The sequence below is a fragment of the Dicentrarchus labrax genome, unplaced genomic scaffold (assembly GCF_905237075.1).
Source record: "Dicentrarchus labrax unplaced genomic scaffold, dlabrax2021, whole genome shotgun sequence".
Lineage (NCBI taxonomy): Eukaryota > Metazoa > Chordata > Actinopteri > Moronidae > Dicentrarchus > Dicentrarchus labrax.
The window spans coordinates 28371900-28516078 of record NW_026136713.1 but is presented as its reverse complement, the minus strand read 5'-3'; the positions used below and the strand labels follow the sequence as shown (position 1 = coordinate 28516078).

General features: G+C 41.8%; 1 protein-coding gene across 1 annotated transcript; it reads left to right on the top strand.

Annotated features, from left to right (window-relative positions):
* Positions 1-28625: 28625 nt before the first annotated feature.
* Positions 28626-137560, top strand: LOC127374756 (protocadherin Fat 4). Its single transcript, XM_051420323.1, is given in 18 exon segments — positions 28626-30089; positions 30091-34155; positions 85643-85774; positions 92215-92476; positions 93245-93595; positions 95917-96839; positions 99043-99217; positions 110876-111056; positions 113473-113723; positions 113907-118256; positions 119793-119897; positions 120320-120627; positions 125285-125370; positions 126609-126788; positions 127238-127362; positions 129676-129893; positions 132258-132519; positions 134347-137560. Coding segments are annotated over 18 exon segments (14919 nt in total). The 5' UTR covers positions 28626-29051; the 3' UTR covers positions 136254-137560.
* Positions 137561-144179: the final 6619 nt, after the last annotated feature.

Below are 144179 nucleotides of genomic sequence, written 5' to 3'. Positions count from 1 at the left end.
TAAAAAAAATCAACTGTGTTTAAAAATGGACCTATTTGAAAGAGAAAACACAACAAAAGACTTGTAGTTTTCCATGTTTTGCTGTCTGAACATTTTGTTATGGATTCACAAAAGTTTTCTACTGTTATCAACCCTGCACAGTCTAAAGTTGGGGACATTGTTTTCTTTGAGCATGAAGCATGACAGTGCAGTCTTGACCTTTTGTTCTTCAGTATATTATTTCCATACATCATAATATTTCCCTTATCTTGTGCAGTGCTTCTTGTCTTGTCACAGACATACACATGGTAGGGGATGCAGGAGAAGAATGTACTTTTCTATACATTTTTAAATGGGGGAATATCAGTATACTCTTAGTGGTAAATGTGATGTGTCTTACATAAAACAGTGGAAGTTATACATGCTTCGCTATCGAGACCCTACGCTAACATGCAGAGCTTAACTCTATAGTTACCCACCTACGTCTGTGCAGTCTGGCTCGACCAACCAGTATGAGCTGCTAGTGCTACTGGGTATTGAGCCTCAGCTTTGGCACCTTTAGTCTCTCTGGTGGTGAGAAGGTGTTTGACCCTCCACTGCATGTGCAGCCATCATTCTCATCCTCATTTGATGGCACAAAAAAAGCAACAACAAAGCTTTTAGCATTGTGATTTGCTGTATATTTCTTTATTTTACAATGCTTCTGCATTGACAAGCACAAGTGTTTCAGCTGCTGCTTTCCTCAGTGTGCAGGCGTGATATCGAAATGACCCTGATTACTGTGCGAGTCTGCAGATGGCAAAGGAGACAGGAAATGTTTCTAGGCAACAGAGGCACAGTCCACAAAGGGGAGCAGGCCAGGAAGTGTTAACAAATTTGTCAGTGTGAGCTGAACAAGATTATTTTTACCTATTTAGGACATCTGTGTGTTTCCCGCGAAAATAGATTACTTGAGTAACCAGGTGAAAGATAAATCATTTTAACAACCTGGTATTCTGCAAATATCCCCATGATGCAAAACACCAAATGTTGTTTGTGCTTTGTAACATACATTTATACAATCATTGCATGCATATTTATTAATCACACAGATGGCAATTTGCAAACATATCTAAAGCTATATCAAAGGCCACAGGATAGTATAGTAAATTATAGACATTGATAGCAAAATCTGTTTTGTACAACCAAGCAATTCATACTCCATCATATCAACCACACTAACACTAACACTAACCAACTAGATAGTACATTTACACAATATTAAAATAATAAAACAATGTTCTGCATCAAAGTTTACTACCTAATAAGTTAACTTATTTGGTTTGTGAACAAAAAATGTGATAATTTAAATGAAAAAGTGAAGTCCATTTGTGTATGTTTCCCACTATATGGCCCTTGGTCTTCTCCCTCTTAAGATAATAATAATCACTCTGTAACCAGGGGCGTTTCCAGAGGGGGCACTGGCCACCACAGGTGCCACACCATTATCCTTCCCTCTTCCACTCAGGGCAAGTCTTTCAGAGGGTAGCGGGCTCAGTTTTAAAGCTAGAACGCATCCATTGGTACCAACCACGTCAGGCTTGCTTTACGGGAAGGGAAGCTAGGTAAAACTTTGGCGTGGGAAAAACTGGCATGGCCATTTTCACACTGGTCCCTTGACCTCTGACCTCAAGATATCTGAATGAAAACAGGTTCTATGGGTACTCACATGTCTCCCCTTTAGAGACATGCCCACTTTATGGTAATCATAAATAAATCAGCCCATGCAGTTTGGGGCAAAAGCCATGCAGTTGGTATGAATGTGTTATTTTTGCTTTCTGTATTTGAATATTTCTACAGACTGGGTTCCATAAACAGTGTTGAAATTGCATAAATTGGGAATGACTGGAAAGCACATTCTTCGTGCCACCCCTGCATAAGTCAGTGGCCCACTTGTTGTTATTTTAGCACATTCAACTTTCCCAAGGAGATGAACAATTTTGACTTTTCCTACCCAGTGGCCCTTTTTCCATCAGGACAAACTTTATATTTTTAAGGCCCAAAAAAGCAGAATCGTCAACACCAATTAACTATTCAATCACACATTGTCCTTTTAGAATTATTCTAGAACGGATGGATCACATTTGAAACAAGGCTCTCTTTTTGATCTCTTTTGATATAAAGAGTCTGTAATCACATCCCTCTATGAAACACTCAACCATCATTTGTTTTTCATTGTTATCTGAACAATTCACATGTCACCACACTGCTGAGGACACTGAATGCTTTATTGAAAACAAGCCATTTGCAAGCTATCTGCATCCCCTTAGCGTGAATAGTTTTTTTTTTTAAATACAGCTGTAGTGCAGACATCAGCCTCGGTGGCAGCTGTAGCAAGATTCTGGGAAAAGATGCAGAGAAACGTGACCACAAAAATGTGTCAAATTTTTCAAAATGACAGAAACGGTTGTCAAGTTGATGTGTGCCAGACCTCCTAGCAGTTCATGTTTTGATTTTCCTCACTGCTGCATTAGACATCGTGGGGAGAAGACAGGCTGTCAGGGCAGCTGCCGTGCTGTACTTAAGTATTGATCCCTCCCTCCATGTGGAGCACTTAGAGCCGTCTCTTAACTATTGTAGGAAACACTGAGAGCGGTTCTCTGGCTCTGGCAGACTCAACTGTTTGAACTGCTTTACAGAGATTAGATAGTGCTGAGCGATGAATTAAAGCTTTGTTGTGCTTGATTTCAGCTCTGTAGCTACATATACCATGAAAGTATTCCCGTGCCTTGTCTGGAAGATTAACTCCCTGTATTGTTGTAAGTTGGAAGACCGCAGAGAGCCACGGAGACAAGCAGAAAGAAAGAGATTCATACGGGTTTTTTGTTTTGTACATTGAAATAACTTGACACTGTGAATAACAGGTAACTGAAGAAAAGATCAAGATGTTCGTAACACACCACTACAGGTGAAACCTAAACCCAACTTGGGTCTCCAGAGACGTCTCCAGAGTGTACTGTGTGTGAACTTGGCAAATGGCAATGGTTCATGATCATTGCAGGGAAGAATAATTCTTCCTTTCATCTCTCTCATGTTGTGTCTCAGTGTGCTAAATGTCAGTGGTTCCCAACCTGGTACTCTCCAAGGATGTTCCAAGATAAATCTGAGAAGTAACAACAACTTTTATCTCTTCAGGCCTTTCTCCTTTGGGCCTTTTAGGTGAAATCCCTCCCTTTTTGGACAGCAAAAAGTTAAATTAGTCTAACTTTGGATGCCAATGCCGTCCACCTCTACCGGTATTCTTGGCCGGCCTCACTTAAGCTTACTGTCCTGTTCTCTGCCACTAATATGACATCTGGTTTACTGTTTCTCTGAATCCATGTGAATGCAGCATAAAAGCATGCAAGAGGCTCTGTTAAGTTGTATTTAGGCACAGCGGTACTTTGAGCTAAAGGCTAACATTGCTAAGCAGCGATCATTTTTAGAATGTGGGTTCCCGGGTACCCGGGTAGCTCACCTGGTAGAGCTGGTGCCCCATGTACCAAGGCTGAGTCCTTGCTGCATATTATCCCCTCTATCTCTCTGCTCCCATTTCCTGTCTAACTTCAACTGTCACTATCAATTAAAGGCAATAAAATAAATAATGAAAAAAAAAAAGAAACATAGCTAGCTCGTTAAACAGCTGAATGTGAAAAAAATCTTTACCATGATCACCCAAAACATGTGTATAAACATGCCCAAAAAAATCATATAGTGCAATTTTTTTCTTTTCTTTATCAAACTACATTGATATTTAAACTCCTTTTCAATAGTTTTGGCAGACAACAGCAGAATCTTTGATGTATATGAAGGTTGCAAACGAATAAACCAGAACCATGTGCCAAAGTGCCAATAAAATAAAAATCGCATAAAAGCTGAGTGCAAAGTCAAAATCAAGCCTATAAGCACAGAGTCCAGCAGACTGAGAGAATCAGGGGCCAGAACTATATAGATTTTGGCAAAATGACAAATAAACAGCTCCTTATTGAGTGTGCCTTAAAATCCTTCATAATCGCAATTCATTATCATACCTCATACAGTAGGAAGTGAAATATTGGAGCAGCTTGAATGAAATACAAGCTCACTTCAGACGGGAGGCAAAGGATTACAGAATAAATCAACTCTGGATCTTTTTGCATGCAGCCGTTAAGATATTAAGCCACACATGCACTGGCAGGGAAAAGAGGTGTTTAACAGCAAACACAGACACGTTGTAGCTACAGTGCATGAGCACCAAAATGCCGCCATGCATGTAGGCACAAGCAGAAACTCAGGTAGGTGCCAATCATCCTTCATGCTCTGAAAATCAGACCGAGGACAGATGGGAACAACCTGGTGAGTCTGCTTTTATCAGGCAAGAATCGGAGAGCAAACACACACATACATGCACACACACAGAACCTACCTTACCTATTTTTCTTACCACTTTGGGCACATTTCATCTTTATGCAATCAGTAGTTTTGATCATGTATAAATTAGGGCTGCAACTGACGATTATTCTCAGTACTGAACTTGGTCTGCGAGACAGACGAAGGCCAGTTTGATGAAAGTGGTACTAAGGTGACTTATGTTAGTTTTCAGATTGCTAAAAGAAGTTAATTGTTTCAGCAACGTTAGATGCCATCAGCATTATATATATACAATTTTTTTACATTTGCTGATGTCATCCTGGGGTGCAAACCTGTCCAAAAAAACCTTTGTACTTTATTCCCTGTCGTCAAACTGTCCTTTGTCTGCATCGGATGCTGCATTCAGTCCTGCTCTGGCCGTGCTGGTCACTGGAAGTTCCCAGTCCCCGCAGAGTCAGCTAATGGGTCGCTATAGCTGCTTGACTGGGGGTCGTAACCCACAACGCTACTGGCTACCTTAATAAATCCCTTCCTACCTCCCTTCTTTTGTTTTTGTTTTTTTACATGAAATATGCAAATATGCGTAAGCAAATTGCACTCTGATTTCGGTCTCATGTAGACATTGTTTCAATAAAATGTCAGACAATAGTAAATTCTGTCAGTTCTATCTGCTCGGACTCCAAAGCGACGTCTTCAAAGTGCTTGTTTTGTTCGACCAACAGTCCAAGAAGCAAAGATATTCCGTTTCTATTACATAGTAAAATAGAAAATTATTCCTACTTTGGAAGCTGCAGCTATCACATATTTGGAATTGACATTGTATTTATCTTCCATCTTCAACAAAAAAGGGAGTTCCTTTTAGATTTGAAATTCCCTTTCGGCTTCTCTTTCTTTGAATAATATCATTTTAAAGAAGTTATTTGAAGACACATAGCCCCTACTCACACTCTGAGCAGATACATTTTTAGTTATTAACTCTGCCAGTGTGCCATTGTGCTTTCAATTTAAAGTAGTTATAGCTTTTATATCCCCCTTAATTTAATTCACTTTTATATGTTTAATGGCAACAAACAATTTTATGTGACAATAATTTAAAAAGATATACAATTTATCACAAATGAATAACCAACCAATTATCTCAAAAGGCAAATAGAGCCAACACAAAACAACATTGAACCCACTGAAAACAATACTATACAATAGTAAACAAAATTGTATTTATCAAATCAAATTTTTATACTGACCTCCGATAGACAGGATTTTACAAATAAATAAGAGTTACTGCCAAGAAAGTTCCCATCTCAGGGAGAAACAGACAGCATTGGCATCATAAAGTAACAACTTGCACCATATAATCCTATATTATCCTGTGACTCCTTGTGTTTAAATCAAATTCCATTATATTTACTAGCACAGCAGCTGCATGCAGCACAAGAAACTGGTGAGAACTGACAGTAAAGCACAGGAGGCAAATGTTCAAACACACAGCGAACATCCGCAGTTCTTCTCCAGTCTGAGGTCATCTGAGGGTGAGCAACAGCGCAGAGCAGCGAGACAGCAAGGACACTAATCACTGCGCTGGATTCTCTTTCTTCTTTCAGAACAACAATACATCACATGGTGGCATGACAGAGAGGATACACATAGACATAATCAGCAACAACAACCAGAGGACAATTGGTTAACATGCAAAACACAATATAGTCAGAACATTACAAAAAAAACAGATAAACGAAACAAAATAAATCAAAGAGCAAAAAAAAAAAGATTAGAAAACCAATTGCAGCAGCTTAAATGTTAGACGAGTGGGGATATTGTGGTTATGTCCAGCAGATGCAACCCTGTCTCTGTCACAGGTCACATCTCCACAAAGAAAAAATGGATGTGTTAGGTCATCTAGTGTCATATTATACTAATATCTTCACTCCAGCTTTAAAAGAGAGCCCACTACAACTGAAAGACAGTGTGGACAGGAAGAAGATAGAATAATGGGGTGACCACCATTCCCAGGTCGTCAAATACAAACTCCAGCAGTGGTCAGTTGGTTGCAATCAGCAACTTCACCACTAGATGCCACTAAATCCTTTAAAACAACCAAATAATATGTGTAATCAAACAATCAGCATCCTCCCCTTGAACCACCACATTTCCAGAAATGTTTCAAAGGACATGACCTCTATATCCTAAATGGTAGCTTTATAGTGTGTAACCATCGTTGGAGGTAAGTGATGTGTAATGAATTCATCTGAGCAATCTATTTATTCTTTTAACGTTATTTTGAAAGATTACATACTTGCATGTTTATATTGTATATTGTATTGTAAAGATCTGATTTAATGCAGGTGTGTCCTCCATCACAGTTTTACGCCTGCAGAAATAGTGGCTTGTAAATTTAAAAAAACCCTGAGACTCAACAAATGAAAGTGCTCGATTGGAACCTGAGAAGGAAGAAAGGTGCACTGTTAGATGACTGAACAATAACCTCTGCTCACGTCGCCTCCGGGCAGGAGGACCTGGCATACGATTCCAACTCCTAAAAAACACAAAGCCGAGGCAGAGATAGGGGTGTACTCTCTGTCTTCCTAAACCTCCAGGTGTTGAACAGCTTCAGCAGCTGAATGTCTGATTCAGCCGTCACGTTGCTGCTCTGGCCGTCGTTACACGCCGCTCCGGCTCTCTGGGACCACACAGCCTTGTTTACCGCATTCCTCTGGCAGCCAGGTCGAGTTTGATTGACACCTGTGGCCAGTGAGTCACAGGTACAGGCCCGGTCTCAACCCCCGCTGAACCCCCCCACCAACTACCACCAGCAACCAGCAGCCCTCACAAAGACAGCCTCTGAGGGCGGTAAGATAATCCCACAGCTAACTATCCAGCCTTTCTCCCCCTTCCTCCCTTCCATCCTCCTCTTCTGCTTTGCTCTACTCCTCCTTTGCTGTCCTTTCTCCTCTCTTTATTATTTTGCTCTCCTTTGTTCTGTCTGTCCTCTCCTTCCTCCTCTCATCTTCTCATTTCCTCCTCATTCCTCTACTGTACATCTTTGCTTTCCTTCCTCTCCCTCTCCTCCCTCTCTCCTCTCCAAGCATCTAGTCTCGAACTCACACATTATATTAACTGCACACACACCCACAGCAGCTTTCATTGACTACATTCATTTCCTGACTCCATCTCATCACTGAACACAATGATGACATTTCTTCTCTTTCCTTGACCCAAAATCGCCTCTTAAAAAAGTGACGGCCGGAAATATGTCTTTGCAAGGAAATCTATTCTGTCGTACATACGTGACCATGTTCAGGTTCAAAGTTCTTTTTCCAAACAGTGATCGTCCAATTGTAGCCTAGCAACCATAAGTAGGTGAGACAGGTCTGTCGAGCCCTGTTGTGCCATGCTGAAGTGGTGTGCATGGGGCTGTAAGGAGAGTGTTACTGATGGTTATGTCTTTTTATCACCTTCACAAACCAAAAGAAGAAAGAGAAGAAAGAGAAGAGAAGGGAATGCATTCAGTTGTATGTGTTTTAACATGAGCTGCTAAAGTTAGCATGCCTGGCTAACTAGCTTACTCCCGACAGCAGTAACCTAGTGTTAATTCACAATATCATCTAATTATTAGATAATGACTTTGTGGGGTTAAAGGTTATGTTAGAAAAAAGCAGCTTTCACGACTGGCACATCAACTGTATGGAAGTTGATTCTGGAATGCGAATTTTCTAATCCTACTATGGCGAAGGCGTGACCTTCCTTTGCCTCTAATTGGCTTAGCCTGGCGATAACGTTTGTCACATAGCCCTCGCAGAGCAGAGCATAAACCTTTGCTTGTGTCATTGTATTTTCTATAGTTAGCAGCCAAATAAACTTTAGCTTCAGCCAGCTTGTCTACCTCTGACTGAAATTAAGTAGGCCTACCCATAGTTTCAAAGTAACTAAATTTAAATCTGCCAAAATTAGAACTGTAACCAGCAGCACCGGAGCACCACAGGGGATCGTGCTCTCTCCCGTCCTCTTCACCTTGTACATATCTGACTTCCAGTATAACTCGGGGCTCTGCCACATGCAGAAATACTCGGACGACACTGCGATAGTTGGCTGTATCAAGGATGGAAGGGAGGGGGAGTACAGGAGCCTGGTTGAGGACTTCGTTAGGTGGTGCGGGTCCAACCATCTGCAGCTGAACACCTCCAAGACCAATGAGATGGACTTCATAAGGAAGAAACCACATCTCCAACCCGTGTCCATCGAGGGGGTCGATGTGGAGGGGGTCAGGACCTATAAATATCTGGGGCTGCAGCTGGACGACAAGCTGGACTGGACAGCAAATATGGACGCTTTACACAGGAAAGGGCAGAGCCGCCTGTACTTCCTGAGAAGGCTGGGGTCCTTCAACATCTGCAAAAAAACTGCTGCAGATGTTTTACCAGTCTGTGGTGGCCACTGTGCTCTTTTATGCTGTGGTTTGCTGGGGAGGAAGCAGCAAGAGGAGAGATGCCGGTCGACTGGACAGACTGGTGAGGAGAGCTGGCTCAGTAGTGGGCACAGAGCTGGACTCTCTGGTGACAGTGGCAAAAAGAAGGACCCTGGACAAACTGCTGTCCATGCTGGACAACACCCACCACCCTCTGCACGACACCTTCACCAGGCAGAGGAGTGTGTTCAGTGGCAGACTGCTGTCCCAGTCCAGCTCCACCAACAGACTCAAAAACTCTTTCGTCCCCCATCAGACTGTACAACAGCTCTCAGTAAAGGCAGGGAGGATAATAGACAATGGACAATTTCTAACTGTATTTTGCACATCCATTTGCACTGTTTTTCTTCCATTTGCACTGTGTACTGTTTGCACCGTTTATTGTAGCTACTGTTAATTTTATACATTATATATATATCTATAATACTTTATATTTTATCTTCTATTTTATTTTTAATTCTATTCTTAAGGTTAGGGATTTTAATTTTAGTCTAATATATGTTTAATGTATGTTTTGTATTTTGTATGCTACTGAATACTTGAATTTACCTCGGGATAAATAAAGTATCTATCTATCTATCTATCTATCTATCTATCTATCTATCTATCTATCTATCTATCTATCTATCTATCTATCTAGCCCGCATGCTAGAATAGAGAGCTGGACAGTCGTAGCAACAGTAGTGGAGTGGGGCTTATCAAAAGGTTGATTAAAACAAAGAAAAATCACCAGGATAAAAAAGGGAGACACAAAAGAACATCAAAGTCCTAAATTATATATATATAAAAGAAAAAGGTGTGTTAACTGATGGAAGAAGGTGTTTGATCTTTTACGTACTAGGCTGCAAGGTTTTTAACAGCGTAAGAAACAATCTCAGTTTAATACTGAAGCCTCTATATGACCTAAACAACAAGGCCATCAGCAATAAGATTGGCTTTTTCTATATAGTTTTTTTTCATGCCTGCCAGCAGATTCAGTCGGATTCCCATTGAAATCAATTAAACGACATGGTAGCAACACTACCACTTTTGTCCACAGAGGCCATCAGAATCAACACAAAATCAGTTTCTTGTAGCTGCTTTGAATTAAAGTACCAATACCAAAATGTAAAAACACTGCATCATTCTTCAAATAATAAATACTGAAAGACACAGTATTTATGTACAGTTTGTTTCATAATGTGTTCATAAAAAGAAAAAGAAGAGATCAACAGATATACAATAAAGTCAAATTTAATAAAATGCTGCAATACATACTTGGATTTTCCAAGTGTAAAAATGTTGTTGACAAGCCGTAAACATGCAGTGTCTTCAGTCACACACATACAAACAAAAGTAGGCGAGGAATGGCGCGTCAGCACCACTTAGTCAGCACTCATCTGTCCACCACCCTCATCATCCTGGGGGAGGGTGGAGGTGGTTGATGCAGGTGACCTGTCTCCCCACACGGTCCATCAAGTCTCTGACACACTGTGCAGCCTGAGGGGGATAAAGCACAAAGCTCCCGCTCATCAACGAGCCCACTGTTCCCAAGAATCTGATCATGTTTTTGTGTAAACACCCTGAAAGCTTCTCCTTTAATTATACTAAAAAAAGCCAGAGATTAGTGCGCTGACAGTTACCTCAATGGAGCTAACGGTGAGTCATTTCATAGAGCAGCAGAGTTGAAAACGACTGTTGGCATCTGGCCCAAATGTGTCCATTAAAGCTCTGAACTGGTTTTAGTAATGGAGGAATAATCTGGCAGTGATGTTAGGAAATAAGTAGGACTTAAACAATGATCCACATTCTGTTACATTATGGCCAAGTAAAGGAAAACCACACCTTTGGGTGATTTAAACACCAGTTAAGGACATTATTTTATCAATGAAGCTCATATTGTTTGCCCAAGTGGGAATGGTAAAGCCTGATTAGATTAAAAATGTGTTAATCATTACAAAGTTGTTAAAGATTGCCCTGAAGTCTTGTGAACTTCAGCTACTGTACAAGCTGGGAATAAGTCACAACACACCAAACCCTCAATGTCAATTTTCACAATCTCTCCCACCACACACATCGGTTCCCTTGAATTATCGTGGCCTGGAGTTGACACACACACAATAAAGCACATCTATATCTATCTATACCGCAGATACAGGAAAGGGTAGTGATAAAAAAAACTAATTTGTTTTTTTTTTGGGCTTGAAAACAAAGCCTTTCTGGCTGCTGATCCGTTCTGATTCAGTGGTTGAAAATGCAAGAAGTAGAAACTGACAAGTCAGGCTTCCCGAAATGTTTCCAAAATGATAAAGGAAAAGTCAGTAAGCCCCAAATCTTTAACCAGCACTTTAATACAGTAAGTTATTTTAACAAAAAAAAAAAAAGCTGAAAGAAATAACATAAAAAAAGTTAAGTAAAACAAACTCAATTTAGTACATTAAAAAAGATTCTTGATGAAGCAGCTTTTGCTAGTAATTTTAATTGATTCAAAAGTTTTAATGTAATCAGTTTCACCTATTTTTTTAGTTAAATTAAGATATCTTTTTTACAGTGACTGCGTTGTCGTTTTTCACTTCATTATTGAGTCTGACATACTGTTTTGATCCTGTTAACCAATATGTGTTTGATTATTCTTTTAATTATGCCCCAACCAATCAGTAGTAAGTGACAGATCCACCCAGCCATTTTCATTTTAGTAGACACTGAAGCTGCAGTAGTGATTGCTCAAAGCAGGTTTCATTATGATTGAAGAGAAATGTCAATTTAAGAGTTGCTTTTTTCAATAAGTTGACTTGTAACAACTTGAACAGCTGCACTGATTTCACGTTGCCATCTTTGTGACCATCATTCTTTGTCGATCTGACGGTTTGTAATGGATGAGGCTATTTTTCAGGCTCTAGCACAGGAAGATGACGTCCTCATTCTTAATCCCGCTTACAAAGCTCTGATTGACTGATCTTTGATTGATTGTTTCTCCAAGTGGGCAAACAGCTGTCAGTGCACACAACAACAGACCTTTGTACCACTGAGAAAATGGTAGATCTGTGCGGTGATTCATAAGTCTGAAACCAGGATACCAAATCTTGGCAAAGTAATTGCTGAGTCACTGAAACTGTCCATTTTTGCTTCTAGACTACTGCTTAGCAAACAAACCATAATGCAATAAACCCAGGTCTGCAAACAAATGTTTTTAAACCATCACGTTAAAAAAGCCTATAAAATCGATTGACATCCTTGATACTTTGGCAACAAAACATACTGATTTCTGATTAGCTGGTAGGTGTGTCATAAAATAATTTATTACAACTAGCTCAACTAGCTGAGTGTGTGTCATAGCAGTACAGTAGTGTGACAGACTGGGTGAGGAAGTTAGAAGACAAAATACAGATTACAGTCGGAGCACTTCCTTGCTTCTGATACACTGCAGGTAACGTAATTCTGACTGATTAAACAAACTTAAATAGGAAATCTAAATTGTTTTTTTCTGTGTTTTTAGAGCTGTATACATAATCAATTTTGTTGGTGTAATATGGGGATTTTTCCAACATTGCACACAGTTCTGCTCAAAACTATCTTGTATGCATCTCCTTCACAGAGAACAAACCCAGGGGTATCTAATACCAAAATGATTACCCATGTCCCAGGACAACTACTACTGTGCCTGCATCTCCTGTCCTCTCTTGGACGTCCACAGACTACAAGGCCAACTTCAACTCCAATCCAGGAGGCAGGGGTAAGGCCCGGGACTCTGGTGGAGTTTGATTGTTATGTGATGCCCTAAGAGTCATCGGCTATCCGTGCTAGCGAAAAGCTGCTATGTTTCCATCTATCTGCATAGCTGCATAGCTAAACATGGTTTAATTCTAAGTTATCTTTAACATAACGTGATGTCAAAATGCCTTGACACTGAGCACAAGCAGTATCAGAAAAATATCCACATCTAAAAAAATGACATGATTCTTAGAAATGGAAAAATGATGCAATTTTTCTGTATTTTGTTACTCTGAATCATAAATAAATACTCAACACACAAACCCATACACGTCTATTCAGACCTTCATTTCAGGATGAACAGTACAAAAAAAGAGTATAAATAAACATGCTTTTATTGCAGTATATGCATGTTCAAGGCTCTCAGAAAGCCTCAGTCACAGATCATTTGCTGGGTTGACAACACAAACACACAAACCCACCAGTCCATCATAACAAATTTGATAAACAGCCCGAGTTTGTGTACAGAGAAACACAGGATCCACGTTCTGACATAGCAGGCATCAGGGCAGATATGATAAACACTGCGTTTCCCTCAGACTTTTTTTTTTTTTTGTAACGGCAATCTCAACAGCAACAGAGTGGAACCACAGTGCATTATCCAGTCTGATGAAAGTTGAGATACGGTATGAGCTTGGGCAGCTTGTGGGGAACATATTCCACATCCTTGCACATACTGTACAGTCATTTATGCTGAAGGGAAGCACATGTAAGACCTGAAATATGATCTTGGAGAGACTGTCAAAATGGCAATATCAGAACCAGTATTCATTTCCCACTCTGATGGAAGTTAAGATATACCTCTATATGTTCAAGCATTATTCAAGACAGTAATTCATGCTCAAGAAACACAATAGCTTAACATGGTTATTACTACTGTATGAAGCTGCTGACAAAAGAATCATGATAAACCTCCGTCAGTGAACCATGGGGAATCAGAAACAGGCTGCTCCTTGTGTTGTTAGAAAAGATAGATGAAATATGAGATAAACGCACAGTGCAAAACAACCCCTCGACCCTGATCACAAAGATACTGTATGAGCAATGCATGTGATAGAGAAGATATCATCGGTTTTGTGTTTGCACAGTGAAACCCAATACTGCTTTATAGAGGGGACATTTATCCTCAGGAATGCTGGAACGATAAAAGTGGATTTATGGCCAGTTATGTATGCTGGGGGCACTGTAAGGCACACATTGGTGTAACCTAAAACATGTAACACAAGTACAGCATTTCACATATTGTTCCATATTTGTAGACAAATGAACTACATTGTTCATAATCATCAAGCAACTTGAAGATGGTGTCTTGGAAGGTTAGTCTTGGGGCTGTTAGAAGAATAAAGCAGGTCCTTCTTATTGCTTCAATAATGTTTCTACTATGGTACTGGATTTTTTATTTGTATTTAACTAATAAAGACTTGAAATTTGACTCAGACTTGTCCCAGTCTGAAAAACGGCTCCAATATTCAGTATGTAACTTCTCTAACTTACTTAATCAAGTACTTTACCTAACTGCAGGTTGCAACCCACAAAACGAGAGCCATGAAGTTATCAAGCTAGCTAGGTCACTAACATTGTCCTAACTTGATGACAACATCACATGATGCACAGTGGCCCCAAAAGACTTTTTCACTTACATCATAAAAAAAGGTTGCAGTAAAAGGATAGGTACATTTTTTCACAACCCTTTGAAATGACTCGTCTCACTATCAGATTTTGATCCATTCAGTCCAATAACATCTGGCTCAGCTGGCGTAAGTCTCTATTGCGCTTGCTCAATCAGCTGCACGATAAGGAAGCTTAGTGGAAGATTTAAGCTTTATTTGTTTATTAAAATGTTATCCGGAAGTGTAATAGAGGATAAAATGTGTGCAGTGTTAAATTAGTCAGACCATTGAATAACCGTTGTGCTAATATCTTGATGTTTTATTGGATGCTGGGATTGAGGTGACTGTATGACTGACCCGTATATATATTCTTTTCCTATCCAGTCAATTCTGTACATGGCAGCACAGGAATAAATGGCCTCCAGTCCTCCACCCAACATAACACATGGCAGGGTCTACGGGTAGCCTACTGTACTTAACCAGTTCCAGTGGTGTCTGGCTACTGTCAATTACTGTACAAAAGGGACCCACAACAAGAGGGTGCTCATGTCACACATAAATAAAACAAACCCAAAGCAATATACATCACAAACAAGAGAAAATAATATAATAAATAACATAAAATATAGACATGCAATGGTTTTCTGCCTTAGTCAGGTCATGGCCCGAGCTAAACAACACTACCAGCCAGTCACTGTAGCAGTAATGGACCCCAAACAGCCCATGTCAATCTGCTTGAAACCAAACAAAGTTTGTTGAGAAAATATCATCAGCACATACAGCCCATTTGCTGTAAAAATAGAAAAACCCCTCCCAATATTTCCACATGTTCATTTTGCATTCAGTTGTAGGAAATGAGACGTCTGTTAGAGTCGTTTAGTTAAGATGAGACAAGATTGTTGAGCTGCATAAAAAGTCATGCAGCCTGGTCTGAGCAGATACAGCTCTTGGCAGATATAGAGATTAACTTTGCAGGCATTAAAATTCCTTGTAAAGCGTGTCTGGGGGTTTGTCACTATGCCGACAAACACAAACTAAAACAGCAAAAGAGAGTGAGAGAGAGAGAGCGGGGGGAGCTCACAAATCAGGCTTTTTATTACCCAGAACCCCACTGTCTCCCAGGGAGCGCATATTTAATTACAGACGTGACAAGGAAGACATGAGGGAGTTCAAATGCAACAGATCTGTCATCCCCCCGCCCCGAGTGGAAATCGCACTCTCACCACACAGCATGCTGTACAGATTAGCTCGGGGTCGGAAATTACAGAACATCTCCCAACCTCAGTGGAACTCTCTGTAGGAACTTGCCAACTTTCAGGACCAGCTTCCTGCAGCCTAATTAATCTCCCAGTACCCTTTCAAGCTGGCTAAATAGACCTTTCTGTACGAAGGTTGTTTCTAGCTTATCGTACAGGAGATGGACGTTTATTTTGCTTCATACCGAGCATGGTGAATGTGATGTTATAAATAGATTTTACCCTGATTCAACTATTTTTCTAGCAATAGCTCAAGGCCAGAGTCTGAATGTACCTTTTTATTCATACTTGAAAAGTGTATCCCTAGGCTCTTCATAGGCAGCAGTGCATTTGATACCAGTGTAACTCAAGAAATGCTTACGATGTTAAACTTTGCTTAATGGGGTGCCTCAGGGATCCATCTGCACCTCTGCTTTTTTCTACCCCCACCGCGACACCATTTATGATATGTGATCGCTGAATCGGGGGACACAAATCAAGGGATCCCCTCTCCCTTGTGGGAGGTACAGTGCGCGCTCGCCCACGGTCAGCACATTTTAACAGAGCTTTTCTTTTCCACATTTTTCATGGATGAACGTAACACTTTCAAAGCTATTATTTTCTGCCTTGACAAACATGAAATCTATCCCTTGGTAATAACAGAACTGCGGGAGGCATTTAAAGAGGTGGCTCAATGTACAGTAAAAGATTTACGCACTTCTCCTCAGACAGCTTCAGGCTTTTATCTGTATGATACCCAGCTCTCACATGTCCACAGAGGATAACATAACTACTAGCTGCATGCTTCACATCTGTGCAAATAGATAAGCGCTGCATAATCTCTGCTGCATTAAGCATTGCAGGCAGTGGTGAAGAAGTGTTCTGATCCTTAAATTAAGGGCACACTAATCAATATTTTTACATCAACAGTGGATCAAATAACTATGTGTAATGTGGTAGGGGTTGCTTGTAGTGACAAACCCATAGAGAATTATCACCCGACTCTGCAGCTCCCTTAGTCTTTATATTTTAGTGTCTTGCTAACACAGCTGGCATGTCAATTTTATAAGGTGTTAATGGGTCAATGTTGTGTTTACAGCTTGTTTCTGCTGCCCCCATGTGGCTGAAAAAAGTTTCAGTAAAAGTAGCACAGTGTACAAATAGTACAGAATTAAAGGTCTTGTACTCACATTCATTTAAAACTATATAACATAATATAGAATATAATGTATTTTTGGTTTTACAATCCTCTCATCAATCTTGTTTGTATCCACAGGAGGCAATTGATTACACATTATGTCCGTGTTGTTTTTAGCTTTGTTTTGCTGCCACAAAAATCAATTAATGTTGTTTTATGGATCAGTGTATTGTATTTGTTTTATTGGTTTCTTGTTTGCTTTGATTTCTAATCATTGTTCTCCCAGAGGTCCACTTCCTGGTTGAGGATGGAGCTCTCATGAACATGCACATGAATGCCCCTTCCTCCACCAGGTGTTGGCAATGTGGGCTGTACCAAGACTTTGGGAAAGGGGGGGTCTATTTTATTATCTTCTTTTAGTATTTTGTTTCTACCAACCGTAGTAAAATGAATTACAGCCTGAATATGACATTGTAGAGTTATTGTACATCTTAGTGCCTGAATGGAAAGACTGATGTTACTAATATTCTCGATAGCTTTAATTGTCTATTTAATTTTACCCTTGTTATTGGTAATGTAGTTTGACCTGTAAGTATTTAAAGCTATTGTTTGAGTCATTCGGCTCATTTTGTCTGTGAGCTGGGGACCCCCCTTCATATCAGTGAGTTTCCTTTGTTCTTGAATTGATGTTTTCATCTATATTGAGGCCAAAAATGGTCAAGATAGAGCTCTCAGTCAAGTTCCTGAACTGCTCCTTTTGGTTCTCCAGACATCCCTGAACTGCTGGCTGACATCCTGAACAACAAGGCTTTAAATCCTTACCCTAACAATATATATAAAGACAATATGAAAATAAGTACAGCGTTGGAATAATGGACCATGTCAGTTTTATAGATTATTCCACTGAATTATCAGGGATGCATTCATGTGCAATCAGGGTTTTAATGTTGTATCAAGGTGCTGCTGGTTTTAACTATAGACTATTGGATAGTATTTATAACAATAGTTTACAGCTTATTTTATTTGCTTATTATTGGTTTTAAAACATCTTAATCTGCAATGTAAGTGTAATATTTCCCTCCTAGAAAATACAGTAAAGAAATAAAGTAAAAATGTACCATGAAAAGTAAAGTGTATTTAAGCACGGTGTTTCATTAAATGTACTTTGCACATGCTGGCGGTTGTGGAAAGTAACCGTGTTAACAATTAGGCAGTTTGTTGATGTAACAGTAGGAAAAGGTCACTTTACTATAACCATAAGCCCTGAAATGAAGCCATAGTCATCAGGTCTAGTGTGAAAATCTAATTGCATAAATTGCTTTTGTGGCTTTTTGTGAAGATTATTTCCTCAGTAAAACACTTTTGAGTATGAAAGTCCAGTCCTGGAGGGAACAGATGCTATTATCTGAAATCAAGACAATGTGCATTGATTCTTCAATCCACACAAGGCAGTGCAGAAGTCCTGAGGATAATTCAAATATGAACTCATCTGAAAGGGCAATCAGGCCAGACTCAAGTGAATTACCTGAGCGTTTGAAAAGATTCCAACTAGTACTTAACCCAAGATGCCATCAGTCTGACAACAAACCTAGTGTGCTGTTCACTTCTATTAGCGTGTGCCATTAAACCAACATCATAAACCCTCCTAAGTACAGTTTCCTGCAACTGGAATATTTTCATGTTTTAGAAAATGGTGCCCCTGCTGATGTGCTACATAATACCTTCATTTCAGTTTTTGCCAAGTCATTACCTTTATTTCTGACCAGGGATCTAGTTTATGATATGAGGTACATCTTTAACGCCTTAGAAGTACATTGCAGCTCGAAAGCGGGAAAATTGTCGCAATATACAATGTTATAAAGTCATATCAGCACTTCCTAACTCAGACAGAATACGTGATTATACACAACAAGGTATATTGAGATGTACAAAAAATGTTTAGAAAATATCAAGAAATCTCAGAGTATATTACATTTATACTAAGGCTGCTTATTACAGAAAATAAAGAAGCTATGTTTAGTCGTCCCTTTTTTCAAGTTCATCTGGAGTCAGTTAAGTTAATAGCTCCTTTTTAATCAGTGATCTAGCTTAATCCCTACAGGTTGAGATTTGGGCATATAGGACAACGCAACTGCATATGAAGTAAACTGACAAAAGCAGACACAATTATAACCCTGGGAGGTGCAAATTTGAACTCTTAACTTGAACAAAAGAATTCATGTGCAGATGTTGACATGAAAGCCAGTCAGCGTTGGTTCTGTAATGTCAACAGAAATTCAAGATGAAGGACAAACGAATAGTAGCAGTTCGCTCGCTGTAGCATTTACGACACCGAAGGCCTTCCTCATTTGCCACTTTGTACATCCTTGATTCCTCTCCTTCCTCCTCTTTGTCCCTCCCACCAGGGATGCAAGATTATGCCAAACTCCCTTTAGAAATATGACACTTTAACAATTCCTCACGTGTCCATAACAGCACGTAATTATAGAAGCACGCGATAAAGTATGTCATATGTTGACAGTCTTCTTCGGCATCAATATAACCCATAATGACAAATTTGCCTCACCTAGCTCCAGCCTCTGTTGTGAGTGGGAGAAGACTGGGAATAAAAGGACCGTTTCAATAATTATTTCTCACTAAATGAAGTGCTGGCTGGTGCCTTAAATATATGCTGAAAGTCTATTTTGTGTGTCGGTATTTGAGGAGTTTTTTGGGCCGTTACCATAGTAACTACCTGTATGAAGGTGAATTGTCATTAAGGAATGTGGTTAGAACAGTGCCTTACGAGGCGCTACACAAACAAAGGCATAAAGTTTGATCATCTTCAGAAACCAATACAACTTATCAATACATCTGTAGAGTGCTCCCGCCATGGTTTGTATATTCCAGCTGTGTGTCAACGACTCTTGTATGTGTCATGGGTGCAGAAAGACTTTCGCAACGGGTACCCCCGCTCATAGATCCTCCAGCAGGCATCCTCTTTAGTCTCTCCTCCAGATGCAATGCAGGAGTTGAGATGGCGCACTGAGATTGATTTCCGCGTCACAGGAGACGGAGGAGAGAGGTGAGAGGAGACGAGGAGGCAAAAATTTGAGAAATGACAAAGGCCCAAAGTCTATGATGTACAGAGACCGAATTTAAAAAGGAGAAGGTCGGGGGAACATTCTTGAAACTATTGGAATTCCGGGTAAGTTCTGAAAAAAATTACTTATTTGATACCGGTTGCCTGTTTGCAATGAACCCAGTTAGCATTACTTGACTTTCCCAGCAAGCAATAGCATTAGCTTGTCTTGCTTACTGAATTAGTGGTTAAAACTGTTGACATGAACTATGTTTAAGATGTCCTTTTGCCAGCAAACCAATATCAGAAACTATATCTTCAGTGACTATGGAATACAATGTTAGATTGCAGTAAATGGCCTTAAAAAAGACTGAAATGCTCAGACAAATTTCAGGAACAAATCAGTGGTGGTAAAGCTGGATGTATGGTTGAGTCAATGCATCAACTGAGTCCATCTTGGATATGGCAACATTTTTTTATATTTTTTTATTTAATATTTCTTTAGCCGAGACTTTATATTTTAGAGGTGCACCTCAGCAATGGCGTAACAGCTGCTGCAGTTGTAGGTCCGTTGCCACGCTGTAACCTCTTAAAGCTCTGTGAACCTCTAAACTGTAAAAGTGCCAGACATGACTTTCTACTCCAAACCAAAGCGGCTCTGATGCTTCTGTCTGTTATCATTCTCAAATTTAATTTAAAATTCATGTTGCTAGTCGAAACATGGTGAAGCATATGGCTCTTAAACTCTAATATTATGTGACAAGGAAATTCTCCCCCGAAAGGGGCTGCAAATTTCACATTTGTCCTGTTTAAATTTGTCCTCTGCACCTCCGGGTGTTTGAGGAAACTCTGGCAAACTCTCAGACCTCAGGACTGTGCTTTGAAAGGGCATCCAGAAAAAGGGTCCAGTGCGAGTGTGAAATTGGATAAGGGGTCTAATGAACAGCACCACACTCCACTCACTGTTATTTGTCACTGTCCTCCTCACTCCTCTGCAGTCTCAGTGTAGAGTTTCATATTAGTTTCAAAGGAATCAAAGAGCAGTCTGATTCATTTTCTTATCGTGAATCGGGATCAACTGCCTGCGCAAAGCAGTTTGCAGTGTGTGTGTGTATGGTAGCTGGCCTACTGTATGATCCCCATCTGTATCCATCACAGGTCAGATTGTTATTGAAATGAATTCAGTTACTTCAGATTGATTGCTTTGTGTAACCTGCATCTGGGGATGTGAATCTCTACTGAGAAGGATTTCATTACCATTGCACAGTGAAAATTAATATGAAATTGTGCATAGGCAAATGTTTTCAACTGACATCAGGAACAAATTTAGATACTCTTTTCATTAAATCATGCAGATACTAGCCATTGACTGCAGAGGTCACCTAAAACTTAATTAAGATCTGAGTTTCACGGTTTCTCTTGGTATAAAACTCCACATTTTTTCAGTGTCTAAATGTTTGCGGAGTAGATTTTGATTGATGCTTCTGAATGTTTATGAGCTTCATGATTTCATATGTAAAGCTGACTATACCAGTCTCCAATTATGCCCTGTTAGACAAAGTAGTGATCACTTTACTGGAGCATCAAATATTCTTTGAAAATAAGTAAAACACACAACTTGCTGATTAATTAGGCTAATAATTCTTATGACACATGCTATTTCCTCACAAATTAATTAATCATATTTATAGTCTCTGTGCCTGGTGTAACATATTGGCATCATTATTTCAGAGGGGATTGAGAGATGAAAAGGCAGAGGACTGGCCATTCCCCTCTGGACTGTTTCACACACACACATTTTGGTTTATCCAGATTTCAATCGGCATGACTCTGCTATAAACAGGCCTGTGTCTTGAGGAATAAACAGTTTTGGAGAAAACAGGAATTTAAAAAAATTAAACATTTTGCCTTCACTGTTACTGTGGCACGCTAGATTTTTGTTTTAATGATACAACATTGACACCTGCGGGTCTTCTGGGGTACTGCATGTAGAGTAGCCCACATTCATTCCCATATTTTCACAGCATAACATCGATATTTTTCTTCATCTTTCAGTCAGAAATCCTTAATATTAAATTCATAATTTCAAAAATAAAGTTCCCTACCCTCAAAAATGTGTTCTGCAATATTGTTACTTCACTAGCAGAATGAAAGTGCAGTGTGCTGTTGAAACATGAGACAGTGCACTGAATATGGGCAGTGAATTAGGAGACGTGTCCAGAAATTGAACTTTTTAATTAAAAATAGCAGTATATTTATAGATTCTGGATTTTTCAATGAGGAAGTGGGAGTAGATTTAATTTTAAAGATTTATTAACTAGATGATTTAAATTGCATGAAAACCATATTAGTTTTTTTTTTTTTCAAGCATGTCTGGAGGGGATATTCAAGGCATTCTGGGTTTGTAGATCAAAGGAATAAAGTGACAGATGAAAAGTGAATCATTCCCTTCCTACTTTATTGACCCCAATATACAGCATTTCCCCATTTCTTATTAAAACATATGGGGTAGCAGATGGAAACAATTGATAAAAGAAGCAAACAAAAGCTACGGCCAGAAAACATACTTTTTGCACATTTTGTATCCAATTAATTGGTTGTCGTATGACTTTAATGTTTTGGGGGAGAGGGCTTGACAAAAGTATATGGACAAGATTATGTACTTTTTTTTTAGTGGATTCACCTAATCTTTTACCAGTTACTGGACAGTCGTTGTTTAAACTTAGAATCTTGAAGAACTCCCTTCTCAAGTTCAGTTTTCTTTCTTTGCATATACATATTTTTTTAGAGTTGCAGGGGAACTTTTTTTTGTTTAGTCATCAGTCAATTTTTTTCACAGTAAATATTTGAGTGAACCTCATTGCATAACTATGAGCGTTAATCTTCTCTTTTAACAGCCTCCAGTCTTGTGTGAAGGCTTTCCACTAGATTTTGGAACCTGGCTGCAGGGATTTGCTCCCATTCAGCCAGAAGAGTGTTAGCATGAACTTCCCAAGAGGACCAAGAACCCTTTGAGGAATTAATAAACTTAATTAAACATCTTGAAGGAATGAACCTGTGACTCAATTGTGTTTCTTCATGATAGGTCCATGGTTTAGGAACCAAGGCGTGGTTAGTACTGTCACCTCACAGCAAGAAGGTCCTCGGGCAGGGCCTTTCTGAGAGGGGTTTGCATGTTCTCCCTGTGTTTGTGTGGGTTCCCTCCGGGTGCTTCAGTTTTTCCCCACCATAAAAATGTGTGTTAGATTAATTCTCCAGTCACTGCCCTTCAGATCTGGAGTTGGTCCCGGGGTTCTGCATGGTGACTGCTCCTGGTACTTAGGATGGGTCAAATGCAGGAAAATGAATTTCTCTACAGGGTCCATAAAAAGTTAAGAGACACAAGTGTCAGGGTGGAGAATGACGGACTGAGTGCCAGTAGAACATTTAGTGCCTAGTTTAGGTCCTCTGGTTCCTGGAAATATTTGGTTGAAAAATTGTAAGGTTGGGCACTGATGTTAGCCAATAGGTCCTGGGCTGGCTCGTGGTGTGCATTGTACTTCATCCCAAATGGACAGGGTTGAAGTAAAGGCTCAGTCATGTTCTTCACACCAAACTGGGAAAGCCAGACATGCAATGGACATTTTGCCATATGGTGTATTCGTCTGCCTCAACTGTCAGTGTCAAGTGATTAAAGTTAATAACACTATCATACCAGACCTTAAATCATACAGAACTGGCAGCTTCATTAGTGAGTTAGCTGTGGCTCTAAAGTGCCAGGATGGGTTAGCCACTTCATCACATGTCATCGTCCCACCCTTTTCCCTTCTGACTCACTCTGGTGAGAAAATACTAAAATATCTCCTGTATATTTCCTCAAAAGTTTTGTATACTATAATTCTACATTTCAACACGGCTGCAATGTTTGGCCCTCCACCCTGAAATGAATGACTGTTTGGTTTGTTTGGCAAATGCTGGTGCAAACGATATCTCATACAACGCCCATGTAACGTACCCAACAGCAGAGTTTACTGATTGATATTTATTTCCTCACGCAGAGATTTCCTCAGCGTGAGCAGACGAGGGAGATGGAAACTGGGAGACGCCGAGCACGCTAGGAAACAGCAGGCCCTCACATTAGGCTCGGCAACAAGGGGTCGCTGGGAAAGCTGCAGCAGAAAACCAGGACGACAATTTAAAACCCAGAAGCATGTTAAACAAATACAGACATGCAATAGATCCACTGTCAGCATTAATGCTTGGCTGGTCACACACTGGTTATTAGAAAAGAGGGCAGTGTTGTTTCGCTGGCTCTCACTTCCCCCGAGGCACACAATAACCTTTTTGTAGCTCACTTTTTTTTAAAAGCCTATTCAACTAAACTCCTGTTGCCTGAGACTGAAAGCAATGACTCGCTTGTAAAAAAGTACCAATTTACCCTCCTCTTCAACATTGTTTCTCCATGACCCTCGAAGCTTGAGACGGGAGTGACCCTGAAAGCTGCGCTCAAGTGCCACAGAATGAAAAGATGATGATTATCATCTCATTATCTGTCCTCATATTTAATTTAACTCAAGTTCAAGTTCAAACCTGATTTTCCTTTTTGCATCAGTTCACTCAGGTCACATCCCATTTCCGTACACTTCACAGAAGACAGAGCATGGTGCATGAATGGCTGCTTTGGATTACCGCAGCCCTTCATCTTCTCATTGACTCCAGCATTTGATCTTTATGACCGAGCTTTGACTTTACAATATGTTGATAGATTTTATGAGAGTAGGCACTGTACTCTCACTGAGCTATTTTAGACTTGAGGAAACAGCCTTTGATGGGCTGAACTAATGTTATTGAGGGGATTTCACATTTCTATCTGACATCTGTCGGCCTGGTCAACGCTTGGTTATCAACAGAGCCAAAGATAATTTCATTTCACTTTCATTTCAACATCCTCATAAACTTGGTTTGCATGCAGCCTTCTACAAAGCTCCAGTGAAGTAATCAACAACAAAGTTGGCGCATGATTGATTTACAAGACAGTATCTTGGTATTTCATTCAGCACAGACTCTGCACCGAAAGCACCTCTCTATTTTTATGTAAAAATCTGACCATTTGAGCAGCTGGAACAACAAAGTGGGTCGAAGCAGAGACAGATGCATGTGCCATACATTTGTGGAAGTGACAAGCTGTAGCTCAGGTGGTAGAGAAAGTTGACCATTTATCGTACAATTGTTGGCAACAAAGAAAGACTTCATCGAAGTGAAGCCTCTTCATTAATCTTATGAGATAGGACAGGATTCTCTGGAGTCTACACTCTAGTGGTGGTTGAGTAAAGCCTGCATGTGGTTGATGGAAACTGTCAGCTGAATCTCCTTGGACATCATGGAGGTCATTGTGGTGATGAAGAGGTTGGGGGGTGCACAATAGCAGGCCTGAAAGACAGAATGGACTTGCATCCAGGGAATGACTGACTTCAGAAACACGGGCAGAAAGACACAATCATCTAAATCACTTGGGGTCAACAAATATAGAGAACTATAGGGCACTAGGAGAGTGTAGACCTCTGCCAAGACAAGTGCAGTCTTTTGTGATAAGCAAATTGACCAACCTTGCATTGTTAACAAAAGTAAAATATAACTTTTGTATCCATCCTGTTATTCGGACCCACTCCAAAATGTAATGGGTCCTTACTTGGCCCATGCTACACCCTTTTACCAAAATCCAGCCAGTCATTTTTCCGTAACCCTGCTGACAGACAATGCAGCAACAAAAACAAAGACTTAATAGCTTGCAAGAGGCTCCTGTCTGCTGCAACATTTATAACACCCAGACGTCAGATGAAACAAAAACCAGTAAATATTCAGCTATTGTTGGGGTTAAAGTCTAAATTTAAAGTAAAAAGTTATATGGGTCTAAGAAGAAATACCGTGGGATAATTAAAGTATTGAACATTTCATGTCTGCATTTATGTTAATTTATGAGAGCCAGTATTTTGAGGGGGCAGCTGATTTTTCAGCCAGAAGGTGGCACAAAGAGAAATGGTACAACGTCTAAGGAGCTTGAGTCTGCTCAGTTAGTTTTGTTGCAAACTGTATTTTGATATTTTTGGTGCTGCCTGATGGTGGTGGGGATCACCAAAAACGTTGGATTCTATCCTTTGGAGACGATGCATATCCACCACAGAATTGTTATTTGTATTTTCGGCATACTTTCTCACGCACCAAAGTGTTTGTCAAATTTGTCAATGTGCTCTGGACTAACTGACCCACTGATTCACTGACGTACTGACTGCATCTTTAAGTCCCAGCACCAACAGGGAAAAGAGCTTGCAGTACATGGAAAGACACAAAATGGCTGTCACAAAGTGAAAACTGGAGAATTACCGTAGGAATTATATAAATCCTTACTGACATGTATTTGATGCATAGCAAAAACAGGCTAAGATCCATGCCAATCCAAACAATCTCCACATTTCAATAATACGATAGCAGGGTAAAAACTCTGACAGCTTCACAGTCGTATAAACTTTCACTTTGCTACTGTATTTGCATGTGTTTTCAATGTCTGAGCAGACCATCGGATCAACGTCTCATCCACGTCAAAATTAGCGCTCAGATCAGTGACAGCTCATGAAAACATCAGTGAGCATAAGGGAATTAACTCATACATAACAACAACTTGATATTTATATCAAAAGCATCCTGAGAGCTCCTGGCTTAGCTGGTATAATCAGGTTAGCTGAACGTCTCCTGTGGGGAAGTAATCTACTTTGATGCTCTGTCTGCTACCAAAACATTGAATCTGTGTCAGGCTGAGCAGCTACCACCAGCCCAGCCCACTCTGTAATTCAATTACATTAGTTGACTCATGTCCTACTTAAAGTCCAGGCAGCCAACGGCCTGATTACGGAAGCCACAAATTGTCAAATACCAAACCTGAATAAACATTTATGTCTCTCAAACCAGGAGGGTTGCAATTATGCTCCGTAATGTTATTTCACAGGACAGATGAAGTGCAGCACAGGAGTTCACTTCCCAGATCATCTACGTAGAAATTCAAACACTTTGACCTGTCAATGAACTCATTTGACCTGGACCCAACCTCATCCCACAGCCAGTATCATAAGCATGTCTCTGGAAATTATGAATGCCTTGAATTCCACATGATCATGTCTTTTCCCACAATAAAGGATGCAATCAATAAAGGTAGTACAATTAATGCTCACGTGCAAGCACTAAATGGAAATTTCTTTGTCTTTTGTGGGAAGGTGATTGAAGATAGCATTATATAGGTATTGTTATCTGCCTTACATCTATAGTCTAAAAGTTTTTCTCTAAAATGTGAATTGTGAACACTGCTGAGAGGTCATGAAGTGTGAATATGAAACCATATTGTTTGCTAAAATGTCAATATTTTTAATGTTTAAAGTAATAAGAATGCACCAATGTGAACATTTTCTGTTTATCAAGCAGAAATGGAAAATAGAAAATGTCATTTAGTAAAATATTACCATTATGGAACGCAATATTTGCACGACCAGACCCATTTTAAGAAATTATAGTAACTGGTTGTGAAATGGTGGAGATTGGTAAGCTAAAATAGCATATTCAGAGGATTTGTCCAGTTTTCCAAATTTCCAGTTACATATTTACTAGAAATAACCAATGAAGCTGTATTTTAATAGATCTTAAAAAAAAATAAAAAATTGGCACTGCCAAGATTGTCTTTAATGCATTTAATTATAAGTCATTTATATTAACTATAACTCAATTTGCCTAAATTTAGTTTTTTGACCTGTATTCAATTTTGTATTTCATCCCAATCCAGAATGTCTTATATTTATATAACTGTGTTATCTAATAAAATATTAACTTAGTGTCTGTAGAAACAGCATTGCTCATGTGTTGATGCATCAGTGGTAAAATTCTGATAAGATATTGTTTTTTTTCTTTCATCACATGCAGGATGAAAACTTTGCTTGAGTATAACAATTTACATAAAATACTTCTACCAGAAAGATTATACTTGTACTATACTTAAAGAAATACTTACTTAAAGAATATACCTTGTGGTTCTATCCTCGTACATGTTGATATGGTTTAAATTTCACACAGAACCAAAGTTATCATATATCTAAATGTATTCCTCCTGCTCTTCAGAAAGCGTTGGTGAAATGCATTTTAGCAGGAAATATCATAAATCGGCCCCTAGATGGAGCTACTTGCCCATGTTTATGAAGCTTCCTGCAACTTCAGTTCTATGCAAATATCCCACGTTATTATGAATTCTGGAGATGACACTAAACACTGAGCTTTATTAGACACCTAACTAGAGGTGGGCAATGTATATTTTAACAGCATCTGGCTCCAAAATAACTAAAGACCTTACACTGGCATACACAAAATACAATAAGCCCCAGTCTACAATCTACCCAACAAAAATACCCCATTATATTTATATAATGGGGTATTTTCTACAGCAATCTACTGTATCTTTCTGCAGCAAATTGTAGCCCAGATAATTATATGTTTAAGTAGACATTTAAGGGCATTATTATAAGACTCATAACATTCCAAATAGGACTTTGTGGTACTCAAATATGATTTTAAAGTAATTTTTCATATTTTATGCATAGTTTTACCTCCTATTATCCCTAGTATTCTATCTCTTATTTTACTGTGAGCATGTTTTGTAAAGTATTTCTATACATGTTTGTACAGAAATAGTATTTCTACATGTTTCTGTGTGTTTTCCTGGTGGTCTGTGAGTTACTGAGCTCATTAAGACCCTTCTGACTCACATTAATCTGTTATTAAAGTAATTAAGGGCATCGTTACCTGTCTCATTTGATTGACATCCTCTTCCACGGGCGGGGACAGCGGGCTGCGCTGCACAATGGCGGTGGGAGGGCGGGCAGGAGCACCGCTATCCAATGGGATCAGTGATGGGAGGGAGTTTGTGGAACTCCAGCTTTGTCCTAACTTACTGGGACTCCTGTGCACAATATGACTGAAGCTCCCTGCACCGTTATTCCACGGGACGGTGCGTAGGCTCAGCCGCCTGCACACACTCAACGCCGCTCACTTTGCGCCCTAACTTTGGATAAACTTTTTTTTCCACGCATCTCCGAGAAGCCAGGAACTTTTGTGTTGTTTTGCCTTTCAAGGGATTGTCAGATTCCGCTTTGAAAATGTTTTTGAAGGAGTTGAAATGAAACTAGGGCTCATTCTGTCCATTCAGAGGACTGTGTTGCATTGAAACGCAGCGCTGCGCAGGATAAAATTACGCGTCTGGAGTACTTTTTGGGACACTGAAGAAGTGAGGAAAGGAGTCGCTGCTGGGCTTCCCATTGAGTTTTCTCTGCACATTTGCTGGAATACAATAATGATTTAGTGAGTCGTCCGAACTCAGTAAAGTTGATGCATCATAGGCATGGACTCTGTCTGAGAAAGGTGGACTGGCTAACTGACCATGGCGCTCACAGGTAGGGGCTTAGGCCGGTTTCATTTAATTTTACTCATGCTATGGACTCTGTCGCAGTACTCCGCATCCAGCCAAGTCCGTCAAGAGTTTCAGGTCCTGGAGGAGCAGCCCATCGGCACCTACGTGGGCACAATAGAGACCAAGCCCAGCTTCACGTACCGCTTCAGCGAGAACCACAAACTTTTTGCAATTAACGGCACCACCGGAGTCATTTACACCTCCTCGGTGATTGACAGAGAGCTTTTGCAAAGTGATGTCATCAACGTGGTGGTGCTGTCCAGTCAACCCACCTACCCCACTGAGGTCAGGATAGTAGTTTTGGATATTAATGATAACTCCCCGGTGTTTCCAGACGCGTCAATTGTCGTGTCTTTCAAAGAGGACGCCAGCAGCGGCAGGCAAGTGATTCTGGACACCGCTACAGACTCAGACATTGGAAGTAACGGGGTTGATCACACCACGTACAGAATAGTGAGAGGCAACGACCAGAGGAAATTCCGCTTGGATATTACAGTTAATCCTAGTGGAGAGGGGGCATTCTTGCACCTTGTTTCAACTGGAGGCTTGGACAGGGAAGTCACTCCCTTCTACCAGCTCCTGATTGAAGTGGAGGACAAGGGAGACCCAAAAAAGTTTGGCTACATGCAAGTAAACGTCACCATTCAAGACATAAACGACAACCCCCCTATTTTTGACCAAGATCAGTATCAAACCAGCGTTTTTGAGGATGCAGCAGTGGGTTCTAGTATTCTGCAGATTACAGCATCAGATCAGGATGAGGGAGCAAATGCTGAAATCAGGTACTTTTTAGATGAAGGGACGCCTTTCCAAATTGACCCGAAAGCTGGTACTATTATTATAAAGGAGGGTTTGGATTATGAGAGTAAGAAAGAGTACTCCCTGACTATTCATGCAGTAGACAATGGGGTGCCCTCCCTGTCAGGCAGAACAGAAGCCACAATCAAACTTTTAGATGTGAATGATAATGACCCCGTGGTGAAGTTTAGGTATTTTCCCACAACTTCTAAAATTTGCCTCTGTTGATGAAAACGCACAGATTGGCACAGTGGTGGCTTTGCTCACTGTTTCAGATTCGGACTCCCCCACAGCTAACGGTAACATATCTGTTTCCATCTTGGGAGGCAACGAGCAGAGACACTTTGAAGTGCAAACGTCTCCTGTGCCCAATTTGAGTCTGATCAAAGTGGCCAGCGTGTTGGACAGAGAGAGAATTTCCTCATACAACCTGACTGTGTCTGTGTCAGACAATGGCAAGCCCATTGCTAGGTCCTCATTTGCCAGTCTGGTTATTTTTGTGAATGATATCAATGATCACCCACCCATATTCCAGGAAACACTGTACAGAGTAGATATCAGTGAAGACATACCAAAAGGCAGCTACATTAAAGGGGTTTCTGCAACAGATGGCGACTCTGGGCAGAATGCCAACCTGCGCTACTCCCTGGTGTCTGGAAACGCTTTGGGCTGGTTCTCCATCAGTGAAAACAGTGGTCTGGTTACCAGCGCCGCTTTGCTGGATAGGGAAATAGCATCTGAAATTGTGCTCAACATTAGTGCCAAAGACCAGGGGCTGCAGCCCAAGATTTCTTACACTAAACTCATAGTCAACATCACTGATGTGAATGACCAAGTGCCCACATTTACACAGAGCACATTTCATGTTTCCCTGGTGGAGCATGCTCCTGCCGGCACTGAGCTGGTGGTGCTGTCTGCCTCAGACGACGACCTCGGGGTCAATGGAACTATCCGGTTCTCATTTGATGCAGAGACTCCAGCCTCAGTCCAGGAGCTGTTTCGCCTGGATGCCGTGTCAGGGCGATTAAGCACAGCCGTGGAGCTAGACAGGGAGGATCAGGCCTCCTACTTACTCCACATCCAGGCAGCAGACGCAGGCAGCCCTCCTTTGCACTCTGTAGGAAAAGTCAACATCACCCTGAGAGATATCAATGACAATAGACCAGTTTTCTACCCTGTGCAGTATTTTGCCAATGTGAAAGAGAACGAGCCCTCGGGTTCTTATGTAACCACCGTTTCAGCCACAGACCCCGATTTGGGTCGAAATGGCACAGTCAAATATATAATTACAGCTGGAGACGCTTCCAAATTCCGCATTAATAGCAACACAGGGAAAATTACCACGCTTGTGCCCCTGGACAGAGAGGAGAAAACTGCTTACCAGCTGCAGGTGACAGCAGCAGATGGCAGCGGCCTGCGCTCACACACCCAGGCCATAGTGACTGTAACTGTCATAGACACACAGGATAACCCGCCGGTCTTTACTCAGAAAGTGTACAGTTTTGTCATGTTTGAAAATGTGGGCATTGGGACAGCTATAGGGACCGTGTCAGCCACCACTGTAGATCTCAACACAAACATTTCATATTTAATTACCTCAGGGGACCAGAGGGGGCTTTTTGCAGTGAACAGCGCAGGTCAGATCACAGCCTCGAGCCAGATAGACAGAGAGGAGCAGGGGTTTTATCAGCTAAAAGTAGTAGCCAGAGCTGGGGAGATCACAGGAGAGGCCTATGTTAACATCACTGTGAAGGACTTAAATGATAATGCCCCTCATTTTATTCACGCTGTGGAGCATGTGAGTGCAGTGGAGAACTGGAGCACGGGTCATGTCATATTCCAGGCCAGAGCTTCAGATCCTGATGAAGCGACAAATGGCATGGTGGTTTACAGCCTCAAACAAAACCCCAAAGGACTTTTCCATATTCATGAGAAGCACGGCCTCATCACCCTGACCGGGCCACTGGAGGTCACCACGAGTTCTTATGAGGTCGAGGTCATAGCATCAGACATGGGGGTTCCAAAGCACACCTCCAGCCTCATCCTCATTGTCAGTGTTTATGACGTCAATGACAACTCGCCAGTGTTCGACCAGCTTTCGTATGAGGTCATCATCCTGGAGTCTGAGCCTGTCAACAGCCGCTTTTTCAAAGTGGAGGCCACCGACAAAGACTCTGGTCTTAATGGGGAGATTATGTATGACATCGCTGGTGGCAACACAGGTGATGTGTTTGGCATTTTTCCAGACGGGCAGTTGTACATAAAAGCAGAGCTGGACAGAGAGATACAGGACAGATATAACTTAGTGGTTGTGGCCAAAGACCGGGCTGTGGAGCCGCTTAGCGCTGCTGTCAATGTCAGCGTCATTCTAGATGACGTAAATGATAACCGTCCCCTCTTCAACAGCACCAATTATGTGTTTCATTTTGAGGAAGAGCAGAAGAGGGGGTCGCTGGTGGGCCGTGTTTTTGCCGAGGATAAGGACTTTGGCCCAAACAGCGAGGTCAGATATACATTTGAGACTCCACAGCCCAACTTTGAGCTGAACGCCATCACAGGGGAGTTGACCAGCACGCTGCAGTTCGATCGTGAGTCGCTCATGAGACAAAGAGGCGCCGCTGTGTTCAGCTTTGTGGTTGTCTCGTCGGACCAAGGTCTCCCCAAGCCCCTCAGAGACCAGGCCAAAGTACAAGTTTACATTCAAGACATCAACGACAACCCGCCTAAATTCACCAAAGACATTTACCAGGCCTCCATCTCAGAATCAGCTCAAAACATGACACAACTGCTGCGGGTCTCTGCCTCTGACGTAGACGAGAACAAAAACGGACTGGTTCATTATCACATTCCTGAAGGCAACGAGGAAGGACAGTTCACTATTGATAGCAGCTCTGGACAGGTTACTTTAGTAGGAAAGTTGGACTATGAATCCACATCCTCCTATTCATTGAAAATCATAGCTGTTGATGCTGGAACTGTGCCCTTGTCCTCCTCCTGTATGCTTAGCATTAGCATCCTGGATGAAAATGACAACTCCCCCTCCTTCCCTAAATCCTCACTGTCTGTAGACGTCCAGGAGAATATGAGGATAGGGGAGCTGGTGGCCTCCGTGACCGCCACTGATGCAGATTCTGGTCAGAATGCAGACATAATGTACAGCATCACAGCCACAAACAACCATGGCACTTTCAGCATCAGCCCCAACACCGGCAGCATCTTTTTGGTTAAAAAGCTTGACTATGAAACTCAGTCATTTTACAAACTCAACATCACTGCAAAAGATAATGGCAGACCTCCCCGCTCTTCATCCATTCCTGTGGTCATTCATGTCAGGGATTTTAATGACAACCCTCCCATATTTACCCCTGGCGACATTTTCAAATCCATCCCCGAAAATCTTCCCATCTCAGCCTCAGTCATGACAATTACAGCTCATGACACAGATGCAGACATAAACGGGCAGCTGGAGTACTCCATTGTTCAACAGATTCCCAGGGGAAGCCACTTCAGCATTGACCCAAGCACTGGGCTCATATACACTAGCAAGGAAGTCGACAGGGAGTTTTCAAATCTGTTCGAGCTGACAATCAAAGCCACTGACCAGGCAGTTCCAGTTGAATTCCGCCGCTTTGCCCTGAAAAATGTCACAATATGGGTCACAGACCAGAATGATAATATTCCCACTTTTGTGTCTCAGAACGCCCTTGTGGCTGAGCCCAACATAGTCATTGGCTCCATCCTGACAACAGTGGTGGCCTTTGACCCAGACGAGGGAGCAAACGGGGAAGTGGAGTATGAGCTTGTGGAAGGGGATGCTAACACTTTCATCATGGACAGATACAGTGGAGATATTCGCCTGGCCTCCCAGCTGGTACCATCCCGACTCATGTACACTCTCACAGTGTCAGCCACCGACCACGGCACCGACCGCAAGACCTCCAGAACTGAGCTGACCATCATCCTCCAAGGGATGGATGGGCCTGTTTTCTCCCAGCCCAAATATATTACCATCCTCAAAGAGGGCCAGCCGGCAGGCACCAACGTTATCTCCCTGGATGCCTCAAGCCCGCGGGGCTCAGCGACTAAAGTGGAGTATTTCATTGTGGCGGTTCGCAGCGGTGGAAAAGCCGTGGGACGCCTTTTCACCATCGGCCGCCACACTGGAGTGATACAGACGGCTGCAGAGCTGGACCGAGAACAAGGCTCCGACCTCTACTTGGTGGATGTGTATGCCATCGAGACAGACGCCAGCCAGCCCAGAACACAGCGTGCTGAGGTGAGTACACTGCTGACTTTTCTGTTCTCTACAGGTACTGGAAAGCCACCTTATATTTTGCTCTGTTGGTCCATTGGATCTGTTTGGCAGGGAGAGGGCATGAACTCACCCACTGGCATTTGTTACGGACATTTGGATTGAATAAGTGTAATGAGATCAAGCTTTGAACTGGAAAAAAAAAGGGAGTGAGAATGTCCAAGTCACACATAAAACAGAGCCACCTATTGCATTTGTCTGCTCATTAATTAAATTCCTTTTTTACGCATGGCTCTGCATTATATTAAATCATAATTTTCTTGGACATGAGTAAGAAGGCCTTGTTCTTTGGCATGATAACTTTATTGTTCCCGTTTCCAAAAAACATTCTAGCCATAACAATTCATCATGAATGTGCCTCCTCTAATATTTGAGCAGCCTTGGAAAGGGAAATGAGTGTTGCATGTCTGCAAAAGCTCCTCCCCTGCTCTCATGATCTGAGATAGTCTTATCAGTGGATATGAACTGCACAAATCAAAAAATGACCACTTTTTAATTTCCCTACTGCAGCTATAAATCATTCAGGGCTGCTGTTTCAGCTTCAAGGCCCACAATGGTTTCTATAGTGTTTTAAGGTCTTCCAGTGCAGGTATGCATCATCAGTGCCAGTATTACTTTGAGCCCTTTAGCCTGAGGCTGTTTTGGCTCTGGGGTGGTCTTTGGGTACCTTTATACCACCGGGGACTGCTCCACAGGCAATAAGTGACCATTAAAATTGGGTGACCTCTTAAGACTCTGTGAAAAGACGCTGAGGGCAGTGAGAGTGAAACTTAAGCTATCAACCGAGTTTGCATTATGCGATGCACCTTTTTCAGGCTTTCTGTAAAGAGGGAGTTAAATTCTCTGAAGTGTAATGCAGGAACCCTAAACCCAGTTTTTGGGTGGCTAAGGCCTAGAAGCTAGTCAAATGAAAAACAAATGTGAATCTATATATGTTTTGGAAATTTTAAGCAGGGCTTGAAATGCCATGTTATTACAAGCTTGATGACACACACACTGCACATAAATTGGACTTTTCAGAGAGAAAACTAAAAGGTGTAAGCTTCTTCTCCACTTAACAAAAGTGTTTTGTGTTTCTACATTACAAAAATGTAGGATGTGAAATGATTTAAGCGTGTAAGATTAGTGGCGTGCCTCCTGACAGTTGTTATTGATGCCTTTTCAACCTCTGCAAATATTGAAACTGAAATCCAATATAGCAATCAACTATTTGGAGACAACCTCACATATTATTGAAATCAAGGATTACTTGGCAAAATCGTGTTAGCTAAGTTAACTTAAAGGTTTGCTCAGGCCAAATGGGAATATCAAATGTTCTCTCACTTTGCCTGCAGCAAAGATGGCAATCTGCTTTCCTGCAGACTCTACTGTCGGGCTAATGAGAGAATATAGTGCTTCACTGCTCCATTCCCAAACTTTAAACTCTAGATTGGTTTCATGCTAAGCTTGAACTTTGTCACCCCTCAGAGAGATGACTTTACCATACCACCTGGCTGAGTAGTCAATATCTCCATTTTGAGAAGCGTGAGATCTAATAACTTGGAGGAATTCGAATGACCTTCCACATTTGGAAATATGGGCTGCTTTTGTGCTGAAATGTAACGCACAGTCGTCTTTATGGCTATATTTCTAACAGCAAAACTGAACACATCATATTAATACATGTATCTACTCTGTCAATGGGATCTCAAAGGACAGCGTGATATAATAGTGTAAACTTTCAGACTTAGACTAATGTTTTTCCAGTGCAATGTTTATATACCAGATACCCGGTAGCAACTGGGGGATTATATCCACCCCCCGGGGTTGTGACCCTTTCACATTCCCCATTTCCCATTTTCCCCATTGATTGGAATGCTTGAGGGAAAGCTGGCATTTTTTTTTTCCTATGCTATGCACCATGTGTGATGTTTTGGAAACACTCAAACAAAGAGAATTTGGTTGGACATGCTTTATCGACAATCGTGATCTTAAACAACTCAGGACCCTGCTGGGCCTGCAGTGGAAAGAGTGGAGAAAGGGATTCTGTTTTTTTCCCCCAAACGTTCTTTGCATCTTAGAAAGTTTCATTGTCAGTGATTGTTGATTAGATCTGTCTTCGCAGGACTGTGTGTGCATTTTGTCTCACATTTGGGTCATGTGTGATGTGCAATGGGCTTTTTTGTTAGTAGACAAGTGTTCTTGCAGTGAACTACAGAAATTTAGATGATCAGTTTTGCTTGTTCTACTTAAGCATCTTCTAAGTGTCAGTTTGGGATGTTGTGCGGATGACTTCATTTCCCAGAAATCTTTGTTTTTCCTTCCTCTTACTAACTGGTGCAGATAAAGATGCTGAACTAAAATCTCTTGGCAGCAGATTCATCCATTGTTGGTGAATCCAGATTCCATTCATAGTGTTCAGGAGGATGTTTTTTTATTCCACTCCAAGTTTTGATTCATCACATCCTTCGACGTCCTCGTTTAGAGAAGCCCTTCTCCCCCGTAGCTCATACTGAGTAAATTCACACTGAATCACATTTGACAGTCTACTCTCCATGACCTGAAACTTTCAAGTATTGATTCCACTTTTGGCCACAAACTAATCAGTGATGTGACTGCAGGTGTTTCCCATCAGCTGTTAAAGACAAAACACCTGCACATTGCTGGTTGGGAAATCACTGGCACAAGTTCAGCCATTGCAGCAAAGTTCATGGATTTCCCCTCGTTGCTTAGGTTTTATATACTTAATGACACATCTTGCAACTATTGCAACCTTATTTAATTTAATTATGTTGACACTGTCCACTTCATGTGTTGTTTTCCAACTGCAGAATGGTCTTTAATTGCAGATGTTAGTAGATAAATAAGGAACCAAGAGCAAAGGCTGAAGTCAGAGGGCATAGCAGATCATTTCATTTTCAATAGGCTAGGTTTGTTTCCAAAACACATATTTTTTTTTTCTTTGCCAAAATTTGCAAAAATATGGCATTTTATTACTTTTATTTGACAATGTATTGCTCTTGGGATCTAAATAGCAGCACAAACTGCAGCAACATGATGTTACACAGCTTACAGCATGTGTGCTGCTAGTGTTGCCACCTGTTTTGATCATTTCCAAGCAATGTAAGTGAACATAACATGAACTTTTTTACATCCACCTTTCAAGTTCGAAGTACTCAAAATAAAGAAACACAAGCACGGCATAAGACATAAATCACACAGAAGTAGATTCCGTTCTCCCCGTCACTGCCACCTTAACTATCTCTGTTTCTTGTCCTCTGAACTCTCTCCCTTCATCTGCCTCTTCACATTCAAAAACCCTCTGGCCCCTATAGACTGGACTGCTACAACTGTTTTCTTAAACTCAATGTGAATCAAAATGAAGTGCTGTTTTTTTTTCAGAGAGGCCCCCAAGTGCCACATCAGTCCTTGCCCCCTCCTCTTAAAGGCATTGTTCCCCCTCGAAAGTAAACACAGTCGGAGTGTTCAACAGGCCTTCCTTTGTTTTGCCTTCGCAGATAAAGTGTTTCACTGCCCTGGCCGCAGATCGGGAGTCTTTTGTTATTTTTTTGTCTGTGCCAGCGTCTTGCCTTGGCAGATTTAGGACTGTGTATGGATGCCCCTGTCAGCCAGCTTTTCCTCCCCTCTCCTCACCGGCGAGGGACGTACGGTAGAGCCTTTTGGAGTTGTGAGGTTGAAGAAAGAAGGGAGGGTTCTGGACATGTCAGACGGTGTTATTGGGAGTTGTGGGAATGAAGGAAGAGGAGGGGTGGAGGGACGCATTTTTAGGAGGGTTCTTGAAGTAGCGGTGTTGCAAGGCATCATGGGAAGGAAGGAAGAGGCAAAGGCAGGGCTCCTCATCGTGTTTTAAGCAGGTGGGAGCAAGAGCTTTTAGACACAGGGAATGCAGATGGCTGAGGCAGATATAGAAATTAGTGTTGACCTCTGTTGCTATGGATAGTTTGAGTCTGTGACATTCATCCTCCTCTTTGTTAAGCTGTATAACTTCATGTCTTTGCATCTCTTTTGTGTCTGCCTGTCTGTTTTGTGTCTCTGGGACTCTGTTTGTGTCCCTCTCTGTGTTGTGGATCAGTCTGATTCATAAATCTCGTTGGCAACGAACTTCAAAGTGTCTTTGCTTTTCTTTCTGTCTCTCTTTCATCCCCTCTTTTGCTTTCTCTGTGTTTTGGTGATGGTGAACCTCCGCCAACATGAGGGAAATGTAATTAGGGGCGTCAGAGGCGACATTGAGGTTGTGGAGAAGATAGAGGGGGAAAGAAGCCTCTCTGAAAATATATAAATCCTGTAAAGCCAGCCAGGTCAACGAGGCAGGGAGGAGAAGGTCATGTACAGCTGGACAATACGATACTCAAGCTGGATTTTGTTTGTGTATTTGTGTCTGTGTGTGAGAGTATTAATAAAAGCTGAAATATTGATGAGTGCAGTTTCCAGAGAAAGGTGGAACAGTGATACCGATAGCCCCCTGAGCGGCGCATTGAGTGCTCTTGGTCGAATCATACTGAGCAGAAAAAAAACACTTTGATTACATTCGAATCATATACAAGCTTAGTGTTAAAATTTCATGTTCCTCAGAGGGGACATTTTACAACAACTGGAAGAGGAATGATGCAGAACAAACTGCCTCCCTGTGGGTTGTAATTCATGGTCTAATTGTGATTTTTCTTTGCTTGTGCACATGTGCTCGAGAAAGGGTGGTAACAGTCCAGTCCGTCCGTAACCAGGCTTGTAATTCGCGCAGTAATCGGGCCGGACACGCTTTTTTGAAATGGTCATCGAGGAGGTGAGCATCTGCTGGGCCCTCCTGGTAGGTGGTCGCTCTGGGTGAACCTGCGGGTGAGCCGGTGCCGAGGAGTGCAGGTTGTCCCTGAGCGCCTGTGCGTTTTTTATGAGACAATCGCCATAAAAGTTGGATAAACATTCAGTCGTGCGTAGATGCGTGCATGCAAATGCTGCCAAACACACACACACACACACACACACACACACACACACACACACACACACACACACACACACACTGACCACACTCAAGTGCAGGGAAACTTTAAATGGTAGCCACAGTCAAAATAATTCATTTCAATTTAGATTATTATGATTATGTTACTGTCAAATAAGATCATTGGGGTACATGGTGACTTCTATTGTGCACATTTACAGTGGGCCTTAACGAAGACAGCGGTTTATGTCTCCTCCTTTTATTACATGAGACTGTTTGTTAGTGTTTGTCTTGTTTCATTTATTTTGTGGCACAGTTTAACTTTGTTTGGAAAAGTGTTAAGCAGTTACGGCTGCTCTCCAGCTCATCTGACCACTTCAGATGAATATTAAAGTCACAGGGCATTTTCTGTGGAGCTCTTCTAGCCTTAAGTCTCTAAAGTTTTGTACAACAGGCTGTCTCACGTTTCACCATGTCCGACTGTTTTTTTCTCATCAGAAAGCAGCGACTGGCACAGCTCATAATACACATTTGTCAGGGGCTGAGAGGTCAGGAGCAGGGTCATATTGTTCTGCTGTGTCATGTTCTATAAAGTTAAGCCAAGCATCACGTTAGTAATGAAAGAGCGAAACTAACTCTTTTTTGGCCACAAGCCACAAAGGGCTGTTAAATCCCACAATTCACCCGTCACTTTCGGGTATTTCACAGACCAGGCAGACATTCAGAAGAGATTCAGATCCTTGTACACGGCTGGTTACCTGCTCAAGGGACTGAGGAGTCAAATTCATTATCCATGGCACAGTTACATTGTGTTGCTTGCTTGTTCAGCATTGGTTCAGCTTTAGCTTTTACTAGTGATTTTAAGTGCCAGATTCTTCTGTTATTTTGTTAACAAAATTACAAAATTAGGTCAGTGTCACTATTTGATGAAGACATTTCTTTGACAAAATTGAGTTAGTTTTACTTAAAATAATAATGTAATCAGTTTCAACAATTTTCTTTAGTAAAATTAACTTACCTGGTGTGTGTGATGGGAAAATGGCAAAAATCTGAATAAATAAAGTGAAAATATGCTGAAATATACACGATGCCTTTAAAGCTGCAGTAGGTAACTTTTGTAAAATAACTTTTTGGCATATTTGCTGAATCTTTCACTATATCCTGACAGTAGCACAAGAAACTAATGATCTGTGAAAAAATCAGGTTCCTCTGGCTCCTCCTAGTGCTCCTAATGGCATTTTTCAAGAATCCACTGCGGCTGAACGAATACAACCAATCAGAGCTGAGAAAAACTGTTTATTGTTGAGTCTCATTTGCAGGTTGTAAATATGGATATGGGTCATAAAGATGTACTATTGTCAGGATATAGTGAAAGTTTCAGCAAATATGACAAAGTTATTCTTAACATTTTTTTCTATTTTTTCTAACAGAAAATGAAGTGAAGATTTGAAATCTGTCAGTTTCAAAACTAATAAATGTGGTGTTTTTTTTTCATGATGGCCCTTTTTAAAAGCAAGAAATGTTTGCTCATGATCCCATGTCACAAGTTGCATTTGTTAACTGTTTTTGGCCACCAGCTAAAGAGCATTTGACAAAAAAAGAAAGAAACATTAGGGGAATTTTTGAGAAATGAGCAGAAATATGTGTTTAAAACTCTTCTGTCCTGTTAATCATCCAGCGACCCCTCAAGTTCCTCTTGTGACCTCAACCCTAGGTTGGGGAACCACTGCCATAGTTTGAGAAATACTGTGTAGACATGTTTTCCTACAGTCATTTATTTAACAAAAGAAGCCAAAGTTCTCAAATGTAAAATCCCCCAAAAAGCAGTTAGAAAGACTGGTTGAAAAGAGTAAGTAAACAAGAGTATGTATCTGACAGGCATTCAATCCCAGCTTTTGGTACTTGGCAGCTTTTGATGCAGCTTCGGACACCTTACTGTCCATACCAAACAGGTTTACTGCATCAGTAGACTCTAGATATTGTGAGAGATAGTAAAGGATAAGTACAGTAAAAGTACATAAAATTACCTTTGAGACTTCAGGGGCATTGTCTTAACTTTGTAGTGCTCATTGTATTGTCTCCTGTGGCAAACTGAATTGTCCTGGTGCGGTAACTCCACCCTGCTGCTACTCTAAACAGGTTAAAACAAAAATTATTCACACACTCTATTTTTAAACTCGGTTTGCCGCTAAATTATGTTTATAAAAGGAATGTACATATATATTAAAAGAAAACTCTTTTAGCACTGTGGTTGACTGTCCGCAGAGATTTTTTTCCCCGTTTTTTTTTTTTTTTTTTTTTTTCATTTTTTGCCTCATGCAAAGTCAATGCAGGACCTAGGGTTAGAATAATAAATGAATGTGGCCATAGCTGTGCATGCTCCGCAGAGTTTTGCATCATCAGGTTTATTTTTACATCACAGATGCATTTCTCTTGTTCTGTGACTTTGATTGTCATGCCTCATTTGGGAGGGGGTCATTCCTCTGTCTTAAGTACACATGCTCCGACCAAATGTGCGACTGTAGCAGCATTAATCTCCTTTGCTTTTCTCCTTTGGTCTGATCAAAAGGGAGCCATTTACCGTTTTGGTACCGGCAGGGAGGGAGTTCTTCAAGGGCAATCAGAAAGGTCCATCAGAAGCTGCGATCTTAAGTTTCCGAGCTTTATAGTCACTGGACCGCGGCAGGGTTGATTGGGAATGGGAATGATCAGGTATAGCTGTGATTTGGGTCGTACATTTTCCCTGAGCAAGTGCGACACAGGGAAACAAATCTTTGCCTGAGTATGACTGCATCCCAGAGATTTCTTCATCACTTCTCTCGGCTCTGCTCTAACTGTGAAGGGACCATAAAATATGCCCAAGTCTGTCCAGCTTTGAGAAAAAAAAAATGTTCCACTACTTTCACTTGTAAAACGAAGGGAGAAAGAGGGAGAGCGGAGGGTTGATTTTGGCACATATTCTCTGCGGTAATAATGGATCCCAGCTACAGAATGATTTGTTCTTACACGTGACTTACCGAGCTCTCTAGCGTCAACAAACACTCGAACACATCCACATGCAGAGATACGCACAGCAAATTTCCATTGTTTTCAGAGCTCAAACTTCGCTGCGCTGCCTCGTTGACCTGTCTCCCTCTCTGCTTTTTGTCTTTATAAAAAAAAGAAGAAAGAGTCCTGTTCTTTTGCACATCTCACTTCACGCTGGCCGTCCATCAACGGCACCTCCAAAGTGACATTTAGTGCGGTCGCCTCCTTCACAGATCCTCCCCACCTCCAGGGACATCAAACGAGAAGGGGAGAGAGGATGTGCGTTTTCTGCATCGTATGCACTGTTCTCTCACACACACACACACACACACACACACACACACACACACACACACACACCGAGCTCGCGGTAAGACGAGCGACCCCCGAGCAGGAAGGGGTATCTCCCGCAGGCCGGAGAGATAATTTAGGAGCTAGATGGGAGATGGAGGGAGGAAAAAGAGGGAGGAAAGGAAGGGGGAGGGGGGCAGTGAGGTTTGGGGCTGGGAGCAAGGGAGGGAGGGCTGGAATAGGGCTTTAGTGTCAGAGGCAGGAGACAAGCAAAGATAGACTGGCACCAGAGAGTGAGAGCCCGTGTTATTGTTATCTCCCCTCTTATTTTATGAGTTTTCCATCAAGAGACCCACTGTGGCTCCTCCTCCGTGTGCAGCACACACTCTGACTTTATTAAGAGGTTTGCCATATTGTGATTTAACATTTGTTGCAGGACTTATTTTTTAGGTTTTCTAGTCGTGTTGTTGTGATTGTATTACTTTTCAAGCTTGCAAAATCTTGTGCTTTTCCTCGCTCGCTCTGCTGTGCAGGTCTTAACTCAAAAAATAAGCCAAGCCACAGCCGATTTGCAGCTGTTTTCAATTTTGGAATTGAAATATTTCAGCTTTCAAAATGTCCCTGCACGACTTTTCCGGCACTCAATTTCTATGCTGTTAGATTTTCAAAATCATGCCTTAGTCGTAATTCTGTTCATGCTCTTCATTTGACAGCTTGTTGGCGTCGTCTCGGACCTTGGAAATCCACTGACCCATCCAGTGTGATCTAATGGGTTTTCCCCTTGTTGTAGCAGTTTTTAATGTTTTTTGTTTTTAAATCCTTTATCCCCTTGTTTTGTAAAGAGATAATTATGTAGTATTACTTACCTTTAAAACCTCATGGACCCCGCGGTGGGCCAGTCATTTCAAAAGTCACGCTGTTTGTTCAAACCCACAGAACTTTCTTTTAACTTGTATTGGAGATCCCAAAGTTTCCAAAAATACCAAATATGTCAATGACAATTTGGGAAAAAGTGTTCAAAATGATGTACAAGTCATTTAGAACATTCCCATTTAATGCAGGAATGCAGCCATGAAAAAATTATTTGGGTTTCAATATAATATTTAACTCTAAACAAGTTATACAGAATATATATGTTGTTATCTTTATTGTCTTTTTTTTTTTTACTTTTAAGCTGCTTAAATACAAATAAAATAAGGTTAAAGGGTCACCTAAATTAAAAAAACAACCCTTTTTGGTTATTTACCTCTTTTGTTATGTATCCATGCAGAAAGTTTTGGTCTTATTTGCCCAGATTTGGATATATCCGATTTCTGTATCCAATTCCATTTCATGGGAGGCAGATGTCTCCAAAACTGTCCAAATGAAGCCAAATCTGCATTATAAGACATTATTAGAAGTAAGTAAGACCATGTGTTTTTGTTTGTCATTTGGGTGAACCGACCCTTTAAACTTTTATTGAGCTAGCAGGTGCTTCTTATCAGTTTTTTTCTGTGCAGCGTTGTTGACTCTGAAGCACCTTACAAAACCTCCTCAACACAAAGGCTTCCCTCCTCGTTAAATTGCCCGTACACATCATCCTCCCATGGGCCGTTCTGCAGAGAGGCTGTGGTTGTTTGAGCACGTAGCTGAGTGGAACGTCTCGGGGAAATAGCTTGTGGTCACCGAGACAATAACTGCAGAGCATGAGCCTCACTTTGGAGGATTATTATCTCATTCAAGGAGATTCTTGGATCAGAGTCGGCTCGATGTTGGCGCGGCCGCTCTGTGTTTCCAAAGCAATAATCCTGCAGCATCTTTTTCAGTGGAATATCACTGGATGCGAGCTCTGCGCTCAAACGTTTCCATCTCGCACGGCATGCTGCACAGCTCTGCATGGCAGCGAGGCAGAGGGCTGGCTCTCGACAGCAAACAAAACACTGTGTTTACACAAATTTCGAACAACTGATCTGCTGTCAGAAACAGAGAGCAGAAAGAACTCCTGGCTTGAAATAGCTAGCCATTTTGGTGAACGCGGCCTTCCTCTCCCCTCTCCAGTCAGGCCTGTTTAATTGAAAGCAGCTGGCGAGGGTTCTGGGCAGAGATGTGCGGGTCCAGTCAATGTGACTCAGGCTTTGCTCGCAGTCGGGGTACCTGAGCTGCCCTCCCCGGTTCTGTTGTCAGACACAAGTTGTGTTTTTATTAAAGTTAGTGATATCTCAAGCTGCAAACGAAAGGAAATGTCTGACTGTTAGAGCTCTTAAAGGGCAAAAGAGAAAGCTGTGGCTCTGGTTTCGATTACATCCGTTGACAGTGTGCTATTTTTACTCTTTACTCCTTCTCTCTTTTTGCCCACTCTGTGATTTTCCTATGCAAATGGATGAAGCGGCCTAATTTCAGCAGGCTCTATTGTGTGTGGATGTTGAGGTGTAATTTAACAAAGTGCTGTTCTGAAGGTTGACTTTATGGTCTTTCCTTTCAAACACTGGGCTATTTTGACTTTGTATGCATTGCTTGTGTGTGTGTGTGTGTGTGTGTGTGTGTGTGTGTGTACATGTGTGTGTGTGTGCATGTGCATGTGTGCCTGCTTGCTCACATGCAGATCTCGTAACAGTGCATGCCTTCAGCCTTAAACAGTACTGCTCTCGCATACTTTTTGCACAATCTACCAAATCTTGGCGCCCTCTCCTCATTTTTCTGCAGTTATCCTGCTCGGCGTCTCTGGCACTGACACGTAGCTCCGCGAGATGAAGAGGAAAAAAAAAAACAAAAAAACAGCGCATTGAAAAATGAATCATCCAAAACTTTGTCTAAACTTGGCCGGCCCGCTGTTGACGGACAGATCGTAATGAAGTCTCCCTCCCAGGACATTGTGTTCTTATGGTATTACATGGAGGGTGATCAGTTATTACATTATGTCTTTATCTCCTCCAGGGGGCTTCACATATACTGAGGTCTCCAGACTGAGTGCAGAAGCCTGTGGGTACATGGGAGGGAGAGGGAGGGAGGGGTGTACAACAACACATGAAACTTGTACTTAGCTCCCTCAGAATTTGCCTCCAAATGCTTTTCACACTGCGAAAAAACCCTATAAATTATGAAGTAATTTCTCTTCATAATTGAGTTCTTAGTTCTTGAGAAGAAATGAAAAAAACTCTTCCAGTGCAGTAAGAATGTTTTCAACCTGTTTCCAATACAAATGAACTTGTCTCAAGACTTTTTGCCAGGCTAAGTCTTTCATTCCAGGTAATAAAACCCAAAATTAATGGATATATTATCAGTCCACAGTATTATTAAACCTCATTCTGCCAAACTCTCCATCCCTTATGATTTAAACATAGGCTTGAAATGAAAGTTGCTCCCAGCTTACATTATGGAAAGTTTAGGATCCACAGTTGTTTTGTAGCTTGACCAATATTAATGACTAAAAGTCAGCGTATTTCAGCCTCTGCTGCTTGATTTTTTACTGTTGTATCTGTCTCCCGAATTTCCTTAAACCTTATGGAATTGCTGTACTAAATCACTGGAGTACCTCATAGAGCTCAGTTACAGACAGAAATAACGATACATTGTTTACAACACACTATAATGTAGTTTACGCAGCTATAAGGACAATTTTCATGTGCTTATTAATGTACAGTATTTGTCAACAATTATAACTTCTCCATTACTTCTACTATTACAACTGTGTTTTTTCATTATCTGTTCATACAGCATATGTGGGAGCCCACAGGAGGGCTTACAGTTGTTGAAAGATACATGAATAAACACTTACCATCTGCTTACAGTGTGTTATAGACCATTGTATTTATTTAAACTTTTATTAAGCAGGGATAATGTAGAATAAGTTACAGAGCCTGTAGACCTTGTTTGACCTGCTTTAGCAATAACGTCCCAAATCACCTCTCATACTTCAGGCGAATTTGAATTTGAGAGTGAGAGGCTGTGGCAGAAGAAAAATTCCTTACGTGTGTGAGGGAGAAAGCAGGCATGTGTTTGTGTTTGTTTGCATCTTACCCTGAAACCACTGCAGTCACCCAGCACGCCAGCTGCCTCGGTGCTAATCCCTCCTCCTCCAGACTCACACAGGATCTCGCAGAGGTTTCATGCCATCTGATGCAGTTATTCGATCATGAGTGAGTGATCCAACTCTCAGTGAATCATTGTGACCTTTGACCTGACTTGGCAGATCTTGAGCGGAAGCACTGCCTCTTGTCTTGGCAGCTGTGTGTCTGTGTGTATGTGTGTGTGTGTGCATATACTCTTTTAGAAAGTGCGATTGTGTTTCATCAGGCCGATAAATGTTTGCAGATATGTGTGAATGAGCATGTGCATATGTGTGACAGGGTCCTACAGCGCGGTAGACTGGCAGCCCGAGTGTGAACTCTGCATGCTTCCTTTATTCCTCTGACGTCTGACAAGGCTGAGGCGCTGTTGGTAATGATGTGGTTATTACTTCCCATCATGCGTCACTGCAGGCCGGGCCGTAAAACAGAGCGGTATATTCTCTTTGTCCCTCATCGGCTGCCTATGGAGACCAGCACTTTGCTGCTCTTTTATGAAGCATTTTCACTCTGTTGACACACTCATATGACTTCATTCACAAAACTGTTCTGCAGCTTGATGTTTAATTTCATCACATTATCCTGTCAATATTGAAAAAATAACCCTGTTTGCCTCTGTTTTTAACATTTGATAGGTTATATAATGATTACTTTTGAAATATTTACAGATGCGCCTTCTGTTTTCCCCATTAGCAAGAAAAACATAGTTATAGTATTGGAAAGTTATTTGTATTTTGTTTGTCTCTTCAAATGCTGAGGCATTTTCAATAACCTAATAACACTAAAAGGTCAATATTTCCAAAACACATAAAATCCTAATGTCTATTCATGGCTAATGCTAATAAGCTATGGGTGTCTTTGTGGGTAGCTCTGCATAAATGAGCAGCATCGGAAACATTTGTGTCATAGCAAAGGTTTCTCTTTAAAGCTCCCCTAATCGATGTTTTTTATGTTAACAATTCCTGAAATCGCAATCTGTAATGAAAAAGGGGTTGCTTCTGGTGACGAACCCACAGATAATTATCACCGGCTTCTCTACAGAGTGTTGTAACGCCTTTCAGCTCGTTTTGTTTTTACGACGGGCAGCTTGACTGTTCTGGTTGACTCTCACGGCTCTCATCAGCCTCTTCTCCAGCAGCAGGGAGCTTTTTACTGCGATGAACTGTGAACTAGCAGCAAACAGCAGGCCAAGTTAGCACCCAGCTACGAAACATAGTTCAGCAGTTGGCAGCTAAAAGGCCATATACTTCCCTCAGGAGTTGCCGGTGATCAAAACCGAGCTAAAAAGAGAGAAATAAAGTTACATTTTTCAGATCGCCAAAACCACGACTCCGATGAATGCTAGTGTTGCTCCACGTCTGGGTGTAAAGAGGCAACTGTTTGCTAACACGTTAGTCTTCACATAGGGTGATAAATATGTCAGTGGTGTGTTTACAGCTTGTTCCGGTGCCCCTAAGTAGCCAACATAATCATTTAATGCTGCTTTGAATAGCCTGTCCATTTTTTTTAAAGGCTAAGTACTCAGAGATCAGATATTTAGGCCTTCATTCCAACATGCTAGGCTATAAATGTAAAATGTCTTAATGGCTAAATGACTTATGATTTACAAAATGCAATAAATACTTGTGGTTTTATGTTCCATGCTTTTTTTTTTAAAGTCTTTATTCTTCAATTTTATAGCTGAAGTTAAATCTTTAAGGCCACTATGTAACTAACTTTGGCAACCCCCCAATGGTAGGCTTTCATCAAAAAAGACAACAACGCCTACCCAGGGAACACAGAATGAAGAGCTAAAAGCAACATATAGACAGTAGCAATTTTCACCAGGTGTGTCTTATTAAGAAAAAATAAATACCTTATGCCGTCAGAAAATTTGAAGAATGCCATAATCACAAAAACGTTCTACACATAGTAGCTTTTATTGTAGGAGATCAAGTCTTCTCCAGTAAGAAGTTTTTTCTTTTGAATTCTGAGTATCCTCTTTGGGAATTAAACTCTCCTTGTGGAAATCAAACAGTAATAGGGCATGGGCATCGGATTTCAAATTGGTCTTTGAAACTCAAGATTTATTCTCAGGCTTTATACGTGACACCCGCTGTTGAGTCTGCACGAGCCTTTTACTCGGGCTGTGAGGAAGCCGTAGTTGCCCCAGGCCTGGAGTAATGCCAGCTGTGGTCATATGGAAACAGTTTGATCCCCTGACAGTCAAAATGCCCCGTCTGCCCCCAGTGTACGACACCATATGGAGGCTGCGTGGACATGGTGCTGTTTGGTATTAACAACGACTCCAGTCTCTAACAAGAGTTGGGATTGTATGTCTACCTTCTCTTTTCCCACTTGGGGGTTAGACGACTGAGAGGGCAAATGTTGAAGTATAAAGTGAATTTGACATTGACGGCAAGTAAATATATTCATATTCAAAATTTCTTGAATTGACTGTAGACGCTTGGTGGCGGTGTCATACTCATGGTGCACGGAATTTTCAAACAAGGACAATTACATTTGTTATTACATGTCTGTTATTGATATAATTTAATAGCAGTTTGACCTAAAGACAGTTTATTAGCCATTGGTTCCCATTCATTACGAGACTCTTGAACTCAAAACGTACAGCAACTTTTAACAACTATTTAAAAATGTGAAGTACACATACTACACATTAATAGTTAAAGAGTTAAAATTTGCAAATAGGAAGTCAAAATGTTTTCATTCATTCGGTTGTCTTGCACAATCTTGAGCGCATTGTTCAGGATTTATGCCACAAAGATGAAGTGAATACCAACCTCCCTTGCGCACTGATTGAGAACCTCTCATCTTCAAAAAAACGTTTCTTTGTTGCCCTCATTAATCCTGCTCAGTTCACAAAATCAAATTCATATCATTACGACACAAATTAGCCCCCCGCAATCATTACCCCATTGTTGGGGTTGTTTACATTGTTGTTTTTCCACTGCTCTGCATACATCAATTCGCTACTGTGTTAATTAATTCTTGCACTGAAATTAACTTGGGAGAAGTCCCGGGATGATTCATTTAGGGTGTATATGATTAGGACCAGCCTGGAAGATCAGAGGCTCTTTTTAATCTGTAGCACCAATGCTAATTCATCCACCAACCCCCCGAAACCTCCCCCTCCGTCTCTCAATCCTTTCCTGTCTTGTTTTATTCTTCCTGATCATCCCAGCCCTTTCACGCAATGTGTGTCGGATGGAAATTAGGTCTATCCATTTCTTAAGGGATGGGATGGATAGATCAGTGGATGGATGGATGGAGGGGGATAGAGACCCCCGTGCAGAGGCTCCCTCCAGGTCTCCATTGAGCAGAGATTACATTGCCGGTTGGTGGCTGTAAAATGCAGCTCTCCCCTGGCAGACACCAAACAGGACTCACAGGAGTCTTTTCAAACCTCACCATTGTTAGAGAGGGATTATTCTTTGGGTTGTTATCCCATTACGCTGTAATGGTAGCAATTTTCTGCTTTGGAATTTGGCTTTTTTCTGGTGGGGGGGAAATACATGCCAGAAAGTTTTTGAATTGAGCATTTATCGTCAGTAATTTGTAAAAAGTGTAAGATTACATTTTCACATTTGGGCAGGATCCAAAGTGAAAAATATTTGTTTACATTGAGGTTCTCATATCCTGTATTTAAATGTAAAAGCACATCTTTCCTGACGTGGGAAAAAAAACTCTACGCGGCCCTTAGATAATTATAAAATTACAAAATGAGACGAGAGGCAGGTATTAAAGGATTGTTATTTTAACTCTGTTGGCCTGACATCAGAATTCCTCAGCATAATGCTTAAGTCAAATTCTTGGAATATTTCAGGTATTAATTTTTCCCTGACGTGAGCAATGGTCCTTTCTTTATTATGGAAGGGGACATCAACAAGGCTTTTCAAAGTAATGCTCTTAACAGGTCATTAAGCTTTTTTTTAGTTTTTCTGTACGTTTGCCCAAACACTAAACCTTGTGTCTTTCACGTCTGATTAGTGACACTTTAATAAAGTCGTTTAAAGTTCAGCGGACTGAATTTTCCACCTTTTCTAGTGTTTCTATGGTCACGGGGAAACGACCCGCATTCAGGCCTGTACGCAATCTTTTAAATGCAAATCCTTTAAAAGTAACTGTGTAATTCTGTCTATGGGGACTCTCCCGACTTGGCTGCGAGAGAAAGTGTTTTTTTATATAAGGCAACCACGGCTGTTCTCCTTTCTGTCTTCTTGATCTGACAGCAATTGACTAAGCCAGTCCTTAAGGCGTGACAAAAGCTTGGCAAAATCTTTACATTTCTTTTCCTCTTCACTCCCCCCTCCCTTGGCTAACTTTTCTTGGATGGGCCAAGGTGGACAAAGCCTGTCTTCTCTTCCACTTGATTGGGTCAGAAGGCTGAAGTTAAATGTTTGGTTCAGAATTGTCTTAGCATTCCCAGCGTCATGTTTTTTCTTTCCGCTTTTTTTTTTTTTTTTTACGGCGCTCAGGAAAGCTCGGAAAACTATGTCGAATCGGCCACAATCAAATCATTTACGGTGAGCTCACAGCGAAGGAATTAATGCATTTTATATGAGGATGCCGAGTCTGAGGCAGAGTCCCCTCAGCAACATGTGAGAAAACTCCCTCTCTCTCTCGCTCTCCATTACTCTGTCTTTGCCCTCTCTCTCTCTTTCTCCCTCTGTTTTGCTTATTGAAATTATAGCTGTCACCCACTTCACAAGGAGGAGAGCCAGGGGAAGCAGGTCATTGACTTGATTTTCATGGGAAGGCTGATTCGGCCATTCAGGGTCTGATAGGTCCAGTATTGACAGCCCTTTGCACGAGGGGAGGGGAGCATGCCGCCTTCATTGTACCCACGGTTTGCTGAGGAAAAACAAGAGAGCGCCTGGGAGACAAAGACCTCAATGGGAACAGTAGCCCCTGTGTCCCCTTGCCTCTGACTGCTGCTGCTGGGAGGCTTGTGTCTTCCATTCTGGCCTCAAGTGCTACTCCCACCCCCTCTCAAACACCCCGCCACCCCCGTCTCCCGCTCTTTTTTCATCCTGTCAAGTGGCTGCAGAGGTGTTGCCGTTTCATTCTCTGACCCCTGACACCCTCCCTCTGAGTCCCATTGCCTCTGAGTGCAGAGGTTGTTTGTCATCTTCATTTGCAGGAGGCTGCTCTTCACTTGTGTCTGTCGTGGACCATACGGGGAGCCTCGCTGGTGTTCTCAAGTAGGGGTTAGACTCTTCTACTGTAATACAACATGTCAGTGTCATTTCTTTACCACTATGGCTACACTGATTCTACTTCTCTCTGTCTTCCAATACTGACTGATACCTAAAGTATTGGGTAATACCACTGCAGATCGACAGTGCTCAAAAGTAACCAAATACACTTCTTCCATTAAGGACAGTTTGCACAAAACAGACTTTTTTACCATCTATCATTAGCTGGATTGTCTCACAATAATCTAAATCCTTTTTCAAATGCTCCACTCTGCAAAGAGTAGATTTCTGGATCCATACACTGAGTATCTGCAATGTCTATGGGGTGGGGCTAAATTGGCTGTAGCCCCACCAAGACATTACCAGATGTTTGACAAACATCTGTCGGATTTCCTGTTTTTATATTCACCTTTGTAGTTTGCCATTCCCCATATCTGTCTGCCTGATCTCTACTGTTAGCTATTTAATAGATGCATGAAATTCCCCAAAACAGAATTTAAAATGTTTGTAGTTGGCTTGAAATGAAGTATCTAATGCCAAACAGCCGTATCTAGGCTTGTTTATTCATATGATTTGACAAAATATTCCATAGCCCCACAAATAAATAAAAGCCACAACTACCCCAGCAGCAAAACGTCTCACCTACAATCACAAAAAAAAAGTGTCAATTTGAAAGACAGGTGAATGAATTATAGTCGAAATTCTAAATGATGCCTGAAAATATTGGCATGTGGGCAGCTTTTGTCCAAAAACATCTGTTTAAGAAACAAGTTCAATACTGGATAAGTCTTGGTCTCAAGCCCTTTCTCTTGTTTTCACAAGTTCATGTCAGCCAACGAGCTCTGGCTACTCATCAGAGTGTGTAGTACACTAGTCCAGGTTTAAGGTTATCGGGTCATTCTTATCAAGGCCTCTCTTTGAAGTAAGCCCTGGCTCTGTTTCTCTCCTGATAAATACTGTATGTGGGCTTAGTCTGGGCAGACGTCCAGGACGTGTGAAGGATGGAATAATTTCTGGTGGTGCGTGTTCCAAAACACCAACTAATATATTGCCAGGGATTGCCAAAAATAATTTGAAACCTGATTTGATGCTGAAGAATGCAGCGCTGCGTTGCTGGGTGCAAACTCGGTGCAGTTCTTGACCTCTATACACACCAGCAGATACAGAACTGAAGGTAAAATGAAGACGATGATGTGGGACGAAAGGCAACCCCGCTAGTTTTTTGCTGTTAGTGTTTTCAACTGAAAAGGGGGGTTGACCCTGTGGGTTTACAAGAAATACAACTGCGAAGGCTGAACTCTAACCCCTCCTGACTTGGCTTCCAACCTTTGTGAGCACTTTTTGACCTCTAACCTTCAGACTCTTTGGCTAACCCAGGAAATTGCAGCGCCCCCCTTGACAGCAAGTCAACGCGGCCTTCAGCACCATCTTTCCGACATTTGGTGAAAGAGCCATAATGAGAACACAATGGAGAGTGGAACATTCGGAAATCATGCAGTGCTGACATTAGGACATCACAGTCCATGAATTTTAGTTTGAAGACATCAAATTGATGATAAACCAACTGGTAACCATTAGGCTATTTAAAACTCTGGCCTGTATCCTTCAAAGAACTTTGCGAATGCGCACATTAACATCTCGGTTCCCTTTTTTCCTTTCTTTCTTTTCTCTTGGTGACCACAGTGGAGGGATTCTATCCTCCTCACATCCCACACACCCTCATCCTCCCCCTCCCTTTTCACCCCCCCTCAATCTAATACTGGCTCCGTTTGAAGTGTGGATTTTCTGGAGAAGTGCTTCGCGGCCCCTCCCAGCCGCCCCACACCCAAATCTGTCTATTGATGTATCAGGGCCCCAGCTTTCATATGGGGATATGGTCCCTCGATTTTGGGTCGTGAGCTCTTTATCGTAATTTACTGTATCAGGGAGTGCTTCTCTCCTGGTATGTGGGGATTGAAAAGGAATGGTCATGTGCTGAACTGATTAAGAAGTTGGTGGTGACCCGAGGTTAAACCCTTAGGATGGGGGGGGGGGGGAATACAAAAGCAGTCGGAGTGAGTGTAGGGGACGGATAGAGGTGGTAAAAATGGGTCTCACAGAAGGTGGAAAAAACATCTTGTCCCACTTGAGAAGAAATGATACTTTGCAGAAACCGAGGTCAAGGATTCATCTCACCCACTGCTGCCAAAGACATTGAGATAACACCATTAAAACTAACCTTTCAATTGTCATCTTGACTTGTTTTGGTAAAGACACTTTTTCCTTATCATATTCCATTAACTTGACATTACCTCACTCCTGTCTCTCCCCTCTCTGTACCCTCTCTCCTTCTCATGATTCAAGGCACCACCAGACTGTTTTTGTAGCTGGCTTGTCTCTTTGGAGGACTGGAGTAAACTGAATGGTGACAGCTTTGCCTGCCAGGCGAGTTGTGTGGTGCAGTGTCTGTATTGAGTCTAGGCTCGAGTTTTTCCCCCCCCTCAGTCTCTCCCCCCTCGGTGTTTGATGAGAATCAGACAGATTTAGCCGAGGTTTGAGCAAGCACACAGGCCGTCCGGCTCTCTGCGCACCGCTGCTGCCATACTAATAGTGGCACAGCCTGGGACCGCTGAGATTATGTGTCACCAGGCCGAGATGTCACAAGCCTGGGAGGCTTTTGTTGCCTTCAAAGGGACGCCTGGTCTGTCGTTTCCACCATTAGTTATCACGCTGACTCAGATGAAACAATACATGGCAGAAATAGGGTAAAGGAGTCATGAACTGTGACACATCTGCTCAGTCAAATTTTTTCTTCTTTCATTTTCCATCCCATTTTACAGCCTATTGACAGGACTGTCCTAGAAACTCTTATTGCAGGATTTCCTCTTTCCCTTTGACAATTAATTGAGGGCTGCTGTCCTTTCTGGCAACAAAGTTAGATTAAAAACCACTGACCTGTTTTGACGGTTAACTTAACCCAGCTGAGCAAAGCTCACTCCAGCAATCAGATGTAATGGCATATTGTGTTTAATTTGGAAAAAGTGTGTTAAAGACTCTCTTCTTTGAGCCTAAGTTGTCGTAAGGGGAGGCGGATCAGAAACTCTCTCCCTGCCAAATTGGTGGTCAAAGTCACAGTTTTTCTGCTCCAGCAGCGTGACAGTAGCCTTATCAAACTTTAACGATTTTTGCCACAGCAGTGAAGATGTCTCAATGCTGTCTTTGTAGGAAACTCTGTCAGTCAGTGCTCAGTGAAAACCATGCAAAATCGCGCTAAGTGGAATTAATGAGCAAATTTTGCCCTCGAGACCTGAGCTGACTCTGTCTTTGTTTGTTAAACTGAGTGTTTTCACTGCAGCCTTTTTGCCCTGGCATGGGGCTTGCCAAGATCTCTTGGGTCCAACAGGTAATTCCCAGGCATTTCCCCTTGTTTGGCTAAGGGAAAAAAGTAGCGTCTACCCATTCTACCCATCCGTGTATGTTAAAGTCATCAGCCTGTTGGGAAAAAAAACAAAAAAAACACTGAAGAAATTGAGGTCGATGTGTGCAAGAGCATCCTTAATGCTCATTACTTCATTCAGAAAGGATGTGTCCCATCCTGGGAAATGTTTTAAAACAGAGACATGAAGAAAAAGGGAGAGAAGAGGCTTGCCATCTAAATGGTACATTCTTTTTTACATCTGTCACAATACATTTAGCTCCTAGTAATGGGAATGAAGTTTACTCAAGGGGGGAGACGTGTATGTATTAATTGCAAGCATTTTCATTCAGTTCTGTGTACATCTGAAGAATAAACAGCACTTTTGATTCGGCTCAGATCTATTACAGATAAAAGATGACCTCTCTTAAAATGAAATCGTGCCATTAATTTGAACTGTCTTCTCCACAGACGTATCAGAGTTTTGTTTGTATGAAGCTTTGATGGTTTGGCCAGTTGGAAAGTTCTGAATGTCTGTGGCAATTACGTTTGTAACTAAACATCCCTATCCCACTCCAGAATCGGACTAAAGACAGAGGTTGTGTTTGAATTTTCTCTTCAGTGTATTTTTCTGTTAAGTGATATTATCTCTGGTTTTCTTTACCTTTGGCTCTTCCTGGATCCTGGAGCTATTTTTCATTTTTCATTCTGCATTGCATCATGTGACAATAGCATCCATCAACAGCACACTCTGAAATACACATTTTTAAAAGTTAAAATAGATTTAAAAAATAGCACTAGTAATAGTAATAGTAGTCATACATCTTTGATTATACTTTTTGTCTGTTTCCAATGGTGAACATACTTAGTCCTGCAACTAGGAAGTATTTTGATCAGTGTTTAGTCTGCCAGTCATTTTTTTGATTAATAATTAATTGTTTGGTCTAATACAATAGTGCATCACAGTTTCCCAAAGACTAATCTCATAAACATATTCACTTTTCTATCATAAGACAAAGAAAAGCAGCAAAATCCTTACAAATAAAAGAAAGCGATTGTTAGCGATTTAATACGTTCTCAAAATAGTTGCCAATTAGTTTTCTGACAATGGATGTATCAACTGATCCTCTAATCATTTTAGCTCTAAACATTCTATATAGTTTGTACAATTTGTATGAAGTACAAAGACGACATTGACTGTTACTGATCACCACGTTCTGTATGTTCATTCTGTGTAGTATGTGCAAGCAAAGTCCATTTGTGTGTATGTGTGTTCACGAGGTGTGTGTGGTGCTTTGTGGGTCTTAGTGGGGATCCTCCCGGGCCCCAGTGGGACCTCGATAAAAGCCTTGTGTGATACTGAATCACAGGCCTTTAGAGGATTTCCACGGCCCTGAAAGGCAACTGTGATAATTCAGGGACAACCCTACTCCGGTGGTCTCCCCATTGGCGTCCCTTAATAACTGTATTAGCAATTAAGGGACGAGGCCGAGCCACAATCGGAGCCTGCTGCCGCCCTCGCAAATTGTCCCGTCTTCCCTCATCTCGTCCGCTTGCGGCCGGGCTTAATGGGCTGTGAGAAGACATCATCCATGTACTGTGTAACCCTCATTCATTATGGTCTCACCATAATAGATAACAGACTCAAGATAATGTCACTTGACGATATAACACCATACGCAGTGTTTATTTTCAGTCACCGTCCCTCGACGGTTGTGTAACATAATAAATGAGCAGATCGTGGAACAGCTGAGGTTACAGATATGGGAATTTAACCCCCGATTTCAACACCTTCAGCCACGGTGAGTGATGTGGGGCCCGGGCAGGATCTCCTGAAGGATTCTGGGTAACATTCTTTCAGACAGGCATTAACGCAATTTAATTTTGACAAATTCACCAAGAGTTGAATCCACTCGGCATTCATTCCATAATCACAGTAAACCTCACATGCAGGTTTTTTCAGGCTAAATTACAATCCGCCCTCACGGCTGCGATGATCTGTCAGCTTACGTCCTTATGAGGCTTCCCTGGGGGTTCTGAGCATGTTTGCATAAAGCTGTTGTTGGACGAAATCCACATGTGCAGCAGAGTATCGGGCACCATCATTGTACAGTACTGATTTAGAGTTACAACATTGAAATGAAACAATGTCTACTTGCAGACCTTCATCATTTATCTTGTGTCTGGTGAATTGTGAGCTGTTCCTCCAGTGGCGGATATTTCTTTATAACCTTCTTAGACTCATTTGAATTATTGTCTAGCGTACTGGGCCTGCTCCAAAAGTGTCAGAACTTAAAGCAAAATCTAATTAACATTTTTGAACAGGTGCTTGTCTGTAGTTAATATTCTGGTATCATAACAATTGCTGAGTGGCAGCTCTGTCTGTGGTTACCAAAGTGTAATAATTATATTCAGAAAATATATATTGTTGTGAGGGATGATTTGTGGTCTTCAATTATGTAATTATATGTGGATTCGAATTAGTCTTCATTTTCAGTTTACAATCTCATCTTTAAACACTTAAACAGGATTGTTGTGTTGCAATACTAGAAGAACTTAAATTTAAACTTAATTCGACAAAATGTTACCCAGTATTTCACAAGAAAGCAAAAATTACAGAATTAGAATTTGTGACAAAACTATTTGTGTGTGTGTGTGTGTGTGTGTGTGTGTGTGTGTGTGTGTGTGTGTGTGTGTGTTTTGTGGTTGTTTTCCTGTTCAGTTAATCATTCTCTGACCCCTTGAAGGGTCCCGACCCTCAGGCTGAGAAACACTGAGTATCCTAGTTTTAGTTCATCCTCTGTTCTCAGATTTTAGTTGATTATTTGTGGCTTTTTACCGTATTTTGTTTCTTACCTTTATCTTTTTTTCTTTATATTTTCAAGTATCATCAAGTCTCATGAATCTCAGCAAACACATCAACAACCTTAAATCAAAGTAATAAAAAGTTCAGTGGTCAGTATTGCCTGTTTTCTAATGCATGTGAGACATAATCAGCTCTATCTGTGAAGAATTGTCTAAATGAGCTTGTGCTGTTGCATTTTTCACAGGCTGTAAATTTCTCTTGGACAGAGCTCTGGTTGTTTCTTTGCTCCTGGACAGGAAAAAAACACCCTGTGAATCATTTACCCGCAAAAAGTATAGCAAAATAAGCACCAAAAATTTGGAAGATTTGGTCTTGCAAGCACATTGCTATTTTTTCTTTCCCTTTTTTTTGGCCACCTCGACTCTCCCTCTCCTCCTCCTCCTCCTCCTCCTCCTCCTCTCCCAGCATCTGACAAACCCTGTGGTCAGCGAACGTTAAGAAGTTATGGATGAGCATACTGATTCCTCTGACGAGCGAACCCCCCCTTCCTCTATTCTGTCCTAATAGGAAACAGTGGAGATTCATCCTCCAATCCCGCCGTCCACCCCCGGAGGCCCATGATTGGGGATGTGTATGGTGGGGAGAAACCAGGGATGACAAATAAAGGCTGAACTCTTGAATGGCAAGGTTCTGCTTCCCGTGGCTCTGTTTGCAGCGTGGACCCCGGAGGCCATAGCCCCTCCGCCCGGGGGGTTGTCAGTTACTGATGGCACTGTTGTTGGTTCCAGTGTGAAGGGGGCCGAAGAAGCCCCACCACAATCCCGCTTGTTAAATAGCATGAATTAATGAAGTGGCGGAGCTGGGAACTTCCTACCCCTAAGCGACTTGGGGGGAAAAAAAGAGGGCCACTTCCTTAGCATTTCTATGGGCCCCCAACTTCTTTTCATCCTGTCGGCTTCTTCTTCCCCCCCTCCCGAAAAACCCCCACTTTTCCCCCCCACCCTCCTACACCCTCAAAAACTTATTTTTTTGAAGTCCTTTAATCCTCGGGATTTATGCCGGGTTGGGAACAGCAACTGATAAGCAGCCTCAATAAGCAAAAAATAAGATGGCTTTTGCAGAGTCGTATATGTAAATGCAAATGTGAACAGTGGTCATGGCTAACGGCACGGAAAGTTGAGATGAAAGAAAGTTGCAGATGTGAATGTTGGTGTTTCTTTTTTTTTTTTTGCTTCCTCACTGAAACACATCCTGCAAACTATTTTTTTTTTTGGTAACTATTTTTACAGTTTTTACTTTGTCTCAACCAATGAGACAAACCTCTAAAAAACTAAAACTCTACAAAGGATACAAAAATGCCTCAGCAGCAGGACAGCATTCCCATGGTGCACCAGTCTCCATTTTTACAGCCACCCTACCTTCTTAATACACATTATTTATGAAACTCCTTCAGATTTAGTTGCTGCTTTATTAGTCTTGTGTTTCTTATGATGTCAGTCTTCTACACACCTGATTTACAGAGAGGCAAAGACACAGTAACACTTTTATAGAACCGTAAACTGCTCCGGTGATGCTGATGGATGACAGCAGCAGTACAGTACCTCTAGTGTTGCACATGAGCACAGGCAGGGGTCAATTTAAAAGCCCTTTAATACCAAACTCAGGACAATATTTATCAACCCTTAAAGGAAACAGCTCAAAGACAAATGCCACCTCAGGGACATTCTTAATGCCTCAGTGCCTCAGGCATTATGTCTATGGGTTGTCCATCGGTCCATCCCTCGCCCCATTCTCGTGAATGTGATATCTCAGGGAATTTCTTTAGAAATTTTGGTGTTCAAAGGTAAAGAAATTGCACAGAAATGTCTAGCATAAAGTGATGAAGTGATGACATTTTATATCCAAAAGGGTAAAGGTCAACTTCACTGTAACTTGAAAATGTTCTTCCACTGTGACACTAATCTTGAGTCTGTGGTGATTGTATCAATCTTGCAATCTGTAATTCCTTTCCTTGCAGCGACATCCATATTTAAAGCACTGTAGTCCACCACAAGCTCATTGGTTGTGCTGATGTTGAGCTTCAGGTGATTGTCGTTGCACCATGTGACGAAGCTCTCTTTACTCTTCTGTAAAAATAGTCTCTAAGTGAAGAATGCATGTTAGTTTCTCACTGGAAATGATTTACTGGAATCATACACGTCAGTCATAACTTCCATTTTACAAAAAAAAAAAAACACTTTCAAAGCTTTTACTGCGTGCTGTATATTATGAGTCTGGACAGAGATGGACGTAAACTGGCTGGCGGAGGCATATGACCGTGAGGAGGTAATTCTAGTCTGTGTCTTGCTGTTTCACGAGAATGCTGCACTCTCAATGGTCCATGAGGCTCATACTTGTTGATTTAATGCACACTTAAAACACAAAGTTCACACATAGAGGGTTTAGCATTGCTTTGAGCGAATATACACATGGATTCAAACATGCTGACACCCCTTGTTCTTTCATTTCAAGTGAACAAGTCAATTTTATGGAGACAGATTGGCCTTATGGCCGCGGCTGCACCTAGACCTGGCTCATCTCAAAGTCCTCTGCAGCGGTCCCTGCAGTGAATCACTCGGACGTAGACCGAGGCCGCTTTGCAGATAACACAGATCCCTTTGAGGTAAAGGCTGGTTGCCCGCCAATTCCCTAATGGGAGCGTGTTTATACTTTGAGTTTTTATCTGCTGTGAAGGGCCCTCCACCGTACAAAGGCTGGAATTCCTCTCGTAAAAGCACGATACTGCAGCGCAAAATCATGTAAATAAATAAATGAAAGGAATAATCGGTCAAGGTGGGTGAAAAAACCAGCAGTACGCCCGTTGCATGCAACAAAAAGGGGCTTCGATGATATCTCCTCCCTGGACCAGACATGCATGCAGGGTCCACGTTGCTGTGGAGGGTTGGAGTGTAAACACGGCCCCAGAGCCTCAATTCGCTTCTCATTTTAGGGGCAAAACACTTTAAAGACTCTGATCCCGAGATTTGATAGTGAGGTTTCCATAATGCCTTTCTTCCAAAAGAGCTGCATTTGCATGGCGACTCCTGCTTGCAGAGTAACTGATGTAGACATTTCAATGTCTGGCTGCACCAATTTTGCAGGCGGCCATTTAATGCGGTTATTATTGAGTGATTATAGTTGGCTGTTTTGGTAATGCACAATTATCCTTCATTCACTGAATGTTATTTCAAGCGTATCAAATCTATTTTCAGCCTCATGTAGAAGAAACAACTTCCCTGGTCAGTTGGCAAACAAACATTAACACTTTTGTGCATGAAGCCAAATGACTCCCTGGCATTCAAATAATGTAGCTGGGCCAAAATTAAATCCAAGTCTCTTCAGTTACGTGAGGAAGTCATATAGTTAAACAAGACATATATTATAGTGACAGTGGTGTATAACCACATACAAGAGGTACACAACACCCTGGGTTGCACTAACTATTTAACACTAGCTGAAATGTTTTTAACTGGTTATGAACTCAATTTCATACCGATGCCTCTGTATGACCTACAAGTCCATCAGCACAAAGATGGGCTATTTCCATATAGTTATTCTCGATGCCTGCCACTGGGTCGGATTCAGTCGGATTCCCCTTGAAATCAATGAAACGAGGCGGTAGAAACACTATACAAGTTAAACCTGGCAGTTACTGGATTACTTAGCCTAGGTCAGTGGTTCCCAGTCTTTTTCCTTGAAGGACCCCTTTTCTATCATTTAATAAACTGACGACCCCTGACTAAGTGACATATTTCATATTATATTCAAAACTGTACAATTAACCCAAACAGTGAACTTAGTAACTGCAAGACGTTTGTGTAAAATGAGTGATTTGGATGAATTTTGAGCAGATTATTTTCTTGTTTAGGGAACTTTTTATATTCTCTGTCTGTATTATGTATTTTTATTTATTTTTTTATCATTTTTAAAAATCATACAGACTTAATAGGCTTCTTTTTTGACAAATTCAGTGTTTTCTTATCTCTTGGCCAACGTTCTATTAGACAATATATGTAACTTTTTACTTTTGTTTTACAAGTGAACCAAATGCTGAGTTTTGTAGCGTGTCCTTAAAATCAGGTTACGTTTAAACTTCTGAATAAACGTGCAACAAGACTGCCTGACTATGCATGAAACTAAGTATATTTCAAAGCAGTCAGTTCAAAAGCACCACATCTGATTTGCTCAATTCCCTGACCAGCTTGTTAGCTATGATATCACGGCAGCACCCCAGAACACAATAATGAGCAGGTTATAGACTCTTCCCATGGACAAAACACTGGGAAGTGACCAGCCTGAGCTCCCTCCCTGTATGGCCCATTATCTCCCTGCTGCACTTCCCTGTGAGGGAACCCCTGTGGTCACCGTCTGACTCTCATCCCCTGCAACAAAGACCAGAGGAGCTGCAGGTAGCGATGCTAAACTGGCTCCTGTTTATCCAATCAAAGCGAGGGAGGTCTTCAGTGGGCGCCCCTTTGAGAAGTTTATGAAATTAACCAATTAGGAGCGGCAGGGTAGTGAGATAGAGACAAGAAAGGAAAAGAAAGACCCTTCTCTTTTTCTTTCACACACACACACACACACACACACACACACACACACACATTGCCCACTCTCCCAAAGCCCAGCATGGATTAATCACTCTGTCTGGGCGAATGAATGGTCGTTCACATCGACGAGGCCTGTTATTTACAATTAAGTAGTTAGACAATAAAACTCACACCGTGGAGTCTGCTCAGTCCTCCACGGCTTGCTCTCACTGCACTACTTTGTTTTATTTTTTTTCCTCGTCTTGCTTTCTGTCTTTTGTCATTTTCTTCTTTGTCACTCTTCTTAATTCTTTACCTCTTTATGCTATCATTTTCTGCTCTGTTTTGTTTCTTTCCTGCTGTTGTTCTCTTTAATTTTCCCATTTTCTTCTCAGCTTGTCGTTTCTCACTCTTTCTCTTGCTGTTTCTTCATTTTTCCTCCTTTGCTCTCTGTTTTTCCCTACTTTTGACTTTTTTTCCTGCGCAACCTCTCTTTCTGCTCTGTGTCCCTGTCTCTCTCTTACTCCCTCTTTCTCTCTTCTCTATTTAAAATTCTTTCCCCCCTTTCTCCCTTATTTTGCTGAGAAGGAGCAGAACCAGATAATGAGGCGAGGAAAGGTCCCGGCCCATTAGTTTTCAATGGAGGAGAGCAGCAGATTTGTTTGACTCTATGGTTGAGTCAGTTGAGTCATAATACTTACTGGTAAACATATTGATATGCAGACTCGTGCAGCATACACACAGGAATATGGATCTGCGTGGATCTCATTTAAGGTCTCTTTATGCCTGTTTTACACATTACCAGTTATTTAGCAGTGTACTCTGTAGGTGTATATATTTTTAAACTATTGATTTTACGTTCTTATAATACAAATGTTTTCTGAAAACACTCTAACCAAGAGGTAAAATTGAGAGAGTTTCATGACACTATGTTTACTCTGATCTGATATTTTTCTCTGTGGGAGTTGTTGTTGTTTGTATGGAAGAATTAATGCCAGTAAATGGCTTCTTCTGAAGGAAACAGGCTCGTATTTCCCCAACTGTGCCGACAGCAGCAAGACAAATAACAATGAGGGAAAATTGGACTTTAGATGATTGGCATCAAGTAAAAAGCATTGTTATCTTCCATTAATACTTCAGAATCTGTACAAAACAACCTCAAAGAAGAAATAAACTTGTGCTTGCAATATGTTACCACAGTTGACCCACGCCACTTTTTACAGTATATTGGCAGGGTGCTTGCCAGCTTGGTAAACCAGTTTAAGTGATAAATAATCCAAATCTGTCTATATTCGTATTGCATCTCAGTTAGTTACGTGTCGCTTTGAAGCCGTCATTAACCTCTTCAGCATCTGTTTACAGTCTGGAGGTGATGATGTAATCACATAAAATTCAGCATTAACTTTAGTCTCTGTTAACTGTATCTAAGTTGACCTTTATTGTGAAAAACAACACTGACAAACACAACTTAGAACATGAAATAAGTGCAGACACATCTAGACACGCACACAGCGAACTCACATAGCAGCCACACTCACTCACACAACGAGCTGTGCAGACAACGGCGGTCAGAGGACAGACGGCGACTTGTGTCCAGCAGTACGGCCAGTCATATCCCCCTGAGAGTCAGCATTTACTACAAAACAAATAACAGGAAGCTGTGCTGGCTGTGCTGTGAGAATTCCAACAATCCCCACCCTTGTGTTTCGTTCCTTCCCTTCTTCTGCTGACTTAACTTTACGACCTCCTTCAGCCTCGTGTCGCCTCGGTCAGATGTGGCCCGAAGTGGTTTGACACTAAACAGCGCCACTGGGTATTGTTTGGGTCACATTGTGACTCAGGGATTGTTTGTTTGTCCGGCTTTTTTTTCCTAATTTAGAAGCAAAGGCCAAAGAAGGAGAAGAAGTACTGGAAGGGGTCAGTTTACGCAAGTTCTTGATACAAAAGACAATAAAACAGAGAAGAAACATATCTGTGCTCTGGATTGTTGCAGGGTTGGGGTTTATTAAGCAGTATTTCAGCCCCAGCTGCTCTTTGTCAGGGTCTCTTTTTTTTCTGTGCTATGTGCTCTTTATTCCTATTGCAGAGTCCGACCTGGAAAGTCTTGGTGCCATCTCAGATCTTCCTTACTTGAGTCAGAAGCATATTTTTTTCCATGTAGAGTTCTTCCAAGTAATTTGTAAAAGTGGTCTGCTAAAAGCTTTTTTTTCCTTTGAAGCATCTCGCTCTGAAATGGAGAAAGACAGCGTTTGAGAGCTGTCACATTTCCTCTAAATAAATTACTCCTGACATCACCGTAAACCGATGAGTTGGTAGGTTATTCTGTCTATTATAAACATCCTACTGATTGATAATTCAGCCAGCTGTTGTGTCCACAACTTTCAACAAACCTCCAATAATATTTTCTTAAAAAGCTAAGTGTGGCATTGCAGCATTAAACCTTGTATTCTCTGCTGTTAATCTTCACACATATAGCATGTCTTATATGAGCATATAGCTTCCAGTGGTGAGGAGCCCTGGTTAGGTAGTAAATCCCACATACTGGTTGTAAAGCTGATTTACAGACATGATGGCCACAGTCGATTACAGTTTGAACTAAATCTGGCTTGGCTCTGTTTATCTTCTAAATCTGGATGCTGGAGAACGTTTAATTAGTGTCAATAGTGGTTTAATTATCCCATTCGTTTTCTTGTCATAGGTTATGGGCAGCGTGCTGCACAGTATAAATACACTTGTGTTACACTTGTGGAATGCGTGGAAAATTACCAAAGATGTGGTACCCTTAAATTTCACAACCCCATATTCAGCAAATAGATCTTGATCATGCTGGGAGAGAGAGTTAATTTTTATACTCTGTGTTTATGCTGTTTCATATTAAGTCTTTACAAGACGCAGGCCTATTCTGACATAGGTTTTAATCATAATACAGAAGCTTTGGATTTGGAAGTCCTGATGGTTCATACTTAAGCATGAACCAACTTTGGACAATGTCATCAAGATAGAAATAAACAGCCTGGCCAAGCAAAGGCGGGGAGGTTTGGAAAACTGATTACAGGCCTTCGATTTCTAGCCCACACTTGACCAAAGAATCAACATATTTACTGTATAACATTTCAGGAATAGATGAGAAGAAAGACTGAACAAAAAAAAAAAAAAAAAAGGATAGAGGGGAGTCTTACAGAAAATAGCATCACTCTTTTCAATTGCCAGCTCCAGGGCGTTTGCCAATAACAACATCGAGGGGAGTCTGCTGCAAAGAGCAGTGCACTCCTTTTTGGATGGATTACATTTACAACCTTTGTTGAACTCTGCCCAAGAAAAAGTAGGGGGGAAAAAAGATTGCTGTCACTCTCTTGGAAGGCATGGCAACACGGTGCAAACACTCACGTATCTCATCTCTCCTAAAAGCAGACTTAACCACATTTAGGGTATTTGGGGTAAAGGTTTTGTCATCCGTGCATACACTCTAGCCTGCCCTCGGTTTGACTTATAGAGGATAAATGGCATCTCTAATCTGTGTTTGTTTTCATACGTGTGTGTGTGTCTGAGTGTGTGTCCATGCTGGTGTGCGAGTGTAGGTGAGATAATACAGAATACGTCAGCCTGGGCTTAGATTAGGTTTAGACCATGTTGAGTGATTCACTTCTGGGTTATCTTAATTCTTTAAGATAAGGGGGACAGTTCTCAGACTCCCACACTCTCACTATTTTACCACTGCCTTGGATCCTACCTGTAGCCTGCATGGACGTTAATTAATGTCAGCGATGGGGTTTTGGTATGGACGCAGATAATTGGGCTCAGGTGCGTTGTAAGCAGCCACACACACACCCACACCCCCATTCAGTGACTTAAATTCTCCAATGCGAGCCTGGAAGCACAGAAAGCTCACATCATTCGTCAGGCCAACATTACGTTCACATTTGGGTTTGATTGCCTTGCATACGTTACAATGGCCTCAAATAGCTCATAGTCAGGGCTTCAGCCAATGATCTATTCTCCAAAGACAAATGGCAAAACTGTAATACCACTTATTTTCTTAACCCTGGCCAAAGCATAATGAACATCTGCAAAAATTACACATCTTAATAAGATTTTCCAAACTCTCCACAGCTTGTTTGACATCACTTCAGCCCCCTTCCATTTTTACCCCAAAAGTCACATCGTGCCCCTTAAAAACTTTCCCCTGGCTCCCACCCAGGCGTCCCCACTCACGTTGACAGACACCATTCATTAGCGTCCTCGTATTTGTCCGTGCTGCTCGGCCTTTTCTAAACAGAGGAGATGAAGCAAACACCCAGGAGTGTTTAATGGTCTCCCCAGCTGTTGATGCACTAATTGCAGAGGCCTCCGAGCGCTGTGTATCTGTCTCTGAGGCCGTGATGGATCTCTGAGAACAGTTGCAGATGAGACCGGTCGCAGATGAGACGACACAGGCATAGTCGGGGTTAGCGCAGAGAGGCTAGCATATATCACTCCCCGTTTTTGATAAATAGTTTCCTTTCCCAAACACAGCTGCTAAGTCAAATTTGGTCCCCCCCCCCCTTTTCACTGCTGCCCCAAGAAAAACGAAGACATTGTGGATAAATGTTAGTGTCCAGTCCCACCTGAAATCACTCAGTGGTGTATGGAGAAGTGCTGTATGGGATACATTGTGGGATGCATTATCCATGTCTGCCTCTGGAACACCGTTTGACCGGCCTCAACTGTAAATTATCGTGGCAGCAGTCCCATCTGTTGACATGCCTTAAAACCTTAAAATGAGAGAACATGGAGAGATGTGTCAGCTAAGTAAATAATTTTGCAAATGGTTGTAGCTTGTAGTTAAATTTTATTGTGTTATGGACCAAAAACTGTAATTTTAACTCACTTTAAAAACTATAACCTGCATGTAAAGGCTTACATTTAGTATAGGATCCCTCTATAGTATGTTAATGTGGGTTTACCTCCACATACTTTACATTCTGTGGCTATTACTGCATACCGGAGGGGACCAACTTGCCAAAGAATTAAAGTACAGCACTTGATTCCATTTGTCATTGTTCAAGAGATTAATCCAAAGCACCTCACAGCGCCACGGGGCATTTATAAACCTGACAGTGTGCATGATATCCCCTCATTACTGACCTACAGTGGGCCGCAGTGATTCAGACTGACACAATAAAGCAGGACATTGATTTGAATTCATGTCAAACTATTTCCAAGGTCAAGAATGAACTTTGATGCTAAAGTCAGGTTTATTGTGCATTTGAATATTGTATACAGTGTCTTAATACCTAACAGTACCTCTAGCAGTGCAACAAATACTGTAAAAGAATTTTGGTCTGTGATTGGTATTACATGTGTGAAGGAGGTGTATTATCAATTGTAAGTGAATAATGTCCCACTGTCAGTGACTCAGTTGGACTGTCTGCCATCATTGAATGGAAAATGCTAATCGGGGGATGGAGACTGGAACCAATTTGAATTTTCAGCAAATGAGAATGAGTTTGCTTGAAAATTGTCATTTGAGTTGAGTTTGAAACCAGGAAATCTTAACCCCTTAACTAAACTATCATTGGGTAACACTTAAATTGAAGTGTCTATTAATGTATTTGTCAAAAACTTGGATGCTGGTGTATAAACAGATACTGACTAACACAGTTGTAAAAATGACAAATACTGTACATTAATAAAGACTTTAAAATATCCTATAGCAGCATACAACTAGTGTGTTATAATCCCATTATGAAATGTTTGTATACTGCTTATAAATTCTAAATAGTGGACTTAAAGTACTATTGATGTACACCTTCATCCCATTTTGTGTTATTTCTTTAAAGCCGATTTTTTCCCTTTAAGTGTAAAAGAACTTTCACTTTTTTATACTTTCTCTTAATCGGTATTCAGTGAACATTGTGTGAGCCTGACCAAATGTCCCGCTGTTGCATTGATGTGATGAAATGAAGAAATGACATAATCTTACAATTTTCTCTGAGAATGGGATTGTCACCAGAGCAACGGAGAACTATTTACAATTTTTGCCTGTCAACGCTGCGTTCACAGATATGTTGTTGGCCCGATCTTTCCCTCAGTGAGAGAAGATAAGAGGGATGGTGAAAGACGGATAGTGAAATTCAGATAAAGTCCGGATTTGTGTGTTTTGCAAGAGAAAGTAGTGAGTGAGAAAGTGTGTTTGCCTACATGCAAAAGATAAGAGAGTGAATTCGTTTTTTTGCAATGAAATCAATGCCAGCCCTCTGTCTGCTCGCCTCACACACCTTACAACATAAAATTCCATTCATGGATCAGTCCATTCACACAATTCTCATACTGATCTTTTCCTGATTTGGATCCGAAGTTTAGCAGAAAACAAACAAACAATTGTTGTGTCATTTGTGTGAGATTATGTCAAAATCTTCTCACGGCGCAACAAAATCCCTCCAGTCCGTTTGGTGTTTGTTTCACATGAGCATGTTTGGCTTTCTAGTAATGAGCCCGATCTTTAAAGGTACCCAGCAGGCCAGGGAGTGCTTTTGACAATTCCATTCCCCGTCTGGCTGACCTTAATCTGGATTAGTTGATTTTCTTTCCTTGGATTAACAGCTTGTGGTTCAATTAAACATCACGCAGCCCAATGAGTTTGAATCATGGTATTACAGAGTGCGGCATGGAGCTTGGAGCGTAACTGAAAAAGCTTCAACTTCAGTGTTTCCTCTGTGGACAGCCTCCACCGTCCGGCCAAGCCATCTGGCCTGGAGAGATTTTTTTAGCCTACCAAGTCTTAGAGCTACCGTGCTATATGCAAAAGCATTCCTAGACAATGTGGAGACATGCAGAGAGGCGGTAGCTAAAGGGTTAGAAAGACTCTGAAAGGCAGTTAGTCTTCACTATGAAAACATTCCTTAGAAGTATTTTTTTTCCTTGATTTAAAGCTTTATGGACAGAGACAAAGAACCATTTTCTGCTGGACAAGTAGTGTTAGAGCAAAGTTTTGTGAAAAGGCTAAGTAGAGAGAGGAGAGCTTGCACTCTTTTTAGCTAGTTTATCTCACGTTCCCATAGGCCATTCTAGCCCATAATGTAATGGTAAAGTAGACAGGTTTCTTTTATTCAAAAATCCATCCAGTCCCGTAGTTAAATGTGCCTAAATGTTCACATTTCCAGTTTCTTTTTGATTAGAGTTCTATCATACATAAGTATTTAAGTTCCCAGTTAGCTACTTTCGCTTCTTTAGCTTCACAGTTAAGGGTTTGTTTTCTTTGCTAGCACATCACATGAAAAATGGAGTGCAGACACAGAAAAATATCCAATTCATTACCTCTAATGTTCATATTGTTTACTATTTTAATTGTCTCACAATACAAATTTAGCTTTAGTTAATGAAATTGATGCTATCAGAGCAACTCTAGTGTTTAGGATTTAGTGGAATATAGCGGTGAAGTTACAGATTGCAACTAACTGAACACCACTCGCGTCTGTATTTGACTACCTGGGAATGAAAACAAGCTGTGAACTGTGTAGGACAAACTATCTAACTAACTAACTAAGTCCCTATCTACAGCCAGTGTTTGGTTTGTCCATTCTGGGCTACTGTAGAAACATGGTGGTTGAACACGGCAGACTCCATAGAAGGCAACCCGTGGTGTCCGTAGATAAAACTGGCTCATTCAAAGGTAACAAAAACACAACGATTCCTATTTTCAGGAAATTATACACTAATGAAAACATAGCTATGAATATTATATTCCATTTCTGCCAATAGAACCTCTTAAATGTTACACACTGGACCTTTAAGAAATGCTTGTAAAACTGCAACCACTTGAGCAACCAGAAAGTCCACAGTGTGAATCTCTGCACAGGCTGGGAAAACATGGTGAGAAGAACTTGAATGAGAAACACCTCCTCAATAAATAACATTTAGGTGCCCTTGAGAAAGGCACTTACCCACTCAATCAAGCCACAACTGCTCGTTGCCAACAGTAGATGGCTGTGTTTGCACTGAGCAGCTCCCAGGTGTGAATGTGTGTAACTGTATGAATGTGAAGCAGACCACTTGAATGTCTGCTCAGCAAAACCCTTCCCCGGGTAGAAAGATGAGAATTCAATGGTCCACTGACGAACCGAGCTTCATGTCAGGTGGAAATTATATCACATGTGACGGAAAATAAACCTCTCGCTGTGTGACAGTCTGGTGTGCTAAACTTCGCAGAATGGAAACATACAGTAGCATTTATTTTGTTAGAAGTATCTCATTATTTTCCTTAACTCTTGGGCTACTGTTTGAACAGGAAGGAATAAACAGTGGTGCCCCAGAGCTGGATTTACTTGAGATCTGAGCTACATGTCAGAGGAATCTCAAATGAAAGAGGAGCTCTCGGGTGCAGTGGAAAAATAGAAACAGGAATTAAGACCCAGAGAGGGAGAGACAGGAGGGATGTGCATGTGAGGGCAGTGAATGGATCAGAGAGGAACGTTATTTTGACCGATGGTGGATATTGAAGGCTGATATTTCTTGCTATTCTTTCATTATCATGTTTTATTTAGGGATTCCTCAAGAATTTAATTGTTGTCGAGCATCTGAAACAGCATCTAGACCGTCATGGAGCTCTGCCCATTGAAATAGTATTTCCTTCATGTGATGTAGTTCTTGTTGAAACAGAATGTGGAGGCACGGCGTAATACAAGGCAGTTTGATCGAAGGCAGGAAGGTAGGATTGTTTAACAAGGATGGCATTGTTGGTCTTTGGGGTCTTTATCAGGAAATTGGATTCAAATGTTCATGTTACATCTTAAATATATCTTACCGATTTTGGTGACCGGTATCACTGGTGACATGAACATTTTTGGTTAGTGAAATGTCTCGACAACAGGGGATTACCATAAAAATTGTTTTTGGTTTGGTAAAGTTGCTTTTTGGTTGAATTTGTCCGATACCTGCAAAACTACTGACAATCCCATCAACCTTATGTGTACCTTACACTGTTCACTGTAGAACAAAACCAGTCAACCAACCAAGTGTCTGTGTGTGTGTGTGTGTGTGTGTGTGTGTGTGTGTGTGTGTGTGTGTGTGTGGGTGTGGGGGGTGTTCACTACAAAAAGAGGGGGAGGATAAGGAGGATAAGAGGAGGGGAGAGTAAAAAAGGAGCAGAGAGGAGAGACAAGAGGCCCAATTGACTTTAGGGCCTCACTTGTCTTTTTCTAGTCTCTCAATTGCTGCCCTCATTCCCCTTTTCCACTCTCTCAACCCCCCCTTCTCTGTCTGCCCCACTATGCCAAGTGGTTGGTTTCGTCCATGCACACTGGGCCGTGGTGGCGGTGGTGGGGGGGTGTTTGACGGTTGGAGGTGGAGGTGGTGACTGTTCCTGTCGGTGACTAGATCATATGTGACACTGTAAGCCCTTTTACCCCGGCGCAGCCCTTCTTAAATCCTCTTCTCTGCACTGACTGACAGCGGCCAGACGTCCTCCAGCTTAGACATTAAAAGCTTTTTCCCCCCTCCTGCACTGGATGACGTACAACCGTCAAACCAATGTTTTGATTTTTTGATTCAGCGTCCCCGACCCGTCGTATGGTAGTGATACTGGCACAGTTTGTGGTCATACGGATGTTTTCCCTGAATCCACAAAAAGTCATAAAAGTGGAACTGACTGTTTGTGGGTAAATATTGTTTTCGTTACCACGTCTCATCGTTGACATCCTGTTAAAACTGTCCCAAATACTAACGGGAAAATAAAAGCAGATCTGATTTTATAGCATTGTACATGCTCAGGATAAGCTCTTGCCCCTTTGCTTGTTTTCCAGCAAGCATTGTGTGTATTTGTGTTATCCGGAACTGTTCAGTCTAAACATATCTCATAAAGATTTGGGTTCCGAACATAATATGCCTTTCCCTGGACGCATTGTTTAAAATGTTGTATAAATGTTGAATTAATATGTCACTTGTCAGGGCTCTGTTTGTGTGTTTGCTTGGGTGTGCAATGAGCTTCGGTTACACTGCCTATGTTTCATCCCTACATTGTTTGCCTCAGATATTGATAATGAGTTTTTGATTTTTTTTTGTTGTTGTTGCTATTGCTGCTAGACTAAACAATTCCCTAGTAAACACCAACTTTGTCAGACTTTTGTGTTCACCGTTTTAAGAAGCCCTTTGTTTGAGTGTTTGCGCTGATTGCTGGTTTCACTTCCCAAGTCAGAAGAAGAGAAGGACAGCATTGCTCTTTTGTTGTCTGAGTATTTCTTTTAGTCAAATTCCCAAATGCCCACAAGTCTTGTTGTCTGGGCGGTCTGTCTCTTTTTCTTTTTATTGGCGAAAGTCTGGGGGATTTATTTAAACAAGAAGTGATAGAAACGAAGTACAGAAGTCGTCCCCTCTCCCCCCTTTTCTCCTCCTGATCCACAAAATACATGTCAGAGCTGCAGGAAAGGTCAACTAACAAATGACACCCTTGTGCTAAACTGGGGTTTTGACCCCGGAGTAACCAAGGGCTCCCACAATGCAACTGCTCCGAGGAATTAATCATCACCTTCTGACCTCGCACGCTGACCCTCTAAACCCTGGAGAAAACCTAAAGGTGTTATGGATGATAGTAAGGGCCGAGAGAAAGGAGGAGGAGAGTGAGAAAAAAAAGTCTTAGAATATGAGCCGCTTCCTCTCTCATGGGGCGTCTATGGGGCCTTTATGAGTTGACAATTAATAGTCTCTGTAGGTTTCCTGAATGGGGAATTGAGACGAATTGTCTCTTGGCTATTCAGCTGCGTTCAAGCGTGCCACCAGACAAAAAGAAAAAAAGAAAAAAGCCATGGCTCTGAAGGCGAATTACCCATAAGGCTGTTTTTGAAACATTTCCTTTCTGTTTTGCAGACACAGGGCCTATGGGAAGACCCCCGTACACTTGTGTGCACTCACACACACTTACACACCACCCAGTGAAGTGACCATGTCGAAAAGCTAGAAACCTGCCAAAACAGAGCCACTTTAAAATAGTGATCTTTCAACAGCTCTTCTTATTGCGAGCCGTTTCGCCACGGGACTGGTGAGAGAAAACAGATCATATTGAGGCTGACATTTGTTTGTTCGTGCTTGATGTCTGAAGGCAGAAATTATATTCAGTCATTTCAGTAGCCACAGAACGGCATGCTATACGTCAGTCGCCTTTGCTTTACAGACAGTGAGGCATTGATGTGAAGGCCGGGGCCGTAAATCACGAAGAGAGTGCTTCAAATTATGTGGAACTCTAAAGGAATGGGAAGCGAGGCTCTTGCTCCATGGAGAAAGTTTTGGCTGCATCCGTGAAGTGCAAAGGATGAAGCTGGGAAATGCCATGAACAGTGGGAGATAATGAAATGTGCAGGCAACATGGGAAGGCCATTGAATTTTTTTTTTTAATCCTCTAATGATGTCTTAGAGCCCTAGAATTCGTCTTTGGCCACAGGATTTCTTCCCATGCTATTTTGTCTTGGGGGCTGAAGCGCATACAAATAGCTTGTTAATTAAGATGGATGGTACTTCGAAAAGGCCCATCTTCATGATAATAAGAGAGTTAAACGTAAAGCCTTGTAAAGACCTCCTTGTAGTGTGGAAGTACGTGTGGAGGTATGACGGGGGAAGGGTGGATTTACCGTCACACATGTATGAATGAGCGAGCCGTAGCCTACCGTGTGATTGGTGCACAGTTTGCATTTTCATCCGTTTGTGTGTGTGAGAAAGAGAAAAGAGAGGCAGAGCTATCACAAGGCCCTCCAGTCTGTTTCCATGAATGGCCTCAGCAGGGGGAAACTGTCCCTCATTGTCAAGTTATTTGGCAGAAGTCTTTTTTTACGCCACCTCATGTTAAATTCATCAACATTTCTCCGTCATTTTTTTTTCTTTTGCCCCTCAGAATGTCTTCAGATCAGGTTTTCTTGCCAAGCTGGTTCCTGCTGAGGCCTAAATGACCGCGGCAGATGTATGGTGCACCAAAAAGAGCAATAGTTAACGGTGAAGCAAAAAAAGAGGTTATTTCTTGGATCAGGGATAACCAAGTTAGTGTGAAGAAGTATTTTTAAGGCCACTGATTAGGCCACTGTATGTAATATATAAAGCTGCATTAATCAATTTGGCCGCTAGGGGCAGAAGAAGCAGAAGCAGGTTGTTGCCTTTTGAAATTGTTACGGCTAATGAATTAGCAGACACAAAGCCTACTGACACAGAGCAGCATTATCGTATGGATTTTATGTCTGTCCACTCGATGAATGTATTTCAGTATCACTCTCCTCTCAGGTCTGGTTTGGTCGACTCCGACTCTTGAGAAAAATATCTGTGCCCGGTTGCATAAAGTACCTTAAGTTTCAATTTTAAGTTTTCCCTTAGGCAAAATATTTCCCTAAGCTGAGGAGCGTTGCATAAAGCCTCTTAGGTTGTCTTCCTGCCTAAGTGTTTAGATTAAGGCTTTCACGGTAGTTACTGTCATAATACAGCACATGTGCAGTTCTGTTGCCATGGTTACGCTTCACTCACATCATCCTTTAATGTTACTTGACGGCATTACTGTCAGTGTCAGATAGCTTCTCCAAAATGGACAGCAAAGAGAATAGAAAAAGAAAAAGAAAGCCAAGCTGGACAGAAGATGACAACGTAGTTCTCCTGGAAGAGTATGGAAAGTGCCAGCACATAATCCAAAGTCAGTTTAACCCAGCCGTAAAACAAATACACACTAGCAGAGGATGTGGCAAGAAGTAAGAGACAAAATCAATGCGAGAAAAATAATAAAGAAATCTGAAAATGTTACTGTTACTGCCAGAAACATTATGGCATTAATATATGAGACAGAGTTATGTTACCATTTGGTGCAAACTGATGGTGAAATCTATACTCTGTCTTATGTTCCACAAATGATTTAACTTTAAGAGACTGGTATGGGTCCCATTAAACTCTCTGAGGAAAATGGTTACTAAGGCTAACAATGCATAAAGAAAAACTCAGATCATTTTATGCAGGCATCCTTAGATGAAAATTTAGGAGCAATGACACTTAAGCTTGCTAACACATTAGTTGTATTAACTTTACCTGTCTGTCGCTGGGAGCTGGTCAGGTAGCGTACAGTGGTTTTATCTGAACTTTTTTGCAGAAAACAGCTGCCCGTGGCGTTTGATGTGCGCAGTGAGGATAAACTGTACAGTAAACATACTTATTTATTCTTGACAACCGACAGCCAGCTGATGAAGCTGCGCAGCAAAAAGCAGTGTGTTTCCATTTGTTTCCAGTTTTTATGCTAAACTAAGCTAACTGCTTCATGCTCTATACTTAATAGACATGGGTATTAAGTATCTATATTATCTAACTTTCACTAAGCACATGAACAAGCATATTTCCCCAAATGGCAAACTATTCCTTGAGGAGCATTTAGAATTGCCCCTTTGATCTATGCAGTACTAGATACGCTATTGGGGCAAAATTGCGGCATCATAGGAGCGCAATTTTATATGAAGATAAATAAGTAACATCATCAAAATGCAACAAACTGCACTTGGGAAGTCTAAACTTCTGTCCGTTGTTCTTAGCTACTGCGTTATGTTTAGTCTGATCAGCAGGAGCTCTGGGTGGCAGTCGGGAGCACAGGTCAGCCACAAGTTCGACTACTGCATGACCCCCCAGTTCTCACACACACACACACACACACACACACACACCTCCTCCCAACGTTAATGTTTGCAGGGGTCTTTCACATAAACAGGGGCTGCAGGGGGTGCCTGGGGCTTTTCACACAACAATCCAAGTCCTGTTTTGGATTAAAGCTGGTTTCTACACCAGCCCTCATATATACACACAACCATATACACATGTTCTTACATTCCTGACTCGCTGTCCTCCACTCCTCCACTCATGCTTGTTTAAATGAAGTAAACAGCAGTTAAGTATCATCTTTTTTCAATTCTCACATCAGCCTTTTCTCTTTTTTTTTTTTACTAAGAGCTCTGCCAGCCAGTGATGTGTTCAGTTCAACTTTAGTTCAAAAGTTAAATCTAAAATTGATATGACGTGGATGGAAACTGCCATGCTTTTGTGATTTGCAGTGCATTCTTTCTTAACAATGTGCTATATGCTACCTATACTAGCCTCAAAAGCCAAGTTTTTTGTTTTTCCCGGCATGCAAGAAATAAAAGGGGAAAGATTTGAAACCCTAACCCTGTCACCGGCGAACAAGAAGACAGGGAAAAGTCTGGGAACAACATTTCCTTTGATGCTGTCTGAACTCCCAAACATAACATTAACCATGATGGAAACCAGATCTAATGAATTGATAATCAGATCTGTACCAAACATCATTACAGTAGGCTAATTGTTTAACCTAGATTTCGAGGTTAGGGGGGAGGATGTCATCACAGACGTGACTTGTTAATAATCAGGTCAAATCTAGACAAAGATCCTTCACTAATGCTTTTTTCGTCCCCTCAGCTCCCGTAAATCTCCCGCATTTATCACTGCTTGACAGCAACTATGAAATGGATGCCATAATAGTCTTTAAAGCTTCTTGCAGCCCTTCCAGAACTCTTGGAAACCAATATTGGCTTTAGAGAAAAATGCCTGATATCTACTGTATATCACTTAGATTTAGTCTTTATCTGTTCAAATCCAGCTGACATTACATACTGCACCATTTGGAAGAATCTCCTCGTCTTATATATATTTATGATGGCTCCAGACAAATCAAATTAAATTTACATCATAATATTACCATTTTTTGACATCACCAATGGTTTAAGAAGTGTTGAGATCTCACTCAACATAGCTTAGCTGTAATGCACTGGAAAAATACTCACAAATAAGATCTAATAATGAAATATACTCATATATCAAAAGCAGGGATGATGAGGAATGGTCCCTTTCAGTGTGTTAAATTATTGATTTATTAACCTGTACTGTAAGCTATATTTTTAATGTTGTAAGTGGTCCAGGTGGCGCTGACTCTGACTGCTTCATTATACTCTTGGAGAGTTTACGCTGTAGCAGTGTGTTATATTGCAGCTGTCGCATGAAAGCTCAAGCTTGTATCTCCAATTTTGGGGATTTTCCTTCCTTTCATATCAGTTGAAGGATTACATGCTTCTCTACAGGCTGGAAAACATTCTCGTACCTCTTATCCTTTGTGAAAAGGCGTTGCCATCAAGTTTAACCCACGGCAGCTCTTGAAAAGCTGACATTGTTATCTGAAAACTGCAAATGAGCTTATCTTATGTTGAATGTAAAATGTTTTTCAGCAAAGTAAACCTTTACTCCAGCCATCAGGAGGAGAAAAAGAGTTAAAGCTACAGTATTTTGATAGTACCAAAAATGGTACCCATGTGAAATTTTTAATGGTATCATACTTGAGTTGTTGCACCGTAATGGATGTTTATTTCAGATAGAATCTGCAAGTTTTCAGCACCAGAAGTGGTTAAAAATCCGAAAACCTTTGTGTTTTTGATGTATTTCGAGGCTTTTTTATGAGCGATTACAAAGTGCTGTGTTTCTCAGGTTCTCTCCTTTCCATGGTCTGCGTGGTTTGAATGCCGTAATTGGAGGTAATTGTGGAGAGAGCGGAGTGATAAGGCCGTAGACTCACGCAGAGTCAGTGGCACCAACATGGTTACCGATAGACGGCTGACTCCAGTTATAGTCTCCTTCCATTTTTTAGAAGTCCTTAAAAAAGACAGACAACTGATAAAAAGAAAATACATTTCTTTCCTTACCTCTTCAAAGCATACTTTTCACAAATAGGCTAATTATTTTGTTTTTTGGCTTTCATCTCACAAGGAGAAAATGCTTGTTTTGATGTTCTTCTAACCTTTTAATCCAGGGATACAGAACACGCTGCATTTAATAGGCTATGGTAATTTTGACGATGGCTTTGAATTGTGCTCCGGCTTCAAGGAGAGCTAAATCTTGTCTCGACTCCATTAGCTCTGCTCTGATCTTGCACAAGGTCTAATTAAACTTTCCATCTAACTCTCCCAGGTAAGAATAACGGGGAAAGAATTATGGCTGTTTATAGTGAAGAAGAACCCCAGTTTGCACCACTCATGGCCGGATACGGGTCCATTAAAAATGGCAATCCATCACGATTTGTTTCCACTCTCCCTTGTGCAGAGATGTCGACGAGCCCAGAACCTCTGTGAAACAATACACTGGTCCAGATGACCCGGTGGGTTTTTCGTTCTGTTGGATTGGATTGGATATATGCCCCACCAGAAATGCTCAGAGGGAACTTCGCTTGGCAAGGGCTTGCAAGGGCTTGCAGGGGCCTGCTGTAGACAAACAATCTTTTAACAGTTGGTGAAGTGGTCCACCGAGAGGACAGTGATCCCCTTTATTAAAACCACTTGTCCGACATTGTCTCTCCTCTCTCTCCCCTTGTTGGTTACATAAGGCCAAGGTGCTTTGTGATCGTTTGCAGGCTCTCCTGTTTTGTTTTGTTTTGTCTGTCTCTTTCTCTTACTCACTCTTGCTCTTTTTTTTTCTTTCCATGGGACTGCAGTAGATTTTGGGGGGACTTGAGGGGGATATGATCATATCCTGACTTCTCTCTTGCACAGTGCGTTGAGGTTTGGCTGACGTCCAGCTTTGTCTGCTCTTTCCCGGGCACATTCCCATCTCCGGCATGCTCAAATTCCTGTCTCCGGAGCACGCTTGCACTTTGCCGAGCCTGATGACTGCGGTTGGAAGATGAATTACTCTGCAGGCATTTGTTTGACAGATCAAGCCAGTTGCGATTGTACACGTGTTAAAGAAGCCGTACGGAAGAGATCAGTTTGACCTTGTCTTAATTATTTAGCTGTGTTTCCTTTTGTTGTTAAAAGACAGAGCTGAGATGGCACTTCTACCAGTGTCCTTGACTCACACAGAACCCGTGAGTCCTTAAACTCGCCATAAATCTGGCGCCAAGAGTCTATGACGTTCTATCTAAACAGTTGAAACAAGCATAAGGAGAGGTAGAAGAGGAAGTGAAGATGAAGTGAAATATTGATGGTCTTTGTCTGCATATCTCTGGAGTTGCAGGAAATAAATTATGTTGAATCTGGCATTTTATCACCCAGGTCCTACTTTACAATTTCTCTTACATAGCAGAGCATTCATCAGATGTGCGTGGATCATGCCATACGGTTTTCAGATTAAGCAAGGCAAACACAGACACAGCCTGGGCTTTCTCTAGACGGTCGGTAATCCATTTTCAAAGTTGAGAGGATGACAGATTCCTCCGTACAATAGGCCACTAAATAGAGCAGGAACTTTGGGTAAAGTATAAAAATAGTATAATTTTCCAATGTGCAGGGCTGTTTATTAGAAGACCCTGGGAGTTTAATGCTTTGTTGTGGGAATTAGTTAGGACGTCCTCACTGACCCACATGGGTGCGGTTCTTCGAAGGTTTCACAGTCAGCGGTTGGAAGGGATGTAACCTCTCCGTCTGAATATGAGAAGGCTCAGTGATGACTGTCCTGCTCCTTTTGAGAAGCCCAGCAATTGGAGCCTTTGTATTTTCCTGCTTCTGTTGGAATACTCTGCTAACCAGCCCAAGCTGTACCAGCCTTCGACTCTTCTCAGCCTCAAAGCACTGTCCTCACATTACACAGGGCCTGGCTGAGGCATTAGACCAATGTAACCTTAGATAGCCATCATGTCATTGTAAACAAACAGAGCATTATACCTCAGATTGGATTAGTTTTGGTTATTTATTTATTATACGTCAGTGGAATCAGCAGTTTTAAAAGGCTTTGTGTTGACTCTTTTTTTATGGCATTGCAAAAATTCCTTTGTGCCATTTAGCTGTTTATATTGCGCCAAAGACTGAGTAATTTCTTTTAACAGCATATGATTCTGGCTCTGGCTCTATGATGAAGTGTTATATTTGGAATTGCTTTGTGATTCCAGTTTTTCTTTTTTTGTCATCGGTAAAAAATGGATGATGCAAAGTGGAATCATTCAATCTCAGAGGCCGAGTATAATGAGAGCTGGAAGTCGGTGCTTCCCCCAACCCTTGACCCCGACTCGTCAACAGCATCTAATCAGACATTCAATCATTTTTCAATGATTATTTCCTGCAGGAGGCGCACCCTGCTCTGTTTTTTATGATCAGATGAGCTCAGCATTTACAGGCCAACTGTTGCATCAGTTGCACTCAGAGGTTACATTTTTTTCTGTAAGGTCTGCTTTGGAAGAAATGTTTGTGCTAATGATGTGAATTTTAACCTTTTAACTCAGAAGTTCATGGTGTTCAATGGAGCAAGCATGCACTGTATTACTCATCTGTAATGCAAACCATTCCTCACTTAATTAATCAGACTCTCTACCGGTTATTAAAAAAGTCTGTAACTGACAAAATATGTGCGCAGCCTGCATGGGATTGTGCTCAAATAATAGATCTCTTGCTCCTGCAGTGACTTTTCCCCCTGTCCGTCTGTCTGCAGAGGACTTGGCAGAACTGCAAGTATGAGACGTTTTAAGTGGGAAACATATGAAAACCTACTTCCACTTTTTAGATGTTGGGAAAATGGCAACGATTGTTTGCTCTAAGGGACACAGGTGATGCTTTTACCTTCAGCTGTAACTAGAACTGTTTCTTCTCACATTGGATATTACAGTGTGGTGGGATGGAAGAATTATTTTGGTATATTCTGTTACTCTTGAGGTAAATGTCTGTACTTTGATGTCTGCTGTCTACTTGGCTTCCACAAGAAAGTATTTTTAAAGGTGGTTAAATGGGGAGTGTCAGTTTTACAAAATGTGAATGAAGGATGCAGCAAGACTGATGATTTTCTAGGCCGAAGATACTAGCTTCTATCTACGCGTTTGCATGATGGCTGCCTTGTGTATCCTACATCTGTTGTTGTACTTTCTGGTTGTGAACATCCATGAAGCGTGATTAAACAGCGAGTATATCTCTGGCTTAAGGGTCAGTCCACCCCAATTACAAAAGGGCAGACAGTATTTTGTCAACTAGCTCTAGCCACGCAGATGGTGTTGGTATTGTATTTCAACTCTTTAAAACCTCTGCCTCCACCCCAATATAGTGAAGGTAAACAGAATTTCATTGACACTCCTTATAGCATTGACAAATGGCATTTGAAAAACTCAACAGCAGCATGTCTTTCCAGAATCAATGTTTTAGTAACTTTGACAGACCTTTCCTTTAACGGTTTTTATGCAGACTATTTCTTTGGTTAATTGTAGTTCCAGTGAGGTCTACGAATGATTCAAAATAACTGGGACATTTTGACTGGAAAGAGAAGTTGCTCTTGAATTCTTCATATGTATTTTCCCATGCTTTGAGCTCAAAACAAATGAAAATACATTCTTCCCATATATATTGGGGTCACTGCAATTTCAGATATCTCAAACCCTCGGCACATAAAAGCAGTATATGGGTTGCTGGATACAACTAGAGGTTAGAGGGAAAAATATATCCTTTTTGTAATATGGGTGAACTGATGCTTTAAATTTAAATGCTACGAGTAAGAAAGGAGACGAGATTACATAACATAAGCTCAGACATCTAAATTATCCCACCTGTCATTCCTGCGTATATCCTGGGAATTTCCCAACAAGATTAATTCATCACTGCTGAGTACGAGCTCCAGTCTCAACCTCTTGGACAAATATCTTCCATCACTTAAGGTCTCATAATCGACAGCGCTCAGGAACCACTTGACGCGTGAATCATTCATACCTCCCCATAAATAATAAAACCCTGGCAGCCAGTTAGCAGCACCTGCAACTTGAAACAGAAGTTCATGAAACACAATCTTTTACCTTGTAAACTAATGTGTTTCACCTGCCTCGGCCGGGTCGTCTGGGTCCGCCGCAGACAGGTAGAGGGAACAAAAACCTCTCTTCCTGCTTCTCTCAGCCTCCCCCTCCTGACCTTGCTTCCTTTTCCTCCAATGAATTTTTCACCAAAGCACTTTGATATATTCCTGTCCCGTGGGAACCTGGGTAATGCAAACTGGAAGCGTGAGGCGTAATTATTTCTCAAAACCGCACTTCTACCCTAATTAGTTCACTCCTCAGAAGTGGGCCTTGCATTATTTACACATCAAGGGGACACACGGGGCGGGAGATAAATATTCATTGTTTGTTGACTTTGCCCCGGTCCCTCGGCTCAGGCGCAAGTTGAGTCGAGAGCCGCTGTCATTGTGGCTTGTTTATGCGACTTCTGCATCGCTGGTGCCCAGGACATAATCTGTCTTGTTCTTCTGTAATTATCTCCACTCATGCAGACACACAGACACCAACTCGGAGTCGGTTTAATAAGTGGACAACATTCTCATCCTGGCACGAGCAGATCAGATGAATAAGTGCTTGGTGATGAGATATGCTGTAATTGTGACCTTATGCAGACTTGCCCAGCTGCGGTCGGTGTCAAAGCAGTAAACAGCAAGAAGCATATTTTATTCAGCCAGACTCTGACACCATTTCAGCCACGTCTCCCTCAAGCTTTTTGTTCTTGATCATCTTTAATGAACTAAGCTTTTTTCAAAAGGAGACCGTGGCAGCTGTTGCGAAGAGCTTCCTGCTACTGTTGGTTGCAAAGATTTGTGGGACATGTGAAGTCTGCTTTTCCTGTCAATAGCCGGGTATGAATAGGCGGCTGTATCTGACCCCCCACCTCGGTGGTCGTACGGCCTTGAGGCCCATTGTCTTCTCTGTAAATGCCCGCTGGGAAACTCTTGTTGCCTGAAAAGCTGCACTCATTGTAGAATTTTGACAACTGTTCTTTTCCCCTTTTCTATTTCATAATCCGCAGCTTCATCTGTGTGGGTTTCAGGGGGTTGTGAAAGAGAGGTGGGGGCATCTTGTGATGCCTGGCACAAGAATTATCATAATCACTGTCAACATTAATGGAGATCCTATCACTGGAGAATTTAAACACGGCTTTTCCATATTTATAGAGGCAATAAACATAGAATGCGCAGCAAAATGTCTGTTATGATTCAAAAGCGAGCCGTGTTTACTGGCTTTGAAATGCATATTTTGGTTAGTGGATGAGGCGGAGGGGATTGCAGTTTAAGTTGTGGGATATGAGTGGAAATGTAATATTGCCACACTAGACACAGAACATCTGAAACCATAAATGTCTCACTCTCACTGTCTCCAGGGTTTCCACTTTCCCTCAGACATTTGCATACTGTAGCTGAGCTTGTGTAAATGATTCTCTGTCCTGCCATAGGTGGTTGGTTGTGGTAGGTTGGTTTGAATCCCATTGGAACTGTAGCAGCAAATATATTTTTCATGTACGAACTATAACTATTATTGAGGGTTCTGTGCAGGCCAGTTAGGTTCTTCCACACCAAACTGGGAAAGTCCTTTCTTTATGGACCTGGCTTTGTACACAGAGACACTGACATTGGAACAGGAAAGGGCCTTTCCCAAATTGTTGCCACACCACTGGAAGCCCACTATTGTTAAAAATACTGTATGCTGTAGCATTACCATTTCCCTTAATTGAAACCGAGACGCCTATCCAAAACCATGAAAAACAAAAGAACAAAGAAAACATGTGAAAAGGGCTGCCCACATACTTTTGGCCATGTAGTGTATTAACCGCAAGCTAGGATGGAGACGGAAGGTTCTCCAAGTGTGGTGGGAGAACGGTGGGGGGTCCTTAAGTGGCCTCACATGGTCTTTTGTAAAATGAGGAAAAGTTAAATGTCACTTAACTTTAAATCACATCATTAATATAAACAATTGATCTAACTGATGCTTCTGTATAAAATTTAGATTATCAGAGCAAGTCTCAGTACATGGGACAAAGTTTATCCACATGGGGGGGGGGTTGGGGGGGCTGTGGTCTGCAGTAATGTGTGTTTATTTTAGTTTATTTTAGTTAGACATGAAAGTGAAAATCCCTTAGCTGCAGAAGTTTGCTCTCCTTTTACAGTCACTGTAAGTCTTTATGGGAAAGAGCCTCAGGTCAATTTGTATATTGTACACTAGCCATAAGCTCCAGCGACAGTGGGATATATGAGGTCTACCACTGACCCACAATGCACTTCTCTAGATATGTGAGTTTATGCTTGAACAGTGGAGTGGTACCAATACTTCTTTTGTTGCCACCACGGCTACAGTACTACTAATATCACTACAAACAAACTGTTCTTTTAGCATTCCTGTCCATTCAAACGAATTATCTAATTGAACACATTCATCTTTATTGAATACGTCGGCTTAACCACCTCAAATCACATGAATTCAATAGAGTCGAGCAGAGAGGCAGTGACTACTATATTCTGCTAAGCTAGTTGACTTTTTAGTTTAGGCTATCTAGTCTAACTCTTCATATTATTTTGATATTACGATTGAATTTAGCTACTGCCTTATGCATGTGGTATAACAAACCCAATTACTAAGATGTTGGAGCATTAAAATTGTTTATTTATATCAATTACAGGAAAGGGGTTGGAAAAAGTGGGTGAATTAGCTTTAGCTAAAGCTATGTCACAAGCTAGCCTGTGCAGTCACAGCTGTTTGGATTTTACCTCTTTTTTTCTAGTTTCACCAATTTTATATTTTTCCCCCCTAAAATACATTATCATGGATTATCATGGCGTGCTAATTTTATACGGTAAAACAGATGTCAAAAAGAGGCAGCACTGATTACATTTAGCATTACCGCTACTGTGCCAAGCAAGCCCAGTCATCTTGTTTATGTGGTGCTTTTTTTTCCTCCAATATAATTTCAAGCTACTGCTTTCTTCGTGTTGTGTTGGAGCATCAATTACAGGAAAAAGGAAGAAGTGAGGTCTAAGTCTACCTCGTTAGCACTAGCCACTGCACTTTGGTTTTTACCTCCGTTTTCTAGTAATTTTATATGCAGTTTCTCACAAAACGTCCACATATTTCAATGGCATAATCATTTGTAATGAAACAGATGTCAAATGAATCTGGACTTAATTCATTGTTGAGAAGTATGTAGTCGGACAGACTATTAGATCTAAATAAATGATCTTTGGATGAAACAATAATTCAGTCTATTTAATTTTGGCCTTTGAAGACATATAGACTACACTTCATCATTTCACACTTTTCCTCTCTGGAGTCAGAGAATTATAACTTTCCCCATGCTTCTGCAGCTTCTTCATCATCTGAAATCGAATAAGATTGACTTTTTTTTTTTTTCTTTGCAGCGATCTTAACAGCTGTCTGAGGCTGAGTTTGGCAGAGCTTTAACGGAAACTGGTGTTTATTCTTCCTCTGCAGGTGGAGATCACGCTGCAGGACGTCAATGACAACCCTCCTGTTTTCCCTAATGATATTCTTGATGTGACCATTGAGGAGAACGTTGGAGATGGCTTCAAGATAATGCAGCTAACAGCCACGGATGCCGACGAGGTAATGGCTCCCCAAGTTTCTATTCTGTCTGACAGTGTTTTTGTACTTTTCTGTGCCCGTTTTCCAGTCCACTGCTTTCAGAATAGATATCCTGGGAGTGATTTGAATTAAAAATATGCTCTAAATTTTTGTTCCTACAGTGTAGAAACCACTGTAGATTCAAATGGGTTTTGGAGGCCAACGCAGCTGTCAATATTGAAATGGAGTAAAGTCGACATTTAGTATCTTTAAGTTGGAGCCTTTTCATGCCAAAGAAATCGCAGATACTCAAGGCAGAAACGCAATTGAAACAACATCTAGACTGTGGTAGGAAACTATCTGGTCCCGGGGGCAAACTTAACGAACCTTTAATATTTAGGCTACTGTAAAAGTGAGAGTGATAGCATGTTTATTATTCTGATCAAGTAAGCAAGTAAAGATGCATTTTTATAACACTTATTTATAACAAATTACATATTACTTCATTAAAAAAAAGCTCAAACAGGCAAGATAAAGCAGCCACAACAGCAAAATAGAATTAAAAAGTAATAACATAAAACTTAGGACCATATGCACCAATTAAGACAAGCAAAGAAATGTATGGAAGTTTTCAGAGGCCTTTTTAAAATGTTATTTAGGTAAAATGATCTAATGGTAAAAATAACACTATCCAGATGTTTAGGGGCAAAGACAGTGGATGCATTTTATGTCTGAATAGGGAGACTGACCTGAGACTTCAGGTCCCTATATGGACCGAAAACATTTGAAATTGACTCTTCGGCTACTGTGTAGCATATACATTGAAGTCTGAAATTGAAATATTTGACATTGATTTCATATTCATATTATATCCTATCCTATAGAGTGGAGCCGGTGGACAAGTTTTAGACAATATTAGTAGGACAAAAAATAAGATGGCAAACGCAGCATTAAAGTAGGAGTGAGATATTGTTGATTAGTTGATGGATAGAAAATTAATTATTATTAGTCAAAAAAAAAACTTTTACAGACACCTTATAGTCTAAACTAACTTAATCAATTAATTGAAAAACAAAATTACATTTGATTGGTGAAAGTGTGATTAGTTTAACCCATGAACTTTGTCAACACACAGTGACACAAAGTGGCCAAGACAGATTGTGCTCCTTTCACCTTTGCACAGTAACACAAACACATAGACTGCTACTTTTCACCAGTCTGTCTTCATACATTTTTTCCCCTTGACACACACCCACACACACACACACACACAGACGAATCGTCCTTTTCTCTCTCATGTGTTGACGTTATCTGAGACGCGTTGAGGCCACTGGTGTCACGGAGCCTGGAGGAGAGCGGCCAGCGATTGATTTTTCGGCCTGCCGCTCTGATAGTCCCTCCGCGGTCCCCATAGTTCACATTACATCACCGGCATCACTCTCAATTAGTTAAAGGCTCCGTCTTTAGCTGCTTTAGGCAGGATATGGACATTAAATCCTGAAGTGAGCGAAACACAGGCATCTCCAAGGTCTGCGGTCCCACACCCGCGCCAAAGGACACAGTTGAAGTGAATGGAAAAAGTCAGGCCATAGAGGGGAGAGAGATTAGAAAGAAAGAATATGGACTCGAGTTTAATGTTAACTTATGAGGCCACACGTCTTTTATTGCACAGCTGTTAGCTCACCCCCTCCTCTTCGCTCTAAATGTGAGAAAAGTCGTACAAAGTCTCACTTCTGGACATTTTTCTTTTATCGGAATACTATATTGCCTGTAAATCTCAGACCTGGAGGCCGGTCAGTCTTTTCAGTTGGGGGATTTTAGGGACATTATTTGATTATTTTCATTTTTCTGCGCCAAAGTATTCACAGCTTTGATCTCGAAAGATTTAGCATATGGTATCGAAATCAAACTGTGCAGTTGTTCACTTTTTCCTCATATCTGGATTTAAGAGTCAGCCTGAGCCGTGGTCCGTGAGATACAACTTTAGGCTTTTAGAAAGTCATTTGTAGAAAATCAACCATTCGTTTTTACTTGCACACATAAGTCTTCCAAAAAGATCAATTTAAAGAATGCTTGTTGAAGAAAAGCCTTATTTTGCTTCCAAGCCCGGGATTCAAATAAAAAAAAAAAAAAAACGTAGAGACACTTAAAGAGAATGTAGAGGCGCCTTTTTAGGAATCACAGCTTCTAGAGATGTTTACTCCAAACTTCAGTGCTGCCATGAATAGGTTGCTAAATAGAAGCCTGTACTTCATTCCAGCTCCCACTCGGAGCCAGATATGAGGCCAGCCAAGTCTTTGCCCACATCCTTACGCAGGAAACTTAAGTTGCGCTGACACTAAGCGTACGGAACGCATTTGGAGCCCTTGTTGAGAAAGCCACATGTGTGAGCCAGTGCAGAGGAGCCAAGAGTGCAAGCTGTTGGCCAGCTGACGGGCTGAATTCAGACATCATAATGATCCCATCCAATTTAACTGTGCTACATGTGGGATTCATGTGTGAGGGTATTAAAATGCTGTTTCTACGCATCCGTTTTTTGCTACGCCCATTTCCACCCCAAAAAGAAGGAAGAGGTTGCATTAGGGTTGAGAGAAAATCAATATAAAACATTGCTCTTTTGTCTAATGCATGCTAGGCCTCTCTGAAAATGTTTCTCACCTCATCTGAAAGAAATATGCTGCCCTTTGTGCTTTTGGAAAGGCTGTGAATGTTTTATTAGAATTCTGACCTTATGTGGAAAATATGTCACAGGTAAAAACCATTCTTAATGAAGAAAAGTGCAACAATGGGTGTTTTAATGCATTCCAGAGGCCTACACGCCCACTGCAAGTATATTTCTAAATGCTCTTTGCACTTCTGAATGCAGTCAAAACAGATTTACTAAGCAGCAGTGCAGCGGGTTGGCTCATCTCTGCCTTTCAAAGACTTTTATCTTTGAGCTCTCAGTGACAACACGTTGCTTGTTTTTCAGGAGTCTGTGTTATGATTGGCTTGCTTGTTCGGTGCTCTTGCATACAGGAAGCTCGCTATCCCCGCCGGCGCTGTCTGCTTCGCACCTCTCACTTCTCATAGGAACTGCGTGCTCCCAAAAACCACTCATCTGCTAAATGAGTTTCCTTCTGCTCCAGTCTGGTACGCTATGCTCCCTGGAACGCCACTGTTTAATTGGTCAACCCCCCTCCCAACAACCCACGGCGTCTTAGGAGAGCTGTAAAGTAGTCAAACTCTTCAGTGAAGGTCAAGAGGTCGACCAGTGTGTGAGTGTGTGTTTGTGTGTGTAAGATCTTAATTACTTATGTTGGTTTAGTAAAGAGAGAGAGAGAGAGAGTGAGAGTATGCATTAAATGAGAGTGAAGGTATTTTTATGTGTTTAAATGCTCCTCCATATTCATAATGTACATACATGTATGTGTGTGTGTTGGACTGTGGCCTAGATGGACCCCCTGCTCAGCCTCTCCCAGCTCCCTTGCTCTGCCTTTGAACCCTATCAGAAAATTAATTGGCAAACTGCGGGTGTTTGGTTCCGGACTTCAGCCCAGGTGGCTGATGGGATTGCCAGATCTGGAACCACTGATTGATGACAGCAGGGTCCTTAGATGAGCAAAACCTCACTCCATCCTCCTCTTCTCCTTCATTTTTTACTGGGCCTGGATCTCTGACCGGTTCTCTGGTAATGCAATGAGCGACTGGGTCAAGACGACAGAGGTTTTATCCGTCATAAAAACAGGCCACGGGAAAGAGATAAGAGCAAGTCATGAACTTGGCCTTGCGATATTGACTCAGTCTGAAGCTTTTGGCGAGCGACCGCCATGTCCAGACTTGTTGGTGCATTAACGTTTATGCAAGTCTGCTAAAGATAGAGGGGGAAAAGAATATTTAGTGTGTTGTGACAGACAGAAGGTATTCTTATTCTGGTCTGTTCCATCATCAAAATGAGTAAAATACTGAAATAAGTATGCTTTTATCACTCACTGCACTCACGCTATCAGACCTTAAATAACCCTGCAATACCTGTATTAATAAATTAGATGCTTTCCATTTCAGACATTGTGGTCACTTTTGAAAAAGGACGCCTTGGCATAAAACAAAATTGGGTCAATGAAGCTGCGCACACTAATGGTGAATTTAAACCTACATTAACAGGTTTTTTTAGCAACTTAAGGGCAGTGGAAACAAGCTGTAAACATAAAGTTTGACATTTTATCACCTCATTGTTAGCAAAGAGTTGCTAATTTGCACATCCAACAGGCACAGGCTAACGTTAGCATTAACTAGGAGCATTCACTTTATTTTTAGCTCTGTGTTGGTCTCCACCAACGCCTAAAGGAAATAATTATCTTTAACTAGCTTATCACAATTTTCACTAGGTAGTCGCTAACTAGCGTGTTGCTGGACAGGGGCCACACAGAGAGTTTATCAGAGCTTTTTCGCTGCCTGCTATGGCTACAAACTGCTAATGAGAACGGAAACACACTGTTAGTTTTCTGTGGGTTTGTTACTACGAGCAACCCCTTTCACGTTACACACATTATTTCCTAGTATTAATGTAAAAATATTGACTTCAGCTTTTTACAGAAGAAAGTACTGCCGTAAGCGGGGCAAAGTGGCTAACTAGCAACAAGCCGCACGGCAGCAGGGAGCTGAGAAAAGTTTATGCTTATGCTAATGTCCTAAAAATAGCTCCAACAGAAAAGCTCCTAATTGTTCAGGAAGGGTTGAATATGTAACTTACGTACTCAGCAAGTACATGGCTGAAAGCTACAGATTAAGTGAAGGCGGGAGACAGCGTGCCTCTTTGTATCACACAGCTAACTCTTGCCAGCAGCTAATGTTACCCTTCAACATTGCTGCATGCGCACAGTTTATGTAAAATATAGTTTGTCATGTGAGCGCCATTGTCTACCAAGGCAGTAAATGTGTCAATATGCAGATACAGCAATAGCTTAATGCAGCGTCTCTCTATATAAGCCGTTCCATTGTCCTAGCAGGATCAAAAAGCATGACACAAACATCAGACATAGCTGAAAGAGTCTCTTTTAGCTTAGCTCTTAACCAGCTGTAACCAGAGCTCCATCTCACTGAATAGCAGTAGCTTTTTGATGTTGCTTTTTCTTTTTGGCAGAAGACACAGCGAGAGACAGTTGTCTGATCTCTTATTGTCCCCGGCACAAATATAAATGTCAAGCTCTGTCGTCAGGCTCATTCAGTTGTCATATCGCATTCAGTCCTCCTCTCCTATTCCAAAGCCTCTTGCTATAGCCATCACATGTGTCATGGTGCTTGTACTTGTCCAAGGTAACAGGGGATCTATTAGTTGCATTTATAGAGGAACACTATAGCCCCCGAAAGTTCAAAGACTGAGAGCGACTCTCACTAGAACATCGGCATTCAGCTTCTGCCTTTCTTTTTCTGAGTCTGGCATGACCTGACCTCTTCTTGACAACCTTTACAAATTATATATTCTATTATAGATGTGATTTAAGCTTTATAAAAGTCGTTTTTGACAGAGGTTAAATGAGGTGTTACTTCAGTGCCAAAATCTCCATTAAATTAAGTATTTGTTTTGTCTCCTTAAGTGCTAAAACTAAAATTTTATGACGCTTTGTTTCATGTAGTTATTTTGTTATACTTGTTTAGCAGTTTACCTTATAATCTTATATCTTAAGGATACTCACACTTATTTCTTCAATTTCTGCAAATGAGTTGATATTTATTGGGATACAGGTTGAAATTGTCGTACTGCACTGATAGATTTTCTTCACCTTTTAAAAGAAAACAAGACATTCACAAACAAGAACAGACTTTAATGACTTAATAAGATGGAAGTTTTCTCTCTTTTTCCTTTTTAGTTTTTATTTTAGAGTATGTGTTTCACCAGGAAAAACAAAAATTTAAAGATATTCATAAAGTTTGGAGTTTAGTCTGATGTTTGCGTAGGTCAGCTGTGTATAACCCCTTGACATCCTTTGCCTGTTGATATCTCCTGATATCTATCTGATTTGTGATCTATTGCATGGTGTTTTTGAAACCACAAGCCTTTATCTCTGTGAAGAAGTCAACATGAAGGCTTTCATTCGTGCTAGATAATTAGGTAGTATGAAATCTGGCCTTATCCGTGACACGCTAACATGTGTGGTTAACAATCAGATTTCCTACCAGCTAGAGTTGTTTTGATGCTTGTAATCATGATGCTCTTCCTCTCTTGTGGCCTGAGAACTCACAAAGTTCAGCAAAGTACATCTAACCTATTGGCCACTTTTTCAACCTATGCCCTGGGTTGGAGTTGGATCAATGTTCTATGAAACATAGACAGCAAATATTGACTTAAAATTGAGACAAGCTCAGTCAATTTGAAACAAGGAGCATGTAAACAAGAATGTTGACTTTGGAATTCTAATGTTTAATGTATGGTTTTGTGCCGTAAACATGTAGATTTAATTGAGTTGCACCCTATAATAGAAAATGTTCTGTGTTCCCTTCAGGGCCCCAATGCTCTCGTGACTTACACCATCATCAGCGGGGCAGATGACAGCTTTCGGATAGACCCTGAATCCGGTGATCTGATCGCCACCAAGAAGCTGGATCGGGAACGGCGTTCGAAATACTCCCTTCTGGTGCGCGCAGACGATGGAAAGCAGTCGTCTGACATGAGGCTTAACATCACCGTCAAGGACGTCAACGACCACATGCCAAAGTTCTCCCGTGTTACGTATTCGTTTGATATCCCCGAAGACATGGCCCCAGGTAAGGTCTTAGTGCTGCTCAATGAAGCATTGAGTTGTAAATTGAAACACACAAAAATGCACCGAATATAGAGGATTGTAGACTCACACAGGCAATGTTTGTCCTCTGTAAAAGCCCTTAGACTGAACAGCTCTGTTAATGTCATCAAGAGCCTCAAATTATTAGGAGCAGCTTCTTTGTAGCAGTTCATACATTTTTTTTTTCTTTGTACATTTTTTTTAACATTTTTATATGACTGTTGTAGCTCTCCAAAATCCTCTGTATCTTCCTTAAGGGGGAAATTAAGAGTTTAATAGGTCAAAGGGACAGTAACTGATATTTGATTTATATGGAAATCTATCAGCAACCAGCAGGATTTACAACAACACTGACAACTGTCTGGCACAGCTCCTTCATCGCTCTCACTGCTTCAGTCACAAGGAAGAGACAAACAAGTGTGGAAATGAAAGAAGAATGTACAATGAGGTTTTAATTAAGATATATGATCATAAGTACTAATAAATCCACTTCATAATGAGCTGTTTGCCCAATTTTAGTGTTATCATTATCCTTAGGTCATCAGTTTAAACACCAATGGAGTTTTGGTTCCAAAACAGTACGAGCCAAGTGAGTCTGTTGTTTTAGCAACTGGCTGAATGATCACTGCGTCACTGGTATTAATAAGCAACCCCTAATGACCCCCTGCAGATATATTAAAGTCATTTTGTTCTATAGGGCAGTAAAGTCTAACTTCTCGCCTCTGTGTTACAACCCGTCTGACTCTCTCAGGCTCCATTGTGGCGGCAATCCTGGCCAGCGACTCTGACTCAGGGGTGAACGGAGAGGTCACCTACTCGCTGGAGGACGAGGACGAGGACGAGACTTTCCTCCTGAACCCAGTGACGGGGGTTTTTAACGTGACGCGTCCGCTGGACTACGAGACTCAGCAGTACTATATTCTGACAGCGAAGGCTCAGGATGGAGGGGGGCAGGCGAGCACGGTCAGAGTGTATTTCAACGTCCTGGATGTGAACGACAACCCTCCGATCTTCAACACCAGCGTGTACAGCACGTCTGTCTCTGAGAATCTACCACCTGGATCCAGTATTGTCACTGTCGGAGCCAGTGATGCTGATGATGGTATGTTCATGTGGGAAATCACATTGGAGGTGGAAACAAATAGAAGACAAATACTTTAAATATATTTTTTTAGGTCAATGCTGATATCAGTATTGTTACAAATGTTTTTGGCAGGGATTCCTCAATATTTGGCAGGATATTGTTGAACAATAAGTTGTTTTCATAGATGACAGTAGTCATAGTTACCCGATAACAACAGATTTTGAACACTTAACTGGAAACTAAGACAAGAACATATATTCAACAAAAATCTATGAAACTCGAATCATCATTTGTATCATTTCAGTAAAAAAATGATTTTATCAGAAAAGAACCTGCTGAAACGCATGTACTTATTATATTATATTATAATAATATATATTATATTTACATTGTTATTATCATATTTTTATTTAATTGTAAGGTTAGTTGACTGGATCACTTGCCAGACAAAAATCTGAAACAAAACCACATACAGCAGTTTTGGCACTGAAGTGACACTATTACACAAGATTTCAGATTACTTTTCTGGGGATTTTACCACCAATAAGAAATGTTTTTTTAACAATATATTATATTTAGAAACATTTTGCAATACTGCCAAATCAAGATAGATTTATATTAATACAAGATAAATATGTCAGGAGACCAATATTTTAAATTATAGTGAAATACCACTTAAATCAAGTTATTCCAAAGAAAGTAGATCTGTGAGGAAGCTTTAAGCTTTAATGTACTTTCATACTGTATAAATCAAGTGTGAGTTAGCCATAGCAGCTTAATTTAATGCAGGCCTGTCATTTTGTTATGACAGTTGGTTACACAGAAGCTCTCCAACCTACATTTTATTTTTCATTTTTATTTTGCGTCATGCATGAATGATTTCATGAAATACATTTTCACCATATGATTAAGTGGCTTGAGTTATTTCTGCGTCTCAGGTGGTGGGTTTCGTGTCTGTGAAGTGCCGTGTGGTATTTGAACAACCACCGCTACTCTCCTCTGCTGTAATTACCGCTTCACCCAGGCCTAATGTGGTTATTGTGACCTACATTCCTGGGAAATACACTGCCGAGTTCTCAACCAGAGTCTGGCTTCTTTCTCCGCTGTCCACATAATCTGACCGCGTCGTCCTCTCAGATATATAGTTGCCGCTTTCCACCGTCAAAATAAAACACTGCCATTGTTAGCACATCCTAAGCCCTGACCCCTGACCCCCAGACTTTGTCTCTAGACGGCATAGCCTAAACTCGGATGGAAGTAGCACTGAAGCTTTTGATAAGGGATTACTTGTGTACTGTAAATACACGCTGGAGTGTGGGAAGGTGCCGGCGCTTTCCACATGAATACCCTGTTGAGTTGAATTACAGACGCTCAATTTAAGCTCATTTTAACCCCCAGTTCCAGGGGGGGTGCTGCGGATTAGGCAAGATTTCAAGGTTAGATAGTTTACTGCATCCATCCACTCCGTCACATTGTAGTTTCTCATTTAAATAAATGTTTCAATTATGAGGGATTTTCCGAAATCGCACAATCAACCGCACTATCAGTTTCGGAAGTGGTTTGTTGTGGTGTTTCTCTTTTGATAGCAATCTGTCATGCTACTTGAATGGATCGTCAACTTGGAGGACAAGAGTAGCAGCAAGAGCTCCAGCTGCTGCACATGCACAATTTGTGGAAATGGATGTTGATAACGCATATAAGTGCCTAATTCAGACACGTAAAGAATATTTAACAATCACAACAGGAACAATGGATACTAGTCAGAAATATCAACATTTGATCTGTACTTGACCGTACTGTCTGTTTGTTTGTTATCTTGTTATTTCTTGAATACAAGGTTATACTAAAATAGTTCCCTGCAAAGAATAATTCCTTTTGGCACTGTGACTGCCGCTCCATAAGTTTTTCTGTTAGAAATACCCCCTTAACTCTCAGCCTGATACAGAATAGGAACTGTAACAAGAAACAGCATCCCACTTTATTTCTGCTGCGCCACAGATTCTTCCTATTTGCCCAAATTGAAGTTTGGCACCAGGTTTGGTTAAATCTCCACTTTTGGAAAGTAACACATTTAATCTGTCTTTAATCACATTTAAAATATTCATTTGTGACATTTTTAGCTATTTTCTGAATTTTATCAGCAGATTAGTCCATAATGAAAATAATGAAGTTGCAGCACTGCAGTTTACAGAACAGAATTTGTGGGTGCAGAAGATAAAAAATTTAAATTTGTTACATCTCATTGGCATTTATAGACATGTGTTGTTACCTAGTATAGCTTTAAAAGGTCACCATAGAACTAATTATTGTTTTTGATTCCTTCTTGGTATGTTTTCCAGGCCAAAATGCCCAGCTCCTGTACAAAATTGCATCCGGTGATCCCCAGAGCCACTTTGTGATCACCAAGGAAGGAGTCCTCCAAACTAAGAAGGCCTTGGACAGAGAAACCCAGTCGTTCTACAACCTGGTAATCACAGTCAATGACCTGGCTCCGCCTCCCATGACCCGCTTCACCAGCACTGCCCAGGTGTCGGTCATTCTTCTGGACGTCAACGACTGCTCGCCGACTTTCACCTCTCAGAAGATGACCTACATCCAGGAGAACACGCCAGTGGACACGGTGGTGTTCACTGCCAAGGCCACAGACGCTGACAGTGGACCCAACAGCTACATCGAGTACTCCCTCAGAGGACCGTTCGGTAACAAGTTCAGCATCGGTACAATCGATGGAGATGTCAGGTTGGTCGGGGAACTCGACCGCGAGGAGCTTTCCAACTACACCCTCACAGTTGTAGCTACAGATAAAGGCGAACCCCCTATGTCTTCAACAATGGACGTGACTATGATGGTTCTGGACGTCAACGACAACACGCCAAGCTTCTCGCAGAACATCTACGACATTGAGATCGAGGAGAACACCTTGACTGGGACCGATGTCATCCAGGTGTTCGCCAGCGATGCAGATGAGGGCACCAATGGGCAGATCCGATTTTCTATCTCAGGAGGCAACACCAACTCGGATTTCAGGATTGATTTGGTGACAGGGGTGATTTCAGTGGCCAAGCAGCTGGACCGTGAGGCACGCTCATCCTATTCACTGGTGGTCCAAGCGGCGGACCGAGGCAGCAGCCCCAGGGTGGACCGTGCAACAGTCAACATTGTGTTGTTGGATGTCAATGACTGCTCACCTGTGTTCGAGCTCTCTCCTTACACTGTCAATGTTCAGGAGAACTTGGAGAGTCTACCAAAAAACATTCTGCAGGTCAGTATGTTTGTTTTTTTCTCTTGTCAAGAAATTCACTGAAATTTAAGCAGTTAGGACGTCATTAACATTCACAGACAGGACTTCCTAAGTGAAAAGAAGGCAGTGTTTTGATTGAGAGTTCTAAGACCTTAAATAAGCTAATGCTATAACCAAATTTGCAGTAATACTAACTTAATAAGTGGAGGTATGTGAGCAGTATCAGTGCACTAAACCACTTACCACGGTGGTCTTATTTTGCTAAATGCCATGACAAATATCTGACTGAAATGATAAAGAAATAATATATGACTGCAATTTGCTCTGCACAATTAGGGCTTTATAGGATTTCACTGAAATATGAAACTGGGCTAAATTGCATGACAAGGCAATTAGAATCCCAACCACCCTGATGACTAAATGAGCCATATAGAAAAAATGGAGGGCAAGGCCTGATTTCCAGTGACGGCGCATTTCCATTTTCTTTCGCTTGTGTACCTTGTGAGGAAATGAGGGTACAGTTATGTGGTGGGAAGGGGTCCAGACATGGTGGGTTTTGCCACACAAGAACACACATCTGTATGCTAACCTGACTATGTCTGTCTGCGGTATGCATGGCAGGGAAGGCTAGGGAACCCACAATGCATTTGGGCACACCAGTGAAGTGTGGCAGTTTAATGCTACAGTGTGAGGGGAAAAATCTGACATCTATTTACAAATTCAGAAACCATTAAATCAATCTCTGTCCTTAAAGCTGCAGTATAAGTAATGAAAATATATATTTTTTTCATGTTTACTGAAACTCATTATCTCCTGACAGTAGTTACATGACACAGGTTATCTGTGAAAAAAGCAGGTTCCTCAGGCTCCTGGTGGGAAAGATGGATGTTCAGTCTCATTCCCAGGTTGTGAACTTAAGACGCTTTGGGACCCTGGGAATGAGACTCAACAGTTAACTACCTTCAAGCTTCCAACCCAAAGTGTCTTTCTGTCTTTCTCAGCTCTGATTGGTTGTTTTCAACCTAGAACTGGTGGATTCTTGCAATTACCGTTAGGAGCGCTAGAACAAGCCAGAGGAACCTGATTTTTTTTCCACAGATTATTTGTCTCATGTACTACTGTCAGGATATAGTGAATGTTTCAGCAATAGTGACAAAAAGTTATTTTTATAAAGGTTACGTTCTGCAGCTTTAATCCTTTACAGCGGCCTCGAGGAGAGGCATTTGTGACTTTTTTCTTTTCCTTTTTGTGGGTTCCCTGGGAAAGACTGATTAGACAAATTGAAGTAATGATCTTCCTTCCCTCAACAATTACCTTCATGGTGCCGCTGAGCACCGTGATGGTAATTAACCCTCAGCTGCTTCAGTGGAAAGACTCGTTGAGGATGGTGGTTATACTGGGTTACTCCCAGCTATATTTGGATGTCTGAACTGAGCAACATTTTTCTTGCAAGAAATTTCCACTGAAAAGCGTTCCAGGGTCAAAAACAACTGTAAAAGTACTGATATTCTAGACTTTGAATTTTAGATTGAGGAGATCACTGTTCATCTAATCCATTTGATAAACTGAAATGTCAAGTTTATTTATATAAGTTTGTCTCCAGTGATGAAATATAAGAAAGTATATAGACTCAAGACCTTAAACCTCATTTTGAGGTAGTAAGTGAGACAAGTTTTACACATAAAACATATGATCAACAACTGAACTATATGAGTTGTTGGTATAGATTTAATTACCCAACCCAGTTGTTAAAATAGCCTTACCTTGACAAGCTGCAACATTAACAAGTTGTTTACACCTTAATGCATAAATATAATAATGTAATAATTATTATATAAAAAATTATATAGAAGGAGAGTCCATTTTAGGGGGTTTAATGTGCTGTATAACAATGCATTGTATATGCTCATTATTAAGTTTTTAAAATCTTCATCTGCAAAGTAACTTGTAACTAAAGCTACCAAATAAATGTAGTTGGGTAAAAAGTAAACATTCCTCCTGAAATGTAGGAACACAGTAGCATAAAATTTAAACACTTGAGTAAATGTACTTAGTTACTTTCCACCACTGCTGCCATGTTATTACAGCTCCCTCTGACTCTCCAGTTCTTCTATTTATTCTACACAAACTGGCTTTTTTCTGCTGGAAATGAAAAACACATTTCCTGTACAACAAGTTTGATCCCCAGAATCTCCTAAAAATCTTGTTTCTGTGTTTTTTCCAGGTTGTTGCCAGAGACGACGACCAAAGTGCCAACGGCCAGCTGAGCTACATGCTTGGCGGTGGGAATGATGAGGGCGCATTCAGCCTGTCATCCAGCGGCCAGCTGAGCCTGACCCAGACTCTGGACCGCGAGGCTCAGGGGAAATACATACTACTGATTACTGCCACTGACTCAGGTAAGACCACAGTGGAGGTTTTGAGCTGTGAGGGCGGCTGATAGCATCTTGAAATGTTTGAAAGAGGATTTTCTGCTGGCCTTGCAGTATTCTGTTTCAGTTTATAGTCTTCCAAAATCAGATGTTTATGTCTGAACTCATACCACATTCAACGTGTTAAACTTTATCATCCATGATCTGGTGTATCTGGAGAGGACTGAGCACCGTGTAATATGTCCTTACACAGACATTGTTGAATTTTAGCAAAGCTAGAAACATATTTTGTAATCAGCCGACAAAACCGAGCTGAAAAAGAATATTTTCATAAACTTACAGCAATGTCAACAAACAGCATTTTGATTTCATAGTGTGCACAGGGCTCTTTTTGTGTGGCACAATAACCTCAACATTCAGGAGTTTTTAGATGGCAAAATGGTGGGTGTTTTTTTCAACCTATTCCCCAGAAGTCCTTTCAGCGGGTTCGATTGAACAGCATCCTCTGTTTATTTGGATACGGCGGTAAAGCTTGTTATAGCCAGATAAAAGGTTAACTTGTTATTGCATAGAGGCCAGTTAATGTGCAGTTAAATGAGTACATGCGTATCCCCATTGCAGCCAAATCACATGGTATCCCAGTTAAGTATATGTTTCCCCGAGCTGCTCTGGCACGGCCGTCATGGTCTGAGGGCGGTTCTGTTTCATTCCTGGACTGACCATGTGACCATTCATAACGCTGTGTATTTTTGACTGTGCACAGGCTTTGGTGAGAATTGGAACAATGTTGCACAGAGTGTTTTTGAAAAATGTTAGATACCTCTACATAAACATGCTCCTGATTGCTGTATCCATTACCTAGTCAGTAGATCATTTGCATCCTTGTGGGAGAGATTGTGACATTTTAGGTATCTTTTTCAAATCTGTGCAACACATTGTCAGACAATCAAGTCGAAGTAACAAAAAAAGTATATTTTTCCTTTGTGCTTTGTTTTCTTGCTTCACATAGTGTTCAGAGGTTTGTGCCACATGGACAAAGTTGCCCAACAAGCGAACATACTAATTAGGATTCGATCCCGTTTTGTACGTTTCACAAGGAGTCCATATTTAGAGCCCTGACAACAATTCCAAAATATTTTGACAAGACGTTTCAGTACAATGTTGGTAAGAGGCAGAGAGAGGGATTTGGGGTAGAATATCAAAATATCAAAAACCCCATAATCATAGTACAGGCCAAATTACCCAGAAGCATTTTCTCACATTTTTGAGGCCTCGGCTGAGACAGTGGGGGGAAATGGTTCTCCCAGGCGCTATCTGGCAGGATATGTTGAAGGTGGATGGTGCAGACATGTCTCCGACTCTGCTGTCTACCATGACCCATTTTCAACCGCAGACATTCATCTTAACATGTTAGCGACTGCCTTTATCTTCCTGCACTGCCGTATTTGACCAGTTCTACTCCAAAACAAAGAGAGAGGAAAAAAAGACGCAGGAGGATTTATCACACTTAGGCTTCAGTCTGTGAAAGTATTACTCTTCCAGACAAGGACTTCTGCTGTTTCTCAAAAAAATGTTGCATTGTCATATTTGGTATTTATATGAAAGCCAAATCAGAGTCCTGCAGCAGCCACTGTGCCCTGCAAACACTTCATCATGAGAGAAAGAGATAATTTTGTGGTACATGACTTATGGTCAGACAAATGTGCTTAAAGTTTCAAGTTTTAAACCGTTTTCTGTGAATGAACTATGATCTGACTTCCACGTATTCAGGCCTGTGCATTGTGCTATAGTGGTCCACCCCACACCCTGTGATATTTCAGTCATTTCAGTGAAGGTAAACTCATTAACTGCAGAGTTTCAGCACCCTCTCTGCTGCTCTGAAATCTGTCATGAAATGGATGGAAACAAAAGAGCTCACTGGGTGCCGGTTCCCATAATGGGTTCTGGCTCGGGAGATCGGCAGAATTTGGCAAACGTCTGCCATTATTTGAAAATCTGAGCACAGCCCCCCGAAATGTGGCATCCATACAAGCTGCTTAAAGGTGTTTTACAAGGAGTCTTGTAGAGAGGAAACTTAAAGATCAGACCTGGGATATTTCTTTTTTTTTTTTTTTTTCCTTCTCTGTCTTCCTTGTTTATGGAAAGTTGTTTGCAGCATTTCTGAGTTAACTAGGTGCACAGATAGCTGGAGACATTGGGGGCTGCAGGGTCTGAGGCTGATCTTAAACCTGAGCCAACATCTGGGATCAGCTGCAGGCAAATCAGATTTGTAAGCCACTGCTTAGCAACGTACAAGTTATGCCCCCATGAAAGAATGTGAAACAATAAGATTTGCAGCAGAGCCACACAGTTAAAAAAACCTTTGCCACTCTGTGTTTATGGAATAGCTTGAAGTAGGCATCTGTGCTTGAAGAAAACATATTTTTATGCATCTGGCAGCTGGTCAGGTGTAGGATTTTGCAGCTGATTAGTCTTTTATTGATGCCAAAAAGTTTGATAGCATTCTTTCCGTTCTCTAAACAATCCTCTTCTTTTCAGTGTTCATAAACACAGTGAGTTTACACCATATGAAGATACTGCATTCAGCTTTTTCTGTGAAAACTCAAAGAGTAAATAATGTTGCCAGAGGCTTTGTTTGTGTTAGTGTACTAATATGGAACCGCCTTCTATTAAATATGAAGTTGTCAAAAGCAAGAGGGACCCCAGGCCAGGGGTTATCTATTGTGCAAAGTTATTAATCAGAGTTTACATGTTGTGTTCATACATTCTGATAAGAATATCTTACGTTCTATATATGGGTTATAGTTTGTACTGAATTTATTCTTTTTTAGCATTGGAGACCATGTTGGAAGTAAATGTTTAAGTTTGAGAAGCCTTAGGTAAGCTATACCGTGGAACTGAAATTGACCAAAATTGATGGAACATTTTGATTAAATCGAGAAGATGAACTAGCTTGTGTGGCAGTGGTGCTCATGCACATGCTTGTGTCTTCACGTATTCCTTGATTTTTGTCTGTGTTTTTATTTGTATTTGTGTGCATTTGTGCATTTGTGTGTGAGACTGTGTGTGAGTCTGCGTGTGGTGGTGAGAGCGTCCTCGGGGCGCATTGACATGCACTGTGTTTGGTCACATTTATTAAAGCGAAGGCACAGTAAATCCCTTGGCCCATGCCTATTATGGCAAATACGGTCGCATAGAAATCCCATGTCTTTCACATGCCTCCAGCACATTGCTCCATAGTGCCGCTATTTGTATATGGCCTCTTGGCTGGTGGGTGAGGGGAAGTTTTGCGGGGCTAAACGACCGCTTAGCAGATAAAGAATTTTAATGACCATCCCTTTTTAAAAGCCGGATCTTTTATTCTCTTAAATGGCTCCCAAGAATCTGCTCTGTAAACCCTCTAGTCTTCCAGAGATTTTTTTCCCCCTGACTTGATTAGTTGAATAATGATCTGTCAATCTGCAGTCCGTCATCAGGCTCAACAAGAACAACAAAGAAAATGTAGCCTAAGCACACATCTATCCATCCCTGGCATATTAGGAAAACAGACGAGCAGATGAAGTCCTCTACGAACACTGATAACGCGGTGTTAAAACGTGGCCGGGGCATTGCTAGATCACTGTCCAACGCTTGCCACAATAAATCTTTAATGGGGTCCATTTCTGAAGGTTTCAGCCAGTCTACAGTCTGGTGGCAACACAAGACGTAGCCAAATAAAATATCAGGTTCCTCAAATGAACTTTAACAGAGCAGTAACGTTCTGGATCAGCTCTTAAAAAACTTTGCAGTAACAATGTGGTCTTGCAGAGTTTTTTCCTAACGCCTGTTTTCTCTTTTCCACTCCCTGTTACACTTTAACAATTGCTGGATTTGAATGTTTGTGTAAATAGCTTTGGTAAGTAATGGGGGGGTTTAAAAAGGTGGTGTGGGTTGGATGATTAGTGCTTCAGCCTGGCAAGATCCACTTTTTAATGATGTTTATTTGCTTTGTTTCTCTGAGGACCCTGGATAGCACATCACGTGGTTGCACAGCTAATTATATCTTAACTAGTTGTAGATGTTCATGACTTTTCTACTTGAATAACCTGCAGTATGTACCATAGTGTGTGTGTGTGTGTGTGTGTGTGTGTGTGTGAGTACGTATGCATGCTCGCACTCTCTCCCAAAGTCATATTTCCGATTTATGTGGCCCATGTATGAACATTATAGAGTTGTATTATGAGCAAGTTATACTGCCAGTGTCTGTTCTCCACCTCTCACACTGCTTATGATCTGTTGGTATTGCTGTGTCACCATAAAATGAATGGTCCGCACATGCACTGCTAAATAGGGATTTCCAAATATTCAGCAACACAGCAAATAAAAGCGCCATTGTAATAAAAACACAAAAGGCAAATCACTTTATTAAATTTCACCACAGGCCCTAAAATATGAGAAAAAGCAGCACTTTGTGTCCGTCGATATGCTTTCCTTGACTGCCTGCAAACCACCAAACCCTATCCGTAACATGTGTGGAAGAAATTATGCAAAAGCATTCAGACGCAGCACTCCATAAATAACTGGCGAGCTGTATAACATTTTACCTTTAATTTGATGAATGCCTTTGACATTGCTGTATTATTAGAGATATATTCTTTCCCCCTTATACCGGGTAGCAGCTCTGAATGTTCTACTGCGATATCCCTTTCAGTCTATTGCTTGTTAACTGTGAGAAAACCTCTGTTTACTCTGTTATGTTTGGCAAACTGTGCAGTGGGACAGCTCGCACCCTGCACTCAGCTCCTCCGAGGCCATTCATGGGTGCCGGACGGGGTCGCATTAAAAGAAGCTTTGTCGCAAAGCAACAGGTTCTCAGAGGCAGAAAAATGTCAATTTTGCCTTGATGGTGGCCAGTTCTCCCCCCCCCCCCGAGTAATGATGTGTTTTATTTACGCTGTCCCTTAAGAGCACAATCTAGCCGCAGTCCATAAACCGTAATTAACCGTTTAGCCTTAAGCTTCAGGCTACAGATGGGCTGTCTCCTAAATTTACACATTCATCCGTCTTTCCCAAATCAACCTGTCCTGGACTTCCAAATTTAATGAACCCGGTTGTTTGGACATCCCAGCTTTAGCCTTGTTTGTCTGTTTATCGATAAAACATCAGTATTGCAGTATATATTGAAGGAAGAGATTATCTCTTGTGCCAGCAGAGACACTCAAACCTGCTTCTTAGCACGGCTTAGACTGAGCAACTCAGGGCAACTCGCAGCCTTTCCCAGGAGGCGAGTGCTGCTGTTTCCTTCAAATCAGCCCCCCTGTAAGGCTCTCACAGCAGTGTGCGCCCTCATAGCAGCTGCAGCGGTCAAAAAACACATAGCTTAATCGTCATTAACACATGTATTTGTACCCCCTCCGGTTCAGAAAGTATGGCCAAGGCACCTTCTTGGAGGTTAATGTTATTTGTCTGGTGGTAATGTACACTAATAAGGTGCTTAGACCCTGACATATGTTTATGCTAGACAATACTTTCTGGGTTGAGAGGCTTACAGAGAACACTGTCTGTGGATCTGTAGGACGAAGAGGACGCAACAGATGGTCAGCTGGCCCTAGTTTAGTCTCAGGGTCCTGAAAGCTTGTTATTTTGGATGCTGATTCTTTGGGGTTATTCTGGGTTCTCCCATTTTCTCCAAACGTGATCCACACCGAAGCAAAGCGCTTAGATCTGAGCTCAGATTCAGCAATGAAACATTAGCAGACAGAATTGAATGTCATTCCCACTGCCAGTTTAACAAGCACTTTAAGTTCTTTGGGATTATTGTGAAATATCAAACAGAGGGCTCTGTTTTGGTTGTCACTGCCCCAACTGTGTCGTTCCCAGATCTGAAGGGAATGTGCTGCGTTTAATTAAATGGTAATGGTGTTTCTAGATTCAATTAAAGCAGGGAGGAATCCTCATGCGGCTAGAGCGCTTTGAGCTCCCCAACAGATTCAGTCGCTTTGTGTGAAACGAGGTGCACTGACGCCAGCGTCTTTCTGCTTTATCCCATAGTGTAATGGCTGCTCATTGGATAGAAAACAGTTATCTGAATACCATCAGTCTGATGTGTTCCCATGGAGAATACCCTCAGTCTAGGAGACAGGGTTATCACCAGGACTTAGCTCGGACTTATCCTTTATGGTATCCATACCACTTCAGAGCTCAGTGACTCCAGCTCAGCTCTCTAGGGCAAAACCACCTCATGGAAACATGGTACCACAAGGTCCAGTATTTTCTTTGCTGATTGAGGGAGCATGCTTCTCTGGAACCAGACCCCATTTCCTCATGTGCAATAACAACCAAGATGAATTTGGATCAAATATGCAGTCGCCTGGACTGCAAGCGATGAGTGGCATGTGCTTCCAGAACAATTTTCTTGCCACAGCGGAATTGCTCATGTAAAAGTACACAGTTTATCTTGGGTTTTGAGCGATGATGTTGATAACTTCTCGGCGTGAGGGAAATACACATGATGTGAGGCTGTAATCACCAGGAGAGTAATGTCAGGTCATGGCAGTTTGCTTTCCTAAGTGACCTAAGATTAACCCCTGAAATAAGATTATGCTCACAGCACAATCTTCAGACAGAGGTGAGGTAGTGCCTTGATTGCCTTATCTGTTTTTGCCAACAAGTGATCTTCAAATTAGAGGTTTAAATGGTAATAAGATAGCAAACAATTCTCACTCAAGTTCTCTCCTGTCAAACATGCACAAGCTGTGACCTGGAGGTGTTTTTGCATCTCATTCAGTGATCTCTTTAATTAATTGTGTATCTTTTGATTCATCAGTGTGGCTTTATTTCCTGGAGTCTAATGACATTAGCGCTGTGCCTTGAAATGTCAGCCGATACAACAGGCAAATAAAACAGGCTCCGCTTGTATGCAGCCTTGTAAAAAGTGTAAAATGTACAAACCAACTGTAGAAAGTAAAAGAATAAAGGGTCTGGGACAGGATTTGCCAATGGAAAAAATACTTTTCTAACCACAGTGCATGGCAGCCACCGGTAGGCAGCTGACTTCCCGTTGCAAATTTCCACCAGCTCTCTTTCCATGGCAAAATGATGTCATTTGTCGTATAGTGGTGGGCCAGATTGTGCACTGCCAGATTAAGGCATATTTCCTCGCCATATCCCCACCGCCTCCCCTCCCACCCCTACCCCGGCTTGAGCCACGGCGTGCAGGGTGACACCCACCTCGGCGGCGGTTGTCTAAATCATTGACCCTGACACTCTTCCCTGTGCTTTGCCAGATTCCACAAAGACTGTTTGGAGGAGATGCTGGCATTTCTCAGCACTCTTGGAGAGCATTCCTCTCCTGTTGAGTCACTCCCTCCAAAAAACAGAAGAAGGGGATAGAGGCTATTTTGTACATAATAAACTGTTCTGGGTTTGGTTTCCTTACAGTTACAGTTACAGGTACGGTATTCAGAGTAAATTTAAGCATCGGAAACAGACGACATGCTCAGCTGCAGTGTAGACCCCGTTATTTAGCAGCCACCATCATATGAATCTTAAGAATGTCTCACCCTGACCTTAACTATTTGAAACAACTGTCATTTACATATATTTGCATACCTGCCAAGATATAGTGTTCCTTGATGACTAAATCTGTCAGCCCACACGATGTAACAAGATAGATCTGAACTATTAACACATTGGACAGCAGGTTTGGGGGGAAACAGCTGCCAGGGGTTATGTGATATCAATGAGCCCCAGGAGGCTAAGAAGGCACGTCCTGAGGCTGCACAGAGGCGCATGATGCTGTGAGAAGTGATACACCAAGAAAGATGTGAAAAATGCTCTGTTTGAACCAACACTTGTCAACGAAGGCGGGGTCAATACAGGTTCAGGGTCACACAGAGGAGCATCAGGGGGCTTTGGGAGTATATGAGCGCAGTTTAGGGGGGTCGAGGTGTCTCTGCTCTATGCTTACTCAGGATTAGCTGCTGTAACAGTGTCCCGCGCCTCAGAGTCCGTGATGCGTTTGGTGACACAGGCAATGCTGGTCAAAGGTCACACAAGTGGCAGCGGAGGACGTCGTTCGTTGTCCCGAGGCAGTAAACAGGTTGTGATGTCACATCCTGCGCAAAAGTGAAACGCCTGGAAGGAGGGCAGTGTGCTCCACATACACAAACACACACACACACACACACACACACACACACACACACACACACACACAGGTTTAGCCTTGTAGCTCAGCCTGCTTCCGCTCTTAGTGGGGGAACAATGCCATTGAAATGCAGACGGCAGTTTGAGCTCAGAAAAATATAGCAGCTGACTTGATGTTCAAAACCAAATATTTTCTTCATTCACTCAGTCTCTTGGTAGGAGCTAATGGCTTTTATAGACAAAGCCACTTAGCTCCCAGAGCCACTTATCGGCCCAGCAGCTCCAGCCTTCACAGAACATCTTTGATCAACAACAGTCTTAGCGAGTTGCCGACTGTCAAACACACTTTGCCTGGTAACATCAGCTCCACACCGGTTAACTTAAAGTGATACAGACACCTTGCTGACTTGGATCGCTCCTCAATTAAGAGGATTAGTTGAGGAGAAGCAGGAGCTGCGCTAATCTGTTGCCATGGCAACCTGCTGACGGTGACTCATGTCGATACAGCCGGGTTGCGCACTCGAACGTGCAACACCGCAGGCTCAATGCAAAGGCAGATTAGAAAGCCGCAATCATGTATGATGTTGATTAAGTAATCCTGCTGAATGCATTTGTTTGGGCACTCAACCACATGTTGTGGTCCTTTGATTACATAATAGCCCTGTGATGATACAGGATGGACTGGATGCTACCTAAATTGCATGCCGCAATTTACATTTTCCGCTTGGATTGTGTTTCTGCTGCTGCTAATTCTTTGCATTTGACACCAAATTTGTTGTTGGTTGTCCCTGTATAAATCGGCAGTGATTTTGTAGTATTCTCTTAATCACAAATATTTGTAAAGGTGGAAATACATAATCACCTCAAAATTCAACATTGTCTATATTTGGTTATAAACACAGGATCCTTAAAAAGCCCCCAAAGTCTGAGTTGGAACTGCAGAGGACATGACTCATTTTGGTAATGAGTCACTAAAGATTAGTGCTGTATGGTTTCAGAGCCCCTTTTGGGATAAAAATTGTTTACTGTTACCTCTGTTTGTATCATTTATTTTGCTTCTGGAATTCGGCTCTGTTTATTCTGAACGCACATGTTAGCCACTTCTGTTCTGACCAGAAAACCTGGATGCATGACGAGCTTAAGGTCGAATGTCTGTTTATTATCATAAAGCCAGGCAGTGAAGTGATGTTTCAGTAAACCATCTCAAATCTCATTTTGCGAGGAATCCCCTGCCCTCCTGAGAGAAGCTGCGGTGGTCTCCAAACCCCACAATAGTGTTCAAATTTGTTGATCTTCGTAAGAAAATTTCTCCTCTCTGCCCACAGGGAGGTCACAGTTTAGTGTCAGCAATTTAACAGCAGCTGCAGAGGTTGTTTCTTTCTCAAGGACACTTGAGGTGGTTATACACTGTTGGGCCGACAGTTCAAATCCTGTGTCCCACCCTGCTGGCTCATGCTGTATGTAAATTGTGGATCTCTACACCTGTGTCTATTTTTTTTTTGTTTAGATTCTTTTTATAAAAACATAACCACCTGCTACGGCCAGATTCAGTGCTATTAGAGCAGTAAGAGTGAGCCTAAACTGTAGCTTTGAAGGCAGAAAGTCAATATGAAGCTGTGTAAAGCCGCAGATTCAGGTTATTCAGGCCTTTAACTGTTGCATTGTCCCTGTGTGAAATATCTGTTAAAGCTGGTTTAAGTTTTGGCCTGATGGTGGTGCTGGATAAAAGTTAAGGAAGTGATTAGAATTCGCAATTCAATATCAATATTGATTCAATATCCAATCTAATATTGGTTCAATATCTGCAGCAAATTCCACCATTCAATTATTTCACTTAAAACCACAAATGTGAACCTTAATGGTAGATGGAGCAAAAGGTCTGGAGTCAGAGTGATACACCTTCTTTGAACCATGCATGTCTGTACCAAAGTTAGTTATAGATATTTCAGTCTGGACTTCCATCCATAGAGCCTTGCCACTAGCTTGGCTAATATCTAAACCTACAGTCGTACCAGAACATTGTGTCTAAAAGCAAAAGAGTTCTCGATGACGCTCAGGTTCCTTTTTCCCTGTGCCATTTTTCGGTGACAGAAGGAGTCATTTTATCAGCAGTGCTTGTGTATCGTCTCAGGAGGCTGCTGAGGGAAAAATAATTCATCTGACTTTCAAATGAGAAGACTTGGCACTAACTATAATGAGCATGTTGCCCTGATTTTATCATATTTATAAGATAATCCTCACTGGCTGAGCAATAGAGCCATTGTGTCCCTCGAGCTTTCTTCTATGACCCTCCACCCCTCAACACCCCCCTTTCTCAGATTCCTCATGTTTTGATTTTGCACAGCTCCACATTAAGAGAGAGTTTTGGTGGCCACCGTCCAAATGTTTTTTATTATCTCTTATTAATCCAGGCCCCCGCGGTACCCCCAAGTTCAAGCATTTGATGTTTTCAACAGCTGAGTACACAGGCACAGGAGACACAAGCTCAGGATTGCGTATGTTTTTATTTGGATGTATTATAGTTGACACATTCACATAGATTCATGAAGAGAGCTCCAGGAGGGAACAACTGCATGCTAGAGGTGGGAAACGTCCCTCGTGCAGCTTGCAGATCTCAGCTTTTCTCAATCCTCAGGTGCTCTCTGCCCTTCCAAACAATGTAAACATATGTAAATCATTAAGGGCTCGAAATACCTCCAAGCTTTTTTAAATATGTCCCCAAATCCCATATTGTGACGTTCAGTAACAACGCTGAACTCGTGTTTATGTTTGGAATATACATCAGGCAGTTCAGCGTGCCATTTAAGGAAGGATTATAAAGGCCAACTCAAGCAAGGCAGATGTCTGATTTTTTTTTTCTCTTCAGGTTTTTCTGCATTGCAGCTCATTTTTCATCTGCTATTGATTTAAATCCATCCCCCGAGGCCCAGCAAGCCCCGTTTCGTCACCCGCTCTGGGAGAAAAACGGTCAGATTTTTGCTGAAAATAGCATTTCTCCTCGCTCAAATTCCACAGACAAACTCGCTCAGTGCCGTGCACCTTAAAATAGATACCTCGCTGTGGAAATTAAATCTATGAGTGTCCAAGACCCCAGGAAGGACGCCTGAAAGATTTGGTTTCAGAGACATTGAGCCCTTTTGATGTGTTCTGCGCTGGTGTGTGTTGATGTGGCAGTACGGCGGCTGATGGAAACCCAAACTGATGGCCAGAGAAATTAGCTTGAATGAAATGCAGAAGGAATATTGCAGCTGAGCACTCACAGGAGTATGAATTGGTTCAGTGTGGATCTCGCTGCAAATGACAAGTCTCGTACAATAAGTCACCATATGTCTGAAGGGAGTCTTAATGGCGCTCACATGGTACCGTGTCCCCTTTACCAGCTTGCTGTGGCACAAAAAGGAGGTCTGTCGTGTGAATGGAAAGTTTAATGAGTTGCTTCTGTGCTGGACATTGAGGCAGTTTCTCCTTCACTTTGTTTTAGCGTCCTGACTGAAGTAAAAGCAAACCGCTATTGTCACTCACAGTTATTTTCTTTTCCTTTCCTCCCTCCATCTCCAGGTTCTCCGTCTCTGAGCGGAACGGGGACGGTAACAGTTCTGGTGAACGATGTGAACGATAACGTCCCTGTTTTCACCTCTTCGAACTTCCACACCACCATCATGGAGGATGCCCCGACAGGGACAGATGTGCTATTGGTCAACAGCTCTGATGCAGATGTTGGCGTTAATGGTGTTATAAGGTACCCATTGCTCCTCTCTGGTTCCATTTTACTTTGTTTTTATAACTCTTTTTCTATATAAAAAAAAGCATAAAAGATGTGCTTCATTTCTTCAAATGTATGATTGTTCCCGTTTACTTTTGACCTTGTTATGCTCATCTGTGTTTTTTGTGGGCGGCTTTGTGCTTTTATTAGTTAGTGGAGAGACAAATGTTCCAGACAGAACTGGGAACATTGCGGTTCATGACCCCGTAGGTTCCTGGTTCCATGTTTTCTTTTTTTTTTGTCCTTTGCAATAAAGCACTTTAAATCCAACTTATCCATAAAAATAGGTGTGACATCTAATTATTCTGATCATTACGGGTGCCAAAGCATTGGTTGCAAGGGACAAGTTTTATAATTATAATTACCAAGAAAAGTATTTACAAAAATGTCCTTAAATGTCCCAAATATAATCTTTGATGTCATTTCCTGGATAGACACAGCAAAACTGGATGTTTTTAGTGCAATTACATCCAAATCTCCTCTTTAGATCTCATTACTGCCTCCACTTTTAATGACTGGGTTAGAAGTTTGACAGAGGAAGCAAGGAAAAGAAGAAAAACCCCACACCAATAAATTACTGAAATTACCTCATAGATTGATTAGTTTTTTCCAGGGACATCTGAAGGAAACAGTAGACAATTTGCACTGATGCTTTATTCCATTCCATTTACTTTATTACAGACAGATTAACACAGGAATAAAATCTTTTGTATGGATAAGACTAATGAAGCCATTTTTTACAATCCAGAGGAGATCTATGTCACTCTGTACAGTTCCAGTAACCACTGTGAGTAATCAGGTCAGTTATAGTTTGCTTTGATTCCCTGGTGTGAAAATACCCTTTCAGGGCCATACAGGACTGGGATTTGGCTTTCCTCACGCCTTCAGTGAAACATTTTACCTCATCACCAGCTTTGTGAAATTCCAGGCCGATGTTGCAATTGTTAACAGGAGTTTAGGAGCAGAGTGTAGAGTTTTAGTCAACACCCGAAGTCATTGTTTAGGCCGCGATTCTCAAGCTGGACGATAGCTTATTCACACTCACAGCCCCCTCCACGGGGGAGCTTGTAAGAGCTTCTGGTCGGTCTCTCTCAAGCCGGACACTGACTCAAGTCCGACCCCTCCTCTCTCCTCAGCAACCCCACTGGTTGCACACTGGGGGGTACTGCAGTGTGCTCCAGTTTCCCAAAACACAGTAATGAGGATGTTAATTGTCTATGACAGTACGAGTTGGGCCCATCAGGGGTTCCAGGGGGTTCGAGGCCCTTAATGGAGACCAGAACTGGTTACCTTCAGTTATTAGTGTGGATTCTCACAGCACATTAAATGTAAGTCCCAAACCTGGACTTGTCTCTGGATTGTGTTCAGACCACAAACATCTGTGGACAGTTTATGTTGTTGACGATGTCCAAATAAGCTTTTGCATCCCCTCTGCTTTCACACGTTGTTCTGTAATTTGTCGTCCCATCTCTGGAGGGGGATGCTTTTTCTGAAGCCTTTTCAAAATATGCACTGGTGTGTACATGTATGTGTCAGTTTACATTTATGTCTTGGTCCTGCTGGAAGCTGGTGAGATACAGGCTGAAACATGATATTAGCTTGAAAGCCAGGGACTGTGGCCCCTCAGTCCTGAAGAGTTTTATGTTATGTGATATTTATTTATGCATGTACTTTATGTTTTCTTCATTTGTATCGTCAGTGCTATTTTTATAGCTATTGAATCATTTTTTCTTTTTTTTATGAATACCATTTTCGACAATAACGTAAATTAAATTGAATAAAAGAAATCAAATAAAGGATTCTGGAGTTCTCCAACTTCAGCAGAGAAGGCAGCCTGAACCACAGAGACTGTGAGCAGTGAAGCAGAAAATAGTGGCTACATTTGATAGAATATTAAGCTGGATGCCTCAATCACTTAACTAACTGATTTGATGTCACGCCAGCACAATGTGGTGACCATTGTTGTGTATGTTCTATTAAATATGCTTTGTGAGGCTTGAAACAGTGCCCTCTATAGACCACATTGTGACAGTATTGCAGAAGACCCTGCAGTCACTGGCAGTGCAGCAAACAACATGCAGAAATAGTTTTAGGGGAATGACCCTGACAGTCAGTATTTACATTAGAAACACCTGTAATAACACAGTTACCTCACTGTAATATAAGGTGTGCTCATAATGGAGAAACTGCAGCTCTATAGCCACTGAGTAGAAGTAACTATGAGAATGTAATTGACTGAAAGCATGATTTTATGTCATTTATACTTTGTAGTGTCCTTTCACAGTGTAATAACTTATTTGAAACACATAAACGTGTAGATATATGTATGTGCAGTAAAAATCACAATCACCAAGCTTCCACTGAAACTTGTCCTTCTGTGTGTTTCCCACAGCTACAGCCTGACTGGAGGGCACGGCCAGTTCTCCATCAACCCGGCTACAGGACAGATTATCACCAGCTCCCTGCTGGATCGAGAAGACAGGGCCAATTACCAGCTGCTGGTTGTGGCAACAGATGGAGGGCAGCCCCAGGGCCTGTCCAGCTCTGCCACCGTGTCTGTGACGGTGGCTGACATCAATGATAACCCTCCTCGCTTCCACCACCACCCTTACGTCACTCATATACCTGCCTCTACTGCAGCAGGTTAGTACATGCCTTAAAAGGTGTTGAAAAAGGTTTTAGTTTGCACCTGTTTTCACTGTAACTGTGCTTTTGATCAAAGAGGGCATCCCATTACACTTATACTTTCAAAATGTATATGTTTATATGCAGATTTATGCACTGTCAGTGTCAAATTATCACACAAAAACTCATTTATGCCTTTAGGGTCCCTGGTCTTTGCTGTTACTGTCACTGATGAGGACTCAGGCTCCAACGCCCAGCTGCACTACTCCCTGATAGGGCGCAACTCTGAAAAGTTCAAGATCGACCCCGTCAGAGGTGCCATCACTGCAAATGAGAAGCTAACTGGAAGCTCAGAAGTTACCCTCACAGTTCGAGTAAAAGACGGCGGAGCTAACCCAAAAACGGATACGACCACCGTGACTGTCCGCTTCGTCACAGGAGGAAACTTCCCTGTCATCAAACTGAAGCAGCATGCATTCACGTTCCCTGAGAGCCAGCCGACCAACCACGTTGTTACAACAGTGACTGGGTCTTCCATGAGGGGTGGACCATTGTCATATTACATCGCCAGCGGCAACCTGGATTATGCCTTTCATATTGACCAGCTATCGGGCGAGTTGTCTATCAGACATCAACTAGATTATGAACACATTCAGAAGTATGTTCTCTGGATTGAGGCCAGAGATCAGGGCTTCCCACCTTATTCTTCATATGAGAAAGTGGAAATAACAGTACTGGATGTGAATGACAATCACCCAGTGTTTGATAAGGATCCATTCCATGCTGAGATACTGGAGAACCTTTCACCTCAGCGGGTGCTGATGGTCTCTGCCATTGATCTGGACAGCGGGCCTAATGGACAGCTTGAATACGCCATCATCGATGGCAACAAGGAGAATAGTTTCAGCATTAATAGAGCAAATGGTGAAATACGAACCACCAGGCCTCTGGACCGGGAGAAGGTGGCTCAGTACACTTTGAAAGTCAAAGCCACTGACCGGGGCTTACCAGCCAAAAACACAGCAGTCAAAGTGCTAATCAACGTGCTGGATGTGAATGACAATGCTCCTAGGTTTTCCAAGATCTTTAGTGCTACAGTCGCTGAAAATGCCCCAGTGGGTTACACTGTCACCAGGGTCACCACCACAGACGAGGATGCTGGTTCAAATGCCATTAGCCGATATTCAATTACCGATACCAGCCTTCCATTCAGTATTAATCCAAACACAGGAGACATAACAATAAGTAGGCCACTCAATAGAGAAGACACCGATCATTACATTGTCAAAGTGTCTGCCCATGACTCTGGCTGGACTGTAAGCACAGATGTCACCATATTTATAACAGATATTAACGATAATGCTCCCAGATTTAGTCGTCCCTCTTACTACCTGGACTACCCTGAGCTCACTGAGGTGGGCTCCCTGGTCACACAGGTGTCTGCCACAGATCCTGATGAGGGTTTCAATGGCAAAATATTCTATTTCATTCGGTCCCAGTCAGAGTATTTCAGAATTAACGCCAGCTCTGGGGAGATATTTGTGAAGCAGCAGTTAAAATATCAGAACTCAACAGGTGCTAGTAGTATAAATATAAATCGCCACAGCTTCATTGTCACAGCCTCAGACCGGGCAGTCAAGCCTTTGATGAGTGAGACGACAGTAATTGTAAACATTGTAGACAGCAATGATAATCCCCCTAAATTTGATTCGCCTAGCTACTTCACTCCTGTCACTAAAAGTGTCAAGGTTGGCACCAGACTGATTAGAGTTGTAGCTCATGACAAAAAAGACTTTGGCCTTAATTCTGAGATTGAGTACTTAATAACAGGTGGAAACAGCTCTAGTAAATTCAAACTAGATAAAACGAATGGGTGGATTACTGTCGCCTCCTCCCTTACATCTGATATGAATAAAGTTTTCCTCATTGACACCACAGCGAGTGACAGAGGAAATCCTCCTTTGTCATCGCGAACGTCAGTGCGAATTGCAGTCACAGAGGAAAACCACCACACGCCTGAGTTCTCACAAAGCCAAATCACAGCTACTGTACCTGAAAGCCTTGCTGTGGGAACAGCAATAAGGACCCTGTCTGCCAGAGACAAAGATAAAGAAATGAATGGCCTTATTGCATATAATATTACTTCAGGCAACGACAAGGGTCTGTTTTCACTTAATAGTAAAACTGGAGTTTTAGCCCTAGCTCAGCCTCTGGACTTTGAAGAGAAGCAACAACATGAGCTTAGAGTTGCAGCCACTGATGGTGGTTGGATTGCAAAAACAAGCTATGTCACTGTCACAATACATGTGACTGATGTGAATGACAACCCTCCTGTGTTTGATCCTGACGAGTACTTCCCCGTCGTACAGGAGAATGTTCCTAGTGGCACCACTGTGGTCAAAATGAATGGCACAGACCGTGATTCGGGAGCTAACGCAGTCATGGCTTACGTGATACAATCATCAGACAGTGACCTCTTTGTTATTGACCCAAACACGGGCACCATCACCACCCAGGGCTTCTTGGATTACGAGGCTAAGCAGGTCTACCATTTAACAGTAAAGGCCTTCAATGTCCCAGACGAGGAGCGCTGCAGCTTTGCCAATGTCAACATTCAGCTAAAGGGAGCCAATGAATACGTACCCCGCTTTGTCTCCAAACAGTACTACTTTGAAATCTCTGAAGCTGCTCCAAAAGGCACAGTGGTCGGGGAAGTGTTCGCCAGTGATCGAGACCAAGGAGATGATGGAGTGGTATACTACCTCATTTTTGGGAAGAGCAGAAAGAAGGGGTTTGGCATCAATAAGAAAACAGGCCAGATTTATGTTACAGGTACTCTAGACCGTGAGAAAGAGGAAAAGATTTCACTGAAGGTGCTGGCAAAGAACGCAGGAAGCATCCGTGGGGCAGATATTGACGAGGTGTTTGTGAATATTACAATTCTTGACGCCAACGATCCTCCTGTTTTTACCCAAGAACTGTATGATGTGCAGGTTAGTGAAGGTCTCTCACCTGGCGGTCTGGTTACCTTTGTGAGTGCTGAGGACTCAGACTCTGTCCCAAGCTGGAGCAGATTTTCATACTCCATTGCTCCTGAGTTTGATAAAAATGTTTTCACTATCAACCCAAAAACTGGCCAAGTGTCTGTGGCTGCAGAGCTAGACAGAGAAACAACTCCTGTGTATAATCTAACAGTTCTTGCTGTGGATACTGGCACACCTCCTGCAACCGGAAGCGCCACTGTGATTGTGAATCTGGAAGATATCAATGATAATGGTCCAACTTTGACAACCGTCTATGCTGAAGTAATGGAAAATCAGAGAGCTGGCACTGCAGTTACAACACTTACAGCATCTGACCCAGATCTACCACCCAACCAAGGCCCTTTCTTATTCAGCCTTCTTAGTTCTGGATCTGCCAACAGCTACTTTAGCCTTATGCCAGGTGGAGTGCTAACCACCAGTCGGGAGATCGACAGAGAACAGATTAGCGACTTCTACCTCTCTGTTGTGATCAGGGACTCTGGTGTGCCTCAAATGTCCTCCACAGGAACAATTCACATCAAAATAAATGATCAGAATGACAATCCTTCAGAGCCGAGGTCCATGGAAATCTTTGTCCACTACTTTGGAAACATGTTTCCTGGAGGTTCTTTGGGAGATGTCAAACCCCAAGACCCTGACATTCAGGACAGGTTCCACTGCTCCCTGATTCCTCCATCATCTGGTCTGTTTAATATCCCAACTGGAACATGCAACCTCAACTCTAAAGCCCGCTCAACGGATGGAACTTTTGAAATAACCATCCGTAGCAGTGATGGTGTCCATGGTGCAGTCAGCAATACAGCCCGAGTCCTCTTCATGGGTTTCACAAATGCCACAGTGGACAACAGCATACTCATTCGACTCCAGTCTCAAGGAGTCAAAAGCTTCCTTACCAACCACTACCTCAGCTTCCTACGCATTGCCAACTCTCAGCTAGCAGGACTAGGCACAGGGGTGCTGCTTTATGGAGCGTTTGAACTCAATAATCAGACTTTCCTAATGGCAGCTGTGAAACGGGGCCACGGACAATATGTCAACCCCAGCGGCGTGGCCACATTCTTCCAGAGTATCAAAGACATTTTATATAGACAGAGCGGGGTGCAAATAGATGCGGTGGACCATGATCCTTGCACACGTAACCCGTGCCAGAATGGAGGCAGCTGCAAGAGGCGTCTCAGTGTCGGGCCTGATATGAAGACAGAAGAAAGCGTCCCAGTGATCCTTGTTTCCAACCACCCCCTGCAGCCCTACGCCTGCAGCTGCAGGCCAGGATACACAGGAGCTCTGTGTGAGACAGACATTGATGAGTGTCAGCCATCACCCTGCCACAACGGCGGCACCTGCCACAATCTGGTGGGGGGTTTCTCCTGCACCTGTCCCGAAGGTTTCACCGGGATGGCCTGTGAGAGGGATGTCAACGAATGCCTTTCCAATCCCTGCAAGAACGGGGCCCTGTGCCAGAACTTCCCCGGCGGCTTCAACTGCCTCTGCAAATCCGGCTTTGCAGGTACTATACACGCAGGAGTCACATTTTATGTCCAACCACAGAGTCACTCATGTTAGGCCGGGAAAAAAACATGCTGGGACACACACATACACACACTGACACTCACACAATAATGTACTCACACGCATGGCTTTGGGTCCAAGGAAAATATTTGCTTCTGAATGTTTCCAAGAGGTGTTGTAGCCATAGCATACAAGCATGGCTGCCAAAAACAGTTTGGTTTTCAGATTACTAGTTGGGGGGTATCAGCTGTGATGCAGCCTGCAATGTTTGCTTTAATAAATAGGATGATGCGAAGCTGACCCTGTCGGGGCTTGAGTGTAGACTCCACACACAGTTCACCAGTATCACATTTCATTGTGTGTCTTTGTGTGCATACAGCTATGACCACACACAGATGCATTACTAATCCAACTGTACACACAAAGATCTCTTAATCAAGGATTTCTCATTTGGCTCCGGTTTGAGTTGTATGACAAATGAGCAGCTTTATAAAAGATCCAATCAGGCCTTTTCGTTTGGTTATGAATACACTGCATTATTAGCCTTGATAAAAGGGGAGTGGATTTTAAGTGGTCATTTGAATCCTTCATGTTCTCCAGCCGCTGACTCCAGCATCTGAAAGACATTTTCAAAGCAGGCCCGTAGCAGGCAATTTGCCTCAAGTCAAGTCATTACTGTCCCTTTTTATTATGACGATAAAAAATGACCACAAATCTTGAGGTTTCATCAAGATGAATGACCCTCCTGAAGAAATGCACCTATTGACTTACAGTAGTTTGCATGCCCTCACAGTGAACTCTCAACTTCCTGTTTTCCTCGTCTGTTTTTTGGCAGCAGAATCTATCTCCATTAAGCAACTTGTCACAGGATTTACAGTCTAAAGTATATTTGCAGAAGCTCATTGTCAGTCTGTTTGTATCGTTCCATGCCTGAATCATTTATTGTCTTGCCCAAGTCCATTATTTTTATTATCAGTGTCACAATCCTTATCATGGTGTTAAACCTTTTGACTCATCAGAGCAACTCATGAACATTGTAATTGTTGGTCTTTCTGCACTGCTAAAAAACAGCCTTATCCAAAGGTAATTTGATCTTGCAACAAGTTTGAAAATCTGATTATTCTTAGTGAGAAGAATCTGCCAATTGAGTGAGATCATTTCTTTTTTCCTATGAAAGTTTCAAGATGTTGTTTTGGATCAAATGATGTCATCTTGGACAAGTGATTTTTATTCCAAAATAGCATCATCTTGTTTCGAGAAAAAAATTTAATATGAGTGAAACTGTACTAAGACAGGTGAAATGACATCTTCCTATTATATATTTTATGGTTGTTTCAACAAAAATAACATTTTAGGAAAGTTTAAATGATTTGTTGGAGCCCAGCTTTTTCTTTGCAGTGCATTTCTCAGCTGTGAGGTGATGAAAGGCCTGCATGACTTGGCCTGTGGGGAAAGTGAACTGTGTTCCCCTCTGGGTTTTCCTGTGTTGTCTGCCACCCCATCCATTTTAATTTGTGTTGTTCTGTGAACCCAGGCAAAACGTGTGATTCCATCATCAATCACTGTGAGTGTAACCCTTGTTTTAATGGCGGGTCCTGTCAGAATCGGGTGGATGGATATTACTGTCATTGTCCATTTGGTAAGTAATAGTAGGAAACTTTTCAGAGTATTAGTGAGCCCTGGTAAATTGAAAAGCAAGATGGACAATTTCATGCAATCTTCCTAAAGAAAAGAAAGTTATGCCATTATTAGTCCATGATTTCTTAAACAAATGTGGACACTGTCATTTCATTTTGTGTCTCCATTTTTTATGCTTTGTATCTCTGCTGTCATCAGTAAGCCTCCAATTTAGACAAAAAGAAGAAGTTTTTTTAACTTTTTGAAGATGCAAGATTGTGATCCAACAGCAGTGATAACTGCTTTGTTACAGCTAAATACAGAACATATAATATTTCTCGATAAAGATTCTGTTTCATCTGTAGATATTTTTATCACAGCAGCACCGTGAATCATTCATTGGCTTCCTCTCTGAGTCCTCTTCTGGTCTGCTTTTGTCCTCAGGGGTTTTCGGAAAACACTGTGAACTGAACAGCTACGGCTTTGAGGAGCTCTCCTACATGGAGTTTCCGTCTCTGGATCCCAACAATAACTACATATATATCAAGTTTGCTACCCTGAAGAGCAACGCACTGCTTATGTACAACCACGATAACCAGACTGGAGACAAGGCGGAGTTCCTGGCTCTGGAGGTCTTCGAGGGACGGATGCGCTTCTCCTTCAACTTGGGAAGTGGAACTTATAAGCTGATGACCATGATAAAAGTTTCTGATGGCCAGTTCCACACAGTCATCGCCAGGAGAGCTGGGATGGTAAGAACGTCTATTTTTATGGTACAAATTAGCTCACATATAAAACCTTTTTCATCATGCATTCTTGAAAAATGTTTCATTTAGTGCCTCAGTAGCTCTCATGGGTCCAGTAGCAAAAACATTGCGGAAAATCTGAGAAACGCCACATGGTATGGACTTAAAACGTGGGCTGCACTATGTATAGCATTTATGTCTTTGGCTTTTATAGCTGGAACCTGCATCCAAATTTGGCCTCATATTCTTTTTTGCACCATCAGATGATAATTAAACTCCCCTAAACCACGGGTAGCTCAGCTTATGGTTTTCATGGTTTGTAATTATATTTTATTGCGCGTTGTGATTTACAATACGAGGATGCAAAATGACCCTGAAGGTTGAAACCCTGTCTCCTGTGCTCTGAATGAGAGGCTTCTCTCTGCCAGCAATGCAGTGGCAAGGAAAGAGGGAAAAAAATCCAACCAGGCCCTGTCAAACCTTCTATAATGTAGCTCTCCTGCTGGACTTCAAATCTGTCATTTCCCACCGTGCACTGAGAGTTTCATAGGAAGCTGGTAAAATCGTTAAATTGTCAGTTTTGAGATGGTGCAGAGTGACGGGATGGAAAGGAATAAGGCACACGTTGGGAACTGTGTTTCTGTCTGCATCTAATGCCCTGTGAATAGCATGCAGAGGTGACCATGTAAGGGCTCTTGAAGAATGACATAGAAATGTGTGTGTGTGTGTGTGTGTGTGTGTGTGTGTGCCTCAAGTGCCAACTCCCTCAGGCGGCGTAAAGTGAACCTGATCACTATGTTTGCAAAAGGTGCTGTGGGTCATTTTGGTGGTCAGGCTTGAGGTCTGTTCTCAGTTCCTGCCTCATGAATTCTGAGCCAATGTCAAAAGCAGACAGAAACCACAGACACGGTCATGCACGAAGGTTCCAAGTAATCAGAGGGAGTAGAAAGTTCACAGATACTGTTACAATCATCATCGTCTGAATCCATTTAATTTGTCAAGTACAATAAATGACACATTGGCACAGTGAGTTTCACAGTACAACGGGACATCGTGTTAGGGTCAGACCAATGAAGCACTTTGCCAATGTATCTAATAATAAGTGGGTTAATAGTTTAGACTGAGCAACAGCCATTTTGATTTGATTACACAATGTAAAATGTTAATGTGTAACATTATCACAATATAAAGTTTGCTGTTTAAACCTGCATTCATTGATGTAATTGTTTTTGGCCATGCACTTGGGAGTAGAGCTGTAAACACAACACTGATTTATTATCCCCTTATAGAAGTGGTGTGGTAAATGTGTTAGCAAACAATTGCCCATTTACACACCCAGCAGACACAGAGCAACATTAGAATTTATTAGGAGTCATGTTTCTGGCCAACTTTGGGTTTTGGGTCTCCACCATCTGATATTATCTGATACTAAATGCTCTAGTTCACTAACTGACATTTGGTGCTGGGCAGATAGAAGTGGTTTATTAACACCAAAACACTGAGCTGAAAGATGCTGAAAAACTCCGGAAAGCTGAAGGAAACTGCAGAGTCAGGCAATAATTCCCTATGGGTTTGTCGGTATAAGCAACCCCTTTAACATTACACATAATAATTTGATCCATTGTTAATATTAAATACTGATTAGTTCAGCTTTAGAGGTTTTTTACATTGGTGTATAATTTTAGCTATTTCTGACATCAAAACGGACAGATCATAAATAATCTGATCCATTTTAGATCAATATCTGAGTGTGTGACACACCAATATTGTGAAAGTGATTGACCACATTAACATTGAATGTTTACCAAACTCATCAAACATGACTTTTACATAACTATGTACAAATTATAAGTTAGTGTTAGCTGTAACATTAGCATTTGATTTAATGTGAATAAAGTTTCCTTTGTTTTATGAGTAGTTTGGGGATACAAGTGTTGTAAGGAAGAAACATTTCTCGTGTGAAGCAAACTTATTTACCTGATCAAGAGTCAATTCAGAGTTGTTTCTCTATTTCTTACACCTGGAGGTCAATAGCTCCCAATGAAAGCTGTTCTAGGACAGAACATGTATTCTCATCCAAAACCTCCTTTTTCCTGTGAGGATTATTCACATGAGTTTTCCAACTTGGATTCAGCAGACTGTCTTAACTGAACAAACTTTTTACAAATTAATTGTTGACTTAAAACTTGAAACTGTACATGAGTGATATGATCATTAACATAATCAATGTCCCTACATTTCTCTAAAAGGCTTCCTGTCTGACTCCATTTGTGTGAAATGACACATTTATAACAGTTAATGCGATCATGTGACGGTAACCGACTGGAAGAGATCACCGCTGGGAACATCCAAGCAAGAGTTCAGTTAGTTTATTTTAAATCATGATTTTGAGTCAGAACACAAAACAGAATTTTCTGTGAGTTTTGCAAATGTAGTTTGACAGATAAGGACTTGCTGTAGCTGATGAGCACCAGCAGTTAATCATCAGGTTTTTGATTAGCTGAATTATTTGTCCTAGAAACAAACACAAAACCAATGTGCAACTGCAGTTACTCAGTGCCTGCACCACAACAGAGAGCAATGCTATGGTCTCCCCATTATATTAGTCATGGGGAAAACAATGGTCTCCAGTGGCGCTTTCCTCACATTTCCTTCGATGTTAGTCAAGCACAAAAACACGCTCCTCATCTTTTCATGTTACGCTCGGTATTCATTTCGAAACAGTTTCGTGAGATAAATATTTTCTCCACCACAGTGTGAGACACTTGACAGTGAGTGCAGTGTAGTGTCTTTAAGGCATGGCTGTAGTGCCTTTGATCGCAGGGAAAGACGTTAATAATGTGTTCATGTGGTCTGACGTTCTTTATGGCGCTTCAGGGAGTGTCACGAATGTGTTCAAGACAAATGAGTCCTGTTGTTCCTCCCCTTGCTGTTGTCACTGTGTTGGTTTGAGTGTGTGTTTTACTCTGACTTGGTTCTGTGTACGTGTCCATGTGTCTGACTCAAGTGTACTGTACTAAAGACAAAGAGAGAAAGTCTGTGTGTGTATGTGCGTGTGTGTAGGCGTGTGTGTGTGTGTGTGTGTCTGTGTGTTTGTGTGTGTGCGCTTGGTGGGGTCGTGCTCTCCTGGATGATTTGTGTCTGAGATCCGGGCCGGTGTGGTCCGTGTTTACTTAAGATCCAGGAGAGGTGGAGCATGATTGCCCCAGTTTTTCAACACTTTCACACACTTTTCCGGACAGTTTCCTCACCAGCCCATTGCTTTTCTTCCTAGAAGGGTCGTTCCTTCTCAGAGCACAGAGACAGCAAGAGACTAATCCACATCTGGCCAAAAGCTTTCCTACCATTAACGGGAAATAGGGATTATTTCCTGTGATGGATTGCATTTTTGTGCCACTCTCCCATCAACCACTATGATGAATTCATGAAAAATAATTGGCCTATATACATACCATTTGGTGGGCAAAACTCACGGCAACCATTGAAAGGGTTAGTTACACAAATAATCACAAAGAAATAATGCTATGTGTTGAAGTAACCTTCAATGGGTGGAACCAGAACCCTGGAGTGAAAGTTATGCTACAGTGCATGAGAAGATATTTAGTGTGACACACTCTCATGCACACAATAAAATTACATTAAGGCAGGGATCATGTTGCAAACGAGATGTTTTTGAGGAATTTTTAAAGGTCCAGTGTGGAGGATTAAGTGGCATCTAGCAGTGTAGTTGTAGAATGCAACCTCCTCGCTTCACCTTACCTTCCCAAGTGTGAAGGAGAAACAATGTTGGCCTCCAAACGTGCAAAAAACATGAATGGCACCAACCTAGAGACATTTTTTGGTTCGTCCCTTCTGGGCTACTGTAGAAACATGACTCTGTGGAAGGTGACGCGGGTCAACATTTTGGGAAATGCTTATTTGCTTAGGTTTAGATGATTGAGGTCTCTATACTTCATAAGACTGGAAACAGGGGGAAACAGCTAGCCTGGCTTAGTCCAACGGTAACAAACCCCACCACCTAACACTTATACTGTACCTATATTCACTTTTATTAATGTTCATGCATGTTTGTCTGTTTTAATCAATATTTGGCTTCAGCTACCTCACCTAGATTGCTATATAGTAGCCCAGCTACATTTTCTCAGTTAGTAGCAAGAAAGCAACTCCACCGTGAGGCTACTTTCCCGATGAACTGAGCCTCTTTGACTCCACCCACTGATATTGAACATAACCAAGAGATTATTCATGCCACTGATCAGCCACTGATTAGCTGGGCGGCATCTAGAATAAAACAGAACAAAACCCTCAAAGTGTTTGTCCTGACCCAGCACAAGTGACATACTCCCACGTGACACAGATTATAAAGAGGGAGACTCAGGGACTGATATTGATTGAGCGTTTGATGGGTCACCATCTGCCACAAAAGAGCAGTGACTGACACAGCTCGTTGCTGTTTGAGCTCCGCAACCAACTCCGTCAACCGCAGTCTACCATTCAAAGAGCTGAGTCTCCTAACGGAACAATAATAGACTGTGGCAGCTGTGAGGGTTAAAGGCAATCACACGTGACATGTGTGTGTGTGTGTGTGTGTCTGTGTGTGTGTGTGTGTGTGTGTGTGTGTGTGTGTGTGTGTGTGTGTGTGTGTGTATCCATCATAATGCAGGCTGCATCCCTGACTGTGGATCTGTGTGGTGAGGACCAGGAACCAGGCTACTGTGCTGTGAGCAATGTGGCAGTACACACTGACTGGTAAGAAAAATCCCACTCACACTCACAGTAACACAGATGTTCTGTTTCAGTGATCCAACTGTATACATTAAGTGTTGACAGTTTCAGCTTGAAAAACTATGTCTGGCAAAATAATGGAAAATCATAACAGAACCAATAGTTTTTCTGCATCTAGTCTGAACATATTTGCTGAATCTTTCCAGGTTGTTGTTGTACTTCACCCTGTATGACAGCAAGAGACCAAAATCTGCTCTGAATTGACAACATTTTATACATTTTTTTCAACTTTTTCTGTCTTGTGTCCCCTAAAAACAACGCTGTTTTGCTTGTTTTACACGGATAATGCAACTATTGGGTGGAAGTATGAAAAAAATAAAAATAGCTTTGGTAGCAGAAATTATTTTACTCCTCTACTATAATCATCTGGAGACCCCTCACATTCATCTGATGATGGACTGTAGTCTTAGTTTCTTTGTCAATTATGTTCATCCCCACCGTATCTGTGACATTCAGGTTAGCCCTTTAGCTAACTGACTATGTAGACTATGTGTAAAAGCTTGAATCTAAATTAAACCATGTACCAAATCTAAAAAGTTTTTAAAATGTAATTTGTATTACAATATTACGCTCTATAGAGAAAAGACTACAGAATTGGATGCAGCTCTATGGAGAAATTATTATTATTATTTTTAATGTTTTTGATTTTTTGTATTACTGCCATACTATCTGTATTCATGCAAATTGCAGTGCTCGTACATTCTTACGCAGTGATAAAGTCAAAGTGAAGTCATCTGTTGTAAATATACAATATATGATGTAAACCTTCCTTAAATTACGGGATGATCATTGCCTTTACACAGTCACACAGCTCTGAGCCAGGCCTTGTGGGGTGAACACTTGAGACTGTACGTGTGTGTGTGTGTGTGTGTGTGTGTGTGTGTGTGTGTGTGTGTGTGTGTGTGTGTGTGTGTGTGTGTGTGTGGGGGGACAGAGAGAGAGAAATCGATTTGGCAGATGAGGAAGGGCCACAGAGGTCTGCAGAAGGTTTATTTTGTAAGGGTCTTGGGACCATGTTGTTGTGAAACTCGCTGACCCGCAGTGTCTTTCTGTGTGTGCGCGCATACGCCTGAATACTTGAATGCATGTGCGAGCTTTTGGATTCCTGTGCATATGTTCTTTTGTGTCTGTGTGAATTTAAGTCTTTGTGTGTTCTTGTTCGTGTGTGTGTGTGTGTGTGTGTGTGTGTGTGTGTGTGTCAGGATCCTGGACGTGCAGCCCAACAGGCTCTCGGTGGGAGGCGTCAGGTCAATAGAACCCGTCCTTCATCGGCGCGGTCAGGTCGCCACCCACGACTTTGTCGGCTGCATCATGGAGTTCGCCGTCAACGGCCGCCCGCTGGAGCCCAGTCAGGCGCTGGCATCGCGTGGCATCCTTGACAGGTCCGTACAACTCCCACCCTCCCACCCTCTTTTTCTCCCGCTTTCACCCTCTCTCCATCATCTCCCTCTTCTTCCCATCTGTCCGTCTTCTCTAACCTCCTCGACTCTCGCTGTGGGACATCTGTTCACACTCTCAAACCCTCTCGAGAGATTTTAAAAAGATGTTTTTTTTAATACAAATGGCAGATTTTTTGACGAGGGAAACCAATTGCAGAAATGTTTTTCTCTTCTGTCCCGCTGGTGAATAGTGAGGCGAGGACAGATCTTTTAATATGCTAATTCTCTCGGGGCTCTTTATGGGTTTTTTTGTATCGCAGCATGGGGAGAGAAATCACAGCTCATCTGCCCCTTTTTTTCGGGGGGTTTCTTTTTCGTCGGACCCCCCGGCTGCCGACTGTGCGGCTGACTTGTCAAACTGACTGTCTGATTGTCGGTTTCCGCGTCTGTAGATGTCCGAGACTGGAAGGAGCCTGCACCGCCAGCCCCTGCAGACATGGGGGGACCTGTTTGGACCACTGGTCTTGGCAGCAGTGCCAGTGCGTGGATGGCTTCACTGGCAAATTCTGTGAGAAATGTAAGTATATGCCTTTGAAGTGTCTTTTTATTGCTGAGGCTGCACTTATGAAGGCATATTCTATCATGACTATTTATGATTCTTCCCTCATGAGTCATCCAACTGCACCATGTAGCTTAATATAGGCCACATCACTGCGTTCTGAGCTTCACTTCAAAGCATTTGTGTATTTCATTGTATAAATACTCAGAGTCGACATCAGAGAACTGAAAGAGACCGAGAAACCTTTGAGGCCTCCAAAAAACTGCCAGCTACTGTGTAAGGTGCTACAGTGTGTTTAGGAATGTTACCAATAATCATTACCACATTTATTTAGAAACTTTCATATTGTTGTTGGGAACAAACAAGATCATTACTTGAGGAGTCTGGGAACCTCCGCACTGGATTTTTCTCTGACATTGGGTTTGATTTTGTGGGAAGTTCGCTGGTTTGTTTCATGGCACGAAACAGGATCAGAGCCCTTTTCTTCTAATACAAATGGAGCGTTCTGTCTCAGAGTCACATGTACCATCCTCAGGAAAAAGACAAAAGAAATGCCAGGAAGTTCAGTGAATGTCTTTTCGCAGAGGGAAGCGAAAAGCTTTATGAGAATTGTCTATATTTTGAGTAACAGTAATAATACCAGCAGTTTGATCTAGACGCTGCCATTCACCTCGACTATGCTCTTATGTCTAATTACAGTAACCTTTTGGTGACTGTAGTGACTCTCAGGGCTGGTTGGTGGAGCACTAGTTAGTTCACACAGTTCAACTACATTAACTGCCTCTAAAGCCTCTTCAGCGAAACAGTGTATACTCCAGCAGAACAGGGCTGTATAAAAGTTTATGGTGCAACACAGCTAATGAGCTACAATAGCTTCTGCGTTCGCCTCTCTGGCTCTGCTTTTCCTCTAAAATTCACTAATCTTTTTTTCTATTTGCCAACAGCTCAAATTTTCACATCAACATTCAACAAAGTTGATCTTGATGCAAAATGTTTGCACAGACACACTTCACTAGACTGAACTGAACTGATTTTACTGCAGGATTTTAACATTTTAATGCCTCACCTTAAGTCCTGTTGCAGATTATGTGGCCGTAAAATTCTGCTCTAAACTGCTCTGTGCAGTACATTGGACAGCATTTAAAGTGAGGGAGAGGGAGAAAGGCACAAACACAAAATATAGTTTTAATGGATATCTTTCTAAATAAATTCAATTAGCCATTTTACAGGAAAACGCCACACATTTTCATTTTTACACATGTAAATCCAAATCTGATGGCAATTTACACTGTTCTAAGGTTCTGTTAATTGAGACTGTAAATATTATATATATATGTGTGTGTGAGACTTTTTTATATTGTACATTTTTGCATATTTTTTGTTTCTCTACATTTATTGTAAATTGAAACAAAATTGCAACTTTTGTTTTCTGGAACTGTATATTGCCTCTACACAGTGGTGTTTTCAGACTGGGGTGGCACAAGGGAATCACTGACTTATATTATGGTGGCATAAAGTATGTGTCTCAGCTTTCCAGTCATTCCCAGTGTATGCAATTCCAATACAGTTTAGGGACCCCAGTATGCAGAAATATTCAAATATTGCATGGGATTAGCATAAAGTGGGCATGTCTGCAAAGGGGAGACTCATGGGTACCCATAGAACCTGTTGGCAAAATTTAGCCTAACTTCAGAGCATTATTTCTCAACTAGCGTAACCTGTTACCAATGCATGCGTTTGGTCATCTAGCTTCATATGATACCAGTATCTTCAGTCTAGCTTTAAACCTGAGCCTGCTACAGCCTCTGAAAGACAGTGAGGAGTGGAAGAGGTAAAGATAATGGGGTGGGCAAGCCAGGCCCCCCTTCTGGAAACACCCCTGCCTCTACAGTAACATTTATAATATACCTTATGATGGAGTTGTAGCTTTGGAAAATTACATCATACTGTATATTAGCAAAGCTTAGCACAGCTAATAAACGCACACTCTTTTCATTACATCAAGCAATTAGCAGAAATCTTGGGGATGGCATTTTAAGATATTTAGATGAAGTTCTGAGGACGGTGTACTGTAGGTATGGGTTCAGTGTCTTGCTCAAGGGCACACGGGCTGTTCTGTGGATTAACCTACATCTTTCACTTATGGGATGGTATTTGTAACCGCTAGTGAGAACACAAGGACTGATTTGTGGTTATGGCAGTCAGATTAGGAAAATCATTTGAACCTGAGTGTCTGCCAACTCCAAAGTGGAAATCTAAGTTTTACAGTCGGCTGTGAAACGTCTGCAGAGTCAGACAGGATTGAGCATATTCTCTATCTCTGTCCCACAGACATTACAGCAGACACCGCCCTGTCCCTGGATGGCACCGGCCGTCTGGACTACTCCCTGAAGCAGGGCCCTAAACGTGACGTCCTTTTGAGACAGTCACTGCAGGGCGTGACCTCTGACCCCGCCGGTCCCAGCAGCTTGGAGGTCAAGTTCAGGACGCGCAGCAAGAGTGGCACCCTGCTGCATGTACAGGAGAGCAGCAACTACACAACTGTTAAGGTGCGTAACATAGATGAAGTGAAGGCAATGTGAGAGTCAGCGATGGCAGTGTACATAGAAGCATAATAAAAAACACTAACCCTATCTCAAATAAAAGTTGGTATTAATAGCAGTCTGTACAGACAAACAGAGCTCAGTTCCAGAGAGAAGCTGGCAGACTGAATGGTGAATTCAACGTGTGTTTCCGGAGCATTATCTCCAGCAGAAAGGCACCATAGTCATAGTCTTAATTTAGATAAATACATACATACATTTACCTCTCTTTCTTAATAAAATTCAACACTTTTGACAATAAAGCTTTCTGTGGAAGGGTATGAATAGGTCCCCTTGATCTGATCTGTGTTAAGCAGCGTGTGTTACCACCAGTGGTAGCAAATGAGATGAATTGTTGTTGCAAAAATACAATAAAATCCATGTTATAATAAAACAGGGGGAATAAGAATCACATATTCAATTTCTAGCAGTGGAATCAGCTTAGTTTGGCATTTTTTATCTCCAACTGACCAGCCAGTTCTGCAAAAGCAGCCGTGTTAGTATCAGCCACCAGCCACACTGCAGATTTGCAAGGCTCGTTAGCTAACGTGCAAGTATTAATTAGCACATGATCATGATTTGCTCCAGTGTCAGCACAGCTTTGGCTCATCCACACATTAGAGATGACAGAGCCGAGGTCCTGCAATATGGCTGCCAGATGATATGTTGCATTACCGAAAGCATATTTGCAGTGATGAGCGCGCGTCGGCGTGTGCGTGTGTAAACATACGGACGCTGAAAGCTCCCCTGAATATTTGGACTTCAGGATCCCAACATTAGTTTAATTTTGTATGTGCAGTATGTAAGTTGCAATGGATGGCGTACAAACATGTCTACATATGTGTACGCCATCCCCTAGCTTTGATTCGCCCCTTACAACACCCGCCACCACCCCACACACTCTCTCCAACTATAGTCAAACTATATGGGTCTTCCTCAGCCACCTCCTTTTACTCTCAACCCTCTTTTTCTCCTCTCATCCTGTTCAGCACCCCCCTCGCTCTGACTGATCCTGGGCAGCTGCCCAAAGAGGCCTGAGCGCTCATTCATCCTCTTCAATTTTCCTTTCAGACCCCCTCCACCCTCAGCACCAACAACCCCTTCCCACTTTGCTATCAGACTTTCTCTCTTATGATTTTGTTTTCCGGCTCTGAGCAGCTTCTGGTGCTCATCGAATCACCATCGCCGCTTCCTAAACCGTCCAGAAAAGTATTATAAGTACCATGACGCCTTAAAAAGTCGAGCAGCAGGGGAATACATGCTGCACATGTACATTGAGAGTCAGAACTATATATACTGAGATATAAAAAACAAGATGTTTAATAGATAAAGTTCCTGATTGGTTTTCCAGGTTTAGAGCGCTCGGTATTCTTTGGCTTGAGGGACTTTCCGCTTTTCCCATTTTAAATCAATTCTTCCGGAAGCTACTTATCATTGCATATTTTGGGGGTCTTTGAAGGGAGGAGAACGGGATTACTTTTCCATCGAAGTGGGGAGTACACATATGAGATTACCATACACAGTGTAAGCCGCAAATTTGTTGTCCATGCCAAAGTGAGCTTGATTAATTTCTTTTAAAGACGTCCTCTCTTTTCTGGAAAGAGCCCTCACCAGTGGGCGTTTGAATGAGCATGTTTTCTCTGAATTTGTTGTTAGCAAGCTTCTGATCGTCATCTGGGTGAATAACATTAGCTACACACACAAGTCGTGAGGACATGATTAACTGCGGCGTGTCCCGCCGGGAGAAAGATTTATGAGCGTCAAGCTGCATTTTTGTTTTCGATCTCTGACCTCAACATCAGACTCTGAAAGCAGTGCGGTGGTAGTTTTGTGGAGACTGAGAGAAGACTTCCTCTCAACACTCATGATTGATCGTGACATGATAAGTCATTGCATTAATCAGAAAAACAGCATTTTTAACCCTAGTTTAATGCAACTCCCGTCTGAGAACATTATTTATCATACGCCTGAAATTAAGAATTTTAACAGTATGCAGAATCAGGGATTGAGCAATTTGTCAAGTATCTTATCCAGCCTGTCTACTCATCTCTAATCTATTATGTGTTGCTGAATGTGGATATTAACTTAGAGACATATTACTATGCTTACTTAACTTTTTGAGCATATGCTACTGTATACACATTTATCATTTTAGTCCAGACTGAAATTTCTAAACATGGATGGTTGGATGGATTGCCGTAAAATTTGGTTCAGACATCTAGTTGGATATTTTATTGTGTGACCAAATACCCATGAACCCATCTTCGTCTCACCCCGAGTGCAGCATGCGTGACCATTGCACTCAACCTCCATCTCTGTTCCCTCTCTCAGCTGAGGAACGGTAACATCCACTACATCTCAGATGCGGGCGTTGTGGGAAAGGTGGAGCGGACCGTGGGAGACGCAGTGCTGTCGGACGGCCAGTGGCACACGCTCCAACTGGTGAAGAACGGCTCAGCCACGGTGCTCCAGGTAGATGGCGCCCATCACAGGGTCATCCAGCATGCCACCCAGGACTTTGGAGGTCTCAGCGTCGTAACCTTTTCCCTGGGAGGAATCCCACCCGGACCTGCTCAGCAGAAAACTGCAGCAGGTGAGACTCAACGCTGTATTTATAATGTGTTTGTGTTGGGATGGAGCAGGACACTAGGGAAACAGTTAAAGTGATTTTTATCTATAATTGAGGGCTAAAAAACCTTCATTTCTGGCTTTTGACTGGAAGAATGGCAGCAGCTCCCTCATTACTACAAAAAAACATACTCCTTAACCCCAAACTGCTCCTTTGATAGGGCTGATTTTGCAGTGACTAAATAATATATTTTGTGCTCATGATGTCATGTTTCAAGGTAGTTTTAATTCACAGTAACTGATGTATATGTAGAGGGAATAGGTCATGTTCTTTTTAAGGAGCTGTTAGCTGCATTTCATTTCATCAGTTTCAGAAGACAGATTTAGTATCCTATGATGGTCTAAAAGCTGTCTCAGAGGCTTTTCTACTCTTTCAAGAAAACATTTCATAGGAAAACATTGGATTTTTGTAAAAAGTTATCATAATTTAAGTCTAAAAATCTCAGTTTAGATATTGCCCTTTCTACTATGACAGTCAAATCCTTGTTGCATATACACTACATTTACATGTCAAAAACACATGCTGAAACTTCCAAAAGCTGGCTAAGAAACTCACTCACTCGATACCCACTGTAAATAACTAATGCAGCAGTGTTTTTACATGTGATGAACCTCTTCTACATACTAAAAGTGTATGCACATGCACATACATGTGTGTGACGGAGCCCTTATAAATCTGTGCTTTTTTTAAAATCCCAAATGAATTAATAGTCTGCTTTGCAAACTGCTGACCATATTTGGTGGCCGTCCAACAAGACTCTGTGAAACTGGCCTGAAATCTGTTTCTATTTGACACTGCTGAGATTTACCTGCTATGAATTTACTGTGGTTGAATAAATGTTTCTTTATCAGTGTATCATTTATGGACAAAATAACTTATATTGATTTAATTTGACTTTGTCTCGGAGCGCCCACCTCTGAGGACTTCTGGTGTTTTCGATTCATTTCCATGGACTCTCATCTTAGTTTAGACTTAAATCACAGATCAGATGTCCTCGAGCATGAGTTAAGAACAGTTTGGAAAAGGTGAAAGAGAGGGTTTCCAGGGGGAGGTAATGCAACACAGTAAATTTCAGGGTAGGGAAAAACTAACCTAATACTATGGACTAATATGGTAAAAATTAGCAATTTGAATGATTTGTTGACCTTTTTTTATACAAGGACTAGGGCATATTCTGAGTACGCAGATCTGTGGCAGGCTGCCTGTTAACCAACCCTTAGTTCAATGTGTCTGTACAGTCGTGTTCTGTTGTGTACTCACTTTTCAAGAGCTAATGAAAAGACACAAATGGATTTAATCTGCACTGGGATAAATTCAATAAAAATCTATTTACATCGGTAAAGCAGTGCTGTTAGGCAACACACGAAGCAAAAGATTGAATTAGACACAGAGACATTCATCCAACCCAGATGTATGTCTTGAAGCTATAATGGCTCTGACGATGGATTCTCTGATAGAAAATATTTCATATTTCTTTCAAACTGGCAAACAAGCAGTGATTGATTCGGCCCATTTTTAAAATATGATTTTTTTTTTAGGTGGTGCTTTTTCACTTGTTTTTTTTTTTTGTCCTAAGCTTGAACCAATTACCCGTCTAAACAAAATTCCTTTAGCTCTGATTATAACTCCCAGTTCCTGTTATTTATAAGGAAACAATCCAGCGTCGGCAGACATTTTGAGAACTCATCAGTCTGGTGGCAAACGGAAATAATTCCCACTGTTATGTCCATGTTAGCTGTTGATGGCTGTTTCTTGTTGTCTGAACCATTTTTCTCTCTAATTCATTTGCAGGTTTTGATGGCTGCTTGGCCTATGTGAAGTACAATGGGGAGAACCTTCCATTTATTGGAGAACACAGCCTCGTCACCTTAACTAAGACCAGTTCATCTGTTAAGATTGGCTGCAGGGGTCCCAACCTGTGTGAGAGCAGCCCATGCTGGGACGGTTTAATGTGCGTCAACCAGTGGTACACGTACCAGTGTGTCCCACCCGGCGACTGTGCCTCTAATCCCTGCCAGAACCATGGCAGCTGTGTGCCGGATGCCCACTCAGGTTTCACCTGCGTCTGCTCCGAGTTCTACACAGGCAAGACTTGTGAGACCTTGGTGGCCTGTCTGGGCGTCCAGTGCCCTGAGGGTACTGTTTGCAAGTCAGCCAACAATGGAGCGTTTGTCTGCAGCCCAAGCCCCACAGCGGAGACGATGGTTCTACCCATCTGGGCAGTGCCTGCTATTGTTGGCAGCTGTGCCACTGTCCTTGCCTTGGTGGTGCTCAGCCTGATCCTGTGCAACCACTGCAAGGACCGCAACAAGACCAAAGTGCCAAAAGAACCCAAGGAGAAAAAACCCAAGGAGAAAAAGAAGAAGAAAAAGAAAAAGGGTAGTGAGAACGTAGCTTTTGATGACCCAGATAACATCCCGCCATACGGAGATGACATGACAGTACGGAAACAACCAGAGGGGAACCCCAAACCGGACATCATTGAGAGGGAGAACCCTTATCTGATCTATGATGAAACAGACATTCCCCACAACAATGAGACTGTCCCCAGTGCTCCCTGCGCGCCTTGCAATGGGCCAGAGGCAGACATTGAACACTATGACATAGACAATGCTAGCAGCATCGCCCCTTCAGATGCGGACATCATCCAACACTACAAGCAGTTCCGCAGCCACACGCCCAAGTTCTCCATCCAGAGACACAGCCCACTGGGCTTCGCCAGACAGTCACCCTTGCCCCTTGGAGCAACAAGCTACACCTACCAGCCTCAGTACACTCAAGCACTGAGGTCCACCCCACTCAGCCACTCCCACTCAGCATGCCCCACCCCGAATCCTCTCTCCAGACACTCCCCAGCCCCGTTTACCAAGCCCACCTCCTTTTATCGAAACACTCCAACCAGAGAACTCAACCTGGCTCGCCGTGAGGGCAGCCCCTTGGACCTGCACAATGACATGTGCCAGCCCCCCATGTTCAACTATGCCACCCGGCTGGGGAGGCGCAGCAAGAGTCCGCAGACCATGGCCAGCCACGGCCACACCTCCAGGCCTGGCAGTCGGCTCAAGCAGCCGATCGAGCAGATCCCCCTAGAGACGGGGCCTCCTGTGGGGCTGTCCATCGAGGAAGTGGAGCGGCTGAACACTCCACGTCCACGCAACCCCAGCATCTGCAGCGCTGACCATGGGCGTTCAAGCTCAGAAGAGGACTGCCGCAGGCCGCTGTCAAGGGTCCGCAACCCCGCTGATGGCATCCCTGCCCCGGAGTCCTCTTCAGAAAGTGACTCCCATGACTCCTTCACCTGCTCAGAGATGGAGTACGACCGGGAGAAGCCTGTGTCTTACAGCTCCCGAGTTCCCAAGCTCTCGCAAGTCAACGAGTCAGACGCTGACGATGAGGACTATGGTGGGAGGCTCAAGCAGAGGCGATACTCGAGCCGGAGGGCAGAAGGAGGGCCTGGCATTTCCCAGATGCCCCCTACTGACCAGCACTACACCCTGCCCCACAAACTGGGCCAGCAAGCTGGGGGCTTCAACTGGGACAATCTGTTGAACTGGGGCCCCGGCTTTGGACATTATGTAGATGTGTTCAAGGACTTAGCCTTGCTTCCGGAGAACGCGGCAGCAAAAGACATTGAAATGAACAGTGGGGATGGCTCGGTGACCATTCTAAACGAAGGAGAAGCTGAGCAATATGTATGAGACTATTTATTACGATGTTGTAGAATATGGTGATTTTCTCCATTTAAAAAAAAAAAAAGAAAAAGGAAGACTGTATATTTCAAGAGAACAATGGACTACATGTTTTTTTACATTATTCAAAATTATAAGACGACTTTCAATGCAGTAAGGCAGAAAAATGGCACCTGTAACATGACAGATTTTGTCATTAGCCACCTTGGAATAGTTTACCAGTCTTTTCTAGTTCCAAACTCAACTGTACAATTGTGCATTCATCTCTCTGAGGCCTCATTACAACGTATCCATTGACACTGAATGGCTCAAAAAAAGAGAAAAAAGAAATCCATGTCTGAATTCCATTTAGTGACTGCAAAGCTCCATTCACATTATCTTGATCAAACATTCTGTTTTTTATTACCAATATTGCCTCTCCTTTCCAAAAACTTCCACAACTTCACAGCTGAGAGATAAGAGGGTAGATAATATTAACACTCACAGGAAGAAAATTCCAACCGGCCGTGGAGCGAAAGAAAACTCCCGGTTTCCGTCTTTTTAGGGGTCAATTTTTAATTTACTTAAAAGGAAGCATGTGTGTTTGATCTGACTGCACCTGTAGGTGACAGGACAGGCCTCGGTGTGAAAGTAAGTACACCGTTTTGCTCGCACGGTATGGTGGACCCCACCAGTGCTGTGATCCCTTTTCTCTCTGTCTTTGCCCTGGTGTGTTTTCTCACAGAAGACTGGCTAAATGCTCCAAGAGTGAGGATTAATCAAGTCCCCTGCCTTACAGACATTTGAGGATTTCAGCATGGGGGAGGACTTTTCCTCTCCTGTTTTTCTGGCCTAAGTTCAGTAGGAGAGGAGGTTTTGGGGGGGATAGTGTTTGTCACAAATTTGCGTTAGCATTTTCTGACCTGCCAAGTGTTTTTCGGGCAACAGCGATGATGATTATAATGATGATGATGATGTATGGATCCTGTAAACATGACCCCAACTAAAACACTATGAACTTGTGTAAATTTTTTTAATTCATGAAAAATCATGGAGTCATTTGTTGTTGGTGTCTTTGTCCATTATTTTGACATGTATGGTTTCTACATTTTTGTACTGTTTATTAACTTAAATTACTTAAGCTGTGTTTTTATGGATATTTTCATATGCTGAAATGTATGTTCTTACTTTCGGGGAAAGTAAGATTGAAGACTTATTTTTTACATTTGTTACATATGTAACATCAGTATTTTCCACTTTTGATAAAACTATAACATGCTGTATGCTTTGTACCTGTAAAAAGCCAATAACAGAATAAAAAAAGTATTTATTTAAAAGCTGCCTTAGAAGCTTTTTCTTTCCTGCAGTGGTAAGCAACTGATTTAGATGCATGTAAGCGTCTGCAGTTTTTAAAAAATGTACCTTCAAGCTGAGCTTACCTCCCAACTCATTTGGGTGGTACGTTGTTCTATATTCATGGTTCACTCTGTGCAGCCTTTAAATAATACTGGGTCTGAACAAAACATTTAAAAAGGCATTTCAGGACCCGACTGAAACTGAGCCACTTTGCTTACAGCCAAGCAAAACAGCGAGCGGACTCTGCGACGCAGGGCCCTATATTGCTTTCAACAATTATTTACATCTGGCTTATTGAGCAGAACCCCTTTTTTTGTCATAGCTCAGTGATTCGGTATCCAACATGCTTATCTTTTCCGTCATCGAGGGGCGAGAGGCCACGAGAGAAAACGCAGGGAGCCGTGAACCCGGCGAAGAGTGACAGCCCGAATCTGGGTAAATTACTACGGGCTCGCGGAGGGGCTCGGTCCTGCGGAGAGCCCTGTTGACCGAAGCTGTCCCTGGGAAGGCTGTACCACGCTGATGCTGAGATAATAATAACACTCACAATGATAATGAGAGCGTGGGTGGTAAATAGGAGACGAATTCAAATAAACCGCACACCATCTCCTCTGGTGTGACATGGCAGGGTCTGAAAGATATCAGGCAGAGGCAACCTCAGGAGCAAACCCCCCCCCACCTCCTCCCCAAAGGTAAGCAGGGGTGCCTTGTATACACAGAGGGCACATTGTTCTACAGTATGGTAGGATGTAAAACACTCATGAGGACTGACATGAATCTGTCTTCCTGATTTTCTTGGGGGGGGAGGGCAGGGTGAAGGGGGGTGTTCCTTTTTTTTCCCACAAGTGCTGTTTTTGGATGTTGTCCAGATGGCTGCAGGACTTCACTGAATGGCAGAGGAGCTTATGATGTGTTTAAGGATTAATTGCAGTATATATCCTAAGTGCGAACATTGCATTTTACATTATAGGACATGGCCCCATACAAAACAACATATGTTATTACAGTCGACTCAGATGGTATTTGCAAAGTACTATTTCAGTGAGCAAGGAGCTATTTGTGTTAGTAATGACACAAGAAACATGCTACCATGCACAACCACACGTGATTACAGCTCTCATTTTAGAGCGCCACGCAGCAAAGCAATCATGTGTGTGCTTCATAGAATCATGACGGTGCAGAGTTCAGACTGGAACAACATGATTTCCAACAAGTCAGCCATAATGCGTTTTGCAGATCTGCACACTAAACGTATTCATCTTGAATGAAGGTGCGAGAGAGCCGCCTTTCGATTTTTCCCATGGAACTCATTCGGAGGGAGTACTGACTTTTTTTTTCTCCCCCTTGAATCCACAAATGTCATCAAAACATAATTCCCATTAAGATGATTTCCATGTTGACTCAAGAGTTTCCCCAGTATTTATAAAAGGATGTGGCATTGAGCTGCGATTGACTTCCTTGAAACGGAGAGTTCCTCCCCCAAAATCCTCCCAAAAGCTTGTTTATAAAGATTGATTATTCTGAGCCCCAGTGTCCTCGTACAGCCACAGCGCCTCCCTTGGTTTCACTTCAATGACTCCGATAATTAAAAGCACATTCATTGTTGGAACAAAGAACATGTTTCACTCTTACTCTCATTGGTTAGTGTTAAGTGACTTGTGTGTATGTAGTGTGGCAGTGAGAGTGAGCTTCATCTAAATCTCAAAGACAAACACTATCAAATTCTTTATAATATTCTATTAAATAAAAGTGAAATGGTGAGTTAAAGCTGCAGTAGGTAATTTTTATGAAAAACAAATGGTGTCATATTTCTGAAACTATCCTTATATTCTGACAATACTACATGAGATAGATAATGTGTGAAAAAATGAGGTTCCTCTAGCTCCGAATGGTGCTCCTAATGGCATTGGCAAGAATCCACTGGGCCTGAACGAAAACAACCAATCAGAGGCGAGAAAGATAGTTGATTGTTGAGTTTCATTCCCAGGGCGTCAAACTCAGACGCTTTGGGGACCTGGGAATGAGACTCAACAATCAACATTCTTCAAGCCTCCAACCGAAAGCGTCTTTCTATGTTTCTTGTCTGATTGGTTGTTTTCATTCAGGCCCGGTGGATTCTTGCAAATTCCATTAGGGGCACTAGAACGAACCAGAGGAACCAGATTTTTTCACAGATTATCTGTCTCATGTACTACTGTCAGGAAACAGTGAAAATGTAAGCAAAAATGACTTAAAGTTATTTTTAACAAACTCACCAAACTCATCTTTAATTATTGTACTAGTTGGGATGTGCTTGGGGTGCAAGAGGCTCTGGATTAAATCTGGCCGAGACATTTGTCGCATTTCATCTCTTCAATCTCAAGCTGCATTTTTTGCTAACTCTGTAATGTTGTAAAAATTCTATGATAAAATGTTTTGTTTTTTTTTAATTATTAGTAAAGTGTAGTTAATAAAGTTTTTGTGACAGTAATCTAATGTAACAGAGTACTCACTGCTGCTGAGAATGCAGTTTGTTTTCAAGTTAGGACTTCAACTCAACTATCTTCACTATCGATTAATCAGTTATTTTAAAATAATTTCAATTGATTAATCATTTAGTTTAAAGAAAAAGTGTTTAGTTTGTCTGCTCTGGGCTTTTTTAGAAATATGGTTGTTCAATATGGCGGACTCCAAGGACCTGCTCCTTCTGGCTTATTCTAAGGTAACAAAAATACAGTTCCTATATTCTATGATGATTATATAAAACATACCTATAGATATTACTTTCCATTTCTGCCAATAGATCTTTCTAAATGTTACACACTGGACCTTTAATTGAGATTATAGTCAATATCCCTACAAACAGCACGTCTGCCAAACATCAAAACAAAACGGCCAATGTCACTTTTTTAGACTCAGGGGTCACAGTGTTTACAGCTCTTGCCCCTGTACATCATATCCCAATATCATCAGCTCCCACCAGACCACTATGTGTATGTCTCCCTCTCATTAGCAGAGTAACAATCCTCAAATATGACTCCACAGCCTGATGGACAAATCACCGATTCATCCTCTGAGGGCTTACATGTGAAACAACAGTAACGCTCCTCAAATTATCACCCGATCTTCGTGGCGCTCTCCATTTCACATCTGCATCAAAGCTGCACGGCTCGCCTTCGATAAGTGTTCTTTAATGCTGTGTGTACTGCAGCCAGCCGATGCCTTTCAACACACATGAAAGCTTCAGCGAGTGGGAGCTGCTGGGAAATGAAGAAGAAAGATAGATGTGTGTGTGTGTGTGTGTGTGTGTGTGTGTGTGTGTGTGTGTGTGTGTGTGTGTGTGTGAGGAAGATGATGGCTGTCCCATCTTTGGAAAAGTGACTTTCTTCCTCTTCGACAGTAAAACTCTGCGGTTTTTCACTCCGGCATCGAGGGGCTTGGATTAAGCGAGGCTCTGGTTGCCACCAGCTTGAGAACATTTATAGAAGTGTATGATGGATGCTAAACAGACAACATCGTCGTCATGAGACCCCTGGATCGAGTGTCGCTGTGCTGTCAGGGAGTCGCTCTGTCAGGGAGTCGCTCTGTCAGGCTCCACCGAGGCAACACATCTGTTTCTGATCCCATGTGTGACATTCTGCTGCTTCAGCGATTTTGGAGTTTTGTTTTGTTTTCTAATTCGGGGAGATGCTGCTGACTTAAGTGCTGGTTAACTCACTGTGTGTTTGGCAACCGGCTGAGCTGTCAGAGAGAGGCTTCTACCAGCTGGTCCCATCGGTGTCTTTTGCTTTGACAAAGCAGATGTTGGTAATGTTTACATTGGTTGGGTTAAAATGAAACACGGTGGGGTGAATCTGATGACCAACACACTCTGTAGGTGGACTGTAGGATCAACCTTCGAATGCAGCAGCGAGGCTTTTTACTGGTTTTAACAACACATCACCCACGATCCTGGCTCCTCTCCATTGGCTCCCTGTTCACTTTAGAATGAGATGTCGTATTTATTTTTTATTTTTGGTTTATTTTGTTTTATTGCTTTTATTCTCTTATTACAATATGTTTTTAATGGCACTTTCACCATCCCTATCTTTCATCATTATTGGTTTTTGTTTTGCTCTTTATTTCTGTCTTGCCTTTATTTGGCCTCAATGCCTGGCTCTCTGTTGTTATATTGCCTACAGAGTATCCTGTTGTATCTCAAATCACTTTGTGAACTCTGTTTTTAAAGGTGCAATATGAAAAAAGTTTTGTTCATGTTTTGTTTTACAATTTCTTTGCAGCAAATGTTTAACGCTGCCCTAAGAATATTCTTATATCAACGGCAGATCAAATGACTGTGTGAAAGGTGAAAGGGGTCGCTTGTAATGGCGAACCCACAAAGAATTATCATCTGGCTCTGCACCTCCTCTCAGATCTACGGAGCATTTAAGCATCTTTCAGCTCATTGTTTTGGTTATCTGGTCCACAATTTTACTTTTTTGGTTTCCAGTAAGGATCTTAAAAATGCTCTAACAGGCTACACTACCGACCCAGCATCAAACAGCAGACATAGATAGTTACACAGTGAAGGATTTAGCAGCTATAGAGCCTGATACTTACCTCAGGGGTTTATCGTATATCAATCAAATGAGGTGGTTTAACATCTCATATGGAAAAAGCAAAACAAGCAAATGCAATAAAAAAGGCCAAGAATCAAACCAATCAAGCTTATGATACATCTGAAATTTTAAGGTGCTACAGCACAGCTAGAAAAGAGTCTGAACTGAAACAAAAGATTAGACCTTCAGCTCTGACTTAATTTGGAGCGCATTCATTTTGGTCTATAGTTGAAATAATCTAGTTTTTATTTACATTGTGTAAAACATGTCAAATAGTTTTAAGCCCTCATGGTCCATCCCAGCCTTTCATAGTGACTGTAATTCCCCTGATCTCTCTTCTTCGTCATTTTAAACCTTGCTGTTCCACACCTGGCCACCAGTTGTCCTCAGTGTACTGTAGTTCCTGCCCTAACACATCACCTGAGTGCTCACCTGCTCACACACCTGCTCCACATTGGTCATCAGCTGCTGTATAAGAGTTACACTCTGCAGCTAGCACTCACACCTTCCTTATGTGTAGTCTGTGTTGTCTTTTTTCTGCACTGCTCTCTGCCATGTATGATCGTTTCCTGTCTTTTATTTTATTTGTTGACCAAGTGAAACATTGTTTTTTGCCCCTCCACCACTGCCTCTTGATCAAATAGCTTTGGCATTGTAAGTGACATTGACATTGACTAAATTTTGTTATTTTTTAGTTGTACTGTGAAAAAATATTGCTAGAGATTAAACTAAAATTAAACAGTGTGTCTAGCAGTGAAGTTGCAGATTGCAACTAACTGAACACTACTCACGTCTGTATTTGACAACCTGGGAATGAGAATGGGATGTGAAGTGAGTAGGAGGAACTATGGTGGCAACAAAACTTGTGAAAAACGCTGAAGTCCCTCCCTGCGTTTGATTTGTCTGTTCCGGGCTACTGTAGAAACATGGTGGTTAAACATGGCGGAGTCCATGGAAGGCGACCCGCAACCTCTGTAGATAAAAGTCTCATTCCAAGGTAACAAAAAAATGATTCCTATATTCAGGTGATTATACACAAATGAAAACAAACCTATGAATATTATATTCTATTTCTGACAATAGATCCTCCTAAATGTTACACGCTTCTTCTTCCACCACAGAACCTTTCAGAAAAATACTTTGAGATGTATCACATGGGTAAGATTTCAGCATTGGTCATTTCATCCCAATCATTTCTGGGTTTTTAAATTACTTTGGCATGTATTGTTTCATCTGTTTTAAGATTTACTATATAAATAAAGATTATTATGATTGTTATAGCCATGACCAGGATTGGGGTTTGAATTCCCGACTTGCAGACGGTGAGAACTTCAGGCACATCACAGCAGGCATGCAATGTCCCTGTGGGGTCTAGTACATAGGTGTGGAGGAGGTGGAACTTTTGTATTCAGTCCTTATCAAGGCTTTAAACTCTGTGGCTGCAGTTCTTTAATCATACTGGAGTTCAGCTGGACCACAACTCCATCTAACCATCTTCCGGAGGGGTCTGCTACCAATCACTCATGATCCGCAGCTTATACACAAAAACATTACATAAATGATGGTCAACAAGCAAATCATACAGGCAGGGCCAAAACCCAGAGACCAGAATATAACATAACACACACACACACACACACACACACACACAAACACACATAGTCTCCATGTGGCCAATATGTGTGGGTGGACTGGCTATCTAAATGTTTACTGTTCCAGCCACTGCTTCATTGTAACAGTCACTTTGAAGGCCTCAGCTGCAGTTTAATGGAGAAATAAAAGGGCGAAATAGTTTTTTTTTTTTTTTTTTTTACAATGTATAAAACTTAATTTGAAAACTATGAGGGTAGCAATTATGTATAAAGCTTTAAGTTGCATGATTATGTCTTATAATCCTGATTACGGCACAATATATTGTAGTCATGATTAGCCATGATTGGCCTTTGATTGAGGAAGTGGATAACTTACTTATTTTACTGTGCTTCTGCAACTTCAATCAACGTCTTGATTATTTTCAACTACA